The 144,179-nt window shown below is 44.5% G+C and overlaps 1 protein-coding gene across 3 annotated transcripts; it reads right to left on the reverse strand.

The window, feature by feature from the left end:
• Positions 1–11,877: 11,877 nt before the first annotated feature.
• CDC7 (cell division cycle 7) lies at positions 11,878–91,488 on the reverse strand. 3 transcript variants are annotated; one of them, XM_040360052.1, is made up of 11 exons: positions 91,156–91,488; positions 86,893–86,967; positions 79,410–79,545; positions 76,827–76,920; positions 69,307–69,449; positions 38,065–38,284; positions 36,523–36,618; positions 27,534–27,709; positions 25,806–25,888; positions 18,646–18,795; positions 11,878–12,380 (listed from the first exon to the last, which is right to left on the reverse strand). In XM_040360052.1, the coding sequence occupies exons 1-11, from the start codon at positions 91,178–91,180 to the stop codon at positions 11,995–11,997; spliced, it is 1,584 nt and encodes a 527-aa protein (XP_040215986.1). In that variant the 5' UTR covers positions 91,181–91,488; the 3' UTR covers positions 11,878–11,994. The 3 variants fall into 3 exon arrangements, with proteins under 3 accessions (XP_040215986.1, XP_040215988.1, XP_040215989.1); XM_040360054.1 differs by having other exon boundaries at positions 86,893–86,964; positions 91,156–91,487; XM_040360055.1 differs by having other exon boundaries at positions 38,200–38,284; positions 91,156–91,478.
• Positions 91,489–144,179: the final 52,691 nt, after the last annotated feature.

The raw sequence follows: 144,179 nt of genomic DNA on the forward strand, positions 1-144,179 counted from the left end.
GTGCAATTTATGCTTGTAGAACGCCTGAAGATGCTACTTCAATGTTGGGCCTCTGTATGTGGCCATGCTGTGTAAATGTCTCAAAACATGTGGCATCGCCATACTCGGGAGTAGCAGCAGAATAGATTTTGGGGTGTCATTTTTGCTATGCACATGCCATGTGTTAGAAATATCTTATGAATGGACAACTTTGTGTAAGAAAAAAAAAATGCATTTTCAACTTTTTTCCACATTTTTCAAAACCTTCTGGAAAAAAATAAAAAATCGTTCAAGACTCATTATGCCTCATATATTATACATTGGGGTGTGTGCTTTCCAAAATGTGGTCATTTTGTGGACAATTCCATTGTCCTGGTGCTCCTGGGCCTTTAAAAGTGTAATAGGTGGTTGAGAAAGGATATTTGCAATTTATGCTTGTAGAACGTCGGAAGTATGTGGCCAGGCTGTGTAAAAGTATCGCCATACTCAGTAGCAGCAGAATGTATTTTAGGGTGTAGTTGCAATTATGCATATGTTGTGTGAGAGAAAGAACCTGTTAACCACTTAAGGACGGGACCAATATGCAGCTAAATGACCCAAGGGGTTTTTACAATTCGGCACTGCGTCGCTTTAACAGACAATTGCGCGGTCGTGCGACGTGGCTCCCAAACAAAATTGGCGTCCTTTTTTCCCCACAAATAGAGCTTTCTTTTGGTGGTATTTGATCACTCAGCTTTTTGCTATAATAAATATCCCCCAAAAACATATCTAAAAATTTTTTTTTTCCTCAGTTTAGGCCGATACGTATTAGTTTACCTATTTTTGGAAAAAAAATCGCAATAAGCGTTTATCGATTGGTTTGCGCACATTTATAGCGTTTACAAAATAGGGGATAGTTTTATTGCATTTTTATTAATTTTTTTTTTTTACTATTAATGGCGGCGATCAGCGATTTTTTTCGTGACTGCGACATTATGGCGGACACTTCGGACAATTTTGACACATTTTTGGGACCACTGTCATTTTCACAGCAAAAAATGCATTTAAATTGCATTGTTTATTGTGAAAATGACAGTTGCAGTTTGGGAGTTAACCACAGGGGGCGCTGTAGGAGTTAGTGTTCACTTTGTGTGTGTTTACAACTGTAGGGGGGTGTGGCTGTAGGACTGACGTCATGGATCGAGTCTCCTTTATATAAGGGATCACTCGATCGATACGCTGCCACAGTGAAGCACGGGGAAGCTGTGTTTACATACTGCTCTCCCCGTTCTTCAGCTCCGGGGAGCAATCACGACGAAACGGCTATAAACGAATAGCCGCACCGTCGTCCCGGATCGCTCCCCGAGGGGATCCGACCGCTGCATGTAGCGGGGGGGGGTCCCAATCGGACCCCTGACCCACGTCTAGGCAGGCACGTACAGGTACGTTAATGTGCCTGTCCGTGCCATTCTGCCGACGTATATCTACATGAGGCGGTCGGGAAGTGGTTAATACAACCAGTTTGTGTAAAAAAAAAAAAGTTATTTTCCCAAGAATTGTGGGAAAAAAAATTACAAACATAAAAAAAAAAAAAACTCACCATGCCTCTCAGTAAATACCTTGGACTGTGTACTTTCCAAAAAGGGGTCATTTAGGGGGTATTTGTACGTTCCTGACGTGTTAGTGTCCCAAAAATTATAGGCCTTCAGTACTGTGATCAGATGTGATACATTTTCAGTGATTGGCACTATAGGTTGTAGACTGTCACAAAGACCAAATAATATACACTCATTTGGGTTATTTTTACCCAAGATATGCAGCAGTATAAATGTTGGCACAAATGTATGAAGAAAAAATTACTTATTTGCAAAATTTTACAATAGAAACAAAAACAATTTTTTTTTTTTTAATTTTCACAGTTTTTTCACTTATATCGCAAAAAATAAAAAACCCAGTGGTGATTAAATACCACCAAAAGAAAGCTTTATTTATGAGAAGAAAATGATAAACATTATTTTTGGATACATTGTAGCATGACTAAGTAATTGTCATTCAAAATGTGAGAGCGCTGAAAGCTGAAAATTTGTCTGGGCGGGAAGGTGCATAAGTACCCGGTACTCCATTTAAAAAAAAAAAAAGACAATTTCAAAATCGGGGACAGCGTCGCACGACCACGCAAATTTCAGTTAAATTAACGCAGTGACTTTTTGCAAAAAATGGCCTGGTCATGAAGGGGGTAAAACCTTATGGGGCTGAATTGGTTAAAATTGTGTGTGCCTGTGTACAGCGACAAACTTTAGTAGCCTAAATTTTCCATAGGCAATGCTTTAAAAATACTTCTACAGGTCATTAACCCTTTCATGACTAAGCCTATTTCTGACATTTGGTGTTTACAAGTTAAAATCAATATTTTTTGCTAGAAAATTACTTAGAACTCCCAAACATTATATATTTTTAGCAGAGAATCTAGAGAAAAAGATGGCGATTGTTGCAATATTTTATGTCACACGGTATTTGTGCAGCAGTGTTTTAAAACGCAACTTTTTGGGAAAAAGACATTTTCATGAATTTAAAAAAAAAATGAAAAAGTAAAGTTAGACCAATTTTTTTGTAGAATATGAAAGATGTTACGCTGAGTTAATAGATACCAAACATGTCATGCTTTATAATTGCACGCACTCGTGGAATGGCGACAAACTACGGTACCTAAAAATCCCCAGAAGCGACGCTTTAATTTTTTTACGGTTACCAGGTTAGAGTTACAGAGGAGGTCTACGGCTAGAATTATTGCTCTCGCTCAGGTAATCGCGCCGATACCACACGTGTGTTTTAAACACTGTTTACATATGCGGGTGCAACTTCTGTATGCGTTTTCTTTGCTGCGTGAACTCGCAGGGACGGGGGCGTTTAAAAAAAAAAAAAAATCTTATTTATATTAACCACTTCCTTACTGGGCACTTAAACCCCCTTCCTGCCCAGAGGACTTTTTGCGATTCGGCACTGCGTCGCTTTAACTGACAATTGCGCGGTCGTGCGACGTGGCTCCCAAACAAAATTGACGTCCTTTTTTCCCCACAAATAGAGCTTTCTTTTGGTGGTATTTGATCACCTCTGCGGTTTTTATTTTTTGCGCTATAAACAAAAATAGAGCGACAATTTTGAAAAAAAAATAAAAAAAATTTAATTGATGCTGTAATAAATGGCTCAATTTTTTTAAAAAAAAAAAAATTTTTATCCTCAGTCTAGGCCGATACGTATTCTACATATTTTTAGTAAAAAAAAAAAAAAAAAAAAAAATCGCAATAAGCGACTGGTTTGCGCAAAAGTTATAGCGCCTACAAAATAAGGGACAGAAATATTTTTTTTTTTACTAGTAATGGCGGCGATCTGTGATTTTTATTGCGACTGCGACATTATGGCGGACACATCGGACACATTTTTGGCGCCATTCACATTTATACTGCAATCAGTGCTATAAATATGCACTAATTACTGTATAAATGTGACTGGCAGGGAAGGGGTTAACACTAGGGGGGAGGAAGGGGTTAAATGTGTGTTCCCTATATAGTGTTCTAACTGTGGGGGAAGGGGGGTGACCGATCTGTGTCTCTATGTACAAGAGACACAGATCCGTCTCCTCTCTCCCCTGACAGCACCGCTGTCTGCGAGAGCCGGGAATGAGAGATGATCTCATATGTAAACATATGAGATCATCTCTCATTGGCCGCACAGATCGCCTAGGAAACGGCCGCTCCGATTGGCCGTTCACGGCGATCTGTGACTGGCTGTGTCCAAGGGACACGGCCAGTACAGAAGTTCCCCTCTGCGCGCTCGGGAGCGCGCGCGGGGAACGCGGAAATGAGCTGCCGTCAATTGACGGCGGCTCAGAGATTTAGAACCACCCTGCGGCCGTCAATAGTTGTACGGCCGTAGGGAAGTGGTTAAGAATATAAAATTGTGTTTAAAAAAAAAAAAAAATTATTGCTGTCACAAGGAATGTAACTATCCCTTGTGACAGTAATAGGTGGTGACAGGTACTCTTTATGGAGGGATCGGGGGTCTAAAACACCCCCAATCCCTCCTTTGCATTTCAAAGTATTCAGATCGCCGAAAATGGCGATTCTGAATACTGTGTATTTTTTTTTTAAACCAGCGCCATTGGCAGCCGAGTAAAGTGACGTTGCTTCCGTGTTTACATTCAGGAGACTGGCAGGAAGCCATTTACGGCTTCCTGCCAGTTTGACACAAGGCGCCGGAAGAGACGGATCGTAAATCGAGTCTCCTGGTTGGACGGGAGGCCAGGTCAGAGCGGCGAGAGTTGGAGGGGATGTCTCCTCCCACTCCTTCGGTATAATAACCGAGCGGCTTTTAGCCACATCGGTTGTTATGCCTAAATAGCCAATCGGCCGCTCTAAACAACAGTATCAGAATCATGCGCCTGCAACTGCAGACATGATCCCAGTATGACCCCCGAAAGCCAAGCCGCATATATGCGTACGCTCGGCGGGAAGGGGTTAATTCAGAGTTAATTGAGAATGGGCCTAGAATTATTGCTCATACTCCAGCATACAAATTGATATGTAACGGGTGTAGTGCAATCAACATTTAAAAAAATTAATATAATTTTATATATATATATATATATATATATATATATATATATATATATATATATATATATATATATATATATATATAATTACATACACACGCGAGGTGAAATATACCGATTATCCATTACCTCAACTCACATATGTCACAAAATAATTGGATATAAAAAAAAAAGAAAAAAAAAAAGAAAAAAAAAAGAAAAAGATTTTATCACCTAAAGCGGAGGTTCACACAAAAAGAACCTCCGCTTTTCGGAACCCTCCCCCCTCCAGTGTCACATTTGGCACCTTTCAAGGGGGAGGGGAGTGCAGATACCTGTATAATACACCTCCAGGCAGTCACGCCCCTCCCTGCTGTCTTCTGGGAAACACACTGGTCCCAGAAGACAGCGAGGATTAGTGAGGACGTGCAGCGCGACTCGCGTGTGAGCAGTAGGGAACCGGGAAGTGAAGCCGCAACGCTTCACTTCCTGATTCTCTCTCCGATGATGGCGGCGGGGGCAGCCGAGATATTGCTCGGCTTCCGACAGACTCCGCTTTAAGAGCCAGTACAGGAGTGCCCCCATGGGAAGCAGCTTCCCTGTGGGGGCACTGGAGTGAGGATTGAGCAGAAGCACCGGCAGGTGACCCGAGAAGGTTGTTAGAAGGTTGTTAGAGGCCACTCTGTGCAATTCCATTGCACAGAGCAGGCTAGTATAGATGTGTGAGCACCATATATTTTATTAATTTAATATATATTATTTTAATGGTTTTAAATATTAGTTTTTAGTGCCCTTGGTTAGAGTGGTTTTGCGCAATAGATCCCCCCCCCCATATACAAATCAGCTTCAGATCTACATTACTTGTGCAGCAAACCATGGAGGTATTTGGATTTTTAGAGAATAGGGCAATAGATCTAGAAAATATTTTTGAAAAACCAGAAGAAAACCCAACAGGAAGCATTGAAAATAATTTTAGAAAAATGGGCCATTTGATGGAGAAAAAAAAAATCAATGCATGGTGGGATATTGCCACCCATGAGAAGTATATTAAGGATAGATTGATACCAAGAAGATTGAGATGTGATGTACACATAAATGATGGCTTAACGGATAAATAATCCACTGATGAGTGGTTTCAGTTTTTTAATGATAAAGGCCTCGAATTATTGGTACTGCTGAATCGGACTATTACAGAATTAAAAATTAATTTGGAAAGTAGCAAGGAGCTACCTGAATTCATAGCCTTATCTAAACAACTCCAGCGTGATATGGAACAAAAAGATAAGGAGACTATTGCTAGGAAAAAAAGAAAATATCAGCGTGATATGAAAGATGAGGATGATCTAGTATTTAAGTGGCAAAATAAATTGGAAGAATCTGTGACTGCCTCAAATAGGAGTTTGCCTGAACAAGAACAAAACACTACTAATGTGAGAGAATAATCAGAGCGTTGACGCTGGAGGGACTCAACAAGTGATCAACACCCCAAACCATAAAACTAGAAAAAATGGTAACAATAATAGATGGAAACCATTTTGGAAAAATAACCGGCCCAATCAAAATTTGTATAATGCACCCAGACCATTCTATCGGAATACCAATAGGGGAAGATCACGGACACCTTTGTGGAAAAATCAGATTTACCAAAATGGAAATGGCAATTATGAAAACCAAAGACGTGATGACCATTACTACCAATCAGAAGCTAGAAGAGAATATGAAAATGTATATAATGTCCCCGTGTATAATCATTACAACCATTTAAGAAGTGATGATGGTGGGGGGGGGGGGGGAGAGAACCCCGAGACATTATGAAAATATGAGATCAAATCAGCAAGTCCCTTATGGAAGAGACAATAGAAATGGATCACCAAGGCGTTTTTTAGAACAGAGACGCCAAGAATCCCTGAGGCGTCATCAGGAATATGGGGTGCAGAGATCAAGGAATTGGAGCCCGGAACACAGATCAGGAGAAATGAGGAGCGAAGGTCCCAGGAACCAGGATCCTCAGAGGAATCGAGACGGGGAAGTAATCGATCTGGAAGAAACGGAAATCAAGGAGAGGATGCAGGGCGGGAGCAAAGAAACAGAAGAAAAAGCGATTAATAGGAGAAGGCGTGATCAATATTAGTGGAGTAGAACTTACACAACAGGAACTAAAAGTATTGGATAAAGGCCTGAAATTTGCCCCGATGAAAAACTTCAACAAATTCGATGCTTATGTTGACATTAACAAATTTGCCAGAAGTCTTCATATTAAAAAATATATGTTGAATAAACCAGGTGAAGGTTTAGTTCGAAACAAAACCACAGAAAGTGACGTCCTATACAGTAATCTTAGAAACAAATCTGTATTCAACCCACCAGTAAGTAATGAAGGACATATTGAAGCATTTAGACGAATGGTATTGAAGGATTTACATGATCTGTAAATAAAGAAAATGCATGACCCAGGACACATTAAAAGTGGGATCCGGAAATTAGAAGAAAGGAAGGATGAAGTGGTGAGACAGGCGGATAAGGGGTCGGGGGGGGGGCTATCGTCATTCAATCCAAGGTGGCATACCAGGAGATTAAACGCCAACTGAGTACCACCTACTTAAAACTGCCTGGGAACCCTATAGTCCGTTATGACGATCTGGCAAGCCTTGTAAAAAGAGTAACCAAAAATGGCCTTCTGAATAAAGAAAAGAAGGAAAATATTTACAACCATTGGGGTGCAGGATCCCGGTCATACACCCTCCTGAAAATCCACAAATCTAGGGAAGAACCTCCGGGGAGGCCAATTGTCAACGGAATAAACTCAGTGGGGGCCAGAATTGGAGAGTATATAGATTGGTTCCTTCAGCCCTTAGTAAAATAGACTGAATCATACCTGAGGGATACGAAGCATTTAATACAGTTATTGGACACCATTGTATTAGACGGCAGCTCTATGTACATGGCTACAGCTGACGTCTCATCTCTATATACTATCATTAATCACAAGGAAGCCAAACAAGCAACTAGTTGGGCACTGAATGGCCTTAGTGACCTTAAGGATGCACAACAAAAAGTTCATTGCAAGTTGCCTGGTATATAGTCTTGATTACAACTATTTTTGGTATGGAAATGACTATTTTAAGCAAATCTGTGGCATAGCAATGGGCGCGAAATATGCGCCTAGTGTGGCGAACCTTTACATGGCGGAATGGGAAGCAGATGTTTTATACAATAGGAAACTAAAACAATTGCTTTTATATAAACGTTTTGACGATATTTTAATTATTTGGTCAGGAGATAGGGAGAGTTTGATGGATTTTGTTTATTTGAACACAAATGAAAAAAATATAAAACTCTTGGGAGATAAGCGATGAAAAGATTAAACTCTCGACTTAGAAATCATTAAAGAAGGAACAAAATTGATAAAAGACGCACTTTAAAAATGTGGACAGAAATAGTTATCTACCTCTAGATAGCTGTCACCATTCCCCCTGGCTGGACAACATAACAAAGGGTCAGCTTCTAAGATTGAGAAGAAATTGTACTAAGAATGATACATTTCTGAAACAGGCTGATTTTATTGGAAGGAGGTTTGTAGAGAAGGGCTACAAACAGGATTTTATCGAGAAAAAAAAATACAAGATGTTATGGCTCTGGACAGATATTTTAATTCAGGACTCCATAAGAAATAATACTTTTGCTAGGGGGGGGGGCCTCTGATAATGGATTACATTGTACAACATAAACAAGTCGAAACAATCTGTAGGAAGTACTGGCACATTGTGAAAGCGGATCGCCATTTGGCATCTGTACTCCTAAAAATAACTGTTTACATACAGGAGGGCCCCCACCCTGAGATTTAATTGCAAAAAATGTATTGGATCCTCCTGAAAAGAAAAGCTTCACATTCTTCAATGAAAAAGGATACTACCCATGCAAGACCTGCTTTACCTGTAGACATAGGAAAGAGAGTAAAAAGAAACCTTTAAATCTAGCTTTACAGGGAAAGAGTATAAAATCAAAGATTTCATCTCCTGTAAGACGGAAGGGGTGGTGTGCCTTTTAGAGTGTCCGTGCAAAATCCAGTACGTAGGAAGAACTAAAAGGCCGCTCTGGAAAAGATTACGTTAACATACACAAAACATAAAAAATGGGTTTCCTAAACAGTCTATCCGCCATTATGAGCGTTGTCATAACAAAGACCCCTCCTCATTAAGGGTATGGGGCATAGAGAAGTATAAACCCCACTGGAGGGGTGATAAGGTACAAAAGATTAGCCAGGCAGAATCTCGCTGGATTCACGAATTATGCACTTTGGCACCTCATGGACATAACATTGAGTTTGATCTTAATTGTTTTATTTCTAATTATTAGATTATACTTGTATCTCCTTTTTAAATATTTAAAAAAATATTTTATAAAAATTGTTCTATAATACTTATTTTAACTATTCTAATATTGATCATTTCATCTTTCATCAGCTGGATATTTTAAATTATTGTCTCCTTATTGGGTCATTGTTGAATGACGTTGATGTTCCTTCCCTGTTTGTCATATCTCTCCATTTTATAGTTATTTCCTGTTGGATCTACCTTTAGTCTATTTATTTCATCATTGGAAATGATCATTGATATGGCCATCTACCTATTTGGTTGTGGCTCTCTTATTCACTAGAGGGGGCTCCATTACCATTGACCTGCATTGAATAGAGATCCAGTGTATTAATATCCTTTTCCACCACTAGAGGGACATACCCAAGATATTATATTTATTTGATAATTATATTTGATAATTGATTTTATATTATTTTAATGATGGTTATATTCTGAGATTCATTTGATGACCATGTTAGCTTAATCATTATTTGCTCTGCTGCTGAATTCGTTTGACCAGCGCGGCAGTATAAAAGTCACCAGTCTACCTACGGCTCCTTATCCTATGACTAAGTGGCGTCGTTCAGCCACGCAACGCGTCAGGAAGGAGGAGAGCCATCGGTGACGTCATCTCCGTTCGCGGCCGAGAACGGAGATATCCCTGATACACATGCTGCTACTGTTTGCTGATTGCGACTGTTTTAAATAGTGAGTGTAATATTTTTATTAAATCGTTTGATACATACTACACTATGGGGATTCCACTGTGCTTTTATTGAGTGCCATCCATTCTGGGAGCGATCTGGCTGGGATTTGGGAGATCTGTAGCTGGGAGATTGGAACAGGCTGACCTGGAGACACAGATCTGCAGTGGAAACTGCTGGGCTTGCCAAAATCAGCATTAAAACAGGCTCATTATAGCCTTTCCTAAGGTGAGGGGCTTGTACTAACATACACTGGTGTTTGTTCTGCACAGCTACACTGAGTGATCGTGCGGTGGATTGCAGCACTTCATTATTGGACTGTTTTGGAGCACTATGCACTTTGGAAATTTGTTGAAGCACTGTTTGGTTGAACACTTTTATATTTTTTATTTAATTCAGCACGAGTCTGTGCACTGAGACTTTTAATTAATTTATGCATATATATTATTTAATATCTATACCTAGTATTTATTAATTATTTATTTTTTCACAATTTGCTTAATTTTTCACTGGACGTTTGGTCACACCCACTAAGGGATTGTTTCATCCCACAATTACTTTTGATGTTCGTTTATTTTGGAAAACATTGATGATTGATAATATTTTTTAGTCAATCATATATTTTGGATTTCATTATTATCACGGTATTCATCCCCCTCATCATTGCTGTTGATGTTTGGTGGGATATAAGGAATAAAGAGTGAAACACGGTTTACAACTGGATACATTGGTCATTTATTCACGCTAATGTGCGTTTAAAATCGAGAATTGGCTAGTTACATATTATTGTTTAATTGGCAAGCGCCATTACACCCCCCCTTTTTACAAGTATAGATACTTTTTTTTACCTTTACAAATAGCTTTACTATCACAGCCCAATTTAATCTCTGGTTTTTGGAGTCTTAGATAATATGCATTTTTCAAATTTACAGTATCAGTTCCCTTTAAATCACTATTACAAAGTTTGCACTTTATTATAGATGTTTTTATAATGGTAATAAGGAGCCATCATTGTAGGAGTTGATTTAAATAGGAATTACAGGTGGAACTTGAAAAATTTGAGTATCATGCAAAAGTTAATTTCACTAATGCAACTTAAAAGGTGAAAACTAATATAGGAGATAGTTCAATCCGTGATTTGTCATAATTGTGATGATTATGGCTTACAGCTCATGAAAACCCTAAATCCACAGTCTCCGAAAATTAGATTACATGCAATCAATAAAAAAAAAAAGAAAAAAAAGAAAAGAGGATTGTACATGGAATAATATCGAACCCACGGGTGACCTCCTTGATTGGTAAAGTGCCTCACCATCTGCGTTGGAAAGAAATACACGCAAGGCTTATTTTAGCCATACATTTCTGTGCATTAGAATGGAGATTATAGCAATTCTAGAAATTTGGCTCACGGCATGTTCTAGGGCATGGGTCTTCAAACTACGGCCCTCCAGATGTTCAAGAACTACAATTCCCATCATGCCTAGTCATGTCTGTGAATGTCAGAGTTTTGCAATGCCTCATGGGATGTGTAGTTCCACAACAGCTGGAGGGCCGTAGTTTGAGGATCCCTGTTCTAGGGCATCTACACAGAAAAGAAGAGCAGAAGGCTAGTGATCCAATTGCTGTGTAAAAGCATGGTCCTGGAATACAAGGTCATGTTGGTTGTTGATTGTCCCAAATCCAGTTAACTGCAGTTTGACAACAAAACAGCAAGGGCTAGGCCTGCAAGAGTAAAATGTTCCTTCAAGAGCATCACAATTTATCTGCAGAATCTTCAATAGGAACAGTGAGAGGTTTGTTTACGACCAAGATGGCATGGGGGATCTGGTCTTTACTGGAGAACATACAAGTTATGTCTATATCCACATAATAAAATATATATATTTTTTTTGAGGTAGCCTGTGGTAGGTGTCATACTTTTGGGCGTTTGTGTGATTTTCTCAGTTAAGCAGAAAAGGCCCATCACCTTCAGACACTAGCACAAAATGAAGGACTCACAGAGTAGTGCAGAGTTGCAAGAGGAGTACCCAGGGGGAGTGTTCTTTAAAGCTATGTCAGAGTCCAATCACCTGAAAGTACATGCCTATATAACGTAATGTGTATGAATACTGTTGCACCCTGTATATTAGGAAATATGCTCCCACTGTGCTCTGCATATTGTCAAGACAATACAGAGAAATCATATACAGAGAAATGCAACAATTAACACCATTTGCAAGAATTAAACTGTAGTTTGTAATTTACCGATTACAAAGTGGCAACAAGAGAGTTTAAAATTAGATTGCAAATAATTTATTATAGTATATATACCCATAAATATATGAAAAAAAAACAAACAGAAAAAAAAACCACATGTCTAGTGTCAAGTCTATTTCAATTACAACACTCATATGAGATCATTAAAGAGAGGGTGGAGCAACGCTTCTTCGGCTGTGATTCTTGTAGCTGGATTCATATCCAGCAATCTGTCCAATAGATGGTACGCCTCATCTGGTACTCTTTCCCAGCCATTTAGGTTACATTGATTAAATTCTGTGCCCTCAGTCAAGAGTGTGTGCTTTAAACCTTTATCTGTACCCTCGGCAGGATTGACATCAGTCTGCTCAACAAACCAGCCATCTTGATTTTCCATCATTTTTAGCTGCAGTGATGTTTGCTGTTTTTGAATTTCTGTTTCACTACCTGATGCAGGCACCATACACACTCTTAGTCCTTCACATAATGTTCTTAAATCTTTTGGAGGAAGCGATTTGCTACAAAGCACTGTTTTACCTAGGAGGAGAAAATAAACAAAGTATAAAAGAAGAAAAAAAAATCCTGCTACTCGATCATAAAACATCAATAATCCCATCTTTAACGCCTGTGATTTAAACTAAAAGCAGACATTTTTGTGGTGTTAGCAACCTTATAACAATGAAGTGCTAAACATTACTAGAGAAGAATTACAGAGACATAAAGTCCAACGCTGGGAAACTTTAAAAATTCTTCTTTGCAGTTGTGCTGCACTCACACTGCAAGGGATAATTGCTCATTTAGGTCTAGGGGACAACAAAGGAATTTACTTACCTGCAAATTCTATATCTTGAAGTACAGTAAATGACAACCTGAGTCTTCAGATTCTGATTGGACATCCCACCTGGGCACCTCACCTATAACCCAATTTCAGTCAGCAAGTCCTCAGTTTTGTAGAAACCAATGCAGTATAAACCAAGAATAGGAGGTGGCCCATGTCCTGTATTTTATAGTGGAACTATACTCCCCTGTTTACCAGGGCTATTATGCCTTGCAGCTGGTCACCAGTTGCTGACCTCTTCAGCCCAGTGACTTTCGGGTATCGATCGCTGGGCATTTCAACTGGCTGGCCCACGATGACGGCATTGTTGTGTTGTGCAGGAGATCAGTCAGCTCAGAATTACTGAAATTCCACACTGAACTGCACGTTGTCTAAGCTCAGTGTACAGTGCGGAAAGGCAGATAAGGGAACTTTAATGCAGAAGAGACTTTGTATGCCTCTTTTGCATTAGAAATCCTGTCTGTCCACAATTTTATTCTTCATTAAAGTTCCACTTTAAGATATACAAATTGTAAAACAAAATTCCTCTAATTGTACAGTACAGAACAACGGCTGAGTATTCATAGATCCTGGGATGTCCGCAAAGCAACAAATGAGAAGGAAAGTCAACAATTTGGCAAACAAAACGGTCAACAGGCCCAACACCAGGAGCGTTGACAGATGCAGCTTCAGTGCAGCTACCAAGTACCTTGCAGCCGAAAGCTGCATCTGCAGATGAAACAACGTCCGCCTTGTAGAACTTTGAAAAAGGTATGAACTGAGAACCAGGTGGCGATTTTACAAATCTGGGCTAAAAGGAGCTTTGTGACGGAAAGCACAGGAAACATCCACTGGGGCCTGCTGAAGTGGTCACATAGACGTGCAGGAGTTTTATTTCTTTCCTTTAGAGTGTAAGTTCTGACGATAGGCCGTCTTATCCATCTAGTATTGGTGGACTTTGAAGCAGGATGTCACGTGTGAGGTCAGGAGGGTGGAAAAAAATTGAGAGCTTGTCTTTCCGAAATAAGCTGTTGCTTTGGAGGTAGACTGATGGCTCCGACGATATCCAGGCAATGAAGAACAATTTATTTTGGGTGTTTTGGAGTGGGGCACAAAGATGAAAAGACTAGGTTTTCATTGAGGTGAAATATTAATGCCACCTTAGGAAGAAAATATAGTCTTGTGAGGTAAAGACCAATTTGTTTTTGTGAAGAATGAGGAATGGAATGGGAGAGCTGGCAGTATGGATAAAAGACAGACACGATAACCAAGGTGGCCAGTTTGCAGGAGAGTGCAGCCAAGATAATAAAGTTCAAAATGGTGGTTTCTGTAGGGTAGAGAGAACCAACGTAAGGTCCAAAATAAGAACAGGATGCAGCAAATGAGGCCAGAGCCCAGGATACATTTTCTTCAAAGGTTTTTTTTTTTTTTTTTTTTTTCTCTCATTATCTTCTGTCCTTTCAGAGTGCTTAAGGACCGAGCCTTTTTCTGAGATTTGTTGTTTACAAGTTAAAAACTGTCTTTTTGCTAGAAAATTATTTAGAACCCTCAAAACATTATACATTTTCTTTCTAACTCCATATAGAATAAAATGGCGGTCATTGCAATACTATGTCACAACATATTTGCGTAGCGATCTTACAAGCACACTTTTGGAAAAAATACACCATTTTGAATGAAAAAAATAAATAAAAAATAAAAAACAGTAAAGTTAGACCAATTTTTTTTATATTGTAAAAAACTAATGTTACTAGGGCCGAAACAACTAATCGATAACTAATCAATTACAATTTTCATAATCGATTAATCGGCCAGTAACATAATGGGGTTAAAAAAACTAAAATTAGCCCTTTATAGTACAAAAAAAAGCAAATCGCTACTGTAAATATTACTTTCACTATCCCACAGTAAAAAAAATTAACCCCTTACAGTAGCGATTATTTGCTCTTTTTGTACTTACTGTTTTTTTTAACCCCATTATGTTACTAAACATCTCAGGCCGGGGTTCACACCTGTTTTTTGGTGCTTTTTGCAGAAACACAGTACAGTTTCATTTACATGTTTTCCTATGGGACACGTTCACATCCATGATTTTTTTCAGCTGCTGCGTATTTGGAAAGGGCAAGGACTTTTTTACGCAAAACGGTGCTATTTCGTTTTTTTGGTTCAATATACTTCAATAGAGAAGCTGCAGAAAAGCATGTAATGTGTTTTTGCGGCAATTTGTGTTTTGTAATCTGCCAACAAATTGGCCCAAAATTTATATATTTTTTTAAGGCTATTATCCGATTAATCGAAACAATAAATTGGCCAACTAATCGATTATGAAAATAATCGTTAGTTGCAGCCCTAAATGTTACGCCAAGTAAATTCATACCCAACATGTCACGCTTCAAAATTGCACCCGCTCGTGGTATGGCGTCAAACATTTACCCTTAAAAATCTCCATAGGCGACATTTAAAAAAAACTCTACAGGTTGCATGTTTTGAGTAACAGAGGAGGTCTAGGGCTAGAATTATTGTGCTCGCTCTGCCGATCACGGTGATACATGTGTGGTTTGAACACAGTTTTCATATGCTGGTGCTGCTCACGTATGCGCTCACTTCTGCACGCAAGCTCGGCAGGACGGGCGCATTTAAAAAAAAAAAAAAAAAAATAGTTTTTATTAAATTTTATCTTTAAATTTTTTTACTTTTTTTAAAACAAAGAAAGAAGTGTCATTTTATTCATATTACAAGGAATGTAAACATCCCTTGTAATAGAAAAAGCATGACTTAAATATGAGATCTGGGGGTCAAAAAAGACATCAGATCACATATTTACACTAAAATGCAATAAAAAAAAATTGAAAAAAAAAAAATAGAAAAAGAAAAAGGGCCATTTAAGAGCTATGGGTGGAAGGGACATTTTGATGTTGCTCCTCCCTGCAATGGTATGGAGATGGGTGGGGGCCATCTTCCCCTCACTCATCTCCATACCCAGGCAGGGAATAGATGCAATCGCCTCCGCCGGCAGCTCCGTTAAAGGCACCCCTCTCCCACTGCCAATAAAAGTGATCTTGCAGCGAATCCGCCGCAGAGACCACTTTTATCTAAATAGGACCACTCACTGAAGAGAATATCTTGGTTATGGCAGCTAGCTGCTGCCATAACCAAGATATCCCTCTTCAAAGTGCCGACGTATATTGGCGTGAGCTGGTGGCCCGTAAGTGGTAAAGGTCCATATTCTTGGCAAGTCCGGATTGTGGGAAGGCCATAATAAGATTTAAATGCCTGTGTTCACTGCAGGTAAAGGCTGCTTTTCAGGTACAATAGATCTTTTTGGAAGCGTTTTTTTGCTTTCAGCAAGGTAGGAGTGAAAGAAATCAAGAAAAAAAATGGGCAACTCATGTGATTAGGTGTGCAATTGCCGTCATGCCTATAGTAATAGAAATAATTCAAAACCTCTAGGCAATTTTAAATAATGATTTAAAAGATAGATACAAGTTTTTTTTTTTTTTTTTTACATATAAATAATTGTTTAGAAAGATATAACATGTTGCATAATTTGTACAAAAATTGTAAAAGCATTGCATAATGTATTAGAGATTTGGTTGGAAGTGGCATTTCCCAACTACTTGCTGAACTACCACTGGTAGAAAACAGATGGTGATAAGTAGAGGGATATCCAATGTGTTTCGAATAGATGCATCATCAGGTATTTATACCACTACTGTAATATAAAATATTGATCGATTGAGCAATCTTTTGGGCTCATGTATACATATCGCTCATTGGATTACTTTTCTCTTCTAGTTTAAATATTCCCCCCTTTTTGGATCATATCCAGCAGTCCTGTATATGAAGGGCAACTTATTTGCCTCTCCTCTGATATAAGGAATGCCTATGCTAAATGTTACACAAATATGTATCTACAACGCAAGTGTTCATGCAACAAGATCGTAGTTGTTGAAAATATGTACTGTATGTGGAATTCATATGAATTCTAAAATTAGAACATTTTGTATTTCAGAAGTGGTATAAATCCCTGAAGATTCTGCATCTATTTGAAACACGTTGGCTATCCCTCTACTTATCACCATCTGTTTTCTACCGGTGGTAGGACAGCAAGTAGTTGGGAATTCTATAATCTAATACATTATGCAATGCTTTTAAACTTTTTGTACAAATTATGCAACATGTTAAATCTTTCTATACAATTCTTTATATGTTAAAATAAATATTTTTATATATAGAATAATCTTTTCAAATCATCATTTCAAATGGCCTTAAAAAATGTCCCAAACTAGAGGTTTTGAATTATTTCTATGGAGTGAAAGAAATCAACCATGCCATTAAAGTTAGTGGAATAAAAGCCTCTATTGAGGCCAGGGGTAATCTCTTATTAGGTCTGTGTACCAGGTTTTTCTGAGCCAGTTTGGTACACTGAGAATTACAGGTGTCTTTTCTAGCCCTATTTTGTGGAGAATTTGAGGTAGAGTTCACACTGGAATGAAGGCAAATATTCACCTTAACCGAGACCAGGCAATTATTAAATCAGCAGATGCAAGTGCTGGAGGATGCATGGACCTGGTCAAAAATAGGAGGTAGCATGTGGTTGAATCTGGGAGGCCAGGATATCCGCATCCAGGGCAGGTATTTTTTAAATGTCTTATCTGGAAGAGCCTTAAGCTAGACTGCCAAGTCAGGTTTTCCATAATAGGATCTGACCTTCCAGCCTTCTTTGCATTTGCAGGTTTTCGAAGCCCAAGTTCTGAGGGATAGGAGGTATTTTTTTCTGCAATTCCTACCCTTCTCACTGCCAGAAAGTTGACCTTCAGGTGGTGAACTAATGTACATACACGCCTCAAACCAGGCAAGAAGGGCTTCCCTAGTATAATCTGACACCATGTTGCAAGGTGCATTTTGCCTTTTCTGTAATCTAGTGTGATGGTCCTTGGCTTTAAATACCATCAGGGGGCAGATCTTGGCCTTGCCTGCTCTGTTTCAGCGACTTATTTTATCTCAATTCTGAGTTTAAAAAACACACTTTGTTCAAGATGTCACATAAATTGCCTTTCCTAGGAAGCACCCTCATCTTCGAGATCTAAATTTGGTCAGATTTGTGTTGCTGACGCATTTGAGCCTCTCCAAGAGATTCTCTTGTTGCTTCTTAATTGCAATGTTGTATTTTTGGTTGCGGTTACTTCATCTCATAAATTCCGAGTTGACTGCTATACTGCTGATACGTCACCAGGATTAAGGTGTTGAGATCCAAGCTCAATCAGGACATTGTGGCTTTGTAGTGGAGATTTTCTCTATTTGGCATGTCATACTTATTGCTCTGCTCTTTTCTTGCAGCCTCTTGCCTGTTATCACTGCTTGATCCAACACTGAGGCTTAGCCGAGCTTAAAGGAGTCAGGTGTCTATTCACCTGAAGGTGGCAGCATAACCCAAGTTGTGATAAATATGAAGTGCCCTTTGTCCTGTAATGTACTCCAAATAAAAAGATTTTACACGTAAACCAAATATCCAAATGTTCTTGCTAGTTTATGGGGTTGATTTACTAAAAGCAAATCCACTCTGCACTACAGGTACACTTTGAAGTGCAGTCGCTGTAGATCTGAGGGGAAGATTTGAAATAAGGGGAAGCTCTGCTCATTTTATCATCCAATCATGTGCAAGCTAAAATGCAGTTTTTTGTTTTCCTTGCATGTCCCCCAAAGATCTACAGCGACTGCACTTCCAAGTGCGCTTGTAGTGCAAAGTAGATTTGCCTTTAGTAAATATGACTAATTGTTTTATCTATTAGCATAGCCTTAATATTAATTCAAGTATATTCGTTAACGAAAGCTTTCGTTTTCCTCCAACAAGTCAGGCACATTTTGCATGGCTTTCAGGTAGAAAACAGAATATAGATTGTAATATATTACAAACTGATATGGCTAGAAATGAGGAGTATAATCTGCACATGTTCTAAAATTGGTTCTCCTCTGAATGCTTACCAAACTGTTTAGCAGCTCTAATGGTTTCTTGTGAACCACGGATTGTTATGATTTGTGCCAAAGCATTCATATCATCGCCAGCATTGAAGAAATGATATCTTCCACTAAGCAGGGATAGAAAGATGATGCCTGCAGACCACATGTCAATTGCTGAAATAAAAAGTACAATTAGAATTGCCATCCTGCTTTTAAATCTTACATCCTAAAGCCCAGCAAACAAAAGGAATATTTTAAAAAAAGAAGAAGAAAGAAGAACTACATAGTCGGGATCTGTGATAACTAGGGTTGCACCGATACCACTTTAAGACCGAGTACAAGTACCAATATTTTTTCAAGTACTTGCCAATTCTTTTTTTTTTATGTCATGTGTATCAGAAGTTTTTTTAATTTTTTTTACAATTTTATATTTTTCTGTGATTATTTTTTTACAGTAATTTTGTCTGTTTTATTTACAATTTAACTTTGAACCAATTAAAATTACTACATCTCCCCTCTGAGACAGACAACGGGACTGAAAATACAGATTTCCCAGTCCCCTTCCCTGCAGCCTCAGCTGCACTGAAAAATGAATGAACAGGAGAAAGATTGGTGCTTGTAACTTCCCCCACCGCCGCACCGATCACCCCTGAGGCTGTCTAAGTATTGGATCAAGCATCGGAGCAGTACAAGTACTTGTGCAAATGCTCGGTATCGGTGCAACCCCAGCGATAACCTTGGTATATTTACATTTAATATACAAAAACACTAACTTGGCAGGAAGGTGGGACACAGACAGATTGGTTGAACTAGATGGTGTCTTTTCAACCAGTCTAACTATGTAACAGGGCACGTTAAAGAAACACCAGCTACTCACTCCTATGTGTAGCTCCCACATACAGCAACAGTGTAGGCCCAGTATAAATATCTAAATCTAGGGAGACTAGCCCAGGGACTCCTCAGACTGTACAATATATTATGCACTCATTCAACATAAAAATGTTTTAAAATGGGTTTATAAAAAGATCTTCTCCATGGTTTAGTGTCTTAGAGATGATCATGGCAATTGAATCCATATACTTTGGCGCTGCCCAAAGCTTCCTAGGTATTGGGTTGCAGTTCTTGATACGATTAATTCAGTGCTCCAAACTGATGTTCATTTGGATCCAAAGCAATGCCTACTGGAAATATTGTATCATGAGCTACCAGTACAGGAGAGCACCAAAGAAGCCATTTCTAGAGCTTTATTTTGAGTTTGAAATCTTATTTTACAAAACTAGAAATCAGAGAATCTCCCAAAGCATCTGGAATAGATAACCCATATTGTGTATCAACCAAAATTTTGGGACAGCTAAACTTGAAAAACGATGGGACAACTGGCTGGATACTCCACGCTGTCTCCTATTAAAGTGGCTGTAAACCCTCATGGTTTTTCACCTTAAAAGCATCCTATGCATGAAGGTGAAAACTTCTGGCAGTCACCGCCCCCCCCCCCTGTTTAACTTAACTGGAATTTTCTTGGCAGTGACGCGCTCTGCCTCTCTCCCGGGTCTTGAATGGATCGATTGATAGCAGCGCAGCCATTGGCTCACGCTGCTGTCTATCAAATCCAATGACACGGGCGCCATGGGCAGGGCTGAGGCATACATTCAGCCAGGGGCGGACTGACTATTCGGGCACTGCCCGAGGGCCCCATCAGGGTTACCAGCGACAATATGTAAAAATATGTTTAAAAAAATAAATAAAAAATCCCAAGATTATAGCTGCCCCGCCTCTCCAGTACCTTTTCAGTGTGTGTATGTGCATTCTATTCTGTGAGTGTATACTGTGTGGCCCCATAAGCTCCTATTGCCCATGAGTTGTCAGTCCGCCCCTGCATTCAGCGTTTACGGACACCGAATGAATGACTCGGGAGTGCGCCTGCAAGGTAACCCCCCAGGAGAGCGAATCTCCTAGGGAGCCATCTGATGCGGGGAGGAGCCGCGAGAGCTGCCGACAGACCCCAGAAGTCGGTGTTCGGGGCCACTCTGTGTAAAACAAGATGAAGTCGAGGTAAGTATGACATGTTTTTTTACAATAATAATAATAATTAAAAAAAAGGATCCTTTAGTATCACTTTAGTGCATATGCATGAAGGTGAAAAACCTGTGCTGCAGCTCCCCCCAGACCCCACCCTCCCCCTTTTTCTTACCTGAGCCCGATCCAGCAATGTGCACGAGCGCAGCGGCTCCATCCGCTGTTTCATTCAGACAGATCGATAGCAGCGGGTGGTGGGCCAAAGCCTATTGTCTGTCATTGGATGCAGCAGCGGGACTTGGGATCACCACTTAAAGTTCATTAAAACAGCAACAAAACAGTCAGGAATGTTCTATATGCCTTAAAGCGGGGGTTCACCCTTAGAGGGCACTTTTCCCCCTTCGCTTCCTGCTCGTTATTACTAGGGGAATCGGCTATTTATTTTAAAATATGTGCAGTACTTACCCGTTTACGAGACGCATCCTCTCCGTCGCTTCCGGGTATGGGCTTCGGGAATGGGCGTTCCTTCTTGATTGACAGGTTTCCGAGAGGCTTCCGACGGTCGCATCCATCGCGTCACGATTTTCCGAAAGAAGCCGAACGTCGGTGCGCAGGCGCAGTATAGAGCCGCACCGACGTTCGGCTTCTTTCGGCTACGAGTGACGCGATGGATGCGACCGTCGGAAGCCTCTCGGAAGAATGTCAATCAAGAAGGAACGCCCGCTCCCGAAGACCCATACCCGGAAGCGACGGAAGAAGATGCAGCTCGAAAACGGGTAAGTACTGCACCTATTTTAATACAAATAGCCGATTCCCCTAGACCGAACGAGCAGGAATCTAGGGGAAGAAAAAAAAAAAAATTTAGAAATGGGTGAACTCCCGCTTTAAGGGGAACTACCTCCTCAACCAGATGCAGCAGACAAAACGGAAACGACACTGGGATTGGTAGTGGGGATATTTTTAAATGTTCGAACTGCCTCCCCCTAAATACTGTCAGACTACAGGGAAGTGCCAGAAAAAGAAAAAAAACGGAACACAAGCCAGCACTCCGCAGAGGGGATCGATACAATTTAGCCAACTTGGCAGCCGTAAAGTAAACTCTGTGAAGGAAATTAAAATGGATCAGTCCATTTAATGGGAAAAAAAATAAATTAAAAATAGCTCTTCGGCAAGTCATATTTAATCTTTAGTTCAACCAAAAGCAAATAGCTTGACCTGGAAGAATAAAACCTTTTCAGGATTTACATAAAAAAAAAAAAAAAGGAGGCATGTGGTTTGACAGTCAGTGGCGAGGTGACCTCAGGCTCAAGGATCACTGGGATGCCTTCGGACTCAAACCAGCGGCACAGGCGAGGGATGTTCTTATAAAGCCCAAGTTTAGTCAAAAGGTTTAAAAATCAGCACAAAAGGTTACTTACAGTCAATGAGAAGTGTCCCCTTTGCACCCAAGATTTTAGTTTAATTTTCCAGTAGAACTATAGGAAAAAAACATTTCTTCATTTTGGATAGAGCGAGGGAGGCCTTTTTTTTTACATCTGTGTCTCATATTAAGAGGTTCCACTTTACTTCTTGTCCCATAGCCAACCAGGAGGAAATCCCCACAAATTAGGGGAACCCTTGGGGACCCCTAGGTCACCAGAATTCGTGTCCCCATTGAAAAAAACACAGCTTGAAGGGCTTTCCTCCCAAACACCTGATTCTGACTAGTAAACAGATCTAGATGGGCATTCGTCAATCCATAATTTATATAAAAGGATCTCTTGAAGAAAGAGCCTGGATTTCATGGATTCTATGAGCAGATGCAATTGCCAACAGGACTGATTTGAGAGTAATCAGTCTTAAAACTTCCTTTCAACCCATTTCTGAAGCCTTTTTAAAAGGAAGGCATTTAGAAAATAGAGGTCCCAGTCCGGAACTCTCTCCATGGATTAGCCTGCATCTTGCTAGAGCCTTACAAAATCTGGAAAAAAATGAGTCGTTCTGAAGAGACTTTTGCAGATACACACTAGCGAAAGCGAGAGGAGCCCATACTAGCTCTTCCTCCACGCTTTGCTATAAATTGCCCTAGTAACCGGCTAATTACTGAGGGTTGAATGACTGTCAGATAAACCTCTGGCCCTCAAAATCTCTCAGAAGTTAAGCCACCAAATTTAGCATGGCAACTTGTGGATGGACCGCTTTGACGAGATATCAGGGGTCTGTAAAACGGACCCCTGACATCTTTTTGAGACAGGGAAAGGGACTGAGGATAGATTTCTAAGTCCCTTTTTCAGCAGCCTCAGCTGCAGTGAAAATAAATGGAATGGACTTAAAAATATTAAACCGTTAGTATCTGACCCAATTCTAAAATGTTCCCATCTTCAGCCTACCTATGTTGGAGATGTAACACCCAAATAGGTAACTTCTGAAATGCACTTTGGCGGCGCAAGCTTTGTCCAGCTTTTGGAAGTCAATTTCCTCCTTTATTGCGTCTTACAGGGGATCTAATGGCACTCACACCAGCAATGGCCTTACTAGGTTTAAATTTGGATCTATACCTGCTCAATTATAGCTAAATTTACAAAAGTTTGGCTTGCATTGATATTACATCCTAGAGCTTCAAGTTTCTTGAAAGACACCAAGAACTACAAAAACTTGCGTTTCCAGCAGATCAAGACAAAGCTATACAACTCATACGGCGACTTCGGAGGAAACTTCCATTGAAATCAATGGGTACAAGTTGCCTACAAGTCGGATTGAAGTAGTACAGGAACCTTTTCTGAAGTCTGAGCGACTTCAGTAGTCTACATTAAGACGGCTCCATTCAATTCCATTGATTTTCTCAACCGCGTGACTTGGGGAGACTTCAAGTCAGATCCCAGGTCGCCCCTGTGTGAACCGGCTCTTATAGTTTAGCAACATACCCTTGTTTACAGCGTGTTCCCCTTTGGGGTAAACAAGGATTATTTTATTATTAAAGAATACACTGTTGGCTGCATTTAGTCTAAAGCAAATCAAAAAAGAGACTGGTAATGTAGTTTTCTTACAGAAGTCATATCTGTTTTATTGCAACATTAATCAAACCAAAATGTTAATGTACCATTTTTGTTAAATATCAGAAAAATGCAATAAAAATCTTTGAATAAGGGGGGGGGGGGGGGGGGGGGGGGGGGGGCAGGGAAGAAAAAAAAAGCACTGGAATAGGATTTTAAAAGCTCTTCTCTCGACATACTTGCCGGTAAATGCTCCTGCAGTTGTGAGCCAATATACCTGGTGACAAGTTGTAGCCAATGCAGATCTTAAATTAGCCATTGAATGCATCACAAGCCCTTTTAAAAATAATATTCTCTTCTATCCATGGCATTGCTTAAGAGTCGGTTCACACTGGGGCGACACGACTTCCAGCACGACTTTCAGAGGCGACTCCGACACGACTTGAACATGAACCACAGGGCGATCTGGGGTGATTTACAACACAACTTGAAGTCGTCTCCAGGACAGGAGACTTTCCAGTGGCCAATCAAACAACAATCAGCTCTGGGAGAGGGAGGGGGAGGGAGAGGTTTGCCTGAGAAATGCATGTTATCTTCCTGGAAAGTTGCTTCAGTTAAGACAGTGATCAGACTTGGATCAGACTTGGAAGCGACTTCCATTGAAATCAATAGGTACAAATCGCCTACAAGTCGGATTGAAGTAGTACAGGAACCTTTTCTGAAGTCGGATCACCTTGAGTCGTGTGCATTAACACCGCTCCCATTCACTTCCATTGTTTTTCTCTACAGCGCGACTTGGGACGACTTGAGGCGACATGAAGTCGGATCGCAAGTCGCCCCAGTGTGAACCGGCTCTAAATGTTTGAAAACCCTTGACAGGGGTGTGTCTAACTTAGGGAACTTATTGCAAATAGTATCAGGGCTCTCATCGAAGGAAAAAAAAAAATCTTCTGGTTACGGATTTGATCTGACATAACCAAATGAACAGGAAAAACTTGCTTTCTTTTTCCCCAGTCCGATACATCATATCTTGTTGCTACAGGTGCATATTCTTCCTGGATCAATAGAGTGTCAAATTGCACCCAGTAGATCCTCCACCAGGCAAAATTTTAATTTTGGAGCTCTGCTGGTTTCAGTCTGCCGTTCTTCCCCATCAGAGGAATGGGGCCTGACCAAAAGTAGAGCCATGTTCTCTGGCACCCAAGGCCTCGGTAGCACCAGTTTGATGGGCCAGAAGTCGTCACATGTCCAGCGCGACTGGTGTGCTTGCATCAGCAATGAGCTTTCCGAAAGCCTTAAAAAAAGGTAGAAGAAGCTTCCTCCTTAAGGGAAGAAACTTTGCCAAGGGAGAAAACGTTTTAAATTTTGCAGATTAGAAATGCACCGACAGCACAAAAAGGTTTGTTATAGCTAGAAACAAGCTTGGTGGCACAATTAGAGCATTTCTTCTGAGAAAATTTGGCCTCCTTGCTCTGTAGAAAAAGTCCATAAACAAGGTATCAGGGAATTGGATTATATACCGCCACCAAAAAAATCCAGCTACTATGTTTAGGAGGATATCAAATGAAACTATTCAAAAGCATAACAAACCAAGAACTACTATATAAAACATACATGCACACACACACACACACACACACACACACACTAGATTTTTTTCTTATTCATCTCTGAGAGACTCTACTGATAAGATCAGTATGCTCAATTTGCTGGGTCTGTACACCTGCTGTGCCCAATATGAGGGGGATCCCACTCTCCCTGGTGCAATTTTTAGATTCTATAGTATGAAGAAAGCAACAGAAGCTGCTGAAACATGTGCGATATTAACTATAGCAGAGACACCTGGCTTTTTACTCATACAAGACTCACAAAAAAGCTTGGGTCTAGCCTAGCTCATAAGCTTAAAATTATATTACTTTTAGGTGGACCAACACGTAACCGTCATTTACCCCAACACAGGGAAGTCATTTGTTCATCATGCTCAAACCTACAAAGAATACGATTTTTAAAACTTGGTGATCAAACCAAAGGCTTCCCACTTTAATACTATAAATCAGGAAAGGCCCTCCCCCAATTACCTGAACAGATATAAGACTAAACAAAGATTTATTAAATGGAAAGTCTTCATATAAATGAAGCATGACAATGAAGTCGTGGTTCTTTTACCCAAGGAAAATAAGAAAACAGAATATTTACCAGTAGTTTGATTAGGACACTTTGTCAACACCTCTGGAGCACGAAACCCAGGAGTACCAGCTCTAGGAGCCACTTGCCTGGTTCTTTAAAAAAAAAAAAAAAAAAAAAAAAAAAGGAGTTAAGTGATTAAGTCTCGACACTAGCACATATTAAACACTTTAGCCTCAGAAGAATTTGCCCCCTTAATGACCAGAGCATTTTATGCGATATGGCACTGCATCGCTTTAACCGACAATTGCACGGTGGCATGACGTTGCACCCAAACAAAATTAACGTCTTCTATGTAGTCTACATATTTTTGTTTAAAAAAAAAAAAAAAAATCGCAAGTGTATTGTAACGGAATGACCCGGGACACCCAGAGACTTTGAGGATGGGGGATACTCCCGTGTCAGCGTCACTGATAACTCTTGGGTCTGAGTCCACCCCGTGCCTTTTGGGCATGGGGTGGCAAGTGAATCATAATTCATGTATTACATGAGATTTGACATCACTGATAGTTCGTATTGCAGGATTTTGAGATACTGCAGGATGTTGGCCCAACCAGTCAATAGTGACTCATTCTATGATTAGCCCTGACTAGTGACATGCTAATTGAGTCAGGCTCCTGGAAGACATTTAATTGTGTGATAACACTGTCTAAAACCTATTGATGCTCAGAGGTGTGAATAGGTGTCAAGCTGTATGCGGAGACGAAACGTCTGCCTAGGGAATTCAGTGTGTGAAGGTGTTTTGTTGTTATGCTATTAATTAAGGAATGTTTAGTAATTAGCCTTAGTGTGTGATTTGGGGGGGGGTGGAGATCTCATTGTTCCTTTAATGCCTTGTACTGTATAAAAAGCTGAGAAGAAACCATTAAAGTATCATTACATTTGGAACAAGCACAGAGCTGTGTCTCGTCTTGATTCTGGGCAAATGAAATAGGATCGGGTCCTGTCGGTTGGAGTGTCGATAAGCTGTCTTGGATGTGATGGAAGGTCGTAAACGGTGGTGACCGTTACATGTATATTGATTGGTTTGCACAAAAGTTAGAGCGTCTACAAAATAGGGAATAGATTTATGGCATTTTTATTATTAGTTTCTTTATTTTTTATTTATTAGTAATGGCGGAGATCTGCGATTTTTATTGGAACTGCGACATTGCGGCGAACAGATTGGACACGTTAGACAATATTTTGGGACCATTGACAATTATACAGCAATCAGAACTAAAAATAGCCACCGATTACTGTATAAATGGCATTGGCAGGGAAGAAGTTAAACACCTGGGGGCGATCAAGGGGTTAAGTGTGTTCCCTCAGCATGTTCTAACTGTAGGGGGGGGGGGGTGGGCTACCACTGACATGACAGATCACTGAACAGAAGATCCCTGTCATGTCACTACACTCCTTGTCACGACCACGGGCCACCGGCTGGCAGAGTGCGCGGGACACACAGGCCCGCTTCCCTAGCACGAGCCTGCGATGACCGAGGGACGTACGGGTACGCCCATTTGCCCAGCCGTGCCATTCTGATGACATATACCATCACGCAACAGTGGGCAAGTGGTTAAGATTGCACAGAAGCCAAGACAGTTTGTGAAATCTAAAAATTCAACTGACAAAAACACAACCCAGTAGATTTTTGCACATACATACTCTTGCTACCAATCCAAGCATATTCTAAGCTAAGCCAGCTGTGTAACAGAATATAGCTACTAATTTTGCTTGACAGTTATCAAAATACATTACCTTGCAAGGCAAATACTGCAGACTTGATCTCTTGCGTAACAGTAACAGGTCAGGCTCACTGGGCAAGTGCTGGCAGTCTTCCTGACCACCCCAGTACTTGTGTTTTTTGCAGGAACAGTCTTCCTAGCTGCCAATTTTTTGGCTGCAACATCTGATGTCTTGGGCTGCGTTATGCTCTGTAAAATTGCAGTTGTGGTGTATAACAAAAATAAAAAATAAATAAAACAAAACTTAATAAAATTATGCCTTGTATAAAAACGTTATTCTAGAAGAATTTGCATATAAACTATGAGAGGGAGAAAGACTTATTTAACAGACGAGACCCTATTGGTTTCTTCTCCCTGCCAACATTTTTGTACACCGATCTGCACATGCACAGGTCAGCATACATTAAGGCTGGATTCACACCTATACATTTTTTGTGCTTTTTTGTATTTTGCAGATTTGCACTACAGAACGTGACCCATAGGAAACCATGTTAGATAGACTGTAGTACAAATCAGCAAAATGCAAAAAGCACAAAAAATGCATAGGTGTGAATCCAGCCTTACAACACTGCTCTGTGCCATGATGCGACATCCATGACACATGTGCAGGAATGGCAGAAATACAGCTTGGGCAATAAAACGAAGAATCTAAAACTGGAAGTAAGACCGGGAAAAGGTGGAAGTGTCCCAGACAGCAAAGACAACATAGCATTGGAGGGCAATGCTTGGCAGGAAAGTCTGCTGCAATATGTTATTATGGCATAAAGCTCCAGGGCAATTTTTTAATGTGGAGGTTTAATTCCACTTTAAAAAAGTCTATACAGTAGATGATGAAAGTTTACAGGTGCCATCTAACATCCACCTTGATAACAAGTGTGCCTGTAATTTCGATATACATTTTTCCATCTATATTGTCTTGATTCTTTGCTCTAGCTAGTAGTTCGCAATGAGTAATGCTTGCTGCTAAAAAAAGAAACTTATTTTGGGGCGATAAGCCTTGCGCATTGCGGTTTGGCATAATCATGGCAAAACTGCACCACGTTTTAGGTCCTGTTGAAAATGAACAGCACCCAAACATATTTTTGCAACTGCAGTGTGATTTGAGATTGTTGGCAGAATTGCCAAAATGTGAACGGAGCCTTACTGAGGGGGGCTTAAAAAAAAAACAAAAAAAAAAAACAACACCACTACACACCCCAAACACCTTTAGGTTATGTATGTTATTGCTTGTGGCGATTCCCAAGGCTTACCTGTAGGTAAAATAAATATTTCCTAAACCTGTACAGTTTAGGAGATATTCACCTTGCATGCAGCCGCTGACGTCAGTGGCGCATGGTGACATCATCGCGGCTCCAGCCACCAACAGTGGCTGAGCCGCAAACCTGGAAGACACGCCTAGGGGAAAACGTCAGCTCTTTCGCCAGTGACCGGGATCCGATGCAGACGCCTCAATCGAAGGCAAGTGTCTTATAATGAGCTAGTATGCGGCGCATACTAGCGCAATATTCCTTTGCCTTACAAGTTTTATTTGTGTGGGTATACAACCGCTTTAACTACCCGTATTTATCGGCGTATAACACCCACCCTAATTTTAGGAGGGAAGTTTAAAGGGGAAAAAAAAAAAAACAACATACATTTTAAATAAAGAACTTTGAAGCAAAATTAGGATCACAGCTCATCAATGCACCCTGCTCAGTGCCCATCTGCAGCCATAAAATTGCCCAAAAATGCAGCCTGCTCAGTGCCAACCTGCAGCCTCACCTTTCCCATCATTGCAGCCTCGCCAGTGTTGGATTATCCCTGCTGTCTGAGGAAAAAGGAGCAGCAAGCGCCGCTGAATTACACAGAGCCGCAATCTCCTGTGCACCCGGCGCTCCATCACTCACAGCCACGCCTCCTGGCCCTGCTCATATTATAGACCGACCAGTGGCCCAATGCGGGGCCAGGAGGTGTGACGGAGTGTCGGGTACACAGGAGATTGCAGCTCTCCAATTCAGCGGCGCTCGCTCCTTTTCCCTTTAGAGACAGCAGGGATTGGCATATAACACGCACCTACGATTTCCACCCCAATTTTAAAAATGGTAAAAAAAGTGTGCGTTATACGCCGATAAACTTTTAAATGCTCTATCACTGCTCTCTCAATACCAAGAGAAATTCCGCAGTCTCTTGGTCAGTGAGGGAACACCAGCATAAAAACCATACTTTTATTATCATCTTTTGTTGGTAATAATTTACCAACAAGAGCATAGCTAGTCTGAAATGGCCCTAAGGATTTAATAAAAGCAAGCACGTCAATGTTTGCAAATTGAAGTTTAAAGAGGAACTGCAGGCGTCGAAAAAAAAAAAAATAATAATATTATATTATAACGCACCAATATATTATAATATTTTATAAAATCTCTATGTCTGCAGCTGCAAATATCGTAGCTGCCGAGTTAATAAAACTCATTCGCATAGGGATACTGTGCCGTCATCACCCAGGCCAGTTCTTCACCAGTCTTTGGGTGCCTGGCGTGTCCATCTTGACTGGAGTACAGGACATCTTCATATCCATAATGATAGGGATATGCTGCCACTTTCTGGTAATTGCACACTGGCACAAAGACAGGAATACCTGTCCGGGCATGACGCCTCTCAGCTAGTCACAGCTTCAGTTTTGTAGCAAGCCATGAAACAAAAGGAAGAGGGTGGGATCCTTGTGCCTTACGATGTACTCCAAAAAAAGTATTTTTACAACTAAATCAAAAAATATTTTTTTCCATTCATCGTGAATCCCAGAACAAAGATTACATTTTTATATCCATTACGATTTGTTCCAAAAAGGAGGCTGAAGGTCATGTCCACAATAACCCAAACATCCACCTGGCAAAACTTTGTAAAAGTAAGAACAGGGGACCAGGTAGCGGTCTTACAAACTTGCGCTATCAAAGTGATGTTGAATAGCCCATGAAGTAGACTGGTACCGCCTGATAGAGCCATCACCAGGAATGTCAAAACGTTGCCTTTAACCCTTTCGCTGCCAGGACATGTGCTCCATTTTGTACATCTGGATGGCCAGACCATTTTTGCAATTTTTCCTTTGTTTTATTATTTTTCACTTATACAGTGGAGAGAACAAGCATTTGATGCAGGTCTACAATTTTATCCACAATGTCCTTACACAGCTCTCTGGTCTTGGCCATTGTGGAGAGGTTGGAGTCCAAGTGTGTGTGGACAGGTGTCTTTTATACAGGTAACAAGTTCAAACAGGTGCAGTTAATACAGGTGTGGAGGAGTGGAGAACAGGAGGGCTTCTTAAAGAAAAAATAACAGGTCTGTGAGAGCTGGAATTCTTACTGGTTGGTAGGTGATTAAATACTTATGTCATGCAATTAAATGAAAATTACTTAAAAATCATACAATGTAATTTTCTGGATTTTTGTTTTAGATTCCGTGTCTCACAGTTGGAGTACCTATGATAAAAATTACAGACCTCTACATGCTTTGCAAGTAGGAAAACTTGCAAAATCGGCAGTGTATCAAATACTTGTTCTCCCCACTGTAGCTTTCAGAGTTTGTAAAATACCCCCCAAACTAGAGCTGCACGATTAATCGTTATCGTGATTTTTTTCCCTGTTGCGATCTTTGACAAAGTATTTCCCGATCTTTTGTATGCAGAGAATTCTCTCTGCTCTAAGCCATCAAAAGAAAGGAAGAAAAAATCTGGGCAGTCTGCCAAGCACCACAACATTCTTTATCAGTGGAACGTTAAAGAGGAAGTAAACCCTTGTAAAAAAAATCTGGGAGAAAAAAAAAAAAACTGCAAGAGAAAGGCATAATGAGCTAGTATGCATAGCATACAAGCTCATTATGAATTATTTACCCGAGATTGAAGCCCCCTCTCCCGGAGTGAGTGAGTTCCGGGTATCGCTGCACCCGCACATGCGAGCCGCTAGCGACAGCACGATCGCAGTCACCAACGGCACGCTAGGTGCGTCTGCGCAGTAGACATCGGTGCCCCCTTTTTGGAAAATATCTCCTTAACTGTGTAGGTTAAGGAGATATTTCTGGGACCTACAGGTAAGCCTTAATCTAGGTTTACCTGTAGGCTAAAGTAGTCTGTAAGGGTTTGCAACCACTTTAAGTCTAAACATTGTAACAATTTGTCTTTTACATTAAAAAGGAACAGACTTCTGTATGTAAATTAGGAAAGTTTAACAACTTAAACACTAAACCTTTTTGTGACATTTGTTGTTTTCAAGTTAAAAATCATGTTTTTCTTTGCTAGAAAATTACTTAGAACCCCCAAACATATATATTTTTAGTAGAGACCCAGAATAAAATGGTGGCTGTTGCAATATTTTATGCCACACTGCGTTTGCACAGCGGTCTTTCAAATGCAATTTTTTTGGGGAAAAAAAATTACTTTAACCACTTAAGCCCTGGACCATTTTGTTGTTAAAGGCCCGGGTCTCTTTTTGCGATTTGGCACTGCATCACTGCATCACTTTAACTGACAATTGCGCGGTCGTTCAACGTGGCTCCCCACAAATAGAGCTTTCTTTTGGTGTTATTTGATCAACTGTCGTTTTTTTTTTTTTTTTGCACTATAAACAAAAATAGAGCGACAATTTTGAAAAAAAAAAAAAAAAAAACACAAATTCAATATTTTTTACTTTTTGCTATAATAAAACATCCCCCAAAAAATATATATGAAAAAACTTTTCTTCCTCAGTTTAGGCCAATACATATTCTTGGTAAAAGATAAAAAATCAAATCGCAATAAGCGTTTGATTGGTTTGCACAAAAGTTATCGCGTCTACAAAATAGGGGATAGTTTTTTTACTAATAATGGTGGCGATCAGCGATTTTTATCATGACTGCGACATTATGGCAGACCCATCGGACAGCGAACAGTGCTTGTATGGGCTGTCTGATGTCTCTGCACTCACAGCACAGCGTTCTCACCACCCCGTGTGCCCCTATGTGGGGACACAGAAGCGTCCAGGCAGAGTAAGGGGGCAGAGACACACGGAGAGAGAGAGAGAGAGAGAGAGAGAGAGAGAGAGAGAGAGAGAGAGAGAGAGAGAGAGAGAGAGAGAGAGAGAGAGAGAGAGAGGTGAGAGGTGTGAGAGAGGTGTGTGAGAGAGAGAGATGTGAGAGAGGGGTGTGTGAGAGAGGGGTGAGAGAGAGAGAGGGGTGAGAGAGAGAGAGGGGTGAGAGAGAGAGAGGGGTGAGAGAGAGAGAGGGGTGAGAGAGAGAGAGGGGGGAGAGAGAGAGAGGGGGGAGAGAGAGAGAGAGAGAGAGAGAGAGAGAGAGAGAGAGAGAGAGAGAGAGAGAGAGAGAGAGAGAGAGAGAGAGAGAGAGAGAGAGAGAGAGAGAGCATATGAGCAGAGCAGCATAGGACTGTGGGCAAGCTCCCTCACCTGTGGAGGACCTGTGCAGACGATGTGCTTTTGACCACGAAACGCGTCGGGAGGACTCCACTGTCGCCCCATTTACATGCAAGAGCTCTTTTACTTCCAGCCAAATGTAAGTTTGTTAGCTGTGAATAAACACGTATTTTTTCTTTTATACGGAGTTACGCTATGTGGCCACTTCTCTTTATTTTTCTCTATGCACCACTAACACACTGAGCCAATTGGTTTTGGGATACCAACATCAGTATAGCTTCCGGCTTACTCCTGGGGACCTATTCCATATAAGGACCTACCCACCAGTTGGACCTACGCTTCCTGCCAAGGATTGCTGTTTGACAACCGTCATATAAAGCCTTGACTGACCTCTTTTGGCATATGCCACCAGTGGTCAACAAGTTCCGGTAAGCCTGCACTTTTTCCGGTGATGGGATTGTCACGTTAAAGGAGTCACGCTTTTTCTATTTATTCACCTTTTCACCTGAATGACTTGTGGATGTTGATGAACTTTGCTACATACCTCGGATCATCACACTTAGGAGTTTTTGTTGGACTTTGTTTTTATGTTTGATACCACCTTAGGTGCATCAGTTCACGTGCCAGTTGGCACTGTTGTCACCCCTCGCTACAGAGGAATCTCACATGTTTCACAATTTGTGTCTAACATTTATTAATGTTATATGTGTTTTATTTTTTACTATACACATTTTTTGGTATTTTGATATTCATTTATTAATTTTAGCGCTACACATACGTATTTTTTTCATTGTTTGAAGATGTCCTTTGTTTACACGTATGTGTATTGTATAGCAGGTGAGCGAGGAAACGTGATGTCTACCCTGAAAGGACACATCCATGAGTCACCTAGTCTGGGTAAATGATTAGTTAATTAGCTCATGTTAATTTATGTTCTGGTTACCTCCTCTTTAACTGTATATAAGGTTGTATTCTTGGTTCTATTAAACACTCCATGTTCAGCAGACAAACAAGTCTCGTCTCGTTGTGTGCTTGAGAGCAGCTGGAATATCTGATATCTACATTCATACTGATAGGAAGCGGTATATGACTGAAGCACTCAAGCGGAGTGTGGGACGATCCGTTACAGAAATCAATTGATTTAAGGTCGAAATTATGATACAATCCCACATGCCTACTTATAGGCGTCTCCATTTTTCGTTTAAAAAAATAAAAAAAAATCAGGGAACCATGGTCCCCGATTCTTGGATTTTCTGCATATATTTGAATAAACTTAAGGATCCTCTGGTCTGCTGACAGTAGATACCAAAATGTATTATAGATTACGTATCTTGTTGTGTTGACTATATTTAGTAATGTAGATGCAGTTGGTTTTTCTTGTCTAGGCTTATAGATAAAAGTGAAAGTCTATCTTGTTTTTTTTACCCTATTGAAGGCGTTCTTAAGACATGTTCTGCTATAGCCCTTAATAAGGATACGGTCGCGTAACAGGTCTGCTTTTTTTTTAAAATCCTCAAATTGAGTGCAATTGTGCTTAATTCTCAAAAACTGGCTACAGGGAACCCTTAATCTTAATATTTTCGGGGTGTGAGCTGCTAGCATGTAGCAGACTATTCCTGGCTGAAGCTTTTCTATATAATTTGGAGCAAAACACTTCACTTTCATTAATAAACATTTCCACATCCAAGAATGTAATACTTTTTTGGTCAAAGTTGTATGTAAATTTCAGGTTATAGCTGTTACTTGTAAGCTGCCCAAGAACCCAATTAAATTTTCTTTTGCTCCTGCCTACACCATAAAGATGTCATCGATATAGCGATGCCACGATAAAATTTAACTGATATCAGCCAATTTCGATTTGCCTGCAAATAAGTCTCGTTCCCACCCCCCCAGGTACAGGTTCGCATATGAGGGAGCACATTTCGCCCCCCATGGCGACATTGATCTTGATAGGATGTTTTGTGTACACCTATGTCTTTGAATACACTGTTTTTGCGTACTTTTATGTTATTTTTCAAACAATCTTGTACACGTTTGAAGTGATTCTATCTATCTATCTATCTATCCATCCATCTATCTATCTATAGTGCACCTCAAAGTCTCACATCTCCAATCACATGCCTACAGTAGATTGTAAGGCTGCCCCAAATGACAGCAGAGGGGAGTTTAAAACAGGACCTTTAGAGGATTTTCTGAAGCATCCTTGAACACAGATACCTCATCCACTGAAACTGAAAGGGTCCTATTGAGAGAATTCCTCCCTTGACACAAAAGAACTGGGAGGAAGAAAAGTATTTTACAGGTAAACCAAAAATCCAAATTTCTTAAAGCGGGAGTTCACCCATTTAAAAAAAAAAAAAAAATCTCCCCTTAGCTTCCTGCTCGTTCGGTCTAGGGGAATCGGCTATTTATATTAAAATAGGTGCAGTACTTACCCGTTTTCGAGCTGTATCTTCTTCCGTCGCTTCCGGGTATGGGTCTTCGGGAGCGGGCGTTCCTTCTTGATTGACATTCTTCCGAGAGGCTTCCGACGGTCGCATCCATCGCGTCACTCGTAGCCGAAAGAAGCCGAACGTCGGTGCGGCTCTATACTGCGCCTGCGCACCGACGTTCGGCTTCTTTCGGAAAATCGTGACGCGATGGATGCGACCGTCGGAAGCCTCTCGGAAACCTGTCAATCAAGAAGGACCGCCCATTCCCGAAGCCCATACCCGGAAGCGACGGAGAGGATGCGTCTCGTAAACGGGTAAGTACTGCACATATTTTAAAATAAATTGCCGATTCCCCTAGTAATAACGAGCAGGAAGCGAAGGGGGAAAAGTGCCCTCTAAGGGTGAACCCCCGCTTTAAGCTGTACATCACAGGACACAGAAAAGTCAATAGCCATTACAACTTGGGATGCCCCAAAGCAATGAATCGGAAGAGCAACACATCACAAGGTACACCAAAGCAAAATGCTATAAATAATACCAACTGCTGGAAAAATAATGGTTGATGCGCAATATCACTTGATACCAAGGTAAACGTTTTATTTTATTTTTAACTGGTTGCCACGCAGCCACAATACATTTACTGCAACAGGGCAGCACGGGCAGGCTGGATCACAAGGTCAACACAGCTGTTCAGAATTTATACATTATAGTGATGCTGTTCTTGGCACACAGCCATCACATGGCACCTTGGCCAATTACAGCACCCTGTACCATGCGATAGCTTTGGGCCAACCACAGCACACTAAAGTAAATCACAGCCATTTATTTTTTTATGGCGAAATATGGGCTATTTTGACCATACTTCCCCTGTGGCCAGTTTTTACAGAGCCAGTCCAGGCTCAGAACATATCCCAACCGTTAGTCAATGTAGTAGCTGCATTTGTTTTTAGGCTCCCCCCCCCTTTTCACCTGGTAGTTCTGTGAACTCTTTATACCAACTGTTTTACAATGTGTTCTAGAAACAATATGGCACAAAGTTACTACTCTGAGGACAAAAAAAGGAAAATGTATTATCCATCCCATCCATCACCAAGAATGATGTTAGAAGTAATACACAGCATTTAAGTTAATCATTTATTTCAGTACATGTTATCTTGTATATATGTGCATGTGTATTTTATTTTCATGCGTTTCTTACTTTTGCAACTGTCACTTCATGGGGGACAGTACTGTAAACATTAAAATTCTTCTCTCCAAACACAGACCTCTGTGTAGATCCGCCAAGTAATCCCTCCTAGAAAAGACATCCAAATGGCGCACAATAAGAATTATATATCCTTTGTCACTTTACAACAGCAAATTATTGCATATTTAGGGAGTGAAATAAAGTGAGAACAGCTGCATGCATGATTTTAGGCATATAAACCCTAACATATGCAGAAAGAACAGTCTAGACGGAGCAATAAACATCATAATAAGCAACATCATAACAAACACACCCCCTGGAACACACAGTACTTGAGGTAAAGCAGACCGACTGCAGTGTGAAAAAAAAAAAAATGCAATATCCAACAAAATTGCCAGATTGATAATCACACTGTTTAAGTGGAACTCTAGACATTTTTCAAGCCTGAAAAATGGTTAAATTACCAATCACCCCCCCCCCCCCATCCTTAATACACTAGGGAATGATTAATTGGTTCATTTTCTTTTCTCTGTACCCTCATGCTCTGCTTTTGTCAACCGTGCCATCTCCCACTTAAGGGAAAAAAAGGGGAGCATATATTTTTGTCTGGAGTTCCACTTTAAGTGCACACAAGTGACATGTCTGGGCTGCATTGCATTCATAGGATTTCTCATATAAGCTGGAAGAGTTCTACATGACAGGATCCTCAGCATTTAGCGGCTTTATGATAAGTATACCTTTACATTTACTTCATCTTTTAGCATGTCAATGTGCTTGGAGCAGATACTTCAGACATTGTATATCCCGATTAGGTCAGCCACTATCCTACAGTGCAATTGTAAGAAGACCCACACTGGATATACACCATACATTTTTAATCCTATTAACCGTTTTTGTCCTATTGTAATCAGTTAACCTATTCCATTGTAAACCATCATTTGATTCAATCCAACTGTTTTAAAACATCAAATTTGATAGCTTTTATGATGAAAGTTAAAATTTGAAAGTCATTTATTATAAAGGTCCAGTTCACACCAGATGCAGTTCTGTGCGCATTTTTTCTGCTTTAAAAATGCATGCACAGTGCTTTCCATGTATTCCAATAGCTCTAGTTCACACCATGCAGTCAGTTTCTGGTGCAGAAAAAAATTAAACTGCATCTGGTGTGAACAGGCCCTAAAGTCAGTTGGTACCTTGAACAGTTTGCTTGCTAGAAAAAACAAAACAAAAAAAGCCTGGGACAAAAAATAATAAATAAATTAGCAATTGTTAATGAAAACCTGAATTTTTAATCTTTTTTCATCTTTAAATTACTGCTATGAAATTGGACAGGAAGGCCCAAACAATGGTTTAAAACTGATCAGAGTTTACTGGATCTGACTATACTTATCAGCTTTGAATAAGAAGAATGATATACACACAGCCAGCAACATGGCACGGAAACACCACTCATGTGCACCCCTTTATATTGCAATCGGTTATAGTGATACTCGTTAGAGGATGGCAGCCATGCTTAGGTTTTTCAACATTAGTAGAGAAGAAAAGACTTAAAACCTTTGCACTGTTTCCTGGATTACTCTGTGAAAGTGACCAATGTCTTTTAACAGACTGTTTTGTTGAGGTTGGTAGAACTACTTCTCTAGGTACTGGTATATTTCCTGAAATTGTGTTACTTTGTATACAACTCCCCTGTTTTTTGGAGTGAAGGACTTTGAGAAGTTCTATTTGTGTGTCCGGTGTTCCTTGGGCCAACCCGAAATCTACCAGGGCGTACCTGCAAAAACAAAACAAAAAAAACACACTGAAGGGTGTGGCAAATTTTTAAAATGTATCTAAAAAGTCAAAACTTTTGAGATTGTGTATGTGATTGTTAAAGCCCTCAATTTGTTTCTAAGTGTGCGTAGATTTTACTATAAATCCTGTTGCAAAAATTCTATAGCTTGATCTAAAACCTCATGTAGTTGCAAAAAACATGCTGGGAGCACAGAAGAATGCTGTTTTGCCTGGACACTCCACATACTTGGAGCAGGCAAAGTTCGGACCAAACCTTAATTATGAACTGCGAGGGCACATTCCAACTCCAAAACTAGTCATTTAGATTCTTTTCACATGCAGATATGAAAATAGGAAGAATGCCAAGATACACAGAGAATAATTCACCTTATTGTATACCTAAACAGTATTACAGAGTGTTCTATACAAGCCCCCAAAAAAACGACTGAAGCATACAGGGCATGTGCGGTACACCCCATTGTCCAATACCCAGATGTCAAAAGGAGGGCAGTAGTTGCTGTAATAGCCGCTGCTGCTAAGATTATATATATATATATATATATATATATATCTGATATATTATCTATCTCTTTTCTGTCCAGACTGAGGGTGCACCACTTAGCTGGGTGTCCTCTCCTGGGTCTCTGGCCAGACTGCCACTGTCATCCTCGCTGGAGATGCTGCAGATCTGGACAGAAAAATAGGATTTTTTGTACCAACCGTAAAATCCTTTTCTCTGAAGTCCATGGACGGACACAGCTCCCTAAATCTTGACAAGTGGGTTATGTTCCCTGTTTACAGGAGAGGATTAGGCAGACACATGTTAAAGCGGATGTGCCAGTAAAAAAAAATATTAAAAGCCAGCAGCTACAAATACTGCAGCTGCTGACTTTTAATATTAGGACACTTACCTGTCCTGGAGTCCAGTGCCGTTCGCAGCAGAGGACGAGCGATAGCTCGTCTCTCTGCTGCTCCCCCCGCCATCCTCAGTGAGGGAACCAGGAAGTGAAGCGCTCCGGCTTCACTACCTGGTTCCCTACGGCACATGCGCGAGTCACGCTGCGCCCGCCGATTGGCTCACAGTCACCGAGTGTTCCCGTCTGTCCCCGTTGTGTGCTGGGAAGTCAGGAAAAACCCGTCTTTTGCCTGTGACGGGTGGCCGGAAGTGGGTGCAAATACCTGTCTTTAGACAGGTATCTGCACTCCCCTCTCCCCTGAAAGGTGTCAAATGTGACACCGGAGGGGGGGCGGGTTCCGATCAGCGTGAGTTCCACTTTAGGGTGGAGCTCCGCTTTAAATAGTTAAATACATGTTACATTAACCCATGCTTCCGACCGGCACATACAGCGCATCACGAGTTGCCGGAAGAAGCCGGACTGCGAGTCGGCTCTACACGGCGCCTGCGCACCGACGTTCGGCAACTCGTGACGCGCTGTATGCGCCAGTCGGAAGCATGTCAATCAATTAGGAACGCCCAGTCCCGCAGATTACATACCCGGAAGCCGCGGTGAAAATCTAGATAATACGGTATGTACGGCAAGGATTAAAAAAAAAACAGCCTAATGTCATTCTCACAACTCGGCTGAATGTAATGTTAAACATTTTTTTTGGGGTGAACCCCCGCTTTAACAGAGTTGAACAGCCCCGCCCAAGGGGCGGTCCCTCCAGACATAACCCTCCTCACTGTAGCATGCAGCCTCAGTTCGTAACAAGCAGTACAAACCTAAAAAGGAGGGGTGGGAGCTGTGTCCGTCCATGGACTTCAGAGAAAAGGATTTTACGGTGAGTACAAAAAAAATCCTATTTTCTCTTATCGTCCATGGACGGACACAGCTCCTTAAATCTTGACAAGTGGGACGTCCCCAAGCAGTGTCAAAAAACGAGGGGTGGGAATTATATCAGTAAAACCAATTTTATTTTCACCCCAAAACAAGCAGAGCTCCTTAACGGAGGAGGTGCAACTCTAAACAGCCGCTGGCAAAAACTATCGACTGAAAAAAAACATCATAAGATGCACTCACAGCAACCATGTAAATTCTGGAAAAAGCGTGAAACGGACGAGCAAGTCGTTGCCTCGCACACCTGTGAGACCGACGCATGATGTCGAAAAAAAAACAGGAAGTACCAATTGCCCTGGTCGAAAGTGCCATGACCGGAAAGGGGGGCCCGCCCCTTAGGAGCGTAGTTCTGTATGACGGCCTGCCTGATCCACCGAGAAATGGTGGTCAACGAGACCGCCAGGCCCTTTTGTGGACCAGACACCGACACAAAAGAGTCAGAAGCTCCGAAACGGAGCTGTAGTAGGCTGGTATACACGCAAAGCGCGCACCACGCCTAAAGTATGAAAGGCCGAAACCTCCTCCTTATGGAGGATCAAGCATGGCGGCTTGCAAGACAAGACCGCCAACTCAGAAACCCCTTTAACGGAGGTAAAGGCCACTAAAGGGGTCACCTTCTGAGATAGTGTCAAGAGAAAATCTCTATGTTTCCAAAAGGAAGGTTCCTGAAGAACCGAGAGCACCAGAGTCAAAACTCATGGGGGAAGAGATGGGCCAAGAGGAGAAAGTATATGACAAACCCCTGCACACAAAACAAGGGGACCCACCAGGAACGGGCCGCAAAAAGGCCACTGAAAACACAGCCAAGGCTGAAATCTGCCCCCAAACAGTGCTTTAACCAATTTGTAGATCCACTCCAAGCTCTAAAAACAGCAGGACCCTGGACACCGAGTACGTCCGTGGACGTCGCTCCATCCCCTCGCACCAAGAGAGGTGCGACGGTAGATCCTCCGGAAGAAGACTACGGTGCCCTCAGCATTGTGAGATGACCGAGTCAGACAGACCCCGGTCACCTAAAGTCTGGCTTCCAATAACGATGTTGAGCAAGTCAGTGACGGTACAACAGGAGGAAGTATGGGACCTAGAGACAGAGGAACCTCATGCCCTGGCAACCGCCAGGGTACCTCCGCTACCAGGCGCCCGATATCGGCGTACCAAGGACGCCAAGGTCAATCTGGAGCGATTAGAATCATCAGGATCCTCTCAGCCTCCACTCTGGAGTGGCCGAGGAAGCAACTACCATGGAGGAACGGCAAAAAGTCACCGATACAGACCCCACAGGGCCACCAGCGCGACTGATGCGTCTGTACCAGATCACTAGACCTGGCCACTAACTTTGACACCCTTGCGGCGGAGACGAGCGGCCAGGAGATCCATGCCCTGTGAGGCTCACCTCCTGCGGGGGAGCCGAAACACCCCAGGCACAGAGAGACCCAAGCACAAAGACCAGTCGCCCTGGTCCAGCATCTGGCGACTCCAGTAGTCCGCCTGCCGATATACCTGATGGTAGACCAAAGCCACGGCCGTGGCGTTGTCCGGCTGAAACCAGATCGGTCGACCACGAGGAGAAGCATAGCCTGATCGCCTAAAATAGTAGGACAATGAACAGTAGACAGCACCTGGTATTCCCTCGGGAAGGCCCCCTCCCCCGACAGCAGCAATGTTAGCAATGCAGCAAGGGAAAAGGAGCAGGGAAGGGAGGAGAAGAGAACCCCCGAACGCCAGCCGTACCAACCCACAGAAGCAGGAGGGACTGTACTTACCCGTCCAAGCGAGGACTCGCTGACGCATTCCTGACAGAACTGCAACCGCAATGGAGGTAGCGGTCAGCCCGGTCAACTGAGTGAGACAACACCACAGCCCAGTCATATGTGGACCTCGGAGCAAAGCTCACCGGCCACCCCATGAGTCATGGGGTATGGCGTGGCAGACCCAGCCTCTTTGCAAAGGTGTGTCCACGCTTGCTGGTCGGACTGAGTAGACTACAAGGATCTATATTATCCAGCCTGTCTCTCAGACAGTTGATAGAAGATTCTTTAAGAAAAAGTAAAATAAAAATTTCTCCTCAGGGTGCTGGGCCCAAAGGGAGCCATACATCCTTCTCCTTGCTAGGCAGAACGAAACTGAGGCTGCATGCTACAGTGAGGAGGGTTATGTCTGGAGGCTGTTCAACTCTGTTAATGTAACATGTATTTAATATGTTTCTGCCTAGTCCTCTCCTGTAAACAGGGAACATAACTCACTTATCAAGATTTAAGGAGCCGTGTCCGTCCATGGACGATAAGAGAAACAGAATTTTTTTCAAATTAACAAGCAAGTAACCACTTGCGTGGTAATAGAAAATGTTGGAAGGCTCCTGCTCTCTGGCCTGCCCTTCAGCACCTCCCACTCCCTGCCCTGATGTGAAGGGGGAGTCTGTGGACATGGATGTGTAAAAAAAAAAAAAGGGGGGGGAGGGGTCTGTGAAATAAAAAGGAGGCCATGATGTGATGGGTAGACTAAAGACACTGATGTACAGGGGGGACTGTGATGTGTTCTAAACAAATAAGATTCGTACCTCTGCCAGAAAAGAAAAAAAAGTTTACTGATGGGACCTCCGTAAATTTTAACTTAAGGCCCCGAAGATATGATTGCAGTTAAAGCAGCCAGCCAAATGAAAATCTAATAAAAAAAAAAAATTGTACCACACACACACACACACACACACACACGTATATACACATATATATATATATATACACACACACACACACACACACATATATATGTATTACATACAGGGCTCAAAATTTCAAGTCCTGAGCCACTAGCCAGGCCTTAACAGTTACTCGCCACCAGTTGCCCCGCCCAACACATCTCCTGCCCTACCCCTAAGTCCGCCCCTAAACACGACCTTGTAAATTATCTCATGAAATTACACTGTTAAATATTTTAAGCAGAATTACATTACAAAAATAAATATTAACAACAATAGTAACATAAAGCATATCAGTACCCATCTGTGCCTCCCTGTGCCCCCATCACTTGCAGCCTTACTGTGCCCCCATCACTTGCAGCCTTACTGTGCCCCCATCACTTGCAGCCTTACTGTGCCCCCATCAGTGCAGCATGACACAGGAGAGGGACAGAGGCTGCGGACATGACACATGAGGGGGACAGAGGCTGCGGACATGACACATGAGGGGGACAGAGGCTGCGGACATGACACATGAGGGGGACAGAGGCTGCGGACATGACACATGAGGGGGACAGAGGCTGCGGACATGACACATGAGGGGGACAGAGGCTGCGGACATGACACATGAGGGGGACAGAGGCTGCGGACATGACACATGAGGGGGACAGAGGCTGCGGACGTGACACAGGAGAGGGACAGAGGCTGCGGACGTGACACAGGAGAGGGACAGAGGCTGCGGACGTGACACAGGAGAGGGACAGAGGCTGCGGACGTGACACAGGAGAGGGACAGAGGCTGCGGACGTGACACAGGAGAGGGACAGAGGCTGCGGACGTGACACAGGAGAGGGACAGAGGCTGCGGACCTGACACAGGAGAGGGACAGAGGCTGCGGACGTGACACAGGAGAGGGACAGAGGCTGCGGACGTGACACAGGAGAGGGACAGAGGCTGCGGACGTGACACAGGAGAGGGACAGAGGCTGCGGACATGACACAGGAGAGGGACAGAGGCTGCGGACATGACACAGGAGAGGGACAGAGGCTGCGGACATGACACAGGAGAGGGACAGAGGCTGCGGACATGACACAGGAGAGGAACAGAGGCTGCGGACATGACACAGGAGAGGGACAGAGGCTGCGGACATGACACAGGAGAGGGACAGAGGCTGCGGACATGACACAGGAGAGGGACAGAGGCTGCGGACATGACATGGGGGGGGAGGGGACAGAGGCTGGGAGGATGACATGGGGGACGACAGAGGCTGCCATTATATAAAACTTCTCCTCCACATCAGTATGGATCCTCCTGTGCCCCTTTCACCTCTCCACAGGTCAGAACAGCTCTGACCTTTGGAGAGGTGAAAGGGGCACAGGAGGAGGACAGCATACTGTCGATGTGGAGTAGAAGTTATATAATGGCGGACAGAGCACATCAGTCTCTGTCCCTCCCCTGCATGCCATGTACCCCCATCCACATTTACCCTTGTACCCCCAATTCTCTTTAAATCTCTTCATGGTTCTTTCTCACCTGATGACAGAAGTCACAGAACTTATTCATCACAGTGCAGTCTCCAGCTATCAGACCCAGCACACAGCCACAACACTTCACTCGGCTGTGTGCTACACGGGTCTGTCAGGCGGGGGTGGGGAGGGAGGAAAACAGAGCACTGCTCTGCTTCATTCCCGGTCTCCTGTCTGCAGCTTCTGACAGAGGGAGAAGCGGGACGAGTGGGCTTAAGCACATGAAGCCCGCAGCTGTCCCGCTCTCCTGTTATAATGTGGCCACCGTTTGGAACCAGCCCTGCCACTCGCTGTGTGATTGCTTCAGCCAGGAAACTGTCAGCCTGGTTTACCCCCTGTTCCTCACTCGCCCTGGACTAAATTCCACTAGCATTTTGCGAGCAAAGAGTGGAATTTTTGAGGGCTGTGTATATATATATATTTTTTGCTAGTCAGAGAAGGCTCATTTAAAATAACAAAAACATTTTTTTTATCTGCCATTTTATATTAATAAAGTGCTGGTCACCTCAGTCAGCCTCCTCCCCCAATCCAGCCATTTAATGATATGCTCTTAACAGGTTCTACTTACTTTTAAACAAGTTCAGTAGTCTTTTTTAGCACACTGTCTGCTAGGTTCAAATTCCACTAGTCAGGCAGGCTCCTCGAGAATAGTCCTGGCCTCTCTAGCTCGTCACAGGCAGCGCCGACACACAGCTCTCTGCGCAGCACTCCGAGTCCCCCCCTTCTGGCCGTGAGTGGAGTGACGTCACGCCGCTGAAAGAGACTCCTTCATAGGGGGAGTAAACAGGCTGCAGCAGACAGGAAAGGGAGCCGGGAGGTGACGGTCCCGGATGCAGGAGTGCACTTGGCAAACAATTTGTACAGTGCCGCTGGCCGCGCTGGCGGCCTCGGCAGAGCTTCACCTACGGCTGCGCCCCCCCCCCCTATACAAAATGGTATCGCCCAGGGGACCCGTCCGCCTCTGCCTTGTACCGGCGGCCCTGTGTGACCTCCGCCAAACCCCCGAAACTCACTCACTGAAGCCCTGGGGTTCGATCGAACCCAGGTTAAGAACCACTGATCTTACATGTTTCTGCCTAGTCCTCTCCTGTAAACAGGGAACATAACCCACTTGTCAAGAATTGAAGAGGCTGTGTCCATCCATGGACGACAAGAGAAATAGGTTTTATGGCATTTTTATTATTTTGTAGTTATGGCGGCGATCTGCGATTTTTATCGTGACTGCGACATTATGGCGGACACAGACACTTGCCGCTATTTTGGGACCATTGACATTTATACAGTGATCAGTGCTAAAAAAAAAAAAAAAAAAAATATGCACCGATTACTAGGAAGGGGTTAACCAGTAAGGGACGGGGTTAAGTGTGTCCTAGGCAGTGATTCTAACCGTTTACAAAGGCATCCCTCAGGTTTATCCCATTCCGTGACCTGATCGCGGGACACCAGAAGACAGCGAGTCCGCAGGTATGGTCACGAAGACCGTGCCCGCTAGGGGGCAGTGTCAAAGAAACGTATATATACACACACACGTTGCTTTGCCTGCCCGTACCATTCTGCCAACGTAAATGTGTGTGAGGCAGCCGGCAAGCAGTTAACCACTTAAGGACCGGAAGGATTTACCCCGACAGGCCATTTTTTGCGATATGGCACTGCGTTACTTTACCCGACAATTGCGCGGGCGTGCGACACTGTACCCAAATAAAATTGATGTCCATTTTTTCCCCACAAACCGAACTTTCGTTTGGTGGTATTTGACCAAAAAAAAAGAAGATTTTTTTTTATCCTGACGCATTCACGGCAGCACACACTGGGTTGTGACTCCGCCCCCACAACCTGACAGGATTGGTTAGCTATAAATCTGAACACCCCGCACCATTCTCTTTTATTATACTCACCTGACAGATTGGAGGTCAAGCATGCCTCTTACCGCAATCGCCCCAGCAGGTTCAAGCCTCTCCTGTTTGGAAGTCCCTCCTTTACAGTCTCTAAAAGAGCTTTATGGTGGGAACCCCGCTCTGGTGATCTCAGGGGTTTTTCGGATTCATCCTGGCATTACTGCCAGCTTTAAAGAAGCTTAATTTTGGCAGTGGCTCCTCGGATATTCACTCCAGCGCCATTCCGCCTGCTGCCTCTCTTTTGTTTCCCATTTCTTTTACAGTTAGCCCATTAGGCTTGCTTGGCTCTGCTGTCCCCCGGCCGTTCCGCCGTGTCCTCTGGCCGCTCTGCGCATAGTGGGATGATGACGCCGGAGGCCCCCTTCGCCCTCATCCAAGATGGCGCCGGGATGTGCGGGACGCTACTGCGCATCATCAGCGCTGCGACGGCGGCGCCAGTTTTAAAAAAGGTCAGAATTTCACTTTATCCTCCCCAAGGCTGCTGCTCTGCCAAAAAATTCCAGAAATCTCTTCAGGTATCCCTGCTTATTCCCTTTCTCCAGCCCTTACCATGTTTTTTTCTTATCACCTCTGTGCTTTACTTTCAGCTACCACACCTGCTGCCTTCTCTGCACCTTTCATGGAGCCCACTGCCCTCGCAGACCACCACGAGCAAACAAGGTAAGGAGGCCGTCTAAGATAGGTAAGTAGTGAAGAGACAAAAGAGAGCCCGGCCACTAACACTGCATTTTTCTGCAGTCCCATCAGGCCTAGAGACGCAAGCCTGCGGCATAGAGGGAGATCCAGCCATGCATCAAGCAAGAGGCCCCGCAGAAGCCGGTCAAGATCACCCTCCCGCTACCATCGGTCAAGACATAGCCGCTCACGCTGCAGCCGCTCCCGTCATAGCCGGTCTCACCGCAGCCGCTCCCGTCATAGCCGGTCTCACCGCAGCCGGTCATCCTCATCTCACCGCGAACGGAGCTATCATACCCGTCCTGCAGCAAACGCTTGCTGGGTGTGCGGTGCTCCTGCATTGCCAGGGAAGCTAGCTTGTCGTACTTGCTTTAACGAAGCAACCAGAGAAAATGAGGCGGATGCCAGAGTGGCTAGGGAACTCATAAGGGAGTCAATCTTGGAGACCTCAGCCCCTCTGCCTAATGATCCTATCCCGGGCACATCAACTGCACCCGGCTCGTATGCCCAACTAACAGAGACCCACTCTGATTTTGAGGAGCGTGAGCCAATATCGAGATTTGACTTCGGCTTAGTTGAGCCTTTTGCCCGCTCCGTTAAGGAAGCTATTGGTTGGGAAGAAGCCATAGCGGAACCTCAGAAACTTGGGAAATACTTCCCAGAATTAAGGAGAGATCCCAAACTATTTCCCTTCATTGAAGAGTTGGAGGATCTCATTAAGAATGAATAGGGAAAACCGGACAAGCGGCCTAGTCTGTCCAATAAGCTTGCCAAAATGTACCCTCTAAAAGAATCCAAAGTCAACCCCCTTATTAATGCTCCTATTGTTGATTCGTCCCTAATTCGGCTTGCTAGGCACGTTACCCTGCCAATAGAGGACGTGGTCACCTTCCGAGATGTTCTCGATCATAAGATCGACCTGGAGCTAAAGAAAGCATACTCTACAGCGGGGGGGGGGGGGGGGGGGGGGGGGTCCTGCAGACCAGCGGTGGTAGCCAAAGCCATCTCTACATGGGCGGCCAATATCAAAAAGTCCCTCCTGAAAGGAACCGACCAAGAGAAGGTAATCTCTTCTTTGCAAGAAATCAGATTAGCCGGTGAGATCATGGCAGGAGCTTCAGTTGATATAATCCGCTCCTCTGCTAGATCTATGCTAGCCTCAGTGATGGCCCACAGAGCTAATTCCCTGGGTCGCTGACACGGCTTCAAAGTCAAATTGGTGCAAGATACCGTACAATGGCACAAACTTGTTCAGTGTAAAGCTGGATTCGGCGATCTCAAAGGTCACTGGGGGAAAGTCGGGGCTTATTCCCTCCGATAGGAGACCCAAGCCTCAGAGAGTCCCTGCCTTCAGACGCAATCTACCGGACAGGAACAGGGAAGCTAGGTTCTATCACCCCGGCAAAGAATTCAGGAGAGACTGGAAGACTACTCACCTCTCCTTTATGAGGGTTCAGAAGACCAAGGCCATCACCGCGGGGGACCAGCAGAAGTCCTTTTGAAGGGTCGCCTGCCCACCCAGCTCAGGTGGGCGCCATTCCCAGGAGTTTTACTCAAATTTGGTCAGAGCATATAAAGGACCCATGGACACTCTCCACGGTCAAATACGGCCACAAATGGAGCTTTATGGGGGCATTTCCAGGGAATGTCTTCCAGCCTACCAAAATACCATCTCACAGACAAGAGGCAGCTACTTCAATATGTATCGGAATTAATTCAAAAGGGGGCAGTCAGAGGTTCCTTCGCATCAAAGGGGGAGGGGATTTTATTCCCTTTTTTTTCCGCACCAACAATTCAGGGGATCTACGTCCTGTCCTGGACTTGAAAAGACTCAACAGGAGGATCAGAATAGAAGCCTTCAACTTGAACCCAACAACTAAAAATTATACACACTACTCTAGTCCTCAATCAATCATTTTCACGTATAGATCACATATTACTTTCTACTCATCATATGCCTTGTGCTTTGAACTCTTCTATTATTGATGTTCCATGGTCGGATCATTCCATGGTTAAGTTGACTTTGAAGAAGATAAATACCATCCAAAGAGTTTCCCATTGGACCCTTAACCACTTTTAAATGACCCCAATAGTTATAGAAGTTGAACAAACCATAAAAGATTATTTTGATTTTAATGATATGGACGGGATCTCGCCAGAAATCTTATGGGCAGCTCACAAAGTGACGGTTAGAGGCAAACTGATACAAATAGCAGCTAGACAAAAAAGACTGAAAAAATTGGAGATAGAAAAACTAGAACATGAATTTAATGATTTAAGTACAAAACATAAAATGGACCCTATCGGATTCCCTACTTCCACTTTAGACGCGACTAGAACAGCCTTGAACCTAGCGCTTACGGTTAAAGCAGACAAGGCTATAAAGTGGTCCGGGACAAAATTTTATAGGCTGAGGGATAAAATATGTCCAATGTTGGCGAATAAACTATCACCTAGATTTAGATCTAGAATTCTTCCCAAGATTAAACAAGCTGATGGTTCATTTACTCTAAATCCTCAACGGATGATGGAAGCCTTTCAAAATTATTATTCAAAGCTTGATCATTTCGACGACAACTGTGATTCAAATGGAATAACAGAGTTCCTTAAAGGCTTAGATCTTCCAAAATTATCAGATTTACATAGTGAAGAAATGGAGGCCCCCATATCAGTTGGAGGTTTTGGGAGTTGTTAAAGGGTTAAAGACAAAGCCCCCGGTCCTGATGGTTTTTCATCTCCTTATTACAAAAAATTTTCATTTCGCCCTAAAAATGTTTCTTTAAGACGCTGGGCGGGACTGACGTTTTGACGTCACTTCCACCCAGCAGAGCTATGGGGACGGGTGAAGGACATTTTTCCCTCACTCGCATCCCCAGTCAGCAGCCGAGCAGACCCAATCGCACGGCGGGGGGCCATCTCCCGCCACCGATAACGGCGATTTCGCCGCGGAGACCACGTTATCGTTGACAGGACCGCCCACTGAAGAGATGGATATCTCGGTTATGGCAGCAGCTGCTGCCGTTACCGAGATATCCATCTTTAAAGTGCTGACGTATAACGACGGTGGGCGGTCGGTAACTAGTTAATAGCTTATCAGACGGTAGTCCAATAGGTAGTCAACTTAATATGGCGTACATATCTGTGATCCCCAAGCCTGATAAAGATTCCAGTTTAGTTGAAATTATAGACCAATATCTTTGATTAACAATGACCTTAAAATTTTAACTAAAATAATGGCTAATAGACTATCGTCCTTCATAGGTCAATATATACATAAGGATCAGGTTGGATTTATCCCTAATAGGAAAGGTCCAGATCAGTTTAGAAGGGCGGTCGACTTAATTTCAATATTGCAGTCTGGTTGGATTGGAGATCATAGACAGGAGGGTATGCTTTTGTCAATAGACCTTCAAAAGGCTTTTGATTCGGTATCTTGGCCGTATATGTTTGCTGTATTGAAATGATGGGGATTTGGCTCTAGAATGTTAGGCGTATTATCTGCTCTTTACTCTTCACCTGAGGCCAAGATAAGACTGCAGGGACTATATTCTGAGACTATTAGAATTAAAAGGGGTACACATCAGGGTTGTCCTTTGTCTCCCCTGATATTCGCTGTTGTAATTGAGTCTTTGGCAATAGCAATCAGAAATAACCCGAATATCAGGGGGGGGGGGGGGGGGTTTAAGTGAGCCCGGAGAGAACACAAGTGTGCGTTATTTGCGGATGATCTTTTGTTATTTGTAACCTCCCCAATCTCTTCTTTATCTGCAATCTATTCTTTATTGGATACATTCTCTGAAGTTTTAGGCCTTAAAGTCAATATTGCTAAATCCAGGGCTCTTAATGTGTCACCCCCTAAGTACATGGTATCCCTCATTCGAAAACATTATAATTTTTGTTGGAATACATCATCCATTGTATATTTTAGGTATTAATCTAACCTCGAAAGTTGAGGATCTTTATCAGGCCAATTACCCCCCCATATATAAGAAACTTGAATCTGATTTAGGGGACTGGGGCTCTCAAAATATAGGTTGGATGGGTAGGATAAATTCCATCAAAGCGGAGTTCCAACCACAATTAGCATTTTTTAAATGTATGTCCTTTCATCCTGCATTTTTATAATATAAATCTGGTCACTTACTATTTTACAATCCGCCGCCGATCCGCATAGATATCCAAAAAAGATAGTTTATAAAACTATCTACACCGTTGTCATTTTGCTTGTGGGCATTGTGAAGCCTACAGGCACTTACTTCCTGGAAGTCTTGGATGGGGAGTGATAATTGGACAGCGCACTGCATCCTGGGAAATGATGACACACATTTCCCAGGAGCATTAGAGGGAGATGATATCAGAATCCTAGGTGGTTTCAAAGGCAGATTTTGTGGGACCGCATAGCAACAGGCATTTCCAGATGAGTAAAAAAAATCATTTTTTTTTCTTTTTTAGTCGTAAGCTACAGTTTAAAGCAAAATTGTTTTTTTGATGGAACCTCCCACTTTAAGATGACTCTTGTCCAGGATTTTATACCCATTTCGTTCACTCCCAATAAAAGGTAAACCATTTGAAATCTTTTCAGAGCAAACTTAGCAAATTTGTTTGGAATAAAAAGAACCCGCGTGTTTCTTCACGCTCTCTTTTTAATCTGCCTGAACAGGGTGGTTTTGGTCTTCCAAACCTATTGTGGTATTACAAGGCTGCTGGATTGGCTCAACTATCAGATATATACATCCAAAGTGATCGCCCTGATTGGATCAGTTTGGAAGAACAGGCAACTCCCACATACTCGACACCGACACTGTCTCAAGCCATGTTACTGTGGGATTCGCTTAGAAATAATCCTTCCCTGATCTCCAAGGGTCACCCGTTAGCTGATCTATTCAAAGGAACCTGCTTTTGCCTCCAAGGTAGATGGGGAATGCTTTAAATGGTGGCGTGACAAGGGGGTGTACCGCATTGGAAAAAAAAAAATTCACGTTCGGGTCCCCTTTGAGAAATATTTTAAGGATAATCTGGATCTTTCATCCTCTGAAAGGACAAGGTTCTCTCGGATATAAGATTTTACTCAAAAACTCTGGTTGGATAAAGTTGTAACAGGATATATGACTCCCTATGAAAATAGATGTGACCAGGCCTTGGGAAGGAGGGGGAGGAATTTCTGTAATATATAAATCACTTGCTGCTAATGATCAAAAATTACCTCATATGATAGCTTAGGAGAAGGCTCTTCAGGTTGATTGGGATTTGGGAGACTGGTATTCTAATTTTAATAGATCTGTGAAGGGCATTATCAATGTTTCACTTATAGAGGCTAATTTGAAGATATTTACTAGATGGTATCTAGTACCCTTGAAAATGGCCACTATTTATCCCTGTCACCTTTATGCTTTAGAGGGTGTCAAGGGGTTGGTTCTATGATTCATATATGGTGGGAATGCCCAAAGATACGTGGGTTCTGGAATAAAGTTTTTCATATTATAAGACGAATAACTGGTTGTAATATACATCAATCTCCAGCGATTGCTTTACTGAATGGACTTATACCACAAGCGCATAAGTCGACCAGGAGACTAATATTATTTATCCTAATAGGAGCCAGAATTTCTATAGCAGCTGCTTGGAAGAAACCGACAGTCTCAATATTGTATATGAAAAGAAAAGTCACTTGGATAATGGAACAAGAAAAAAAGAATTGGCTTACTGTTGGATATGGAAAATCAGTTTAATGTGGTTTGGGAACCATGGTTGAAATACTTAGGAATCTCATATACCATATGAATTTGGAAATACAATTTGCTACTTATAGCTGTATACATTTGGCAGGTAGGCTGCCTATCCATCTTTTTCTTTACTCTTTCATCCTCGCCTTTTTTTTTATTTTCCTTCCTCTTTTTCTTCCTTTATATTTCTTTTTTATGCATCTTCCTCTCTTTTGGTTTATTTTCTTTGATTTGTTATATCATATAGATAACACAAGGTACTTTCTTTACATGAATGTGTTATTTATAGTTTGGTTCTTTCTTTTCATGTATTGTTTTATCCATATGACTACATTCTTTAGTCAGTGTCGGTACACTGAAATTTCTGATAGAAGTATTGTTTGATTCCTGGAATCTAAAGGAGAGAATATTGGAGGTGGCGTCAACTCCTCGAATATATTTTAAAAGTACATGTTTGAAAATATTTTATAATACCGAAATATTGTTCCCTAGATCGAAAATATAAGTATGCTATAGTTTGTTTGTTTTTTCCATTATATATATATATATATATATATATATATATATATATATATATATATATATATATATATATATATATATATATATATATAATGTATTTCTCTTCATTTGTTCCCATCTAATTCGACAAGATTATTTTGGAACTAGGGGGGAAAAATGGATGGAGGAGATGCTATGCATCCCTGGAAAACTTCTTAACCCAGATATGGTACTGGGACAGATAGAGGTTTATATATGAGTTAACCATATTCATGGAATTGAAAGTTACGACTTTTGGTGTGACTCAATGTTAGATACTGTGAATATGAATGCGAGTTAGGAAATGACTGGCGATGGGAAGGTCCGAGTAATTACTCGATTTTAGTTGGGTTGGTTTACAGAATTTTGTGATATTTTGCTGTATTCTTTATCTTAGACTAAGGGATGTTTTTTTTTTTTTTTTTTTTAATTGGACCAAGGTATTGTTAGAAAGAATATATTACTAAATATGTCATTGTGTAATGCAATATAATGACTTTGTTGTATTGTATCGAATGTACCGTTTACATTTTGGAAATAAACTTAATTGAAAAAAAAAAGAAAAAAAAAAAGAAAAAAAAAAAAGAATAGAAGCCTTCAAAATGGAAAGCCTCCAATCCATTCTACTGGCTGTGAACCTGGGAGACTGGATGCTATCAGTCGATTTATTGGACGCCTATCTTCACGTTCCGATCCATCCCGCATTCCAGAAGTTTCTCCGCTTCTCTGTCAACCAACGTCATTTTCAGTTCCGGTGCCTACCATTCGGCATCTCTTCAGCACCCAGGACGTTCACCAAAATTCTCCTACCCCTCATAGCACTCCTCAGGGAGAAGGGGCTGCGAGTTCGCCACTACCTGTACGACATCCTGCTCTTAGCAGAAGATAGGGAAACTCTGCTCCATCAGCAGGAGATTCTGATTCCAACCCTCCAAGACTTTGGCTGGTTGATCAACTGTCTTCAGCCTACACAAGTAATGGTGTTCCTGGGGGCGGAATTGAATACCAAGCTGAACAGGGTGCAGCTGCCCCTGGAGAAGGTAGAACCTTTAGTGCGGAAGATACAACATCTGCTGTCAAGACGTCTGCCGGCCAGAGCCTGCCTCAGCGTGCTGGGGTCTATGTCATCGACCATACCTATGGTGCAGTGGTCCCAGTGGCATATGAGAGTTCTGCAGAACGCCTTTCTCAGGCAGTGGAATGGAGCCTCAATGCTCCAGACCATCCGTATCCCCAACCAGGTGAGACACTCAGTTTGGTGGTGGACTCACCCTCCCAACCTCAGAAGATTCAGGCCAATAGTTCCTCCAGATCCGGAGGTGGTAACATCAGATGCCAGCCAGAAGGGTTGGGGAGCGCATTACCGGGACCAGGCAGCTCAAGGACAGTGGCACTTCCCAGCCCAGGGCATAGTCTCGAATGTATTGGAGCTCCGAGCAGCCTTCCAAGCCCTCATAGCTTTCGCACCTCTGCTACAGGGGGAAGGGTGTCCTTATCCGGATAGACAACAAGGTTGCGGTAGCCTATATTCAGAGACAGGGCGGTACCCGAAGTCACACACTGTTGGAGGAAGTTCACCCCATAATGGAGTGCATCTACTGGACCTGAAAGCGGTAAATGTCCCGGTGGCGCAGAACATGCTGGCCGACTGCCTGAGCCGAGTCACTCTCAAACAACGAGTGGTCTCTGAGCCACCAAGCTTTCTCCCTTCTTACAAAGGCGTGGGGAGCCCCAGATCGACTTAGCGGCAACACCAGTGAATACCAAATGCCCGAGGTTCTTCTCCAGAGCACCTTTTCTGTCGAGGGGACAGACTGCTTAGTTCACCCATGGGACTTTGAACTAGGGTACATCTTTCCCCCCCAACTCCTCTGATAGCGAGATTCCTATCCCGACTCCGGAGGTTCTAAGCCACAGTAATCGCGGTGATACCAATCTGGCCGAGAAGACCATGGTTTACGACCCTCTTGCAGCTCAACACCCGACCTCCAATCCACCTGCCGGTATCAGCGAACCTCCTATACCAAGGTCAATTCCTTCGGGGGGGCGTGGCCAGCACGGCATGTGAACAGACGCAGGTTCACAGAGCTCCGCACTGATCCTGCTATTATCCGGTTTCCGGCACCTATTACACCCGGATTTTTTCGCCCAGGAGGGCAGGGGAACGTTCTCCCATCACCCTGCGCTGATCGGTTCACTCCTGGAGGGCATGATGACCCGGGGACAGAGACAAGAAGGCCAGAGGATGGAAATCCAAGATGGCGCCGCCCCGCCATCAGCACAGAAGGCGCGCGGAGGGGACAGAGCAAAGGAGACAGTGAGTAAACCCCTGAAAAGGGCCAAGGAGAGCTCCGGGGACCCCCCCCCCAAAGATATGAGGTACTATGCCCAGAAAATGGCAGGGAAACCCCCGGGAGTAAACGCGCAGCCCATAGACGATTGTGCCCCCCACAGTGACACTGAGATGGAGGAGGGGGAGAATGTCCAGGGAGCAGGGGCCATCTTGGAACATGCTGAGAGCAGCTCCAGCCTGCAGTGGGATACTGAGGAGCCTGAAACAGAGGAGGGAGATCAGCCCACGCTTGCTGTTATACTAAAGGCTGTGAATAAATGTACAGCTTCTGTCAATGGCCTACGTATCAGATTTGGAAGTTTGGAGGAGGAGGTGGGCCTGATCAGACATGACATACAGAAAATGAGGGAGAGGACCACGGCAGCGGAGGGGAGGATTAGTGACCTGGAAGATAAGTTGCCCCCCCTGATTAGAGAAACCCAGAGCACCTCAAGGCTTGCCAGAGCGGTTGATATGCGTGCAGAGGATTTTGAGAACCGCCTTAGACGCAATAATGTCCGCATTGTTGGATTGCCAGAAAAGGTGGAGGGCCGTGACCCCACACAGTTTGTGGAGCAGTGGATGACTGAGGTGTTCGGCAAGGACGCTTTTACACACTTATACACGGTCGAGAGGGCCCACAGAGTGCCAACTAGGCCTCTCCCGCTGGGCAATCCCCCCCGCCCGATCCTGGCCCGACTCCTGAATTACAGGGACAGAGAAATAATACTGCGGCTGGCCAGGGAAAAGAGGAATGTCCAGTTCAATGGTACCCGGGTCTCATTCTATCCAGATTTCTCTGCTGCAGTACAGAAGAGCCGTGCCCGGTTTACAGAAATTAAGAAACGCCTGCAGAAGGTGCAGGCCCCGTATGCCATGCTATACCCTGCAAGACTTCGAGTAATTTTGAATGGTCAGGCCCACTTTTTTGAACACCCTGCTGACGCCTCAGACTGGCTGGACGCTAATGAGGGGGCACTACGCCAGGTGAGGAGGCCTCCTGCGGAAGATGACCGACTCTATGGCCCATTAGCTCATGCACTGCCTATGTTGTCCCTCGGATGAGGGCCCTGCCGGAAACACTCAATATCCTTTTTCTTTGTTGCTCTGAAATGCGAGTTCGGAAATGCTGTTATTGTTGCACCCAGCAATGAGGGGAGCAGTGGCCGTAGCCACTGGTGCTACTTACCTGGAAGAATGCAGGGACCTGTTGTCCCAAGGTTTTCGGGGTTGCCAGTTGGCACCCCGCAGTTTGAGTTTACAAAGGTCCTGTGGGCAGATGGGCACACACCCCTCACGGGCGGTTGGCCTGCGACGGAAGAAACTGGCGAAATGCCCTGATAAACGGCTGTGTATTTATGTCCATCACATTGGTTCAATTTTCTCCAGAGCTTTTTTTGACTTGTTTCTGCTTTTTTATATTTTTTCTCATGGGAGATCGTGCTCTTCCCTCTACACTTGGTTGACCAACCTGCATCTATTACGAGTCCTGAGGTCGGCCACGGCTTTTTCTACTAAGGGGGTGGCGGGTGGAGGGAGTCGAGGAGTCTTTTCCCAGTCTGGTGACATGCAACAACCCCCCTGATGGCGACGGTAACTGTATTATCGTGGAATGTTAGGGGTCTGCAAGACCCGTTGAAGAGGACTATGGTCTCGTCCCTGATGAGAAAACAGCTCCCTGCCATTTGTGCCCTTCAGGAGACTCATTTGACCCCTGACTCTGTTTCCTGTATGGGATATCGGTGGGTGGGTAAGGCGTATCACTCCACTCACACCTCGTATTCCAGGGGTGTGAGTGTACTGGTACATAGCTCACTGGATTATGAGGAATTGCATGCTGATATAGATGATGGGCGATATGTTTTTCTTTTATGCAAGCTGTTTGCCTTTAAATGTATTCTTGCTTTTGTATATGTGCCTCCCCCTTACAATAACCAGGTACTGAGGGCTCTGGTTCAGTTCCAGGTGGGGTTCCCGGAGGTGCCATTGTTTGCCTTCGGGGACTTTAACTGCTACATGGACCCCCTGGTGGATAAGCATCCGCCGGGAGGGGATGGGAGTGGGACGAGACGGACGGCTCTTAGAAAGCTGGCGGAGGAGGTGGGCTGGAGAGACCCTTGGAGGGCTAGACACCCGGGGGACAAACAATTCTCATGTTTTTCTAAAAGTTATTCGTCCCTGTCTAGGATTGATTTGTGCCTGTGCTCACATGCTGCAGAAAAATACATCTCAGAGATGACTTATGGGGTACGAAGTGTTTCTGATCATTCCCCGCTGATAGTGTCCTTGGAGGTGCGTCCCCCTTCTGAACGCCTTCTGGCTGAGCCTTTTCCCATCACACGACCACATTGAGGCCAGCATTGAGGAGTACTGGCGTCTGCATACTGACACGGACAATATAGCGGTCACTTGGGAGGCCTTCAAGGCTGTCCTGAGGGGCTTGTTTATTAAGGAGATCCAGGCTATTAAGGGGAGGACGAATGCACACAGGGAGGGGATAGAACGGATGGCGGAGAACTTAGAGGCCACATTCATTGCAGATCCTTCGGACTCAAATAGGGAGGCGTGGCTCTCGGCGCAGGACGCTCTGTACCGGGTCACGACTTCGGGGGCAGAGAGGAAACGATTTTTTCAAAAGGCGGCTTTTTATGAGGAGGGTGAACACACTGGTCGCATGTTGGCCACCATTGCCCACGCCCAGCAGTTGTCTCCCTCCATAGGTGCGCTACGTGCCTCTGGGGGGGGGTGGTGAACTCCCCTGACCAGGTTCTTGCTGAACTGGTCGGGTTCTACTCGTCCCTTTATGGATCCAGGAGCACGTATTCCCTGGATTCGCTGAGGGAATATTTAGACCCAGTCCAATTGCCACAACTATCTGTCTCCAATAGGGAGATGTTGGAGGCACCCCTGACCCTGGGGGAATTACAGATGGCGACCAGCCTGTTCCCAAATTCGAAGGCCCCTGGAGACGATGGTCTCCCTGTGGAGATATACAAACAGTACGGGGAACTGATGCTTCCACATCTCTTGAAGGTGTTCAATGCCGCAAGGGAGGTGGGCACTCTCCCCACGTCCATGACCAGAGCAAACATTGTCCTGATCCTAAAGCCCAACAAGGACCCGCTTGACCCAGGATCCTACAGACCAATTTCCCTGTTGCAGAATGATGTAAAGATTCTCGCCAAGGTCCTGGCGGTCAGGTTGAATGGTGCCATATCCACTATTATTCACTCTGACCAGTCAGGGTTTATGCCGCAGAAATCGACGGCTATAAACTTGAGGAGACTTTTTCTCAATATGCAATCCCAGGCGGATAATATGGGGGACAGAGCTTTGTTGTCTCTCGACGCACACAAGGCGTTTGATAGCATCGAATGGGAATATCTTTGGGCGGTGCTGCGAAATTTTGGGTTTGGAGAGGGATTCATTTCTTGGGTCCAACTCCTATACTCATCCCCGGTGGCGGCGATAAGGGAGGGTGGTAGGGTGTCGCGCACTTTCGACCTGCACAGGGGCACGAGACAGGGGTGCCCGTTGTCGCCCCTCCTCTTTGCCCTAGCCATTGAGCCTCTCGCGGTCATGATACGGACGGATCCATTAATTCATGGATTCCATTTTGGGGACCTACACGAGAAAATTATGTTATACGCCGACGATACCATGCTGCTTCTTGGGGACACGACCGGGTCATTGACGGAGGCCATGGAGGTGGTCCGGAGGTTTGGCGTATATTCGGGCCTGACCATTAATTGGACTAAGTCCTCTTTGCTGCTGCTTGATCGACGGCCTCTCCTACCCATACATACTATTCAAGACATCCCGGTCTCCGAATCTTTTCGGTACCTCGGTGTCCAGGTTACCGCATGCCCGCTAGACTATGTCAGACTCAACCTCACCCCCTTGCTTAATCGCTGTAGGGACAGGGTCAAGGTGTGGAGCAAACTTAAATTGTCACCGGTGGGAAGGGTGAACTTGATAAAGATGATCCTTATGCCACAATTACTATATATATTGCACAATTCCCCGATGGTCATCCCTCTCAAAAAGTTCAGAATCATTAATTCTATTTTCCGCTCTTTAATCTGGCTAGCAAAACCCCCCAGGGTTAAACTTGAACAACTGCAATGTCCAAAAGAGGCCGGTGGATTGGCATTGCCCAATCCCTGGCTTTACTATTTGGCCTCCCAGGCGCAGCATGTTGCGAGGGTGGTTGGCCCTCAACAGGACCTCCAGCTGAATCTGAGGGACTCATCGGTTCCACTGCTCAGATTCACGACCGGGGGGGAAGTGATAGAAGGACTAGAGGCCCTGAGATACGCGAAATCCAACAAACGGTTTCCCACATATGCACTCATGCAGAAAGTCTGGAACAAGGTCAGGATGATGCAGGGTGTGACTGGGTACACTAAATACAGCCCCGTATGGGACAACTTACACTACCGTGAGATAGCGAAAATACCGTATGGTTCAAGGTGGAAACAACATGGCATATCCCTCATGACACACATTGTAAGGGCAGGACGACTGAGACCTTTTGCTGAGCTCAGGGCTGACTTTCAACTCCCGACTTCCATGTATTTTTACTACCTACAACTCAAACATGCATATGAAGCCCAAAGGGAGGATGACATATGGGTCATGAATGTGGCACCGGTCTTTAATTACCTATCGGATGTGTCCTCCTACAAGGGTTTTATATCCAGCTGCTATGCTATGCTGCTCAACCTTTTTTTACCAGGTGCCCCTCACAAGGCGGTGGCGAGGTGGGAACAGGATGTAGGAGCGTTTGAGGATGAGCAGTGGGAAGAGGCCTTGCAGGCGGTTCCCGCTTGCTTCCTAAACGTGGCACAGAGACTTTCACAGCTGTACATACTCCTACGGGTTCATTACACGCCGGCCAGGCTGGCGAGGATGGGACTGGGGGTAGACCCCTGCTGTACTAGATGCTGTAGAGACCATGGAGATCTCATTCACCTCCTGTGGCGGTGCCCGAAGCTCCATCTGTATTGGGCAGGGGTGGTGGAAACGATTAACAGGGCCTTCCAGGCTCAGGTTCCTTTGGAGCCCAAGGTGTGTCTCCTGGGGATTACGGAGGGTCTCCTGGCAGAGGATATACCCAGGCAGGCTATAGGTAGAGCTCTGTTTCAGGCCCGCTTGTTAATACTGAGACACTGGAAAGACACAACCACCGACAGTGCAGGAATGGGTTAAACAAATGGGAGTTACTCTGAGGTTGGAGAAGGTGGTGTATCAGAGACGGGGGACTAGCGGCAAATATGAGAAGTTATGGGCCCAGTGGCTTGACACTCCTGGACTTGCCCCAATAGATTCGGTATACGACAGGTTATTTTAGAACCCTTTTCAGCCAGGTTGGGAGCAACCTTATAAGCCCCGCAGGGGGAGGAGACGGGATTTGTTCCAGGGAATTTTACCATGATGCAGAGTTTTGAATGTAGTACAAAGTTTTGTTTTATGTGTACTCTCCCATGTGATTTTCAATGTGAATATGCTCTGGAGACTGTAAACTGTTTTTTTTTATATATATATGCTCAATAAAAACATTTGTTTGAGAAAAAAAAAGGTCAATTCCTTCACCCGGCTCCAGACAGGCTGCACCTGACAGCATGGAGGTTGAGAGGATTAGGCTGAGAGAACAAGGTTGCTCCCAAGAGGTTATAGCGACTCTTATGCAAGCCAGGAAGAACTCCACAAACTCCACCTACACTACAGTCTGGAAAAGATTCATCCTAATGGCACAACTTAAAGGCTGGGATTCCATCTCTCCAGATCCATCCCAAATCCTGGAGTTCCAGCAGTCGGGCATTGATAAAGGGCTAAATTCAAGTACCCTCAAGGTACAAATATCCGCCCTGTCTGCCAAAACAGGCACTAGATGGGCTATGCACCCTTTGGTTATCCAATTCATGAAAGCCTGCATGAAGATCAGACCTCCCAGAAGGCCATCCTTTCCTGCATGGGATCTTTCGGTGGTTCTAGAGGCCCTTTCCATCCCACCTTTTTTTCCCCCCATTTGATTCAATTTACCTGTGGGACCTGACTCTAAAGTTGACTTTCCTCATCGCCATTGCTTCAGCCAGAAGGGTGTCAAAGATCCAAGCTCTTATGTCTAAGGAGCCCTATTTAGTTTTCCTGCCCGACAGAGTGGTACTGAGGCCTTCAGATCGTTTACGAAAAATAGCCTCGACCTTCCACTACAACCAGGACATCATCCTTCCATACCTTACTAATGGGAATGGCGAACCTCACGCTCTGGACATTAAATCCACTATCTCAAACTATCTTTCAGCTACTACTCACCTTCGGAGGACGGATGCCTTCTTGGTTATTCCACACAGAGCCAGACGTGGCCAAGCAGCCACTTCCCGTATCATCGCCTCCTGGCTAGTCAAAACTATTAAGGCATACTCCGTTTAACAACTAGCAATCCCGGAAGGCATCAGGGCGCACTCGACCAGGGCAGTTCTGCACTTTAGAGAATAAATACTATTTGCATTGAACCCTCCCAGACTGGCGAGTTATTTCCCAGTGTGTGCTGCCATGAATGCGTCAGGAAAACGGAAAATTGTATACTCACCTTTCCGTAATTTTCCTTTCCTGATGCATCTTCATGGCAGCACAGAGGCCCACCCTGCTGTTCGATGATATATACAGAGAATGGTGCGGGGTGTTCCCTCTTCATGAAGATGCGTCAGGAAAGGAAAATTACGGAAAGGTGAGTATACAATTCCCCCCCCCCCCCCCCCATCAATTTTGGCCAATGTGTATTCTGCTACATATATTTTTTTTGTTCCCAAACACACACACACACACACAAAACAAAATAAGCGCAACTGATTGGTTGGCACGCAAAAGTTATAGTGTCTACTAAATAGGGCATAGATTTATTGCATTATTTATTGTTTTACTAGTAATGGCGGTGATCAGTGATTTTTTAGTGGGACTGCGACATTGCGATGGACAATTTCGGACACCCAACTGATATTTATGACACTTTTTTGGGAACCAGTGACATTACAGTAATCAGTGCTAAAAATATGCACCAACATTGTGCTAATGACACTGGCAGAGAAGGGGTTAACAGTGTTTACCAAGTGTATGCGCTGCCTGGGATAACACACAGATCAGTCTTCCTGCATAACAGAAAGACAAAATCTTTGTCATCCCTTCAGAAAGGAGATCTGACTTATTTACTTCGGCAGATCCCGATTCTGTCTCTGTGGGGAACAGAGTCCGTCAAACCCTCTCATTGGCTCCCCCGCTGGCCAAACAGAGCCATGAATGAGCACAACGTACAGCTACGGCGATTCGGCTGGTCGGCAAAAATAGGATTTTTAATAACGGCTTACATGTAAAATCCTACAGTCTTTAATCATTACATAGTGGGTTGTATAGTTCAAAGTTGATTGGACACTGGCACAACCAATGAAGACAGGCTCCCCTCTATATAACCCGTCCCAAAAGGGAAGTACCTCAGTTTTTATAGCAAAGCAATACGTAACCCAGAAAGAGGGGCGGGACCTCTGTCCTGTGGTTTACAGGCAAGCTATTAAAACTCCTATTTTCTTTATCGTACACCACGGGACACAGTCTCTAATCATTACATAGTGGGACGTCCCAGAGCAATGCTCAATATGAGGGGAGGGAGACACAGATCAAGCAGAGCGCCATCGAACGAGAGGCCCTTTCCCGCTGCCTGCAGTGCACTATGCCCGAAGGCAGCATCCTCATGTCTTTTTACACCCATTTGGTAGAATTTGGTAAATGTATGGACTGAAGACCAAGTTGCAGTCTTATAGATCTGAGTCATCGGAGCCTGATGATGCACTGCCCAGGAGGCACTTATCGCCCTGGTCGAGTGTGCCTTGACAAGAAAAGGAGGAATTTTATTCCTTAAACCATAAGTTTGAACAATCATTCGTCAAATCCATTTAGAAATGGTCGATTACGATGCTGCCTGGCCTTTTTTGGGACCATCTGGCAGAACAAAACATCTGTTTTACGTATGAGCAGTTACTTGCAGATAAACATTCAATGCTCTCACTACATCTAGAGTGCGCAATAATTTTTCCCCGGCTGACTGTGGCTCAGGAAAAAAAAGGCGGAAAAATAATATCTTGATTTAAATGGAACGGCAAGACCACCTTAGGAAGAAAAGTAGGGTGGGGCCGTAATACAATTTTGTCTTTGTGACAAACTAAAGAAGGATCTTTACAGGAAAGAGCTGCTAGTTCAGATACTCTCCTCCTAGCAGAGGAGATGGCAACCAAAAAGGCAACTTCCGACAGATAGGTTCAAAGGGCTGCTTCTGCAGGCCCAACAAAACTAGATTTAAATCCCAAGGGCACAAGGGAGGTTTGACTGGCGGATTTACCCGCAACACCCCCTGAATGAATGCCCTGACTAGTGAATAAGATGCCAATGGTCAATGAAAGAAGATCGATAGAGCCGAGATTTGACCCTTAATAGTACCGAGGGCAAATTTCATATCTACCCCCAATTGAAAGAAGGCCAGAACCCTACCGATGACATATTTTTGAGGGTTCCATCCTCTTGATTCACACCAGGAAACATATGCCTCCCAGCTCTATAATAAAATAAGCCTGGAGGCCGGCTTCCTAGCATTAATGAGAGTAGAAAGAACTGGACCCGAGAGCCCCCGTTTCTTCAGTATGTAGGTTTCAACAGCCAGACCGTCAAATGTAGCTTTTGTAAGGAAGGATGGAACACTGGACCCTGTAATAGCAGGTATTGGCAAAGTGGGATAATCCAAGGTTTATCCACCGCCGTCCTTATGATCTTGGTGTACCAGGACCTTCTTTCTGGGCCAATTCAGGGCCACCAAGAGCACTGGTATTCCTTCTTTGATCTTGCAAAGAAGTCTCTGAAGGAGCGGAACTGGAGGGAATGCATAGATCAGGGAAAACCGATCCCAGGGAATCATTAGTGCATCTGTTCCATAGGATAGAGGATCTTTTGTCCTCGATACGAAATTGTCTAACTTCCTGTTGAACCTGGAAGCGAACAGGTCTACGTCCGGGGTCCCCCCCATTTCTCGCATAAATCCTGAAAATGTCGGGGTGGAGAGACCATTCTCCAGGCGACAATTGCTGGCGGCTCAGGTAATCCGCTTGCCAATTTTCCAATTCTGGAATGAAGATCGCAGAAATACAAGGAATATGAGCTTCTACCCATGCTAAAATCTTGTTCACCTCCCTCTGAGCATTCCGACTCCGGGTGCCACCTTGGTGATTAATGCAAGCTACCGCAGCAGCATTGTCAGATTGGATCCGAACCGGGTGACCGTGTAACCTGTGTGTCCAGGTTCTGAGGGCTAGATATACTGCCCGAATCTCCAAAATGTTGATGGGTAGGCCCTTTTCGGACTTGAACCAGGTACCCTGTGCTGAGACTTCTTCCAGAATTGCTCCCCAGCCCAACAGGCTGGCATCTGTAGACACTATCTTCCAAGTGACTGGGAGAAAGGATTTCCACGCTCACAAATTCTTGGTGCTTAACCACCAACTGAGTCTTTGGCGCACCTCTGGGCATAGGTGCATCGGCCAATCTAAAGCCTGGATCTTTCTGTTCCAGGCCGCCAGGATACTGCTCTGGAGTAGTCTTGAATGAACCTGGGCACACAGAATGGCTTAGAAAGAGGCCACCATTTCCCCCAGCAATTTCATGCAAAGGCAAAGACCAGAGGCTTTAACAATTTGACCTTTGGCTCTGGAAGGAATACTTTGGTTTGGATTGTGTCCAAGACCATGCCCAAATACTCTACCCTTCTCCGGGGCTGTAGTGAGGATTCCTGGAAGTTTAGGATCCAGTCTAAACACTAGGTATTTTACTGTACCGAGTACACTGATTTAACTGTGCTACTGACCGTTCTACCAAAAGTAGATCATCCAGATAGGCCATCACCATTATGCCTTGCGTCCTTAGCTTTGCTAGAAGTGGGGGCCAGAACCTTTGTAAACACGCAAGGTGCCGTAGCCAAGCCAAAAAGGTAGAGCCATAAACTGATAGCGGCGGTGTTCCACAGAGAACCTTAGGAACTTTTGGCGAGCAGGATGAATAGGCACATGTAAAATATGCATCTTTGATGTTTATTGATGCCAAGAATTCTACGCCTTATAGGGTGGAAACCACTGATCGAATGGTTTCCATTCGGAAATGACAAATGTTTAGAAACTGATTTAGAGTTTTTAGATCCAGAATGGGTCTGACGTCTGTTTGGTTCAAAGAGATTTGAATAGAACCCAGAGCCTTGTTCTTTTAGGGGAACTTCTTTGATTACCTCTTGGGACAGCAAGTGATCCACTGCTTGGCAAAAGGGTTTTCTTTTTAATGGATCTTTTGAGACATTTGTGTTTAGGAACCGTTAAGGTGAAATCTCCAGGATTCTATTTTGTATCCTAGGGATACCATGGGAATCACCCATTTGTCCTGGATCTCGGTCTGCCAAGCTGCTGAAAACTGCCGAAACTGGAGCGTGAGGCATCCGGGATGCCTGTAGGATAGAATCTCGCATGACATTGACCGTAAAAGGCCTTAGGCAGGTTCTCCCAAAGCTTGAGCCGATCTGGAGGAAAATCCTTAAAGGGGTTGTAAAGGTTAATTTTTATTTTCTAAATGGGTTCCTTTAAGCTAGTGCATTGTTGGTTTACGTACCTTTTCCTTCGATTTCCCTTCTAAAAACATTTTTTCTTTGTTTTTGTTGTCTGAATTTCTCACTTCCTGTTTCTCCTCAGTAAGTTTTTCAGTAAGCTGTTCTAAATGACTTTCCACGGCTCGGATGATGGTGGAACGCTTACTGAGGAGAAACAGGAAGTGAGAAATTCAAACAAAGAAAAAAAACATTTAGAAGGGAAATTGAGGGAAAAGGTAAGTGAAACAATGCACTAGCTTAACCACTTAAGGACCGCCGCATGTACATTTACGTTGGCAGAATGGCACGTACCTGTACGTCCCCGCCTAGACGTGGGTCGGGGGTCCGATCGGGATCCCGGCGGGAACCTGCGGTGGTGCCCGTGGCTGTCCGAGCGATCTGGGATGAGGGGGCGGCTGTTTGTTTTTGTCCTCCCCCTCCGGATCGCTCCCAACCAATCCGCACGCTCCCCCGTGTGTCACTTCCTCTGCCTGTGTAAACACAGGAAGAGGGAAGTGATGTGATCTCTCCTCTCGGCGGTATTTTCAACCGCCGCTGAGGAGAGAAGACATCACACAGTGAGTCTGCACATCACTACACTGACATCAGGACACACAGGCACATTAACCTCTTGCGATCACCCCCCCCCCCCACCCCCCTGTCACAGTGTCACTAAATGCAGTGATCATATATGTACTGATCACTGCATTTAGTGTGACAGGCAGTTAGTGTTAGGTTCAGGGTAGCCCCCGTACCCCCCCTAATAAAGTTTTAACCCCTTGATCACCGCCCTAGTTAACCCTTTCACTCCCTATTGCCAGTGTCACCAAGCGATCATTTTTCTGATCTCTGTATTAGTGTCGCTGTTCCCGCTAGGTAGCTATTTTTTTTTTATTGCGATTTTTTTTTTTTACTAAAGACATGTGGCTGAATACATTTTGGCCTAAATGTTTGACTAAAATTTTGTTTATTTGATTTTTCTTATAACAAAAAGTAAAAAATATTGTTTTTTTCCCCCAAAATTTCGCTCTATTTTTGTATATAGCGCAAAAAAATTTAATCGCAGAGGCAATCAAATACCACCAAAAGAAAGCTCTATTTGTGGGAATAAAAAGAACGTGAATTTTGTTTGGGAGCCACGTCGCACGACTGCGCAATTGTCTGTTAAAGCGATGCAGTGCCGAATTGTAAAAACCCCTTGGGTCATTTAGCAGCATATTGGTCCGGTCCTTAAGTGGTTAAAGGAATTTAGAGAATAAAAAGACAAACCTTTACAACCCCTTTAAGCCCGTTTCACTTGTTCCTTTAGGACCCGACACATACCCACAGCTGCCACAGTGCCCACCATCACAAAGGAAGATTTAAGTAAATATTTTAGCTTCTCAGAAAAATCTTTAAACACCTGAGCATTGTCAACTGAACATGTTATGTTTTTGTTTACACATGAAATGGCTGCATCTACCGCTGGTAGCTTCCATTTTTTTCGTAAACTTTTCCTCCATAGGATAGAGAACATCAAATTTCCTAAGAGGAAATACGATTCTCCAAGAAGGGATGAACCGGAAAGGAGCATGCAGCTTGTGGGGACTTTAATGAACCCAGGGAGGAGACAGGTGATTCAGTTAACCCTGCAGAGGGCGACTTGAACATGGAATGTACTGCTTCAGCATAACAATACACCTGCAATTTTAAAACCTGTAAAGCAGAAAATGGTACTTCTGATCCATCCGACTGCTCAGCATCCATATCCTCTCAAGGCGCCACATCCTCATCAGATCTTTCTGAAGAGGGATCTAGAGCTTCGCTTTTTATCCCTTTACGGATTTAGCGATTAATCTTCAGTGACATATGCAGGAGCTGGCACAACAGGAGAGGCCACTATTCCTGACAAAGGCAATGGCTTATCCTGAATGGGTGCTTCCGATTCCTCAGGAGAGGATAATACCTGGCTAGAACGGTTAGAGCCCTTCATGAAGTGGCAACAGGCATCGTGCCCTGACCGAGTCCGGCACCCTGAAGAGACATCCTGTGCTTTGCAGAGCGGAGGAAGTGTGCTGAACTGACACTGAGCTCTCGTTTCCTGACATGGTAAGTGAAACTCCAGCTCTTTACACCCTCTAGTGGTGGTTTACAGGCAAGACACTACTCAAAAAGGGGAAAGTTTCTTAAGTGTTTAAAACTTAGACCCCCCCCCCCCCCACCCCACTTACCTTATCCACGCCGCAGGACTGCTGAAAATCAGACAGTACCAATCTTCCCCCATCACGGCAGGTAGTGTTGTGCAACCTTCAGGGGTATGGGGTCCTACTTAAAAGGAAACCTCTTCCCTGGGCCTTGTAAAAGACTGCCAAAATACTTTTGCGCGTTTAAATCTGCAAAAGTGCTGGATCCCAGTGCTCCAGAAAGACATTACAGGCACCGCCTCGGTCTTCTGCGAGGCTCGGGTACCATTCAGGCGTACCATTTGGCGTATTTAATAAGCACTTTGGATGGACCCAGTGGCGTAGCTCCTTAACCCCCGGAGGGTTTCTTCAACAGAGCTTCTTAGCACATCCTTCTTGTGTCCTTCTCCTTAACACTGGTGAAAAAACTGAGGTACTTCCCTTATGGGAGGGGTTATGTAGAGGGGAGCCTGTCTTCATTCTTTGTGCCAGTGTCCAATCACCTTTGGTGCACTATACAACCCACTATGTAATGATTAAAGACTCTGTGTTCCGTGGTGTACGATAAAGTAAGTTTATTTTCTATAGGCTGCTAAAAAAAAAAAAAAAAGTAGTGTTCATTGCTCGTTTAGTCTAGGGGCCGAGGATTAAAAGAAGAAAATACTTACCTTACTCCTCACGCCTGCAAGCTCCCCTTAGCCCCGAGACTGGTCCCCTGCAGCTGCTCTGGCTCCAGTTACACTACAGTCTCCTATGTTATTGTAACAAGGCACAGAGGTTCTTCATAAAGACTGAAGCTAGGAATCAAGTTTTAGGAGTAATCTATATGCATTATATCCAGAGGATTTCAGAACTGGCTCCCAACAGGAAAATCAGTACATGAGCTGCATTTATAGATACACAATTTATTGTAGCCAATCACATCTGATGATGGTAAAAAAAAACATACAATATGTACATATGACAAGACAATAATGTTCCCAAACTTACTGCTTCAGTTTTCTGTTATATAAGAAGTTGCTTGGTTTAACATCCCGGTGAACAATCCCAAAGTAGTGTATACGTTTAAGTGCTTTAATTAGGTTAAACACATACTCCTTTGCTTCTTGAAAGCTTAGAGAATGTAAAATATCCTATAAAAAAAAAAAACACAAGAGAAACAGAAAAATGTCAGCAGAACAAAGACAGACATTTGCAAAGTGATAAAAAAAAAGGGATTTTTAATACAGCTTACCTGTAAAATCCTTTTCTTGGAGTACATCACGGGACACAGAGCGGCATATTCATTACTATGTGGGTTATATGGAGTACCTTCAGGTGATGGACACTGGCAATCTCAAACAGGAAGTGCCCCTCCCTATATAACCCCCTCCCATAGGAGGAGTACCTCAGTTTTGTAGCAAGCAGTATGCCTCCCAAAATGTTTCCCATAAGAGGGGTGGGAGCTCTGTGTCCCGTGATGTACTCCAAGAAAAGGATTTTACAGGTAAGCTGTATTAAAAATCCCTTTTTCTTTCTCGTACATCACGGGACACAGAGCGGCATATTCATTACTATGTGGGATGTCCCAAAGCAATGCTTTACTGAGGGGAGGGAGAAATCTTCCCAAGACACAAGGATTTAATTCAGAGATACTCTCAAATAATAATAAATCCAACTTAGTCGAGAAAAAATTAAACTTAAATTTAAATTTTAACTCAAGGGTGCCCCCGATTCTGAGGGTCTTAAATCGCAGCCCGCAGCACTGCCTGCCCAAAGGCTGTATCTGTATTCCTTCTTACGTCCACCTGGTAAAATTTTGTAAACGTGTGGACTGAAGACCAGGTTGCCGCCTTGCATACTTGAGCCATAGAGATCTGATGGTGTGCTGCCCAGGAGGCGCCCATGGCCCTGGTAGAATGAGCCTTTACTGACAAAGGAGGAGGCAACCTCTTCAAGCCGTAGGCCTGAGTAATTAACTGTTTAATCCACCTCGAGATGGTGGATTTTGCAGCTGCCTGCCCTTTCTTGGGCCCATCCGGTAGAATGAACAACACATCTGTTTTCCGAATCTTCTCTGTAGCTTTAAGATAGGCCTTCATGGCCCTGACAATATCCAAGGTATGCAGCAACCCTTCCTTTCTGGAAGTGGGCTTCGGAAAAAAGGATGGTAATACCAAGTCCTGATTCAGGTGAAAACTGGATATAACCTTTGGTAAAAAGGAAGGATGAGGACGGAGAACCACCCTGTCCTTATGCAGAATAAGATATGGCTCCTTACAAGATAAGGCTGCCAATTCTGACACTCTTCTGGCGGAAACTATGGCGACCAGAAATACCAACTTCCTTGTTAGTAACACCAAAGGAACTTCAGCCAACGGCTCAAAAGGTTGTTTCTGTAGAGTTGACAGAACAAGATTCAAGTCCCACGGACAAAGTGGCGACTTCACCGGAGGATTAATACGCAAGACCCCCTGAATGAAGGTCTTAACCAGCGAGTGGGTGGCCAGCGGCCTCTGAAACCACACTGACAAAGCTGAAATCTGTCCTTTGATTGTGCTTAATGCCAGGCCTTTATCCACTCCTAGCTGGAGAAAACTTAACACTCGATCAATGGTATACTTGCGGGAAAGTCATTTCTTGGACTCACACCAGCCTACGTAGGCCTTCCAGACCCTGTAATAAATCACCCTGGAAACCGGCTTTCTAGCCCTGATCAGGGTAGAGATTACCTGCTTAGACAGCCCTCTACCCCTGAGAATCAGGGATTCAGCCGCCAGGCCGTCAAATTTAGATGCCGTAATGCAGGGTGGAGGATCGGGCCTTGCGAGAGTAAGTCTGGCCGTAGAGGAAGCGTCCAAGGATCTCCCACTGACATCTTTAGGATTAGTGAGTACCATGCCCTTCTGGGCCATGCTGGAGCTACCAGGATGACTGGTTTGTGCTCCACCCTGATCCTGCGTAACAGGCGGGGTAGCAACTGTAGCGGGGGAAAGGCATAAAGAAGTTTGAACTGATGCCAAGGGCAAACCAACGCATCGGCTCCGCAGGCCATAGGGTCCCGTGTCCGGGACATGAACCTGTCTAGCTTCTTGTTGAATCTCGATGCCATGATATCCACGTCCGGCATTCCCCACCTCTGGCAGATTATCTGAAAAATTTGCGGATGCAGAGACCATTCCCCTGGCGACAGAGTCTGACGACTCAAGAAGTCTGCCTGCAGGTTGTCCACCCCGGGAATGAATATTGCCGATATGCAGGGCATATGAGCTTCTGCCCACTGGAAAATCAAGCTCACCTCTCTCTGAGCTGCCTGACTCTTGGTTCCCCCTTGGTGGTTTATATATGCCACAGCTGTGGCATTGTCCGATTGTATCCTCACCGGGAACCCCTGCAATTTGGCTGTCCAAGCCTCGAGGGCTAGCCGAGCAGCTCTGAGCTCAAAGATATTGATGGGTAACTGCCTCTCCGCCTGTGCCCAAGTACCTTGGCGAGTGCAACCATCCAAGATCGCTCCCCAGCCCCTCAGGCTGGCATCTGTGGTCACTATCTTCCAGGCCACAGGGCTGAAAGATTTTCCCTTCAGTAGATTCTGAGGATTTAACCACCAGCACAGACTTTGCCGGACTCTTGATGAGAGTGGCAAAGGAAATTCCAAGGCCTGTGGCCTCTTGCTCCATGCTGACAGAATGGCTGCCTGTAGGATGCGAGTGTGGCTTTGAGCGTAAGGTACCGCCTCGAACGTGGCCACTAGCTTGCCTAGTAGTCGCATACATAGGCGAATAGTTGGTTCTTTTTTGCTTAGAACCAGATGGATCAAGTCTTTGATGGCCTCGACCTTTACTAGAGGCAGGAACACTCTTTGCTGTTCTGTGTCTAACGTCATGCCGAGGTATTCCAACCGTCTTGTGGGTTGGAATGCTGATTTTTCTCGGTTTAGGATCCAACCGAACCTCTCGAGGTACTGAACCGTGAGGGCCACTGCTCGTTCCAGGCAAGGAGACGAGTGATCTATGACTAGGAGGTCGTCCAGGTAGGCTAGGACCGTGACCCCTTGGACCCTTAGGTTGGCTAGGATCGGAGCTAGGACCTTTGTGAATACCCGGGGGGCCGTAGCCATCCCGAAAGGGAGTGCCACAAATTGGAAATGGCGCTGGGCCACTGCAAAGCGGAGAAATCTTTGATGTGGCTGAAAAATTGGCACATGAAGGTAAGCATCCTTTATGTCTATGGACGCCAGAAAGTCGTCCTTCTGGAGTGCAGCGGCTGCTGACCGAACAGATTCCATCCGGAAAGAACGAACCCTTAGGTAAACGTTTAAACCCTTTAGGTCCAAAATTGGCCTGACATCGCCATTGGGCTTTGGAACGGTAAACAGATTGGAGTAGAACCCTAGCCCTTGTCTTGGGCTGGTACTTCTACTATCACGCCCTGGCAAAGCAGATGATCCAACGCCGCCAGTAAAGAGGCCTCTTTTGTTGGATCGCTCGGTACCCTTGACTCCTGATAATGAGGTGGAGGAAACCTTAGCAACTCTAATCTGTAGCCTGTGGCCACGGAAGACCGGACCCATCTGTCGGGGATATCGGCTTCCCAAACCTCCGCAAAAAGACGAAGCCTTCCCCCCACCTTTGTGGGTGGGGGCGCCCCTTCATAAGGCAGACTTAGGGGCTGGCTTACGATACCACTGCTTCTTGCCCCCAGAGGCCTGTCCCTGCGACTTATTGTTAAAGTTTGATCTCGCAGGAGGCCGTCGATACTGCCTGGAATTGGAGGGCCCCGGAACAGGGGAGAGATGCCTTTTAAACGCAGGTCCCCGAAACTTATTTTTGACCGGTAAAAGGGTACTTTTGCCACTCGATATAGTCTGAATATATTTATCTAGATCCTCTCCGAAGAGTCGACCTCCATGGAAGGGAAAACCTGCCAGAAGCTTTTTGCATGGGGGCTCAGCCGCCCAGTTCTTCAACCATAAGAGCCTTCTCATGTGTACTAAAAATAGTGACAAACGAGACGCCTGTTGAATGGAGTCCTTTATAGCATCCACCGCAAAGCACAGGGCTCTAGGAATATCCGATAAAGACATTCCTGCCCAACAGGCAGAAGAGTTAAGCATCTGTTTTGTCTGGTCTGTTAACGCTTGACAAACCCCAATAGCAGCCACTGCTGGCTGTATTACTGCACCTGCCGTAGCAAAGGATGCCTTTAAAAGTGTCTCAAAACGCTTATCCACCGGTTCTTTAAACATCTGTATGTTTTCCACCGGGCAAGTTAAAGATTTGTTTACACAAGAGATGGCGGCATCCACAGCTGGGAGAGCCCACCTCTTGGAAAATTTTTCTTCCATAGGGTAGATGGTGGAAAATCTTTTAGGTGGTAAAAAGATCCTATCTGGTCGTATCCAATCCTGAAAAATCAGTTCCTCTAAAAGAGGATGGACCGGAAAAACAGCGCTGCTCAAAGGCGCTTTCAATGAACCTAAGGATGATACCGCCGAAGCCTGAGGCTCCGGTAAGGGCAACTTAAATGCCAGGCGGACCATGTCTGTCAATGACTGAATCCACAAGCTCTCTGCATGGGAGGCCGAGACTGGCTCCTCATAAGTAGACTCCTCATCCCCTGAACCCTCATGGTCCTGGGAATGATTTTCCTGAGCTTCTAATTCTCCGAGGGAGAGAACCTCAGCATCTGGGGGTACACCCCTAGGTGACGGAGACCTAGTCCGCTTCTTGCCCGACATGGAATTGACTATCATAGTTGCCAATCTCTTCTCTAGTCCCCCTAAGGAAAGGGCTAGCATTTCCTCTGTGACAAACACAGGGTTGGGTGGATCTGAACTAGCCTCAACACCAGACCCCCCTAATGGCTCAACCAAGGCACCCACTACTGGAATAATTTGTGGGGAGAGTACAGGCATATCCCGACTCGAACCTTCAGAATCTGAGGGGGAACCCCTTTGTCCTCTGGCACCTCTTGCCATTTCCCCTGATCCTGATGCTTTGGAAGCCATGGTACAATACCGAGGCACCCCTACTTACAACAACTGACTGATGTAGGTAGGAGAAAAAACTATGCGGTTTTAAGGGGACAGTAGTAACAACTAATGCCCAAAAAACCCAATGGGGAGACCAATATGTGTTCCCTATTTTTTTTTTTTTCAATTATGCATATATATATATATTTTTTTTTTTTTAATTTTTTGGATCCTGAGTCCCTTTTTCTACGGAATCACATTGTCTCCCCACAAGAGAAATTGCAAGAATCCACCTGCTGTAAGGAAATGTTTAGGCTAGATTGAAAAGCTAGTTCTGTTTGTCAGAACTGCAATACTCCCTTGCGCCACCGGGTGCCACTGTGCATCAGGCTTGCACTGCTGCCGCTCTGTGTCCTCCTCTCCTGAGCTCAGAAATGAACTGAGCCAATACAGCACAGAGGAAGGGCCGCCCCTTCCTTTTATGAGATCCAACGTCCCGCCCCCCCCCCTTTAAACACAGCGCGAATTTCGTCTTTTTTTTTTTATAAATCGCTGTGCACGCGCCCGCGCGCGTGCCCGTGTCACGGGGGGGCCATGGTGGAAGCAGCATGCTGCAGGGACGCAGGAGAGAAGACAAGACACAGAGGAAACATCCGCACAGCACCCGGCCAGGTAAGAACCTTCCGGTAGGCGCAGACACCTCCCTAGTTCAGGGTAAAGAGTAGGCACACACTAATACCCCACCTAGCGCCCAGCCAGATAGAACCTGCAACACAGACCAGGGAGATCACACATATGGGGAGTAAAAACACAGACCATCCTGTCTTACACAGACATAGTGGCCCCAGACTGCCAATGCAAGAGCATACTCAGGCAAACTCCCCCAAAAGATCCCCCCTGGAGAGCCTGCTGCCGAACCAAGTTCCGCAGACCCCCCCTTTCTTACCTGCTCCATGCCGCAGGACCTTGCACAGCAAGTGGTCCAATCTTCCCCCATCTCCGTGGGTGGCGTCTAGACCTTCAGGCCCTGGGGTCCTTTGAAGGAACCCACTGTCCTGGACCCATATAGCATCCTGGCAAACAGGGACTTCAGGCACCCCAAAGGGTTCTAAGTCCTGGGCCCAGGATCCAGCTCTCTGAAAGAGAAGCATTATGGGCAAAACCCCCTAGCTAGGGGCCCGGGTACTGTCCACTTTGGCTCTGAGGCACCTTGGACAGATCCGGTTAGCCTGCCTTGATCCCAAGGATGTAGAGACAAGCTATTCCATGACCAACACCTAAGACACTGGCGAAAAAACTGAGGTACTCCTCCCATGGGAGGGGGTTATATAGGGAGGGGCACTTCCTGTTTGAGATTGCCAGTGTCCATCACCTGAAGGTACTCCATATAACCCACATAGTAATGAATATGCCGCTCTGTGTCCTGTGATGTACGAGAAAGAAAAAAAAAATGAATGTTTAAGGTGGCATGGGCACCTGAGTGGTTAATGCTGCCTCTTCCTCTCCTAGTAGGATTAATGCTGTAAAAATGGATTGTACACTTTCAAAAGTTTTTTGTCGTTTTAACTAGGGTATTAGTGTATATTTCTTGTGTAGTGTTTGCCTTATCTTGTAATGATGGGCTGAGGCCCCGTACACACGACCGAGGAACTCGACGTGCCAAACACATCGAGTGCCTCGGCGAGTTCAGTGTGGAAGCCGCCGAGGAGCTCGGCGGGCCGACTTTCCTCATTGAACAACGAGGAAATAGAGAACATGTTCTCTTTTCGGCCCGACGAGTTCCTCAACGGGTTCCTCGCTGAAAAGTGTACACACAACCGATTTTCTCGGCAGAATCCAGCTCCGACCGAGTTTCTGGCTGAATTCTGCCGAGAAACTCGGTCGTGTGTACGGGGCCTCAAATGTTATGGATGCAGTTTGTAGGTTTATGGCTAATTGATTCCCCACCGTCCATGTAATATACACACACACACACACACACACACACACACACACACACACACACGTTTAGTAGGTTTTCTAATTCGTTCTTCACTAATCTGTCAATGTAGTCTTGGCAAAAGAACCCCTTGCTGTTATGGCTTAGCCGATTAGAGCGAGACACTGAGCCTAGAATATTGCGTTTTTTCACAATATTCTAATTTTCTGAGATTGTGGATTTGGGGTTTTCATCACAACTACTAAAAATATAACCAATCACGCCATAACTGTTGCAATGTTTCACAAGTGCTGAATTTTTGAAATACTGGTATACAATTGGCAAATGTTCCAAGAATGCAATAGGTCTTCTCCCACATACTGCACCATAATACATTGGTGTGAATAAGCACTACTGAAAAACAAGCAGATTTTCCTATTACACCTGCAATGGAGAACAGCTGCTGCATGAGGGTGCATCTGGTGTGGACAAACTCATGAGTCAGAAGTCAACAGGGCAACTGTGTACTATTACAATACTATTTTCCAGAGAAACCTACCTTTAACATTGGGTTTCTATGGTCTATACAGAAAAGTACTCAATGCAACCAATTTAAAATGCAAAAAAATAAACACTTACCACAAAACATTCATGCTCCAAATAAGGCATAACTATAACCACATGATCATTTTTTCTAAAACAGTATTTTACACCCATGACGTTGTCATCTCCGCTAGTAAAAAACAAACAAAAAAACACATGCATCAATCTCACACAAAATGAATAATCATTGTCAGATACTGGAGATATAGTCAAAATCCACAAGCAGCTGAGCAGTTTATTGTATTGTTACAAGGAGAGCCTCACAAGGGAAATAATTTCTAGTGTAACAGTTACTATGCACTCTCATAAGATATAAAAGATTTGTAGCGGTCAGACAATCGCAACTAAATAGCGTTTTTTCATCCAGTTCCAAAACCATGGGCATTCATATGAAAAAATGGGCCAGGCGGATAAAAAAAAAAAAAAAGGTAGGTAAGTATACAGATTAGGCAGGATAGATAGGAGTGGGGATGGAATATTGAAGTATAGATCTAGTTAGGGTTTTCTTCCACTTTAATACCCTGTTTCCCTGAAAATAAGCCCTACACCAAAAGACCTAGCGTTATTTTAAGGGTTGGCTGCAATATAAGCCCTACCCTGAAAATAAGTCAGGCGGGTCACATGAGCGATGTATTAAGGTATTTTCCACAACAAAGTTACAAAAAGGACTTTAACCAAGGTTTATTTTTTTGAGTTGACAGGGGGGGTGCCACTGTCACATGACATTAAAAAAAGTATCGGTTATTAGTATCGGCGAGTACTTGAAAAAAAAAAAAAAAGTATCGGTACTTGTACTCGGTCTCAAAAAAGTGGCATCGGGACAACCCTAGATATGGCAAATAGCATAGCTTCATTTGGACGATCACAGGACAGCACACACCACTCCCTCATCCAAGATGGAGAGCCATGCTGTCAGGATCAGCATGGAATCCAGGCAACCGAAGGGATGTCAGAGTGGGTGGGACATGTTTCGGAGCATGCCCAATTGTTACTTTAAACCTAGAGGGAGCAACTAGGCATGGTCTGAAACATGTCCCGCCCACTCGGACGTTCCTTCCGGTTGCCTGGATGGCATGCTGATCCTGACAGCACGGCTCTCCATCTTGGATCAGAGACAGTTTCCCACTGCTGGAACTTCCACCTGCTGCCTTCTTTACTCTCAGGAAGCATCCCTCTAAACCAGGGATCCTCAAACTACGGCCCTCCAGCTGTTGCAGAACTACACATCCCATGAGGCATTGTAAAACTCTCACATTCACAGACATGACTAGGCATGGGAACTGTAGTTCCAACACCCTAGAGAATAAAATGGCAGTCATTGCAATACTTTTTGTCACACAGTATTTGCGCAGCGGTCTTGCAAGCGCACATTTTTGTTTGAAAATAAAAAATAAAATAAAAAAATCACTTTTTTTAATAAAAAAAAAAAAAAAAAAACAAACACAAAAAGACAACAGTAAAGTTAGCCCATTTTGTTTTATATTGTGAAAGATGATGTTACGCCGAGTAACATGTCACCCTTCAAAATTGCGCCCGCTTGTGGAATGCCTACAAACTTTTACCCTTTAAAAAAATTCTACGGGTTGCATGTTTTGAGTTACAGGAGGTCTAGGGCTAGAATTATTGCTCCAACGATCGCGGCAATACCTCACATGTATGGTTTGAACACCATTTTTATATGCGGGTGCTACTCACATATGCGTTCGCTTCTGCGCGCAAGCTCGTCAGGACGGGGCGCTTTGAAAAAAAGATTTTTTTTTTATTTTACTAGATTTTTATTTTTACACTGTTTAAAAAATAAAAAATTGGGTCGCTTTTATTCCTATTACAAGGAATGTAAACATCCCTTGTAATAGAAAGACAGGTCAAAAAGACCTCAGATCTCATATTTAGACTAAAATGCAATAAAAATAAAATACATTTTGCCACTTGAAAAAAAAATTATAAAAAAATTGTCCCTTTAAGACGTATAGGCAGGAGTAACGTTTTGACGTCGCTTCTGCCCTGCTAGGGTATCTTGCCCTCACTCGTATCCATACCCAGCGCAAGAAAGGACCCGATCGCCTCCGCCACTGCCGACGGCATCCGGTAAGCGTCCCTCTCGCGCCGCCGATAACGGTGATCTTACGGCAAATCCACTGCAGAGACCTCCATTATCGTTTACAGGACCGCCGCCTGAAGATCTGTTGTGGCAGCAGCTGCTGCCATTACCGAGATTATCCCTCTTCAAACTAAGGATGTATATAGTCGTGCGTCGGTCCTATAGAGTGTGCTTCCCTTTTCTAAAGTGCTGCATTATTCACATTTCAAGAGAGAGTCATATACGGTTTGTTAAAGTCTCCTTGTTATCCAGAGCGCCCTATTCTCCACACTCCTTAAAAGAAAGATATAGGCTACAGTTTGAACCTCCTGAAAACAACTGCCCAAAGTTCTGATATCACAATTTTTAGAGACACCAACCTGAAACAAGCAGGCAGCAAGTGAAATCAGAACAGTCGATGTGCATATTTTCTGAAGCCAGTTGATCAAAAGGACCGATGTAATATCCAGCATTCTTAACAGGAAAAGTCAGAACAAGTATCACACAATTCTGTACAGTATCCTTTCAAATTGACTTACCCAGCCACTGTAAGACACTGCAGTTCCGCCGCTATTCGTGTGGGGTGACTTGTAGGGATTAAATGTTTCAGAGCAAATTTCATATCCTCTCCCGACCTTAATCTTGCAATAGCCAAATACACAGAACTAAATGTACCTAGAAAATAATAAATATTCAGTTACTTCTTGGGGGGAAAAATAAATAAATGCAATGGTCTGTCAGCAGTCAGGTAAGTTAAGTACCCAACAACCTGGATTTTTATTTTTTAAGGGGTATGTGCATGTTAACCACTTATAAAAAACAAGGTGCAATCAGCGCAAATATATAGATCAAAAAATTATGATATTAAAAGTGTATTTATGTGATACAGACCCCCAGGGTTCAGATCACTGGTAATGCCAGCTGAACACTAAGGGAAATTCGCAAAAATCCTAAGCAAGTAAAAAATAAAATAGAAAAAGTGCAGCGCAAAACTCAAATATATAAATGATACTGGTATACTCAAACACCAATACCATAAGTGTGAATATAAATATGCAGAAAAAAAAAAAAAAAAAAAAAAAAAAAAAAAAAATTATATATATATATATGTGTATATATATATATATATATATATATATATATATATGTGTATATGTGTATATATATATATATATATATATATATATATATATATATATATATATATATATATATATATATATATATATATATATATATATATATATATATATATATATATATATATATATATATATATATATATATATATATATATATATATATATATATATATATATATATAAAAAATTAAATACAATTCAAACAAACAGTCCAAAAGTCCATAAGTGTCAGAAGATGAGTGAATTAAACGAAAATAAATCTCCACCACGTGACAATCCACCAAAATTTTGAAGTGATCCCTCCACCGTTGTAGATGGCTACTCTCACCTTCATATATGGACCACTGAGTTAACAGATGGTCAATAAAGCAAATCAAATAGGCAGGTCATGAACAGGAACCAGGCTGATGTATTAGATCCTCATAAGACAACCAAACCGCAAAGGACAGGTGCATGTAAAGAGATAATCACATACTAAGTGCTCACTGTTGCAATGTGTGGATTTATTCTTTAAAAGAAGCAAAAGTCAGGCTACTCACATTTGGCCAGACAAAAAACGGCATGAAGTAACAATCTTTAGGAATGAACAGCAGATGAGCGACGTGATGTTTCAGGCTCCTAAACCACCGTTTCGGTGGTTTAGGAGCCTGAAACATCACGTCGCTCATCTGCTGTTCATTCCTAAAGATTGTTACTTCATGCCGTTTTTTGTCTGGCCAAATGTGAGTAGCCTGACTTTTGCTTCTTTTAAAGAATAAATCCACACATTGCAACAGTGAGCACTTAGTATGTGATTATCTCTTTACATGCACCTGTCCTTTGCGGTTTGGTTGTCTTATGAGGATCTAATACATCAGCCTGGTTCCTGTTCATGACCTGCCTATTTGATTTGCTTTATTGACCATCTGTTAACTCAGTGGTCCATATATGAAGGTGAGAGTAGCCATCTACAACGGTGGAGGGATCACTTCAAAATTTTGGTGGATTGTCACGTGGTGGAGATTTATTTTCGTTTAATTCACTCATCTTCTGACACTTATGGACTTTTGGACTGTTTGTTTGAATTGTATTTAATTTTTTATATATATATATATATATATATATATATATATATATATATATATATATATATATATATATATATATATATATATATATATATATATATATATTTTTTTTTTTTTTTTTCTGCATATTTATATTCACACTTATGGTATTGGTGTTTGAGTATACCAGTATCATTTATATATTTGAGTTTTGCGCTGCACTTTTTCTATTTTACATGTTAACCACTTGCCTACCAGCCAACGCCGATATACGTAGGCAAAATGGCACGGCTGCGCAAAGCAACGTACCTATGCGTTGCATTGAATTTGCTACTATACCCGCAGGACCCGATGTCTGCCGGGTGCCCACAATCCTGTCACGGAGCTGCAGAACGGGGAGATGCCTATGTAAACAAGGCATTTCCCTGTTCTGCCTAGTGACAGGACAGTGATCTACTGCTCATCGGGAGCAGTGATCACTGTCGTGTCACTTGTAGTCCACCCCCCCACAGTTAGAATCACTCCCTAGGACACACTTAACCCCTACATTGCCACCTAGCATTTAACCCCTTCCCGTGTCATTTACACAGTAATCAGTGCATTTTTATAGCACCGATCGCTGTATAAATGACAATGGTCCCAAAATAGTGTCAAAAGTGTCCACCATAATGTCGCAGTCACGGGGGGAGGGAATAAATAAATCACTGATCGCCCCCATTACTAATAATAAAAAAAAACATAACTGCCTAAACTAAGAAATTGTTTTTTTTTATATTTATTTAGGGGATAATTATAGCAAAAAGTAAAATATTGATTTCCCCCCCCCCCCAAAAAAAGTCAATTTTGTTTGGGTGCAACGTCGTATGACCTCGCAATTGTCAGTTAAAGCGACGCAGTGCCGAATTGCAAAAAGTGCTCTGGTCAGGAAGGGGGTAAATTCTTCTGGGGCTGAAGTGGTTAAACATTACCCAAGAAACAAAAATCTATAAAAATATACAATTAACATTCACATGCATACTAGCCAATTTCCAATTAAACATCCCGCAGAGGAATTTAAGTACAGTCAATTCTGTATTGTTTCTTGAAGGTAAAGACCATACAGAGAAGCCCCCTCTTTCCCTTGCTTTGCTACCAAGCAACGGACTTCAAACAGGCAGGTTTTCGGACACCTTACACACACTTGGTCAATAGCTCACCATATGGGGATGTTTGGAGAAGAATGATGGCTCCGAAACCTGCAGACATAAAAATCAGCAAAAGCAGTTCCAATAATTTTCCTTGACAGGTTTAATTTAAAGTGAATGTTTTTTTCACATGCAGGGCAAACAGGTTCACTTTAAATAGGGCCATACCATCAGCTTATATTTACTGTTGATTTATTTAGCTGGAAAGTGTAAAGAAAAATAAATCTGGGTATGGTGGTGCTTAGGACTTGTGACACTTTGAGATTGGCCACTCAGTGGTCTCATGGTTTAGGGAAAAGGGCACAGTGAAAAGAGTCCTCGTTCCTGTACAAGCGCAAACACGCAGAGCAACTTTCAGCCTGCCAGGGGACCTTTTTATTGATTGTTGTTTGATTGTACTCAAGGGCAATTCCAGATTGGAGAAAAGTCAGGATGCAATCCACTACATCAGGGATATGCAATTAGCGGACCTCCAGCTGTTGCCAAACTACAAGTCCCATCATGCCTCTGGGTTTCATGCTTGATGCTGTCAGAGTCTTGCTATGCCTCATGGGACTTGTAGTTTGGCAACAGCTGGAGGTCCGCTAATTGCATATCCCTGCACTACATACTTGCGAGATAAAACCCCTGACCCTCACACCAAGCAAAATAAGATTTCCAAGTTCTGTGGTAAGGCTTCCTTGAAGTTGTCCAAGCCTTTAGTAGACTAGGAAAGACCGAATGAGATCCACTTCCACCTGAGAAGCTAAATTCCTGGGGGCAGATCCACAGAGCAAGTACGCTGGCGTACTTTCAAATTTCAAATCCTCAAACCAAGATACGATGGCATCTGGGTTAGATCCGACAGGCGTATGGCTTCGTACGCCTTCGGATCTTAATACTTCCGCGTCTGCTGGGTGGAGTTCGTCGTTTTCCGCGTCGAGTATGCAAATTAGCCATTTCCGACGATCCACGAACGTACGCGCGGCCGTCGCATTCTCTTACGTCGTCTCTAGTCGGCTTTTTCCGGCGTATAGTTAAAGCTGCCGTTTTGCGGCGTATGGTTAGACTTGCCATGTTAAGAATGGGCGTCGTTCCCGCCTTTATTTTGAATTTTTTTTTTTGCGCAAGTCGTCCGTGAATCGGGATGGACGTAATTCACGTCTATGTTAAAAAAAAAAAAAAATATGACATCCTTGCGACGTCATTTAGCGCAATGCACGGCGGGAAATTTAGGGACGGCGCATGCGCAGTTCATTCGGCAAGGGGACGCGCTTCATTTAAATGAAACACGCCCCCTAATCGCCGATTTGAATTCCGCTCTGTTACGCCGCTTGAGATACACTACGCCGCCGCCGTAACTTATGGCGCGAATTCTTTATGGATTCGATTTAAAGCCAGGTAAGGTACGGCGGCGTAGCGCATCTCGGATACGATGCGCCGGGGGAGATCTTTGTGGATCTGCCCCCTGGTGTCTCCTTGATGAATTATGTACACCACCACCCATGGTGTTGGTTCAACTGGACCTTAGAGGAAGGCCCGTCAGCTGCATCGATTAATGCAAGGCAAATCGCTGTCAATCCCAGATGTTGATGGGCAGCAACCTCTCCTGTGGTGACCAAGTTCCCCTGATAAGAAGAAGTAATCCAGAACGCCACCAGAGCCCATCAGGCTGGTGTTCATCATTAGGAACCTCCGGGATAGAGGAATGGTTTTCCCATATCCAGCATTTGTGAGAAAATCCACCAGTCTTGGGATTATAGTCTTGGCGTGCTTTCACATTGCCAGCGCCTGCGGTAAAGCACTGCAAAGAAGCTGTTGGCAGCACTCGTTCTTTCACACTGGGATTGCAGCCGAGGCTTTTTTCAGGCACAAGAGTATGGATAAGTTCTATAAACAACTTCAGCCCCAGGTTTCATCCCCTTCCAGACCAAGCCATTTTTTGCGATACTGCACTGCGTTACTTTAACTGACAATTGCATGGCCGTGCGACACCGTACCGGATAAAATTGATGTTCTTATTTTCCCACAAATAGAGCTTTCATTTGGTGGCATTTGATCACCTCTGCAGTTTTTATTTTTTGCGCTATAAACAAAAATCCCAATAAGCGTAAATGAATTGGTTTGTGCAAAAGTTATCATGTCTACAAACTATGAAATATTTATTATTTTTATTAGCAATGGCGGCCATCAGCGATTTTTAGCAGGACTACGACGCACTGATTGGCTTCCGCTGTTTCCAGTCATAACGGGAGCAGACCGCCCCAGACGCAGCAATATACGTAATGAGCTCAGACCTCAACGTAATTGTATATTTATTTTTTTCTGAAATTTTATACTTGCCTGTTCTATGCAGTGGTTTTACACAGAGCAACCCCGAGCCTCCTTTTATCAGGTCCCCCGCAAGCGCTCAAGGCTCCTCCTCTTTTTGGTGTGCCACCATAGGAAGCTACTTCCTATTGACAGGAAGCACCCACATACAAAAAAGGTGTAAATGGCGCTGCTCGTCCTAATAAGAATTCAACAATAATTGAAATGTCTTACAAGGGCTAAAGAATATCAAGCAAGTACACTAAATATCATACAATTTTAATTAATGGTTAAAAAAAAAAATAAAAAAAAACACACATTGCTTAAAATATGAGCTCTGATATATATCCCCAATATTACATTAACCTTTTCGCTGCCAGAGCCATTTTTGCATTTTTTGCACACGTTTAAAAAATAATTTCAGCCCTAAAAATGATGCAACACCCTCAAAAAAATAATTTGCTGAAAGTAGACAGACACCCTAGAGATTAATAGCAGTAGTTCCATTTTTTTTATACCGCACGATATTACCGCAAAGGTCTAGGAAATGTAAAACGTCAGAAGAAAAAAAAAAAAAAAACTCACACACCAAAGTAAATGTTAGGGCAAACAAACTACCCAAATGATTGGCAAAATCCAAGACGAGGTTGCGTTGAGTAAATAGATAACCAACATGCCAAACCTTAAAATTGTGTGTGTGCGCGCACGTGCCGGTACCAGGGGCATGCGTGAGCTCAGCCCGAATGCTTTCACCAGACAGGCAGGAGTCTGCCTGCCAGTTTCACACACGATCCTGGTGGCTTCAGCCAATATATTATATGCGATACCCCCCGCTGTCAGGTCAGCAGCGAAAGGGTTAATGATGTCCTTAACAATGGCAGGTTTGAATTCTATTTGTAGCGCCCCCTTACTTTCAGTATGGGCACTACGCTAAAGTTAGCGGGGAATGGGAGAGTTACCTTGCTCCCATTCACCATTTGTTTAAATTTTGGGACTTCTGACCCAGTGGACATTTCTGGAATGACAGTCTGTGGTCCAGGGATGCAATGTCATCCATGGCCAGCAGTTGGCGCCAGAGGGGTTCTGGCAGAGTACGTTTCTCCAGCAGCCAATCAGAGTTTTTCCCTCGCGGGGCGTGCTGGAGAGGAGTAGATCTGTGACAGGTGTCATGTGTTCTAAAATCTTCGCAGGGTCCCCGTTCCAGGTGCGGCATCCACCTTCAGGGCGCGCGCATCCATGGACCCCACCGGCGTGGCCCACCTGGCCATAGTTGCAGACCGATTGGAACCTCATCCGGAGGTACAAGGGGACCCCAGTCAATTTTGGCTGGGTTCCCGATTCTATTGAAATGATCCCAGGCTGGGTGCCGTTCGATTGGGGAGTCGGTTTGAGGGGGACCCGGAGGCAGGTCATCCAACAGAGCCTGAACAAACCAATTGGGGATCTGGTGACCAGAGTACTGACAGGTAGGTTTGCTGTCATCTGGTGACCAATGCAGAAATCTACTGGGAGGATTCGCTCCATCTATCTAGCTGATATTGTAATTGACCTGTGGCAGAGGCCCGAGCCGGGTCTGTGAGAGAGCCCCGTTGCTCCCAGAAATCCTAAGTGACATCTCGGCTGCCAGGCCTGTAAAAAAGGGTCTGTCCGGGGGCACTTTACCCACTCAGTTGGAGTGGCGACGAGTTACAAATTGGTACTTATGCAGAGCAGTACTGACTGCTCCATTTAATATCCAGGCCTGATACTGCAAGGTTCTTCCTCTCTCTCTATTCATCAACTTTGCCCTTCCCAATTGATGTTGATGTTGGCCTGGAAAATAAAGCATCGGAGAAAACCCTTTATTCACTGTCTGGACCTTCGCTCACTGTTTGTCTCTACAATTACACCCCTAGACAACGCCAGGGCAACTTAATAGGCCGATCCCAAATCAACCAGCGGCTCCTTCGGGGGTAGCGCTACATATTTTATGAAGGAATTTCATATAAATGAGAATAGATGATAAAAATAAAAGGTGAAGGGTATTTTGGACTCTTCACCTGCTCCTCACTGGCATGGAGATGCTGTCCGCCGGCCTGTATATAGGGACCGGCGCAAGCGTATATATGGTAAACCTACACGATTTAGGAGATATTTACAGTACCTACAGGTAAGCATTAATATATGCTTACCTGTAGGTACAAGTAGTGTAACCAAGTTTTACAACCACTTGAAGGTGGCAGCATAATTTTATCAATTGATATGAAGACTCCCTGTCCTGTGATGTAAAATAGCAAAGAAAAACACACGTGCTGGCTTTAATCTAACAGGCTGTTTTTTGTTTTCGCTTTAAAGTACCACAGCAAATGTGTTGAAACTTACCCTCTCCAATTTTCCCCATTACATAGAAGACATTGCGAATCTGTGGAACAGCTGCATACAGCTTCTCAATTTCTGCTGGCAATAAAGAAAGAAAGAAAGAAAGAAAGAAAGAAGCAGTTACAGAACACACATTTAGACCAAAATACCACATGCTAAATAGAAGTGTGATAAGAGAAATTATTTATGCACTTCTCAAACAGCATATACTAAAGGGCCAGTACCCCAAACACAGATATTTCATTTCAGCAGCAAGAGGAGGAATAAACCTGTTTCCCACATTCCTTAGTGAGTCTATTGGGAAAAATTACTTCATTTGAGTTTTCCGATCTGCATACTTATTGCAGTCATCGAGGTCCCAAACGACTTACGAGATATGCAAAATGATATGTTATATAATGCAAAAGAAGCAATTGGTCACTCCAAGAACAGCCTTCTAGAAGCATGTGGAAGAAGACTCAAAAGGCAGGCGGAACTAGGTGGAAAGTCCAAGGCACCCTAGGAGACACATAGTAAGGTGTGGAATGTGTAAATTGCTTAGGCCACAACCAAGCAGCTTCACATGTTCCTAGTTTCAAGACTGACATCACTGGTCTCACACTGACTAGTTTCAAATTATGCCAATCAGCTGTTGACATACAAACAAACCTGCCAGCTTATCTATCACAACGCTTCATGCAGAGAGGGCAGGGGCAATATGTTACATTATATCATTGTGAATCAAGTGGTTTGTCTCGTGTGAACTGACATTCTATTGAGAGCTTGTGCTTCTAAAAAAATAAAATTACAAAAAAAAAATTTCCCCCTAAGGCTGCATTCACACCTGAGCGTTTTGTCGCCTGAAGCTCCAAAACGCTAACGGGGAAAAATACATTCTCAATGGAGATGGTTCACATCTCCACTCCAAAACGCCTGACGCCGAATGCATGAAGCTCAAACAAGTTCTGGACCCTTTTTTGTCGCTCGATCCTTTAGGATCACTAAAGGAATTTTTTTTTTTTGCTAAATAGCTTCCTTTACCTTACTGCAGTACTGATTTCATGTCCTCATTGTTCGTTTTTGCTTTGAAGTAGCTGCAATTCTGCTGTGATCTCCACACTTCCTGCTTGTCTGGCTCCTTATGAAAAATCTCATGGCAGCTTTTCACTGTGGTCAAAGCTGCGTGTCTAAAACTCCTCAGAACCAATCAGATTCATTTTAAAAACAAAACACTGCCCTGGATTTGTTTGTTTTTGTTCTGTGGGTCTCTTTAATTCACAGAAACATGAAACCAGTTTAAAAACGAAAGTGAAACTAGAGGCACATTATATGATTGAATTTAATCTGTTTTTAATCATGTTTAAAAGGAATCATTTAAAGGATCAGTAAAGGAATATTTTTATTTTAGCTAAATAGCTTCCTTTACCTTACTGCAGTACTGGTTTCATGTCCTCATTGTTCGCTTTTGCTTTGAAGTCGCTGTAATTCTGCTGTGATCTCCACACTTCCTGGTTGTCTGGCTCCTTATAACCACAGTACTGGGAGCTTTTCACGGTGGTCTAAGCTGTCATTATTACTGTGTGTCTAAAACTTAACAGAACCAATCAGATTCATTTTAAAAACAAAACACTGCCCTGGATTTGTTTGTTTTTGTTCTGTGTGTCTCTAGTTCACAGGAACATGAAACCAGTTTAAAAGTGAAACTAACCTGCAGGCACATTATAGGATTGATTTTTATCTATTTGTAATCATTTTTAAAAGGAATCGGTTAACTTTTATGTCTCTATACCCTGTAAACAGTCATTTCAGCAAAAAAAAAAAAAAAAAATGTCCTTTAGTGACCCTTTAAGTCCTTGCCCTTTCCAAATACACAGCAGCTGAAAAAAATCATGGATGTGAACGTGTCCCAAAGGAAAACATGTAAATGAACTGTAGTGTGTTTCTGCAAAAAGCACCAAAAAACACAGGTGTGAACCCAGGCCTGAGATGTTTAGTAACATTAAAAAAAAAAACAAAAAAAACATAAGTACAAAAAGAGCAAATCGCTACCTAAGGGGTTCATTTTTTTTACTGTGGGACAGTGAAAGTAATATTTACAGTAGTGATTTGCTTTTTTTGTACTATAAAGGGCTAATTTTAGTTTTTTTTTTAACTCCATTATGTTACTGGCCGATTAATCGATTATGAAAATCTCATAATCGATTAGTTGTTTCGGCCCTACTTAGGAGCCAGACTTAATTAACACCTTAAAGGGTCACTAAAGGAATTTTTTTTTAGCTAAATAGCTTCCTTTACCTTACTGCAGTCCTGGTTTCATGTCCTCATTGCTTGTTTTTGCTTTGATGTTGCTGTAATACTACTCTGTTCTGGACACTTCCTGGTTGTCTGGCTCCTTATGAAAAAAGTCATGTGAGACTTTAGTTTTGTTTTCCTAGCCATGACTCTCTATGGCACTGTCCAGCACAGAGGCATGAAATAACATGCAAAGACTAAACTAGTTTCAGTTTCGTTTTTGCAACTAGAGGCACATTATATGGTTGATTTTTATCGATTTTTAAAAAGGAATCAGTTAACTATTATGTCTCTATACCCTGTAAACAGTTATTTCAGCAAAAACAATTTTTTCCTTTAGTGATCCTTTAACAGCATGTGTCCCCACATTGAATGAATCAGACTATTATTGACCTGTTAGGTTAGTTCTTCTAGACAATCTTGAGTATATTGTGGATTACTGTCCCATGCTAAAACAATCCAACATATGTCCCCTATTTCCTAGCCCAATCTGTGCCCAAAAGTGACTCCCGTTACACCATGTTATTTCCACAAAATAATAAAGATTAAAAAAATATATATTATATACACACACAGTTTATTAATAAATATTTATTTTTACTTTTATTCCAAAGGCGGTTTAGTTTAGTTTTTTTTTTTTGTTTTTTACATGTGACCAACAGCAGGGGGCTAGAAGCTCCACCTGCTTATGTTTCCCTGCAGACAGGCTGGAAAAGATTTAGGTCTTGTGACAGCTGTATATCAATTAGGATTTTTCTTTATTAAAACATTCAAAATACAAGATATGAAGTTTTTTTGATCCCAGATCTCACATTAAAGAGCTTTTTTTCCCTATTACAATGGATGTTTACAATCCTTGTAATAGGAATAAAAAGGTGATTCAGAATTTTTTTTTATTTTTTTTTAAAAAGAGACTTTTTTAAAATAAAAAATTGATTTAAAGTGCACAGAAACAAACACATACACAAGTGGTGTTCAAACCACACATGAGGTATCACCACCCCCGTTAGAGCGAGAGCAAAAATTCTAGCAAAAGACCTCCTCTGTTACTCAAAACTGATAACCTGTAGAAATTTTTAAACATCACACATGGAGATTAAGTGTCAAAGTTTGTCGCCACGCCACGAGCGGGCGCAATTTAAAATTATAACATAATGGGTATCAATTTACTTGTCAAAATAGTAAATTTAGCCCAATTTTATATATTGTGAAAGATAAATGTTTTTTTTTTGTTTTTGTTTTTAACACAAAAGTGGCATTTGTAAGACCGCTGCTCTCTATGGCGTCTGAGGGAAAAAATGTAATTATATATATATATATTTTTTTTGTATTATGTCTGGAAGGTTCTTCGCCATTTTCTAGCAAAAAAAAAGATTTTAATCATTTCCGGACCACCCGCCGTCGTTTTACGTCACTACTTTGAAGAGGAACACCGTTATGGTAGCAGCTAGCTACCATAACTCCGGTAACCTCTTTGAGAGCACGTCAAGATAAAAGTGGTCTCTGCAGGCAGATTCGCCGCAAGATCACTTTCATTGGCGGCAGGAGAGGGCCCCCTCCTCCGCCGCTATGCGGAAGCGATCGCATCCTTCTCCTGGCCTGAAGAGTGAGGGGGAAGATCTTCCCCATATCATTGCAAGGTTTCTACCCATAGCTCTTGAGGGACATTTTTTTTTAAGTGCATTTTAGTGTAAATATGAGTTTTTAAATCTTTTTGACCCCAAATCTCATATTTAAGAGGTCCTGTCATGCTTTTTTTTTTTCTATTACAAAGTATGTTTACATTCCCCTTAGTTAGACTGTAACTTTCCCTCTCTGCAGTTACAGAACATTCGTGACGTATCTTTCCGCTCCTGTGAAGAACCAGCACTGACAGTCTACATACAGGAAACAGAGCAGCTACATATGCATATAATACTCCGTTGCTATGTATTACTGCTTCTACTCAGTACGTTGACACACATAACTCTCTATACTGAATATTTATTCACTAACCTGCTGCCTCGCCGCTACCAACCATTTCCCCAACACCACGAACCTCCACCGCACAGAAAGGCGCCAAACCCAGCCGAGACACTGCCGGAGATTTTGATAAGTTGGAAAAAACGACAGAACACCGGGACCTAGGAAACTCCCGCCTTGACACACTAGGCGGGGAGAACGTGCGGGTCTCTGCGCTGATTGGAGGAGAATTCCGAGGCTCTCTCGCCTGTGCACAAATAGAACAGAGCTTTGGATTTGATTTGAAGCTGCGATTGGATACTTCGCAGCCGTGGGCGGGAGAAAGGGCTTCGGAAGCTAGACTGCGTCAGGCTGTGTAGAATCGTGGCGCGCCGGCGCAGAGTACGTTCAGAGTTGTCTGGCCGCCTCCTGTCCTTGTCTATGGGCGGTGTGGTGGGTGTACTTCATTCTAGTGATGGGAAGTTCGATTCTTTTAACTGAATCGGTTCATTTCGAGTCACTCACTGAAATGAACCGATTCAATGAATCGATTCTTCGATTCACTTGCTGAGTCTACTGACAAGCAAGTGAACCAAAGCTCTCACTCAACCTTAAATGATTAGAATCAGAAGAACGATTCTTCACAGAAGGTTTGCAGGTCCTGGGGACATTTAATTGTATTTAGTTCCTTGCTCAGAGCACAATCCTATTGTATCAGACCACAATTTGTCAGATTAGACAGCGTCATCAATTTTGGTGACGCACAAAAAGCTGTGTAAATTAAAAGCAGGTTTTTGTGCATGTGATATTGTGATGGGCCAACTTCAGTTAACATTGCTAGCCATCATATTTTTCCGTAGTCTTCACAGTGCATGCCCAGGGAAAAATTATCGCATTTTACTAGCGTGGGCGGGCAAAGTACCCACGGTAGTAAAATCCAATCGTTAGGCTCCTTTCACGCTTGTGCGACTTGAAAGTCGTGCAATTTTTGCCACAAATTTTACAGTGACTTTGATGCGATTTTGATGCGACTTAAAGCAATACCTATGTAATCTTGAGGTTTCTGCCTCAAGTCGCATCAAATTCGGACCAAAGTAGTGCAGTGACTACTTTGAAGTCGCTGCGACTTGAAGACACACAGATATGGGCGGCACTCATTGGAAATCATGGGGTACCACTTGTCATGTGACTGTAGTCCCAAGTCGCACAAGTGTGAAAGGGGCCTCATTATGCACTGTAAAGACTACGGACAAATCTGATGGCTAGCCATCCTAACTGTGACGTTGGCCCATCAGAATGCAGGTCACATGCACAAAACCACGCTTTTCGTTTACACAGCTGTTTGTGCGTCACCGTAAGTGGCAATATTGGCTGATCCTATAGATTGCTTGATCTGACAGAACACCTGCTACCCAGGTTACTGAGCACAATCCTATACTCATATGATCATTTAACAGACCCCAGAAGCAATAAAGAGAACCTGTCACTTTAAAAAAAACTATCACATAGTGCATGGATGCTCAACCTGTAGCCCTCCGGCTGTTGCAGAACTAAAAAGCCCCATGAGGCATTGCAAGGATGATAGTTACACACATGTCTCACAAAGGCAGAGGGATGATGGGACTGGTAGTTCCACAACAGCTGGAGGGCCACGGGTTGAGCACCCTTGACATAGGGGCTTGTTAAGTGAAAAAATAAACAAAATAACTAAAACCATCCCCACTGACCCTGATATCTACATATGAATAAACATGCGTAGGGGGGCATGCATGTGTACATAAACAATGATTGCTTCACACGTTAGATGTCACCACAAACATCAGAGTGACTGCAATCATTCTAGAAATAAAATTTATGGTTAATGAATGTCCTGTACTACCTGTTATAACTACCGACATTACAAAGTGCCCCAAAGGGGTTTCTTTATTGTTTAATGAAAAAAAAAATCAGTTAAACGGCTACTAAATTAGACACATGTCCCAGAAGGGATGTCTGTCCCTTTTAACACACATCTCCTTTAGGATAAGATAACTAAATACTAAAGGGTTAAAGAATTAATCGGAATGAGGAGATCTTCGTATCCTGACTCTTTGCCCTCTCTGTCTTTAAAGCAGTCTGCAATGTATTTCTGCTACCTGATCATTGATTTACTGGTGGTGACTCCTGGTATTTCAGTGTACTGTATTCTAACAACTCATATGATTCTTCAACTCAGTAACTCCTATGGTTCTTCAACTCACTCAGTAACTCGTACGGTTCTTTAACTCATATGATTCTTTAACTCGTTTGGTTCTTTAACTCGGTGTACTGTGTGTACTCATGACTGACTTGTATGCAGTTCCTGAGTGTCTCTGTGCCTTGAGCTGATTGGTTGCAGGGAGGGGCCGAGTTCTCTCACTCTAGGATCATATTACCAGGCCTGCTCTGCTATGCTTTGTATTGAGTGCACAGAGAACCATTCCAAACGATTCAGTTCACTCAGATGAATCGAGTCACTCAGTTCACTGAAAAGAACCGATTCAAAAGAACGATTCGTTCATGAACTGGACATCACTACTTCATTCAGTCTCTGAGGTAATAATCTGCTGACTGGATTCATTGAGTTTCCTGTCAGGTATTTAGCCGTGTACAGCGCCATAGAATGTCTGAGGTAGGGGGTTACACTCATTAATATATATACAGTCAGACCTCCTTCACACTGTGCAATTACCTGTGTTTTTTCCTCACTGGATGAATACAAGTGCAATGTGACATAGAAAATACTAGTATTCTGTTCATACCAGAGCGCTGCGTTTATGGACCAAGTCACACCAGGATTTGCGTTCTTGCGTGCGGGGTTGAAATGTGTTTGAAACGTTTTCCATGTGTCTTCTTTGAGGCCTCCATTATTCTTTTGTGGGTTTTTATGTACGTTAGTTTATTTTACACATAGTTGCCAACATTTGAAAAAAATTTCCAGGGACACTTTGCAGCACAGCTATTAAGCTCCCGAACCAAGTCGCGAACATGCTGCCGCGCTTGCGACCAATGGCTCTGCATCTTAAAGGGGACATACCTGGACGCCCATGTGCGCAGCCGTGCCATTCTGTCGCCGTGCATTGTCGTGCGGCGGTTGGCAAGCGGTTAATCCTTATCAACTGTCATTGCATGCATGCATTTTGTAAACTAAAAAAAATATTTCTTAGGCCCGGTTCACACTGGTGCAATGCGAGAACCCTGCGAATCCACTGCGGGTTCCCGCATCACACCCGACACGCATGGCAGTTCACACTGCCATATGCGAACTGCTAGGGAGTGTCATTATATGTTAACGACACCCCCAGTTCAGCTTGCGTATCGCACTTCCAACTGACAGTTCAGACTTGAATCAGATTGCATATGTGTGAACACACATGTGATCCGATTGTGGTCCGAACAGAAAAAAGTCACACCACACAGACATCGCATGTAATGTGAACAGCAGTGCTCTGCAAATTACATGCAATGTCTGGCATCGCACAAGTGTGAACCTGCCCTAACATATGATTGTGGTTCATCAGGCTCTATCTCCCATTAAATGTATAGGCCTCATATTCATGCACAAACTTAATTTCTTTAATTTTGCAGATTTTTTATTTATTTTTAACTTCTAGAAGTATCTCACTGCACTAGTAAACTGGGATACCAATAACACGATTTACAAAAGCTCAATAAAAAAAAAATATATATATATATATCTCTCATGGAGGTAACAGAAAAAAAAACTAATATTAGAAAAACATGATGATAAGATGACGTATTATTGAATAAATAGTAAAACGATTGTATAAGCTCAATTGTCTGGCACCACCAATAACCAAATTAATAAAATTACGGTTTTGTGCTGTTTATATTTATGAAACAAGTGACCTACCTTGTGGCAGCAGAGGCAGGCACTGTGACTGGAGTCGGCGGGCAACTGGGAGGTCAGGTCTGGTCTAGCACGTGGCTTGGTTGACAGCGCTGCTCTTTTCACAGTAACTGACTCCACCCCCCGGGAGCAGGCTGAGTGCCTGGAGCTTGTCACTCGAGCACGTAGCCGACGCCGCACCTGCACGGCCGCAGAGACTCTCAGACTACAACTCCCATAATACATAGCGGCGCACGCGACGTCACATGACAATAACAGTCATGATTCAGTCATTCAGCACCGCGGACGGATCGCGGACAGCTGCGGCGGCCATTGTTTCTGTCTGCGTTCCCCACTAGCCGGGACAAGTCCCGGCAGGCTAAATTAGCCGGGACTAGGTCCTATTTGACGGGACTGTCCCGTTAAAAACGGGACAGTTGGCAAGTATGGTTTACAGTGTGAAAAAAAACATTGGTCTGAATGCGATGCAAATTCAGCCATACAATTTGTATGGCTGAGTAAGCATCGCACAGACATTGCATGTGATCTGCACAGCAGTGCAGTGTGAATCACATGCAATGTCTGTAGTCATGCTGATGTGAACCGGTGATCTGCCGATATGGTTCCGGCTATCGAGATGGTTCCTGTAAGGACTGCGCAGGCGCAATCCTTTGCCGACGGAAATCTCCGAACCTCAGCCGGCATCCAGGGCGACGTGGAATTTGAGGAAAGTGGCCAGTCGGCTCGCTCGGCCTCCTGGCTTTTTTTTTTTTACATCCTCCAATCCACGGGGATGTTAAAGAATGAGCCTGGATGCCTGCCGAGGTTTGGAGATTTCCGTGGGCAAGGATTGCGCCTGCGCAGTCCTAACAGGAACCATCTTGATAAGGGAACCTTAACGACAAGTCACCGGCACTTAGAGAGGAAGTAACCAGGGCTGTGGAGTCCGAGTCGAGGAGTCGGAGTCGGGGGAAATTTTGGGTACCTGGAGTTGGAGTCGGCAAACAATGCACCGACTCCGACTCCTACTAAATTTAGATTGGAATAAAAAAAAAAAAGCAAGTTTAAATGTCCCAATTCACCAAAAGTTACAATTAATGACTTCTCTACTGTAAGAATAAAGACCAATGCATGCAGTGCCTCACGTAACCGCAAAACGAACAGGTTAAGTGACCGTGAAGAAGCATGCTTTTCATGTGCTTCACTATATGGCACGCAACGCACAATTAGGAGCTGCAATAATTATACTTTCCATAGTGTTGTGTTCTGCTTTTACAGGGAACGCAGCGTCCATGAGTAACCTAGCCTCTCACTGATAAGGGATTAAATAAATATGTTTTTTTGCAGGACTAGAGACACTTGTATAAGTGAAGGGAATGGAGGGCCAATAGTTCAAGACTGAAGCTATAAACCATTGGAAAAACTGCTGTCATTTAGCTAAGGCTATAAAATCTTGTAAACTCCGATTGTTAGCTTAAACTTTAAACATGACTATGGGATTCTCCTAGGAAAATCATGTTTTAGAATAAATGCCCCTTCCTGGATCCTCCCACTGCCCTATCTTCAGCAGCAGATAAGCACACAAAGGAGCACTAAAAGAAGTTGAAAAGTATGATCGCTCATCAAAACTTACTGTTAAAGAAGCCATCCTTGTTTATCCAGAGATCGTTAGTGATGTGGCCAGAATAGTTACTGCAATGCCACCCACCCAAGTCAGTGTCGAAAGATTATTTTCAGCCCTAAAAATAATAAAGTCTGACTTAAGAGCCTCTATGAAAGAGGATCTGGCAGAGGCAATTCTCTTCCTTAGAACTCTACATTGAATTGATTTGCATTTGCTAAGCCTATAACTACATTTCAAGATTAATATAAACCATTTCTAGGTTTTACAGATTTTGTTTTTGGTTCATTATAGATAAGCTTTGTTTTTGTTCTAAAACAACCAAATAATGTGGTTTGTATTTTTGAACTGGTAAAGATCCTGTTCCTGATGTTTATGCCTGCTGCTACTATCCAGCCACTTGATTGTTTTCATTGTGTTTGTCTTTTGCTTAAACTGTGCAATACAGTAGACTGTTGGCTTCCCAGCCAGTAGTCCTGTGGTAGGTTGCGTTTCTTTCCCTCAAGGAATGTATAAAATACATTTGCATATTAATACAGAGGAGTCGGGGAGTCGGAGTTGGAAGTACATAAAACTAAGGAGTCGGAACATTTATCTACCGACTCCACAGCCCTGGAAGTAACCCCTGATGGGGTTTACTTCCCCCTTTTTTTTTTTTTTTCCCTGCACAGTAAAAGCATAATGGGCTAGTATGCATCGCATACTAACTCAATAAGTTGCAATTAACCTGCAAATGAAACCTTGCATCCTTCGTGGGCTCCGGCTGGAGTCATGTGATGTCACTCTCGTGCAGGAGCTGCCGGTCACGGGCCCTTTAGAAAAAGCATGATCGTGCCCTTTCCTCAGTGTGCATGTGCCGATGACACCGGTGGAAGTATATATGGTAAATATCTCCGAAACCCTGCAGGATTAGTAGATATTTTCAGTACCTGCAGGCTGGCCTTATTATAGGCTTACCTGTAGGTAAAAGGTGTGTAACAGGGTTTACAACCACGTTAAGCCTAGAACATACTAGTAGTCTTTTTGGGTCGAACAAAAAAAAAAACCTCACAGCTCAGGTCGGAGCCACTGTACTTACAATCCAATGTTATTTCAGCGATTTCCCCTGCTGTGTTATTTTGTTCTGACAGGGGCTGAGACTGCTGATTGGAAGCTGGTCAGCAGACCATTTTTGGCCATGACTCTTCAACAGAAGCCGGTGTTCTGAGGAGAAATGATCCCCGTTGAGTAATGCCCGCCCTGTACGGCGCAGAGCTTGCGCAGTATGGAGGACAAAGGAGCCGCTGAAAGTGTCCGAATATGAACAGCTGTTTATCAGCTGTACACAGCGCCTGCACAATTGGACTACATTGTGCCACATGCTCATGCAACTCTGAAAGGGGTGGGTGTATTATTCATTGAACTCTGCAAGGGGCCGATGCCTACAGTAGAGGCTGTATTGTATCATCATGGGTAGAGCTCATACGATGGGGGTGCATTTCTCAAAGGGGCGGATGTATTATTGAGAAGCATGTATGGCCCATCATGATAAAATACGGCCTCTTCTGTATGCATCAACTCCCTTGCAGAGTTCAATGAATAATACACCCACTCCTTGCAGAGTTGCACGAGCATCGGGAGCGTGTGGCACAATGTAGTCTTAATTGTGCAGGCGCCGTGTACAGCTGATCAACAGCTGTTCATATTAGGAGACTTTTGGCGGCTCCTTTGTCCTCCGCACTGCACACGCACTGCGCCTGCGCAGTACAGGGTGGGCATTATTCGACTGGGGACACAACACCGGCCATACACACAGGCTGAACGTCAGCTGGTTTCAAATGAACCGACTGATGTCTCTTGACATTTGGCCAGTGTGTACAGGGCTTGTGTGCCAGTAATCTGCACTTGAAAAAATTTCCTGCAGAATAGTAAATTCACAGCAAGGGGTCCGGTGTGTTTGTTCACCAATCCAGGTGTGAATTCAAGCAACAATTTAGACCGGAATTTTCACCTGAATCTGAATCTAGGACGCACAGGACCCTTTCCAAATGCGGACCGTGGCTGCCTGGGAGCTGTGTGAACCAGCTGCATTGAGAGCCTGACCTACTCCCCTGTCATGCGAAATGGATGCGGAGAAAAAACATCCAATTTGCATATATGCGAACCCAGCGTTAATGTTGTTTGTATTTATTTTTTTGCAATTGTCATGTGTAACCTAAAATTAACTTTAGTTACTGAAAATTTGCATTTTGTAAACTGTTGTGCTAATATCATACGACCCATGAAATTAAAACTACCACTATTTTTATTCTCTAGGGCGCAGGTGTCAAACACAAGGCCTGCGGGCCGAATCTGGCCCTCCAGGCCATTTCATGTGGTCCTCGCACCTCTCCTGCAGCTGCAGGAGAGCTCCAGCCCCCCTCTGGTCCTCCTCCAGACCCCTACTTTCTGCTTTCAAGCAATGCATCCAGCTTTTTCCCAGCAGCAGCATAAGGAAAGGGGGGTGCACTGTGATGTAAGGGAGAGTGGGGAACTCAACTTCTGATGGTGGGTTGGCTTTTGACATCTAATGTAAGGGGAGGGGATGCGCTGGACATCTAATCTTACAGATACAACCGGCCCTTTTGAGGATAATTTTATAATGCTGATGAGGCCCTCGATTAAATTGAGTTTGACACCCCTGCTTTAGGGCGTCTGCTTTCAGAAAACATATAATGTTTGGGGGTTTTAACTAATCTTCAGGCTTAATTTTATTTTTTTAAACCTGTACACAAAAAATTCAAAAATAACTCTGGGACTGCATTTATTGTGTATAGTCATCTTACTATCACCTGCTGACAAGTGTCCTAAAAAACAGGACACAAATGAAAATCTGCTCAGTGGTGATCCATACACCAGACAAACCTTAATAAATACAGGTAGTATGCAGACAAGTCCTGGTCTTTCCAGCTTGCTGCAAAGTTACAGATACCAAAGTATGTTGGGTATTAGGAGTTACTGAGATCTCCTCAGAACTAGCTCCTTGGTTTGTGGGGTTTTTTTCCGCCTTATTGGAGTATCTTATTTTATAGCATTTTGCTTTGTATTAGCAGATTGTCTGAATATGTGGAAAACATTTGGAATGTGTGAGTTTTGGAAAACAAAGACTTTTTTTATATTAACGTGTAAGTGTACTTTTAGCAGGTCCTGTGGTGCTCTGTTTTTGTGTCCTGTGTCCTGAGGTTGTGGCAGCATTTTACGGTCCTAAGTGAAAAGGGAATTCCAGAAAAAATTCAATCCAAGGCTTGGGGAAGATAAGATTAATGTATAATTGCCATTTAGATCTGTGATACCCTAAGGGCTCATTTACACCTGCTTCAACACATTAAAGCGCCTACTGCTTAAACATGTGTTTTTTGTGCTTCTGTGGTGCTTTTTTGAAGCTTGGCAGATGCCCTGTGAGTATGCTGATATCAAATACCTGCAATACCTCCACAACAATGCAAAGCTAAAGCTGAATTAAAGCCTCTCAAAAGCTGCAGGTGCTTTAAGAAAGACTTCTATGGAGACATTGAAGACACTTTGAAGTACCACTAAAGCGACATGGGGTAGAATTATTTTAAGTGAAGCCAAAGCAACGCAAGGTGTAAACAGGACTGCAAGCTGACCATTTTATTAACCACTTAAGACCCGGACCTTTATGCAGGTAAATGACCTGGCCAGTTTTTGCGATTCGGCACTGCGTCGCTTTAACTGACAATTGCGCGGTCATGCGACGTGGCTCCCAAACAAAATTGGCGTCCTCGTTTCCCCACAAACAGAGATTTATTTTAGTGGTATTTGATCACCACCTCTGCGGTTTTTATTTTTTGCGCTATAAACAAAAATAGAGCAGCAATTTTGAAAAAAAATAAATATTTTTTTATTTTTTGCTATAATAAATATCCCCCAAAAATATATAAAAACAAATTTTTCCTCAGTTTAGGCCGATACATATTCTTCTACCTATTTTTGGTAAAAAAAATCGCAATAAGCGTTTATCGATTGGTTTGCGCAAAACACACCACAGCACACAAAAGACCCTGTAGTGAACACACACAGCCCCCTGCAGTAAACACACACAGCCCCCGCTACGCACACAGGCCCAGGTGTAATAAGAGACCCCAGAAAGGCCCCCCTCACAGCCGCTACCCAAATGGGAAAGGAAATAAGGGAGAGAGGAAAGCAGGGCAAGCCCTCAGTTGACCTCCCAGGGGAAAATTCCAGCCATACCACCTTACATATGAAAACGGTGGTATTGTAAAATATAAAGTGTGGCGCTGGTGAAAATGTTGACATCCACAAAATAGTAATTGGTGAAAAATCAAATAACTGATACTCCATATGTGAAGTGTGGTCACTACACATCCAATAAGTATGTCCAAAAGAGACACAGTGGTGTCCTTTTATGAAGCAGTGAAATCTATTCACTGCTTCGTTCTCCGGCATTCACGGAGGAGATTTTTCTCCTCTGTGTGCCTGTTTATGAAGCGGAGTAGATTGCTTCACCCTTGGAGGAGTGAAGTGATCTACCAATGCTTCAAACAGTGGAGAACGGCCCCTGATACTGGAATCTCGTGAGACTTTACGAGATTACAGTACCAGAAATTCACTGAAACACAGAGATGTTAGTTTATTGAGCTGTGATAAATTATCACCGCTCAGTACACTGACAGACAGCGTGGTTAATGTAATTAAAATAACGAGTCCCCCTACATAATTATATGTGTATATATATATATATATATATATATATATATATATATATATATATATATATATATATATATATACACACACACACACACACACACACACACACACACACACACACACACACACACACACACACACACACACACACACACACACACACACACATATATATATATATATATATATATATATATGTGTGTGTAATTGGGGCTGTTACTGATCAAAATGTTTCTGTTCGATTAATTTTGTTTGTTTGTTTTTTAATTGATCAATCGACTAATTTCAATTAATTATAATGCACATACAGATCCAACTACTTTAGCTGATCTCCTTGCAGGCTGATCCCCAGTGCAGCTTCCAACCACTGGAAAAATGGATAGCAGGATACAAAAAACACACAAAGGCAGCGCTCGATGGGAATGGCATTACAACTTTTAGGCTGCATTCACACCTAAGCGACAGCCGCGTTCGCGTGTAGCGGCAGATTTGCCGCGAGTACAAATGTTTCAATTTTTTTTTTTTTTTCCTAAAAGTATTCCCATTGCTGTCTATGGGAAAACGCGCCTGTCGTGTGAAAAAAAGGGTCCGGGACTTTTTTTCAGGCGACAGGCGTTGCGCGTCTATGAGATGTGAACCATCTCCATAGACGGCAATGGGAATTCTCCCCTCTAGCGGCAGAAGCGTCCCGCGTCGGGCATTTTGTCGCTTAGGTGTGAATGCAGCCTTATAGTCTTCTTCAAGTAGGTAACCAAATAAATATTGCACTGGAGATAAAATCGATGTAGCTACATAAACTATAAAAATGGTGCGAGTAATACCAAACGGTACCAAAAGCAGTCATAAAAACATGTAGCTAAGTATGATACTGGTATAAAAATGTGTACAATACCACTGCTGAATCCAGATGAGGAGAAGTTAACATCAGTCCGTCGGCATGTAGATGTCCCATGAAGGGAACTATCACAACTCCCAGTGGATGGTTGTAGAATCCCAGGTTGATAGAGGGAAGTGTAACAGCCCTTGCGTGTGTGCAGATAGTAAGGTCCTGCCGGCATGCAGATATGAAGGCACAGCAAAGGAGCCCTTCAGATGGACAGGGCAAGCCCCGCCGGTGTCTGTGACTTTACTGGATCTCCGACGGAACTTCCTGAAGGCCCAGAAGCCGGCGGAGAGGTGAGTACCAATCAAAAAATTTTTAATCGATCAAAAACATTAAAGATTAATCGATTAATTAAAAGTTAATTTGCACAGCCCTAATATAATTATATATATATATATATATATATATATATATGTGTATGTATGTGTGTATGTATGTATGTATGTATGTGACAGTAGGCAGGTTAAATCCCCTGGTTGCATCCAAGATGCTGTATATATTTCTCCTAGGTTCAGGCTTTATGCCAGTTTGTACCTCTAGGGGGAGTGCTGGAAGTCCTGCTGGGAAGACTTGATGAGCCCAGCTGTATCAGGTGGGCTCGTTAGGTCCTTTACAAAAACTCCCAGCATGCTAAGAGATTAGAGGTCGGCCGATATTTGTCCGTTTTTAAGAAATCGGCATCGGCCGATTATTGTATAATTATCGGCTGCCACACTAAACCCTGCTCCACCTACAGCACCACGCTGCTGATAGGCTGCGCGCCGAACCCTAGCACCGACCCTCCACCCCCCTCCACAATTAGGGTTGCCAACTCATCCCTTTAAAACAGAACACATATTAATTACACAGGTTCTGAGGCTAATTTAATGCAAATAAGGCACCAAGTGAGTTTAATTACCTCCTTAATCAGCCACAGAACCTGTGTAATTAATATGTGTTCTGTTTTAAAGGGATGAGTTGGCAACCCTATCCACAATGCATCCCCCACCCACGGCCAGCTCCATCCATCCACCCCCCTTCCACAATGCATCCCCCCCATCCACGGCCAGCTCCATCCATCCACCCCCCTCCACAATGCATCCCCCACCCACGGCCAGCTCCATCCATCCACCCCCCTTCCACAATGCATCCCCCCATCCACGGCCAGCTCCATCCATCCACCCCCCTCCACAATGCATCTCCCCATCCACGGTCAGCTCCATCCATCCACCCCCCTCCACAATGCATCCCCCACCCACGGCCAGGTCCATCCATCCACCCCCCTTCCACAATGCATCCCCCCATCCACGGCCAGCTCCATCCATCCACCCCCCTCCACAATGCATCCCCCCATCCACGGTCAGTTCCATCCATCCACCCCCCTCCACAATGCATCCCCCATCCACGGCCAGCTCCATCCATCCACCCCCCCTCCACAATGCATCCCCCATCCACGGCCAGCTCCATCCATCCACCCCCCTCCACAATGCATCCCCCCATCCACGGTCAGTTCCATCCATCCACCCCCCTCCACAATGCATCCCCCATCCACGGCCAGCTCCATCCATCCACCCCCCCTCCACAATGCATCCCCCATCCACGGCCAGCTCCATCCACCCACCCCCCCTCCACAATGCATCCCCCACCCATGGCCAGCACCATCCATCCACCCCCCTCCATCCACCCCCCTCCACAACGCATCCCCCACCCACGGCCAGCTCCATCCATCATCCATCCATCCATCTCCACAACGCACCCCCGGCCAGCTCCATCCATCCTCCTCCACAACGCATCACCCACGGCCAGCTCCATCCATCCACCCCCATCCACAATGCATCCCCCACCCATGGCCAGCACCATCCTTCCACCCCCCTCCACAACGCATCCCCCACCCATGGCCAGCACCATCCTTCCACCCCCCTCCACAACGCATCCCCCACCCACGGCCAGCTCCATCCATCCACCCCCCCCTCCACAACGCATCCCCCACCCACCGCCAGCTCCATCCATCCACCCCCCTTCCACAATGCATCCCCCCATCCACGGTCAGCTCCATCCATCCACCCCCCTCCACAATGCATCCCCCCATCCACGGTCAGCTCCATCCATCCACCCCCCTCCACAATGCATCCCCCACCCACGGCCAGGTCCATCCATCCACCCCCCTTCCACAATGCATCCCCCCATCCACGGCCAGCTCCATCCATCCACCCCCCTCCACAATGCATCCCCCCCATCCACGGTCAGTTCCATCCATCCACCCCCCTCCACAATGCATCCCCCATCCACGGCCAGCTCCATCCATCCACCCCCCCTCCACAATGCATCCCCCATCCACGGCCAGCTCCATCCATCCACCACCCTCCACAATGCATCCCCCCATCCACGGTCAGTTCCATCCATCCACCCCCCTCCACAATGCATCCCCCATCCACGGCCAGCTCCATCCATCCACCCCCCCTCCACAATGCATCCCCCATCCACGGCCAGCTCCATCCATCCACCCCCCCTCCACAATGCATCCCCCATCCACGGCCAGCTCCATCCACCCACCCCCCTCCACAATGCATCCCCCACCCATGGCCAGCACCATCCATCCACCCCCCTCCATCCACCCCCCTCCACAACGCATCCCCCACCCACGGCCAGCTCCATCCATCATCCATCCATCCATCTCCACAACGCACCCCCGGCCAGCTCCATCCATCCACCCCCCTCCACAACGCATCCCCCACCCATGGCCAGCACCATCCTTCCACCCCCCTCCACAACGCATCCCCCACCCACGGCCAGCTCCATCCATCCACCCCCCCTCCACAACGCATCCCCCACCCACCGCCAGCTCCATCCATCCACCCCCCTTCCACAATGCATCCCCCCATCCACGGTCAGCTCCATCCATCCACCCCCCTCCACAATGCATCCCCCCATCCACGGTCAGCTCCATCCATCCACCCCCCTCCACAATGCATCCCCCACCCACGGCCAGCTCCATCCATCTCCACAACGCACCCCCGGCCAGCTCCATCCATCCACCCCCCTCCACTATGCATCCCCGGCCAGCTCCATCCATCCATCCACCCCCCTCCACAATGCATCCCCCACCCATGGCCAGCACCATCCTTCCACCCCCCTCCACAACGCATCCCCCACCCACGGCCAGCTCCATCCATCCACCCCCCTCCACAACGCATCCCCCACCCACGGCCAGCTCCATCCATCCACCCCCCTCCAAAATGCATCCCCCACCCACAGCCAACTCTATCCATCCACAGCCAGCACCATCCATCTCTCCCCCTCCACAACGCATCCCCCACCCACGGCCAGCAACATCCAGCCATCCCCCTCCACAACGCGTCCCCCACCCACGGCCAGCTCCATCCATATATCCCCCTCCACAACGCATCCCCCACCCACCGCCAACACCATCCATCTATTCCCCCTCCACAACGCATTCCACACCCACGTCCAGCACCATTCATCCATCCCCCTCCACAATGCATCCCCCCACGCACAGCCAGCATCATCCATCCCCCTCCACAATGCATCCCCCACGCACAGCCAGCACCATCTATCCCCCTCCAACGCATCTCCCACCCATGCCCAGCACCATCCATCCCCCTCCACAATGCATCCTAATCCAAAAATCTGCCGCAAAAATCGGCATCCTATATCGTCCATCGGCTGCCCCGATTTCTAAATATCGGCATCGGCCAGAGAAAAACCCATTTCGGTCGACCTCTATAAGAGATATGCTCCAACCTGGAACCAGACCTGTGTGAATAGTCTGGCGAGTGAGCTTTGTGCGGTGAGACAAAGCCTGTGTGGCTACTATTACCAAAACTAACCAGCAGGGAGTTAGGGACTGGGGCAGCACTAGGCTGTACCCAGGCGTTGGTTAGGGACAACAATGTGTTTAGTAAGCGTCAAGTGACCAGGATTTATTTTTGTATCTCTTTTGTTTCTGTCACATTTGTTTTGTATATAGTTCAAATAAAATCCGCACCTTTTCTCTTATCGTCCATGGACGGACACAGCTCCTTAAATCTTGACAAGTGGGTTATGTTCCCTGTTTACAGGAGAGGACTAGGCAGAAACATGTTAAATAGTTAAATACATGTTACATTAACAGAGTTGAACAGCCCCGCCCAGGGGGCGGTCCCTCCAGACATAACCCTCCTCACTGCAGCTTGCAGCCTCAGTTTCGTTCTGCCTAGCAAAGGAGAAGGACGTATGGCTCCCTTTGGGCCCAGCGCCCTGAGGAGAAATTTTATTTTATTTTACTTTACTTTTTCTTGAAGAATCTTCTTTCAACTGTTGGCTGAGAGACAGGCTGGATATTATAGATCCTTGTAGTCTACTCAGTCCGACCAGCAAGCGTGGGCACACCTTTGCAAAGAGGCTTGGTCTGCCACGCCATACCTCATGACTCCTGAGGTGGCCGGTGAGCTTTGCTCCGAGGTCCACATATGACTGAGCTGTGGTGTTGCCTCAATCACAGTGGACCGGGCCGACAGCTACCTCCATTGCGGTTGTAGGTCTGTCAGGAATGCGTCAGCGAGTCCTCGCTCGGACGGGTAAGTACAGTCCCTCCTGCTTCGGTGGGTTGGTACAGCTGGGCATTCCTGGGGTTCGGGGGTCCCTTCCCCTTACTTCCCTGCTCCTTTCCCTTGCTGCATTGCTAACATTGCCGCTGTCAGGGGGGAGGGGGCCTTCCTGAGGGGACTGTTATCTGGCCTGTGTTTTTTCTTTTTTGTATTGGGCTTTCCTGTGAGGTAAAAAGCCCTGTGATGAGCACAGATGTTTATGATTATACTTCAGCAGACGCTGACTGATTGGTGACACCTGTAATGGTTTTGCTTTTTATGCTGTATCTGTGACTTGTCCTTAAATAAAACAGCCCTATGAGGCTTTTCCTGTTTAAACACAGGTCCCTGCAAAAGTTACCTCACGGTTCTTTTCCTCACAGGCAGCGCTGTGCAGTCTCCTCCTAGTCCCCTGGTTACACCTGGTCAGCGCAGCAAGTGGGTGAGAGGCCCTGAATAGGGCTCTAGGAGCTTTTGTCTATTTGTATGGACAGGTGTGCATATTATAATACACACTATATGTAAATATTGGAGTCAGTATCTGGGTCCTTCCCCACATGCTGGTGGTGGCAGCAGGTGTTGGCACCTGTGATTCCCACAGAGTTTTTATTGTTAGTCCTGGACACAGTTTGTGCCAGGGTGGGGGTGGACTGCGGGCGGGCGGTAAAAGAGTGCCCCCTTCCCCCGTTATCCCCTGGGGAATGCTCTGTTATGGAGCCATGGACTAGGTACCTAGTTTAAAAAAAAAAAAAAAAAAAAAAAAAAGGCAGAATAAGGCATTTATGGGTGCGCTTTTTACTGCTGCAAGGGACTCTCCTAAGCTGCATAGTGCAGCTGGGTTTCCGCTGAGGGCTCGGTCTTTTTTGGATCACACAAATCAGACCGCTGTGTAGGTTTTTCCTTCTGTGCCCTTCTTTGATAATTTCTGAGATGCGGAATGAGAAAAGCCACTAAGGGCTTTTGTAGTCCCTCACCGCCGGGCGGGAACCCCTACTTGTCTGGATCTGACTGATAGAAGATCCGAAGTACTGACCCGTTCCATGTTTACCATGCTGGGGTCTGGCTTGCGGCCTATTGTGGCCACTACACTGGGGTCTCAGTGGTCGCTGGCGCTATTTTTTGGGAGATTTTTCAATTACATTGAAAACTCCCATTGGCGCCCATTTTGTCGTAGCCACGCTATTGCGCAGCTTACATTGTGCTGGCCTTTTTCCTGTGGCCGCGTTCTGAACGCTCGGCGGCCATCTTGGAGTAGTCCTGACCCCTAGTGCTGTATACAACTCAGAGTGAGCATTTTGCACCAGACAGTGGAGGAGCACCGACTCTCTCCTGAGGTTATTAGCCTAGCGGACCAGCTGGTCCAGGGCCTCATCTCATATAGGTCTGTGATGCTTCATTGAATGCTGCGCCCTTGTTATCCTGGGCGTCTGTTTCAGAATGGTTTTATGCAAACGGTGGTGTAGTGCTTAACTCCATTACTTGGCAGCAAAAGAGTCATTGGTTCGAATCTGCACACTGACGCCAATCTGCCTGGAGCTTGCATTGTCGCTCCCTGTGTCTGTGTGGGTTTCCTCCGGGTACTCCGGTTTCCTCCAAAGACATGTGTGCATACACCTACATAATATACATACACACTATGTGTGTGTATTATTTAGGGGCAACCCTCCCAGGCCGTCAAAGGCCCAGCTGGGGGACTAATCTGTCCCTGGGTGCATAAGCCGATCACGCCGGCACCCAAATCCTGCCAATGTATATAGCCTTCCCTCCCTGTCTCTAGGTGGGAGGGGCGGCTTGCAGGTTCACAATTCAGTGAAACCTCCCTGCTCTCCGACTAGTGGGTCTGCGAGGTGGTCTCTTCGGAGTACTAGATAGGGTTTCCTCCTATCCACAGAACAAAGTTCTGTCCTTGTGTCTTCCCCTCCCGGCACGTCGGTCTGCCTTGGGCAGTGTGGGATTTGCTAAGCTGCAAGGTAATTTTACCTTTCCTGCAGGACGAGAGTTTTGGGGTTTTCTATGGGCCTCAGGCCCTAAATACCTTTGTGAACGTCGGGTAGTTCCGCATGGAATCCATTTGTTCGGTGGTAGCTGCGCTTCATCCGGGGGATGTCCTGACGTCCTCGGACATCAGGGACGCATACATGCATGTCCCGTTTTGCACATGTCAGTGTTTTTTTCTGTGCTTCGTGATGAGAGAAGGGTCTCTGTCAGCCTGTGGCCCTCCCTTTTGATCTGGCGTCAGCACCATGGGTTTTCAGCTAGGAGCTCGCACTTATTTGAATTTTGTTGGGACAGCGAGGCTTTGCCTCATTGGCTACTTTGACGACTTTCTTCTGAGAGCAGCTTCTGTCTCCGACCTAGTGGATGGGTTATTCCCATTCAGACCCTTCCGAAGATTCGGGTGGATGTTAAACGTTTAGGCCAGAAAGTGTAGCTCAGTGGCAGCAAGCCTGCCCTACATGTGTGCGACCCAGGGTTCAAATTATGGGCATGCTAGGTTCCGACTCAGCGTAGGAGTATCTAGTGTTGATCCAGACTCCTCAGTGGCAAAGGTCCTTCTTCCCCTGGAGAAATTGCAGACTCTTCAGTCTGCGGAGAAGGTATTGGCATCACGCAATCGGTCTTCTCTCCGGGCGCCTGCTGGTTCAGGGTCTGTGGGTAGCCTCCTTCAAGGTGGTACTGTATGCCCAGTTCCACACCCTGGTTTTCCAGTGGAACTACTGTCCAGGTGGTAAAAATCTCTTGTCTCTGAAATCATTAGATTCCTGTGCGCCACCTAGTCAGAGTCTCTCTGAGTTGGTGACAGAGATTCCCGACTCTTCGGTCCGGGAAGTTGTTCCTTCCTTCCAGTGGTCGGTGTTTACGATGAATGCCAGCTCACGGGTTGTGAACCTGGAGGTTCACAAAACCGGGGGGTCCAGTCGGCCCTGAGTCGCTGGACTTGCGTGGACCTATGACCACACCTCCTTGAATGTGTCTGGTCTCGGTAGCTACCCAGGGTCGGGCCTGGCTAGTGCCTGGTGGAAGACCGCCTGGGAATACCAGGTGCTGTCTACTGTTCATTGTCCTACTATTTTAGGCGATCAGGCTATGCTTCTCCTTGTGGTCGACCAATCTGGTTTCAGCCGGACAACGCCACGGCCGTGGCTTCAGTCTACCATCAGGTATGCCGGCAGGCAGACTACTGGAGTCGCCAGATGCTGGACCAGGGCGACTGGTCTTTGTGCTTGGGGTGTTTCGGCTCCCTTGCAGGAGGTGAGCCTCACATGGCATGGATCTCCTGGCAGCTTGTCTCCGCCGCAAGGGTGTCAGTTAGTGGCCAGGTCTAGTGATCTTGTACAGACGCGTCAGTCGCGCTGGTGGCCCTGTGTTGTCTGTATCGGTGATTTTTTGCCATTCCTCCATGGTAGTTGCTTCCTTGGCCGCTCCACAGAGTGGATGCTGAGGAGATCCCGATGATTCTAATCGCTCCAGATTAATCTCGGCGTCCTTGGTACGCTGATATCGGGCGCCTGGTAGCGGAGGCACCCTGGCCATTGCCAGGGCAGGAGGTTCCTGTCTCAAGGTCCCATACTTCCTCCTGTTGTACAGTCACTGACTTGCTTAACATGGTTATTGGAAGCCAGACTTTAGGTGACCAGGGTCTGTCTGACTCGGTCATCTCAACAGGGCACCGTAGTCTTCTTCCGGAGGATCTACCGTCGCACCTCTCTTGGTGCGAAGGGATGGAGTGACGTCCACGGGCGTACTTTCAATGTCCAGGGTCCTGCTGTTTTTAAAGCTTGGATTGGATCTAAAAATTGCTTAAAGCACCGTTTGGGGGCAGATTTCAGCCTTGGCTGTGTTCTTTTAGTGGCCTTTTTGCGGCCCGTTCCCTGGTGGGTCCCCTTTTTTTGTGTGCAAGGGGTTTGTCATATACTTTCCCCTCTTGGCCCATCTCTTCCCCCATGAGTTTTGACTCTGGTGCTCTCGGTTCTTCAGGAACCTTCCTTTTGGAAACATCAGAGAGATTTTCTCTTGACACTATCTCAGAAGGTGGCCCCTTTAGTGGCCTTTACCTCTGTTAGAGGGGTTTCTGAGTTGGCGGTCTTGTCTTGCAAGCCGCCATGCTTGATCCCCCATAAGGATTAGGTGATGGTGCGCCCGCGACCTTCCCTTCTTCCGAAGGAGGTTTCGGCCTTTCATACTTTAGGCGTGGTACGCGCTTTGCGGGTATACCAGCCTACTACGGCTCCATTTCGGAGCTTCTGACTCTCTTTTGTGTCGGTGTCTGGTCCACAAAAGGGCCTGGCGGTCTCGTCGACCACCATTTCTCGGTGGATCGGGCAGGCCGTCATACAGGCCTATGCTCCTAAGGGCGGGCCCCCCTTTCCGGTCCCGGCACTTTCGACCAGGGCAATTGGTGCTTCCTGGGTTTTTTTTTTTTTTTTTTTTTTTTTTTTTTTTTTTTCCCCGACATCATGCGTCGGTCTCACAGGTGTGCGAGGCGGCGATTTGCTCGTCCGTTCACGCTTTTTCCAGAATTTACATGGTTGCTGTGAGTGCATCTTATGATGTTTTTTTCAGCCGCTAGTTTTTGCCGGCGGCTGTTTAAAGTTGCACCTCCTCCGTTGAGGAGCTCTGCTTGTTTTGGGGTGAAGTTAAAATTGTTTTTACTGATATATTTCCCACCCCTCGTTTTTTGACACTGCTTGGGGACGTCCCACTTGTCAAGATTTAAGGAGCTGTGTCCGTCCATGGACGATAAGAGAAAATAGGATTTTTTGTACTCACCGTAAAATCCTTTTCTCTGAAGTCCATGGACGGACACAGCTCCCACCCCTCCTTTTTAGGTTTGTACTGCTTGTTACGAACTGAGGCTGCAAGCTGCAGTGAGGAGGGTTATGTCTGGAGGGACCGCCCCCTGGGCGGGGCTGTTCAACTCTGTTAATGTAACATGTATTTAACTATTTAACATGTTTCTGCCTAGTCCTCTCCTGTAAACAGGGAACATAACCCACTTGTCAAGATTTAAGGAGCTGTGTCCGTCCATGGACTTCAGAGAAAAGGATTTTACGGTGAGTACAAAAAATCCTATTTTTTGTTTTCCTCCTACCATCGTCTTCTGTGCCTAATTGTTTTTGTGTGCTGAACCCGTCCAGGGGGTCACACACACCCGCTGATGGGATAACCCCCCTCACAGTGTGTGTGTGTGTGTGTGTGTGTGTGTGTGTGTGTGTATATATATATATATATATATATATATATATATACACACATACACACACACTCTATCCCGTCCAGGGGGTCACAAACACCCACTGACGGACTAACCCCCTCACAGTTGTTGGAGAATGCGGGCAGTTTTTTTGAAAGGCCAGCATGGAGGAGATACTGAAACGGCTGGCTCTAGCAAATGCCAATCAGCAGCAGACAAATGCAGGTTTGCCAAAGAGCCTCGCAGCCCAGCAGCAGACAAATGCAACTTTGCAACAGAGCCTTGCAGCCCAGCAGCAAGCTCACCAACATGCTCAGCAGCAATCTGAGGCCCGCTTAATAGACCTGTTGCAGAAGCAAGAGCAGAGACTACAACAAATGGAGACTTTAATGCAGCAACGTCCGCAGACCAGTGAGGCAAGCGGTTCCACTAATACCGCATCCTTTAGAGTGAGTCGTTTACTGACAAAAATGACTGGAGAGGTGTTTTTGACCACAGTTGAAAGGACTGCTGAAAGGGAAAAATGGCCCAAGGAGCAGTGGGCTGGACTGGTGGCCCCTCTGTTATCTGGGGAATCGCAGAAGGCTTATTATGACTTAGTCTTTTGCTTGGTCAGGCTCTATGTGGTGCTAAAATATTGGCGTGGCTGGGTGTCACCCTGGCTTGTCTGGGCTCAGCGTGTGCATAACTGGACTTTCCGGCTTGGAAAACCCCCCAGATCTCAAATGTATGATCTCCTTCACCTGAGCAGGAAGTGGCTACAGCCAGAGACTTTGTCCGCACCAAAGATTGTGGAATGTGTTGTGATGGATCGCTTCCTGAGAGCTCTTCCTACTCCCATCCAAAAGTGGGTAAGCCATGGAGACCCAGAAACGGCCGATAAGCTTGTGGATCTTGTTGAGAGGTACTTGGCTACAGAGAACCTGACTGCCTCTTCCAGAGACTCACAGACTTTCCACCCTAAGACCAGACCATCCCCAGTGGCGGGTAAGATGATTCCAAGGGGTGAGGGTGGATCAAGTGAGAGGGTGGGGGTTCTCCCTAGTGTCTGGCGAGAACAGCCTCGGAAGTCAAGGCCTCAAGAGGCAGCAAAAAGGATTGTTTGCTACTGCTACCGGCAAGAGGGACACATTGCAGCAAATTGTCCGGTTGTGGATGAACCCATGCAATGCGACTTTCTCAAGGACAGACGTCAGTTGCTGTTTGCGACAGTCGCATGCACTGCTATTCGGGGAACTGAGACATTTATGCAAGATGTGTATTAATGGTAAAAATGTTGTTGTGTTGCTGGATTCAGATAGCCTGGTGACACTGATAAAGGCTGAATTAGTTACTACAGGGGTCTCTGGGAATAACAAGGTAGCTGTTATTTGTGTGCATGGGGACACCCGAGAGTATCCTGTGACTACAGTGTGCTTTGAGACCTCCAAAGGTACCCTCTCTCATCCGGTAGGGTTGGTGTCTCACCACATGATGCTATTGTGGGAAGGGATTTTCCAAAGTTCTGGGAACTATGGGATTATCCTGAGCCCCCCACTGGTGCCTCTACATACCAGGAATCTGATAACCAGAATTCCTCTGAGAGTGGTGAGGACTCTCCAGAATTCCCCTTATCGGTATTGGCAGGGGAGACTCAAGAAACTGGGGAGGAGCCAACATCCTCAGACGAAAACATGCCGTCTGTAGAGTTTTCTGATCTCGAAGTTCACAGGGAAAACTTTGAGATATTGAAAAAAGTGAGCGAAGTGAATTACAAGGTCAGACAACCAGGAAGGCGAAAGCCCGAACAGATCTATCACATCAATCTGTTGAAAGCCTGGAGGGATAGGGAATCCCTAGTTGCAGAAACTTTGTCACCAGCTCAGTCTGATTGCGTGATTCCTGAGGTTGGAATAGCAGTCACCTTGTCAAAGCCCCAACAGGAGGTTAAGGAGTTTGTGCTTCGCAACAAAGAGGTTTTCTCTGAGCTGCTGGGACAAATGTCTGGGGTAGAGCATGATATTATTACCCCGCCCGGTGAAAGGGTGAAGCTAAAACCCTATCGCATCCCCGAGGCCCGACGGGTGGCAATACGGGAGGAAGTGCAGAAAATGCTTAAGTTGGGGGTGATAGAGGAATCCCAAAGTGATTGGTCCAGTCCTATAGTGTTCGTGCCTAAACCGGATGGGAGCTGGCGTTTTTGTAACGATTTTCGACAACTGAACAATGTTACAAAATTTGACACCTACCCTATGCCACGTATCGATGAGTTAATCCACCGGCTGGGAACAGCCAGGTACATGACAACTCTCAATCTCACAAAAGGGTATTGGCAAATTCCCCTGGCTAAATCGGCCAAGGAGAAAACCGCGTTTTTAACCCCAGACGGGGCATTCCAGTATAAAAGAATTCCGTTTGGGTTACAGAATGCCCTGGCAACCTTTCAGCGGAAAATGGATCAGATTCTGAGGCCTCTTTAGAAGTATGCTGCAGCTTACCTGGATAATGTAGTTATCCATAGCCCAGATTGGGCCTCACATCTGCCAAAAGTGCAAGAAGTCCTAGACTATAGCCGGGAAGCTGGGTTTACGGCCAACCCAAAGAAGTGTACCATTGGACAGGAAGAGGCCAAATATCTTGGGTACACCATTGGGAGGGGAGTGATAAAACCAAAGTCAATAAAGTCGAGGCCATACAGAATTGGCCACGTCCTAACAGCAAGAAGCAGGTACGAGCCTTTCTGGGAATTGCTGGTTATTATCGGCGATTTATTCCCCACTTTGCCTCTCAGGCTGTGCCATTAACCAACCTGACCAAGGGGAAAGACTCTGTCATGGTTGAGTGGACCCCAGACGCGGAAGCAGCCTTCCAGGCCTTAAAAAAAGCCTTATGTAGCCAGCTAGTCTTGTACTCACCAGATTTCTTCAGCGACTTTGTGGTACAAACGGATGCGTCGGACGTGGGGTTGGGAGCAGTATTGTCCCAGGTCTGGAATGGGGAAGAACATCCGGTCATTTATCTCAGTAGGAAATTAAAGTCCCATGAGGTAAATTATGCCACCATTGAGAAGTAGTGATTAGCGGTGAAATGGGCTCTAGATTCCCTTAGATACTACCTGCTGGGTCGGCACGTTGACCTAGTTACGGACCATGCTCCCTTAAAGTGGATGGCCCAAAACAAGGAAACAAACAGAAGAGTAAACAAATGGTTTCTGGCTTTACAAGAATTTTACTTTACTGTAAAACATCGCCCTGGCATCCAAATTGGGAATGTGGACGCACTGTCTCGGGTGCATGCATGCCTGAATGCTGGTGTTCCAACCCCAAGGTTGAAACAAGAGGGGGGGGGGATGTGACAGTAGGCAGGTTAAATCCCCTGGTTGCATCCAAGATGCTGTATATATTTCTCCTAGGTTCAGGCTTTATGCCAGTTTGTACCTCTAGGGGGAGTGCTGGGAGTTTTGCTGGGAGGACTTGATAAGCCCAGCTGTATCAGGTGGGCCCGTTGGGTCCTCTACAAAAACTCCCAGCATGCTAAGAGATATGCTTCAACCTGGTACCAGACCTGTGTGAATAGTCTGGGGAGTGATCTTTGTGCGGTGAGACAAAGCCTGTGTGGCTACTATTACCAAAACTCTAACCAGCAGGGAGTTAGGGACTGGGACAGCACTAGGCTATACCCAGTTGTTGGTTAGGGACACCGATGTGTTTAGTAAACGTCAAGTGACCAGGATTTATTTTTGTATTTCTTTTGTTTCTGTCACATTTGTTTTGTATATAGTTCAAATAAAAGCCGCACCTTTTTGTTTTCCTCCTACCATCGTCTTCTGTGCCTAATTGTGTGTGTGTGTGTGTGTGTGTGTGTGTGTGTGTGTGTATATATATATATATATATATATATATATATATATATATATTAGGGCTGTGCGTTAAACGCGATATTAACGGCGTTAACGCAAACCCATGTTAACGCCGTCAATATTTTTATCGCGAGATTAACGCAGGAGCCCTCGGGGTGGACATGCAGAGTGTGCAGCGGCGCGGCTTACCTTCTCGCTGGATTCACAGGCAAGTTACTCACCTTGTCCCTGGATCCAGCGATGCCACCCCCGCTGTGTGATCGAGCGGGTCCTCCTTGCTTGGCGGGTCCTCCTCGCTTGGCGGGTCCTCCTCGCTCGATTCACAGTGCCTGTGTGCCGCCGAGCTCCGTTCCCTGCGACGTTACGACGCACGGGAGCGGAGAACGGCGCCAAATTTAAAAAAGTAAACAAACACAATACACACAGTATACTGTAATCTTATAGATTACAGTACTGTATGTAAAAAATACACACCCCCCTTGTCCCTAGTGGTCTGCCCAGTGCCCTACATGTTCTTTTATAAAATCAAAACTATTCTTTCTGCCTGAAAAACTGTAGATTGTCCAAAAGTGTCCCTTTATGTCAAAAATGGTTTTAGATCAGCTAGAAAACAGCGATAATAAATTATAATCACTTGCAGAATTGTGCAATATTTGTGGGGAAATTCGTCATAAATTAGATAGATTAATCGTGAGTTAACTATGACATTAATGCGATTAATCGCGATTAAAAATTGTAATCGTTTGACAGCACTAATATATATATATATGTATATGTGTGTGTGTGTGTGTGTGTGTGTGTGTATATATATATATATATATATATATATATATATATATATATATATATATATATATATATATATATATATATATATATATATTTTACACATATTACAGGGGGACATAGTTACAGTGTTGGGGGGGGGGGGTCTGAACGAGGTAGAAGGAAGTTAAAAAATCTTCCTCCACAGATCCCCCCGGGATTCCCTCTTCACTCCCCGCTTCACCACCTCTGAGATGGTGAATCGGGGAGTGTGAATTTTGACACAGATCGCCAGTGAATTGCTCAGATCACAGCTTCATAAACTGGCCGATACTGTGTCAGTCTATGAGGATTCTCTGTGTGTGGAGATAATCGGCGGGAGACAAGTTCAAACACTTCTCCCCCCGATTATCTCTGTTTCATAAACTGTTTATGGGTGGTGATCCTTGGTGTCACCGCTGTTCACTGCTTCATAAACGGACACCACTGTGTAAAAACCAAATATTTAAGGAATGAAAGTAAAAAAATAATGTAAACACACTTTTGCAGTGATTAAGTAGTCACCCTGCAAGGATGGCTATCGGTCAATAATAACGAACTAAAGGCTGTTGCAGCAAACACATATGTTAGTCCATATATAGAGCACTGTCCATACAGTCGCAGCAACCAAGACACAATGAATATAATCAGATAGGTCTTGAAAGCCAGCAGCGGTGTGAAGTCATGAATGGTCACCCAGGGATGCTTCCAACCATTAGATCGTATGAGGATAATAAAATACTCTTACCACCAGATGAGGACCCAAACCACCTTGCAGTTGTGGGTCAACTAGGCTTTTATTCACCGGTACTCCAGATAGGACTCCTCCAATGGTCACCTCCTTCCTTCTGTTGGTGTAGGTGCCAAGGGGGACAGCAACTTCAGGGAGCAGGAAGTTCTTGGAAGCTGAATAATCCAATGACCAGACTCACCAACGAGTCGATGATAAAAAACAGAAAAGAAGAGAAAGCCTCCACATAGTGTAAATTCCAATCAGATATAGGTATTTATTAAGAAAATGCAAAATATTCAAATAAATGAATATAAAAAATATATATGGATTGCAATCTAGTAGTAAAAAAGAGCACTGTGGAGCAGCTTGGGCTAGCTTGTAGACCCAATGCCGTTTCGTCTACAAAGACTTCGACATGACTACAGGTATTCGTGAGGTATCACCATGAACGCTGGAGCAAGAGTAACTATTCTAGCCATAGACCTCCTCTGTAACTCAAAACACGTAACCAGTAAAATGTTTTAAATCGTCGCCCATGAAGGTTTTTAAGTACCAAAGTTTGGCGCCATTCCATGAGCGTGTGCAATTTTGAAGCGTGACATGTTGGGTATCTATTTACTTGGCGTAACATCTTCTTTCACATTATTCAAAACAAATTGGGCTAACTTTAATGCTTTTTTTGAAGCAAAAAAATTGTTCGAAAAATTGCCGTGCAAGATAAAAAAGTTGCAATGATCGCCATTGTATTCTCTAGGGTCTCTGCTAAAAAAATACATACATACATACTAAAAAATTATGATTTTTACATGCAGGAGCGAAGTGCTAGAATTGGCCTGGATGGGAAATGTTTATACTGGTAATCGGTTAGTGTAGTTTGGCCATACCCACCATTCAATGTAGTTTGACGGGGGACATGGTTGAGTTCCTGCAACCACAATGTTGATGCAGCCCACAATGAAATTGAGTTTAACATCCCTGCTCTAGACCATCCTTCCAAAGATGGTTTCAACATTCTATCTTAATAAGGACAAAAGACATATATTGGGTGTTTTGGGTTATTTTTAACCACTTCCTGTGTAGAACAATGAGCTAAATTATGATATATTATAAGTATGAAATTATTCATGGTTGACAATTATCTAGGGCAGGCATGTCCAAAGTCCGGCCCGGAGGCCAGTTGCGGCCCCCCTGGTGATTTAATATGGCCTCCCTGGGGATTTGGATATATATAGCCATTGCAGCCTCATATGTGCCCTGGGGGCCACAAAAGATATATACCATATTTATCGGCGCTGCCTCGGAGGGGACAGGACGTGCTCCATCAGATTACATAAAGAGAATCTAATGTTTACTCGGCGGCGTCTGTAATAGGAAGTCTCGTTTCCTGGGATGCCATTGGATAACTGTTCTGTTTATCATAGGAGGCGGGACTTTGTATTTAAGTGGCCATGAGTAAACAAGAAATTCTCCTGTTTGTAATCTGACGGCACTTGTCCCTCCCAGTCCCCTCCGAGGCTGCAGATGGGCATCGTTCAGGCTGCACTGATGGCAATGGTGAGGCTGCATTCATGGCGATGGTGAGGCTGCATTCATGGCGATGGTGATGCTGCATTCATGGCAATGGTAAGCCTGTACGTGTTATACGCTGATAAATACGGTATATCCAAATAACATGCCCAAGCTCAACCTTAGTCTTGAGCAGCACTCAGGGATTCGTTGGGACCGCAAAAGAGATATATACAGTATATCCAAATAACACGCCTGAGCTCATCTCTTCACCACACACAGCTACAAAGGCAAGATAATTCTCGTTGTGCAGTGTATTAGTGCTCGGGCAAACACACTCAGATCAAATTTTAATGGTTCAAAGAATGTCAGGCAAAATGGTCGGCCCTCAAGCATGTTCACTTCATCAAATGTGGCCCTCTTTGAAAAAAGTTTGGATACCCCCTGATCTAGGGTCTGACTTATTCTGTAAAACATTTTATAGACTTGCCTGCAGCACAGAAACCAAGTGTATATATTAAAAGTTACATTTTTGTAAACTTTGTAGCACTTCCTGTCCCACTTTGACCTTCCGCCAGGGACCGCCTCGGCAACTTTTTCTTCTTGCCTTAGGTGGCCCCTCCCTTTAGGTGATTTCTAGGGAGACGTGACAGGTCCCAGGAGATCGCCGGTCCATTCATAGAGCGCAGCGTGACTCACGCATGCGCAGTGAGTGCCCGGCCGTGAAGCCAAAAGCTGTCACGGCCGGGTGCCCACAGTATGAATGGAGGCGCTTGTCGGAGAAGGGGGGGGGGGGGGAGAGGAGCGAAGCTCCGGGCAGCCGTGTCGCTGGACTGTAGAGCAGGTAAGTTTCTGTTTACAAAAAGTGTAGCTGCTGACTGTTAATAATCACTAAAAGGCTGGAACTCCCCTTTAACAGCATGACCGATTTTAAGCAGATTTCCCATTTTGTTTTTTCTATTCATGCATGTTGAAATTGCCAACTCCAAATCGACTTGCCTGTGGCAATTTTACTTTGCATGAACATCTGTTTTAAAATAAACAGATTTTTAAATTTAAGGTGACACTGCTAATAGAAATACTTTTTCAGGCAATTGCTTCTTTGCTTTTCTGGCCTCCTCAACCTCATGCACCAAAAACACATTAAATATACAACAACACATTAAATATACAGTGCACAGACTTTTAACAGCTCCAAGACAGTTTAAATTTTGATTTCCCCCAAGTCCAACACCTGATCTACCATATGCTTTGAATCTTTGTAGCTTCAAAAGATTATAGGCTGGTCCCAAGGGTTGAATAGTTAGAGCAGAGTGACAGATCGTTTATACCAGAAGGATTTAGCTCAGATTGTCAAGGTCCTACAAAGAATGTACAATCTATGAATAAAACAATGGGTCTTGTTCTGGCTTCATAGCATTAAGGTAACTTTTTTTGTTCTGAGAGAATTTGACACTCTGGACACTTAGCAAATAGAAAAATATGGATTAAGGCCCCTTTCACATGGACAGATAGAATGGTGCTTTCAGCTGCGGATTTTACTGCAGCTAGAAGCACACAATGCTTTCCTATGACACCCTTCACACACTACGGTTACCTGCGGTTTTGTGCGAATAGAAAAAATAGAATTGAATGCGTCCAGCTGCGATGTACCGGAATGTGTCAGCTGCGTTTGGTATGAATCTTGAGGGGGAACTCCACGCCAAATTAAAAAAAAAAAAGGGTTCCCCCTCCAAGAGCATACCAGGCCCTTGGGTCTGCTATGGATTTTAAGGAGATCCCCTGTACACCGAAAAAACTGCGTGGGGGGTCCCCCAAAATCCATGCCAGACTCATATCCGAGCACGCAGCCCGGCCGGTCAGAAATGGGGGTGGGGACGAGCGAGCGCCCCCCTCCTTAACCGTACCAGGCCGCATGCCCTCAACATGGGGAGGTAGGTGCTTTGGGGCAGGGGGGCGCCCTGCATACCTCCACCCCAAAGCACCCTGTCCCCATGTTGATGAGGACAGGGCCTCTTCCCGACAACCCTGGCTGTTGGTTGTCGGGGTCTGCGGGCAGGGAGCTTATCGGAATCCGGGAGCCCCCTTTGATAAGGGGGCCCCCAGATCCCGGTCCCCCACCCTGGATGAATGAGTATGGGGTACATCGTACCCCTACCCATTCACCTGGAGGAAAAAAGTAAAAAAAACACACTACACAGGTTTTTAAAGTAATTTATTAGTCAGCTCCGGGGGGGGATGTTCTGCCAGCTGCGATGTACCGGAATGTGTCAGCTGCGTTTGGTATGAATCTTGAGGGGGAACTCCACGCCAAATAAAAAAAAAAAAGGGTTCCCCCTCCAAGAGCATACCAGGCCCTTGGGTCTGCTATGGATTTTAAGGAGATCCCCTGTACACCGAAAAAACTGCGTGGGGGGTCCCCCAAAATCCATGCCAGACTCATATCCGAGCACGCAGCCCGGCCGGTCAGAAATGGGGGTGGGGACGAGCGAGCGCCCCCCTCCTTAACCGTACCAGGCCGCATGCCCTCAACATGGGGAGGTAGGTGCTTTGGGGCAGGGGGGCGCCCTGCATACCTCCACCCCAAAGCACCCTGTCCCCATGTTGATGAGGACAGGGCCTCTTCCCGACAACCCTGGCTGTTGGTTGTCGGGGTCTGCGGGCAGGGAGCTTATCGGAATCCGGGAGCCCCCTTTGATAAGGGGGCCCCCAGATCCCGGTCCCCCACCCTGGATGAATGAGTATGGGGTACATCGTACCCCTACCCATTCACCTGGAGGAAAAAAGTAAAAAAAACACACTACACAGGTTTTTAAAGTAATTTATTAGTCAGCTCCGGGGGGGGGATGTTCTGCCGGGGCCCCTGCTTTCTTTTAAGCTCTTTTACGAGCGGGGGCCACGGGCTTCTTCGGCGTCTTCTCTGTTCTCTTCTCCCGGGGCATGATGGGAATGTGATGTAACAAACAAGGGGTCAGGTCGCCGGGTGGCATCACCCGGTCACCACGCCTATATAAGTTGTTGCTCAACGTGCACACGGCATTACAGCGGGAGAGCTCGTCGTGTCCACATCGCTAGAAGAGAAGAGGGAACAAGACGGCGGTGAAGACCGGGCCCCCGCCGCGGAGCCCGGCAGAAGAAAGAACAGAGAATACGGCAAAGAAGTCCAGCCCCCCCCCCCCCCGCTTGTAAAAGAGCTTAAAGAAGAAAGCGGGGGGGCCCCAGCAGAACACAACAAAACGGTGGTGAAGTCCGGGCCCCACACCCCGGCAGAAGACAGCGAAAGAAGTCCGGGCCCCCCCCCCCGCTTCTAAAAGAGCTTAAAAAAGAAATAGGGGGGGCGGCAGAGCCCCGCCCCCCCAGCTGACTAATAAATTACTTTAAAAACCTTTGTAGTGTGTTTTTAATTTAAAAAAAAAAAAAAATTTCCCCCTAGGTGAATGGGTACGGGTACCCCATAATCATTCACATAGGGTGGGGGTTGGTATTTGGGGGCCCCCTTATTAAAGGGGTGTCCTGGATTCCGATAAGCACCCGACAACCAACGGCCAGGGTTGTCGGGAAGAGGCCCTTGTCCCCATCAACATGGGGACAAGGGTGCTTTGGGGTGGGGAGCGCAAAGCACCCACCCCCCCATGTTGAGGGCATGCGGGCTGGTACGGTTCAGGAGGGGGGGACGCACGCTCGTCCCTACCCCAATTCCTGACCGGCCAGGCGACGTGCTCAAATAAGGGTTTGGTATGGATTTTGGGGGAACCCCCCACGCTGTTATTTTGGCATGGGTGTTCCCCTTAAAATCCATACCAGACCTAAGGGCCTGGTATGCTCTTGAAGGGGATCCCATGACGTTTTTTTATTTAAAATTTGGTGCAGAGTTTCCCTTCGCGGTCAGCGTAACCTAAAAAAGATTAGGCAATTCAGGTGCGCCTCTTCAACCCACGCGAAGGCAGCTACGCCCCTTGACATTTACCAAGATTTCGGCAGCGTAGTGAAGAGGCGTGCCTGAATGGGCGAAAATGCCGCTCACGCATGCGCAGTACACAAATAAACCTCCCACAGGTTTAAATGTACTAGCAGGCGCATCGGCTGCTTTATACAAAAGTCACTTTCTATTCAGGCCGTATATGTTACACAACACATGTCACTACACTTCCCCACATAATAAACTCACTCCCAAACTCTTTTAATTTACATTTGTATGCCGTGCGCCAGGTCCATAGTGGCGCACCGTGCACCCCCTCCTTCCATTCCTTTAGTAAATACAAAAACGGCCGTTGCGCATGCTAGTAAATCGGGCCCACTGTGTTTAACACACCCTAACTGGAAGTCTCAGTGGGCCCATAGTTTCAACAGCCACAAGTGTTTGCATTTTTTTTTAAGACCCTTTTCACAATGGAGTGTGAAAAGCGCCTGAAAAACTCCTCCCCTGCAGCGCCAGTGTGAGAGCCCGATTTGCTTTAACACTGGGGCGGTGCGCTTGCAGGATGTTAGAAAGTCCTGCTAGCAGCATCTTTCGGGTGGTGCAGGAGCAGTGTATACACTGCTCCTCCACCACCCCTGTCATTGGAATCAATTGGCACTGCTGCCAAAGCGCTTCGGCAGCAGCACTTTGCGGGCGCTTTTAACCCTTTATTCGGCCGCTAGCAGGGGTTAAAAGCATCCGAAATGTGGCCTTAGACTTTTTATATTTCACACTGGTCACTTTTTTGCAGCCACTGAAGTCTGGGAGCATTTCATGTGAAGGGAGCAGCAAATGAGATTGGCAGCTGGTTGGTGTTTCCAGGAAGATTTTGTTGCTTTTCAAAGAGGTAGTTGAACTTTTTTATGATGCAGTTAATTTTCCTAATTTCCCTTCACCATCTTATTTTGTTTTAGTGTTCAGCAGTTACACTGCAATCTTTTTTTCAAAATGGCTCTGCAATCTGCGAAAGTGCCCAGATTTAAAGGAGTTGTAAAGGTTCTTTTTTATCTTAATGCATCCTATGCATTAAGTTGAAAAAACACCTGCCTGTCACAGGCCCCCAGCCCCCCCCCCTTTTACTTACCTGAGCCAGTTCACCTGCACAGCGCGCCCCCCGGTGTCCTTTTCTCTACAGAGTCTCTGCGTTGATTGGATAGATTGATAGCAGCACAGCCATTGGCTCCCGCTGCTGTCAATCAAATCCAATAACGTAGCCACCGGTGGGCAGGGCCGAGTCATACACTCGGTGGCTATACAATCCGACTGTATGACACGGGAGCGTGTCTGCAAGGTAACCCACTCGGGAGAGAGCTACCCAGAGGGGGTTAGCTATTGCAGGGAGGAGCTGCGAGAGCTGTCGTGGACCCCAGAACGGCAGGATCGTGGCCACTCTGTGCAAAACGAACTGCACAGTGGAGGTAAGTATGAAATGTTTGTTTTTAAAAAAAAAAAACCTTTACAACCCCTTTAAGCTGGTTGTGTTGCAGTACCTGCTGGCTGATACCTGAAAATATTCCCCCTAAGGCTGTCATGCACATAAATGATGAACCCTGCTTAGTACCACCAACATTAAGCAGGAATACCACCAATTACAAATGTTTTGGAATCATTGATTTGATCCGGAAACTCTGCTGTAGTTCTTATATTTATATATTTTATATATTTACAATTAATATAAAGTAAAATAACTATGTTATTTGTAAGTAATGTCAGTTTGTACAAATTACCACTAGATGGCCTTCTGAGCTAACTTATTGAGCTGCAACGTTCATGCAGAAGGTGTCTTTAGTGTGGCATCAGAAGACTTGGGACATACAATTTGTAAAGGTGAATTTAACCAATCATTTGCAACTTTCAGTTTTGTATAGTTGTCACATCATTTACCATGTTTCACCTATTATCCATCCAGATTAAGTTGTGCAATCACCCAATTAAGAAACATTTACCTATATTTGGATTTTTTGTTTTTTTCACTGTGAAATCCAGGTTACGTTTATAACATGGCAAACTATACATTAGTCATCAATGATTCCTCAAACAGGCGCATACTCACTCATCCAAGTCTAGGTTCTTTACATATTTTACCCTTGCATTAAAATTTGTACACCTTGGCATTCCCCGCAGCATTTGCCATAGAAAGGTGATGTACGTTCTGTAAAGGGGAGTGTGCTTGTATACCTGGATGTAACTTTATTTTAAATTGTTTCCTAATTTCTCGTTTGTGGGAAAAAAGATACAAAAATTGAGCAACAGAATTTGAAAAATATGTTACTGGGGTGGGGGCAGCACATGTTCGTGCTGAGTAAAATGGACAGTTGTTTTAAAAGTATAGATTTGTTTTCACAGGTACTGCTAGACCCAAGACCGTCTTTAGCAGTGCGGAGATCAAACACATAGGGGGTTATTTACGAAAGGTAAACCCACTTTGCCCTGCAAGTGCACCTGTAAGTGCACTTGGAAGTGCAGTCGCTGTGGATCTGAGGGGGAGATCTGAAATGAGGGCAAGCTCTGCTGATTCTATCATCCAGTCATGTACAAGCTAAAATTATGTTTTTTATTTTACTTGCATGTTCCCCTTTGGATCGACAGCAACTGCACTTCCAAGTGCACGTGCAGTGCACTTGTAGTGCAAAGTGGATTTGCCTTTCGTAAATAACCCCCACAGAGTGGATTCTTCTCCTCAATGTTGTCCTGTCAGCAGGAAAGAGACTAATAGCAGGGGCAGGACCAATAGCAGAAGAGGACACTGTAAGTTGCTGGCAATCAGTGAATGGTCTTAACCACTTACCGATGGCCCACTGTATATGTACGTCCTCTTTTTAAAGATGGATATCTCGGTAACGGCAGCAGCTGCTGCCACAACCGAGGTATCCATCTTTTCAGTGGGCGGCCGTGTAAACGATAACGGCGGTCTCCGCGAGATCGCCGTTATCGGTGGCGGGAGAGGGGCTCCCGCCGCTTTCCCGCGCCCTCCGCCGCTTACCGTAGCCGTCGGTAGCGGCGGAGGAGATCGGCTGCTGCTGCCTAGTGTGTGAGGACTTGAGTGAGGGCAAGATGGCCCCCACCCGTCCTCATAGCTTTGCTGGGCGGAAGTGACGTCAAAACGTCAGTCCCGCCCAGCGCCTTAAAGAGACAATTTTTTTGTTGTCATTTTTTTAAATGACAAATTTTCCTTTTTTTTTTTTTTTCTTGAATTTAAGTCTAAACATGAGATCTGAGGTCTTTTTGACCCCAGATCTCATATTTAAGAGGACCTGTCATGCTTTTTTCTATTACAAGGGATGTTTACATTCCTTGTAATAGGAATAAAAGTGATACATTTTTTTTTTTTTTATTATTTCAGTGTAAAAAATTATAAAATCAATAATAATAAATAAGAAAACAAAAAAATAATAATTTTAAAGCGCCCCGTCCCGACGAGCTCGCGCGCAGAAGCGAACGCATACGCGAGTAGCGCCCGCATATGAAAACGGTGTTCAAACCACACAAGTGAGGTATCGCCGCGATCGGTAGGGCGAGAGCAATAATTCTAGCCCTAGACCTACTCTGTAGCTCAAAAAATGCAACCTATAGAATTTTTTTTAAACGTCGCCTATCGAGATTTTTATGGGTAAAAGTTTGACGCCATGCCACGAGCGGGCACAATTTTTAAGCGTGACACGTTTGGTATCATTTTACTCGGCGTAACATTATCTTTCACAATATATAACAAAATTGGGCCAAATTTATTGTCTTATTTTTTAATTAAAAAAAGTGAATTTCTTCCAAAAAAAGTGTGCTTGTAAGACCGCTGCGCAAATACGGTGTGACAAAAAGTATTGCAATGACCGCCATTTTATTCTCTAGGGTGTTAGAAAAAAAATATATATAATTTTTGGGGGTTTTAAGTAATTTTCTAGCAAAAAAAAATGTTTTAGTCTTGTAAAGTTAGGTTAGGCCAATACTTTTCTATAAAAGTTAAAGATAATGTTACGTGGAATGGCGACAAACTTATTTTTTTTTTGTTTAACCACCTCCATACAGGCACTTTCCTGCCCAGACAATTTTTAGCTTTCAGCGCTGTCGCCCTTTGAATGACAATTGCGCGGTCATGCTACACTGTACCCAAACAACATTTTTATCATTTTCTTCCCACAAATAGAGCTCTCTTTTTTTTTTTTTTAAAGTGTATTTTGTGCGTGTACTCGAGAGAGGAGCCGGACTGCAGCAGTTGGGAGTAGGCAGGCCTCCCCCAGAGGCAATCTGCCACCTTTCTCCATGCCCCGGGTGGCAATGGTGGGTGTGTGAGGGGGTCCTCCCACACAGCCCGCCCTACCTGCTCTGCTTTGAAGCCCAACGGGGCAGAGGGACTCCCTATAAGGGAGTGAGAGGATCTAGCCCGCTCAACCAGCCCCGTTAGTCCTTCGCCTCTCTTTTTAGAGACCGCGTGGTCAAAGTGCGTGCATGTTAACCCAATTTCGAGTGCGTGTAAGTGTGGTGGTTTTTGTGGGAGGGGGTGGGCGTACTAAGCGCAGGCTTACCTCGCATAGCACACCCACCGGGAGCCGGGCTGAGACCACCAAACTCAATTCACATGTAGCTGAGACCGGGATCCGAACCCCTAGCTGCAGAGGTGAATGGCTTGTCAGCGCAGTGCCAATCACGTTGAGCCACCGCAGCTCCCAATAGAGCTCTCTTTTGATAGTATTTTGATCAAATCTGCGGTTTTTAGTTTTTGCGCTATAAATGAAAAAAGACTGACAATTAAAAAAAAAAAAACTGATGGGCACTGATAGGTGGCACTGGAAAGGCAGCATTGATGAGGAGCTGCTGACAGGCATTACTGAGTGGCACCGATTGGCACTTTGATGGGGCACTGACAGGCAGGAAATTTTGCCCGTTCCGCAGGGCGAGAGGTTTCAGGGTTTTTATTCGAATCTGTGGTCCCGAAGAAGGACGGGGTCCGTCCAATCTTGGATCCCAAAGCCCTGAATGCCTTCGTGAGAGTGAGGAAGTTCCGCATGGAATTCATATGCTCGGTGGTAGCTGCACTCTATCCGGGGGAATTTCTGGCGTCCTTGGACATCAAGGATCCTTACCTACATGTCCCTATTTGCGCAAGTCACCAGAGGTTTCTGCGCTTTGCGATTGGGGAAGACCACTATCAGTTTGTGGCCCTTCCCTTTGGCCTAGCGTCGGCACCTAGAGTTTTCACCAAGGTGCTCGCACCGATTCTAGCTTTGAGACAGCGAGGCATTGCTATCGTGGGCTACTTAGATGATCTTCTTCTGAGAGCAGCTTCTGGCTCAGAATTTGAGGAGGATGTGTCTATAGCCAGCCAGACCCTCCAAGATTTTGGGTGGGTGTTAAACATTCAGAAGTCAGTCCTGGTACTCGGGGCCGCCATCAGGAATTATGGGGCCCCTTACACAGCTTCAGGCATGGACAGAGAACCGGGGGGGGGGGGGTGCTGCCCCGTCTGACATTGAAAAGCGGGGGGCTGCCACGAATTGAGAAGCGGGGGGGGGGGCTTTACAAAAAAGGCCCCTGGGGACCTCTGGACACCGAAAAAATATATTTTTTTTTTATAAAAAATAAATAAAAAAAAGGGGGGTTGCCATCTGGGGACGTCCAGACCCCTAAAAAAAGGGGGTTGCCATCCCCTGGGGACTTCCGGGCCCCTTACAGGTGTACTGCCTGTACCCCCCTGATGGCGGCCCTGTTGGTACTGACTCAGCGTTTGGAGTACCTAGGGTTGATACTGGACTCCTCGGAAGCGAAAATGTCTTTCTTCCCCTGGACAAATTGCAGACTGACTCTTCAGTCTGCAGTGAAGGTGTTGGCATCCCGCAAATGGTCGTCCCTCCGTTTTTGCATGCGAGTCCTGGGCCTGATGGTAGCCTCCTTCGAGGCGGTACCGTATGCCCAGTTCCACACTTCTGTATTGCAGAGGGAGATCCTGTCTAAGTGGAACAAATCTCTATTATCTCTGGATCGCCAGATTCAGGTAAGTCACCTAGTCAGTCTCTCTGAATTGTTAGAACACATGCAAAGGGAACATGGTTAACCCCTTGATTACCCTGTAGTGTTAACTCCTTCCCTGCCAGTGACATTTTCACAGTAATCACTGCATTTTTATAGCTCTAATCGCTGTCCCAAAAAATGTGTCAAAAGTGTCTATGTACGCCATAATGTCGCCATCCCGATTAAAAATCGCTGATCACCGCTATTGGTAGTAAAAATAAATTATAATAAAAGAATTCCATAAATCTATCTCCTATTTTGTAGACGCTATAACTTTTGCTCAAACCAATCAATATACGGTTTTTGAAATTTTTATTAAAACAAAAATAGGTAGAATACATATCGGCCTAAACTGAGGAAAAAATATGTTTGACATTGCTCTGGTCCTCCCACGGGCATAGAGTCAAGTGGGGGCTATCTTGCCCTCACTCGACTTCCTGCCCATCAGGTAATAGAATCGTTTCCGCCTGTACCAATTGCTCCGGTAAGCAGCAAAGGCGGTGGGAGGGGGCATCTATCCCACCGCCCATAAAAGTGATTCAGCAGTGAATCCGCTGCTGGGACCACTTTTATGGTAATGCAGACTGCCCCCCGTTTAAAACACACAGGGGTTATGTAACGTCAAAGTAGCAACGTGTATACATGGTGGGCAGTCCGTAAGTGCAGTTACCTCTCTGGTAATTAGTGAATGGTAATAATGTGCAGTAACCTCTCTAGCAACCAATTGGTGAATGGTAATGATGTGCAGTAACCTAGCAACCAATGGATGAGCGGTAATGATGTGCAGTAATCTCTAGCAACCAATGCAGAAAATGGGACCAAATGAATATAAGCTGAGGGCTGCTAGTGCCGTCTAACCCATAAATAATCACTGGTCATGGGAGTGGTGACTAGGATTTTTCTAGGTGCTGATAAGACTACAAAATACTGACATAAAAAGTATTTCTCTTTCGTTCATGGACGAACACAGCCTTAATCTTGACATAGTGGGTATTAGCCTTCCTTTAGGAGTGACTAGGCAGAAACTTATAGAAAAGGTTAACTTATCATACCCTCTGGGTATAACCCCTCTCTGCATCTCGCAGGTCAGTTTTGCAATGTAGAGAGCTGCATAAGAGATTCTGCTTCTGTGTGTCCAGCGACCATTTTTTCTGTGACCACATGCTGGATTGTTTGTATACTTGGCGGCCATTTTCTTGTAGCCGCACTGTATTGGCCTCTACTTGGCGTTCGGCGGCCAAACTTTTGGGGTCTACATGTTCCCTACGGTGGCCATTGTCTTGTAGCCGCCCTGCGTTCTGGAGGTGTTGCACACTCGGTGCCCAAGGGGGCTGTACCGCATCTCCCGGCCGCTCAGAGGCCTGTGCGGTGCGCCCCAAGAACGGCGCTTAACCGGCTACGTTTCCGGCGGAATTCCCATGAAGCTGGGGCCTCTAGGTCCCACGCGGCGGCCATTTTTTGTAGCCTAAGCCTAGAACACTGGTGGCCATGCTTTTGGGGCCTCAGTATGGTTGACCTCTAGCACCTATGTGGCAGCCATCTTCATAAATCAGCAGCCAGACAGAGACACGCTGCTGACTAGCAAACAAAAGCTTATTTAAAAAAAAGGCAGGCTTGTATTAATAGCAGCCATTTCAGCAGACTGACAGATTCAGCACTGCACTACTGGTTCCGGGGTGGTGAGTCTTCGGGGACCCCTCATCTCTGCTGCAGTTAGGAGGGTGGGTTGTCGCACCTTGCTTGAAATCCCTGTATCAAGCGTGTGGGCAGCATGACGTCAGAAACAGACATTTTTTCCCCTGAAACACCTGAGCTGGCAATTGATGCCCCTGCACCCAATGTATCGGTGGACGCTATGTCTATGCCTTCATTGCCAAGGTGGAAGTAGCGCGTGGAAGAACGGGGGCTAGAAAATGCCCCCTCCCTCCACCATCTTCTGGGGACAACTCAGATACGGAGCCAGGTCTAGCTACGGCTCAAGACCCTGACTGAGGTATCTGACGATGCGGACCAAGATCGGCCAGACAGTGAGGATGATTCTGGACCCAGGTCAGCTTGCGAGAAGGCTCTGGTGAGTGACCTTATCACTGCAGTGCGAGATACCCTAAAGATAGAGAGGTCTGTAGAAGCAAAAGAAGTGCCGGTCCCCTTTGGGTTCCGTAAGGCGACCCGCATTGCTAAGGTGTTCCCTTGTGTGTCTTACTTAGACAAACTTTTATACAAGGAATGGGACGGACCACAAAAGACCTTTTTTTGTACCCAAGAACCTGGCGGTACGTTACCCACTGGAGGAGAGTTTCTTGAAGAAATGGACCTCGCCCCCCATAGTGGACCCTCCTGTGTCCAGACTAAACAAGCTAACCACCATTCCGGTGGAGGGGGCTCCTGCCTTCAAGGACCAGGCGGACAAGAAGGCAGAGTTGATATCCCGTAACCTATACACTGTAGTAGGTTCGGCAGTACGCCCAACCATAGTTGGGGCGCTGGTGTCCCAGACACTCACGGAATGGGCAAAGATGCTGCTCAATGGGTTACAAACACATCACGCTTCCGCCCACGAGGTAGCCCTAGCGGAACAACTGGTACAGGGCTTAAATTTCATGTGTGAATTGGCCTTTGACACTATTCCTCTGCTGGCCAGAGCTTCTGCTCAGGCGGTGTTACGCCGTCTACTTTGGTTAAAGAATTGGTCGGCGGACCAAGCTTCCAAAAAGGCCCTAATGGACCTGCCCTTTAAGTGCGACAGACCCTTTGGAGCTTGCCTGGATGACATTATTAAGGATGCCACAAACCTATAAGGGGAAGGAGCCACGTCGACGACAAGGGCCCTTCTTTTCCGCACCCAATCGTTTTTTTTTTCATCCGCCCAGCACCGCGGGCAGAAAACCACAGGCCAATAAAGCGCCTGCTCAGGGACAGAGACGCCCCTGGTTTTGCAAACTTAACAAGCCCGTTAAGACCACGTCTGCATGAAGGTGCGCACCCACCCATTTCTCGGGTGGGGGGACATCTTCGCGACCCGGTGGACATCTCAGTCCCCGACCGGTGGGTTTGCGAGGTAGTCTCATCAGGGTACAAGATAGAATTCCTATCTTGCCCACCAAACAGATTTTTCCCTCCAACTACAACCGGCTCGTCGGGAAGCCCTAATTGGGGCAGTTCAAGACCTGCTGGAACGCGGGGTGGTTATCCCTGTCCCAGTACAGGAACAGTTTCAGGGGTTTCTACTCCAATCTGTTCATAGTACCAAAGAGGGAGGGCGTTCGTCCAATCCTGGACTTCAGGACCCTCAATTGTATATCTGGGATTGATTCTGGACTCCTCCAGAGGCAAAGGTTTTCTTCCCTGTGGAAAAGTTGCAGACCCTTCAGGCTGCGGTGCGGCAGTTGACATCCCAGAAATGGTCGTCACTCCGTTTTTGCATGCGAGTCCTGGGCCTCATGGTGGCCTCCTTCGAGGCGGTACCATAGGCGCAATATCACATGCGAGTGCTACAGAGGGAAATTCTGTCCATCATCCCTGGATTATCAGATCCGGGTGGCATATGTCAACCATCAGGGAGGAACAAGAAGCTCGGCTGCAGCTTCAGAGGCCGCTCACATCCTAAGGTGGGCAGAAAAGGAGCATACCGGCACTGTCGGCCATATACACTCCAGGTGTGGAAAACTGGCAGGTGGACTACCTGAGTCGCCAGACGTTGGACCAAGGAGAATGGTCTCTGCACCCAGGGGTGTTTCAGCTCCTTTGCCAAAGATGGGGCACGCCAGACTTAGATCTCCTGGCGTCTCGACTCAATCGGAAGGTATTGAGGTTTGTGGCCAGGTTGAAAGACCCATGGGCGGACGCCACAGATGCATTAGTGGCACGTGGAGTCAGTATCGTCTAATCTATGCCTTTCCTCCTCTAAATCTCCTGCCTCTTCTGCTTCGCAGAGTGGAGGCAGAGGGGATCCGATGATCCTAATCGCCCCAGATTGGCCTTGGCGTCCTTGGTACGCCGATCTAGTGCCGCTAGTACCTGACACCCCTTGGCGTCTACAGCAGAGAGAGGACCTGCTGTCACAAGGTCCCATACTGCATCCTACTTTACAGTCGCTGGCTTTAACGGCATGGCTATTGAAAGCCAGGTACTAAGAAACCGGGGTCTATCGGATTCGGTAATTTCTACCATGAGAAGGGCTATGAAGTTATCCTCTAGGAGATTTATTATCGCACTTGGAGAGCTTACTTAGCGCTTTGCGAAGAAATGGCTGTTTTATTTCAGCAACCCCTGGCGACTCACTCTCTAGTGAGAACATTTGTACAGGGGGTTCGGCATGTGGCCCCTCCGGTCCATCCTCAACTACCCCTGTGGGACTTAAACCTGGTTCTCTCGGTGCTTCAGAAGGCACCGTTTGAAGAAATTAGGGAGATTCCCTTATTGACACTTTCTCAGAAGGTGGTCTTTTTGGTGGCGTTCACCTCAGTTAGATGGTCTCTGAGCTGGCCGCCTTATCATGTAGGGCTCCCTACCTGATTTTCCACAAGGATAAGATGGTGCTGCGTCAGCAGCCATCTCATCTTCCTAAGGTTGTCTTGGCCTTCCATCTCAATGAGGACATTGTACTTCCATCCTTGTGTCCTAATCCGGCGCACCCTAGGGAGACAGCGTTGCATTACTTGGACGTTGTCCGAGCTCTGAGAGTATACTTGGCTGCCACTGCTCCGTTCCGGAGGTCAGACTCACTGTTTGTTTCGGTGACTGGTCCCAAGAAGGGCCTAGCGGTCTCATCGGCCGTCATCTCTAGGTAGATCCGACAGACAGTAATTCAGGCTTGCGCCATAAGGGGTCGGGCGTCCCCCTTTCCTATCAGGGCGCATTCGACCAGGGCAATAGGTGCCTCCTGGGCTTTCCGACATCAAGTGTCTTGTTTCCCAGGTGTGTAAAGCGCCGACTTGGTCATCCACTCACACTTTCACTAAATTCTATAAGGTTGATGTGAGTGCATCTTCGGATGCTTCTTTTGGCCGTTTTGCAGGCGGCTGTTTAGAGTTGCAACTCCTCAGTGCTCTATTTGTTTTGGAGTGAAGTTTAATTTTATGCTGTTCCCACCTCTCATTTTTTTTACACTGCTTTGGGATGTCCCACTATGTCAAGATTAAGGCTGTGTCCGTCCATGAACGAAAGAGAAAATAGGATTTTATGCTCACCGTAAAATCTCTTTCTCTGAGTTCATGGACAGACACAGCACCCTCCCCTCCTTTTTATGTTTGTACTACTTTTTGACGAACTGACCTGCGAGATGCAGAGAGAGGGGTTATACCCAGAGGGCCCGCCCCCTGGGCGGGGCTGTAGGGTGTGTATGATAAGTTAACCTTTTCTATAAGTTTTTGCCTAGTTACTCCTAAAGGAAGGCTAATACCCACTATGTCAAGATTAAGGCTGTGTCCGTCCATGAACTCGGAGAAAGATTTTACGGTGAGCCAAAAAATCCTATTTTATTAACATAAAAAGAACTGTACAATGTTAAAAACATTTGGGCCAAACCCCACAATTGAAAACTGCATTATAGATAACGGAAACTGTCATATATCTGTTAGAGTGGAGCAGGCCAAAACCTCGACCGGTTTCGCAGAGTTTACAAACAGAAATAAGCGTGCAACCCAAATATTAACGTGCAAGGGTGAAAAAAAGGTTGGTGCACACGCATAAAAAATATATATAATCACTATAGTGAAAAAAGTTTCAGTGTAACAATGCACACACAAAAAATATATTGTAAAAAAACACAGTGTAGTTGAATTGACCAAAGTGTTAACTACCCATAATAAAGGTAGTAAAAACAATATATGGTGAAATAAAGTCCCAAAAAAATGTGTATAAATATAGAAAAAAAGTCCAGGGATCCGTTCACCGATCGCTGCAATACTCGGGCCGCGTACACACGGTCGTTCCAAACCGATGAGAATGGTCCGACGGGCCATTTCCATCGGTTCACCGCTGAAGTGGCCTGATGGTCCGATGTGCGTACACTCCATCGTTCCAAAAACCGATCAGGTCAGAATGCGGTGACGCCAAACACACGACGTGCTGAATAAAACAAAGTTTAATGCTTCCAAGCATGCGTTGACTTGATTCTGAGCATGCGCGTGTTTTGAACCGATGCTTTCTGTACTAACCATCGGTTTGGACCGATTTTGAAGGACAACAGACTGATGGGCTATACACACGGTCGGTTTGGACCAATGAAACTGAACCTCGGTCCATTCTCATTGGTTTTGTCCGACCGTGTGTACGTGGCCTTAGTGTAATATCTGGAAGAAGCTTGGATCTTATTCTCAGCCAAAAGGATGTAAAATTACTGACTCTTACCGAACAAGATGGACCTCGGTTTAGGGAGGTCAATGAAGCGTGTGCATCAGCCTGCCGGCCCCGGTAAAGGATCACTCAACTCAGGGAGGGGTATTTCTGTCTTGCAGGAAGAGAGAAAACCTTTAGCTGTTTCTCCAGACCGAAGACGGTAGTCAGATTCAACTTGGCTTTTGCCAGACACTAAATTCTGAGAGTATTGACTCAATGGGGAAAAAAAGGAATAATATCCTCATAGTAAAGTATGTCCAAAAAGATTATTTATTAAAAATCACTTAATGTCACAGCAAGTAACAATCCATTTAAAAATGTCACAGCAACCATCAATATGTTGATAGAGAGCGACCTTTATTAAACAAGGGAATCGTAAAAGGTTCGAAAAAATTTGGGGACCATGGTTGAGAGACACAGGACTCCCTCCTTAGAGATATAGGACTGACATGAACTGCAACTTTCCTTAACGAAAGAAGAGAGAAGCCCATTATAAAAATAAGTCGGACCAGAACACGACCCCTCATTAAAAATGACTCCTGAGTTGGAAACCTGGAAGCGGCCACTCCCTCCGGCTCCCTCTGTCAATCCCTCTCGCTGCCTCAGCTATAACCCTTTAGCCGACATAAGAAAAAAATACACAATAGCTGTATTAGGGAGAGGGGAGGGAGGGGATGGAAATGGGTCAGGATTATCTGATATATGTATACTATGGTTAAAACTGTTCCTTTTTGGCTAACCCATGTGTACTATATATAATGCGTGTGAATATGTGCAATTATGTAAAGTAATATCTTTTGGAAAACAATAAAGAAAAATTAAATATGAAAAAAAAAAAAATGTCACAGCAAGTATTAATCCACAGCAAGGTCATATCAAGGTGGAAGAAGAGTAAAAATTAAAAAAAAGTAAAAAAAATATATATAAACGGCCAAGGATCAAACCAAAGGGGCTGAATGATATGATTGTGATGGCGTTGGGAAATGCTCAACCCGACGCGTTTCCCCAAAAATGGCTTCAACTGGAACGGAGACTGACCTCCCACGCCAACACATCACACTTAAATACTTAATGGGCAGTCAGGACATTGGAAGTGAGATTTTTCAGTCCCATCTCCAGATCAATAGGATCAAAATACATAAATAAATACAAATTAAACCTATAATATCCTTCAGCAATGTAACTGTATGTATGCGACAGAAGAACCACCCTCCTGGAAGAGGAAAAATGACCCCTCCGGAGGGGAGGAAAGAATATTTTTATTTCATTTTAATTCCCTGCATGATAACACACAAATATACAGGACAGAAACAAACCAACTACATATTACAAATTAAGACTCATAAGTATATCCATAGAATAAAGGAAAATAATGAAAAAAATTATATATTAATATTTAGAATATATTTTAAAACCAATAAAAAATTGTTAATATCTTAATGTACAAAAAATCAGGAGTGTTGAAAAAAACTGAAATAATTAGCTATTATCAATAAAACAATTAACATCCCACTCCACATTTAAGCCAAAAGGTCGGTAACATTGGAGGTCATATATCCATTGAGTTTCACGTCGAGATATATGCCTAACAAAATTGTCTCCCCTCCAATGTGCGGTGTATTTTTAATGGCCAATACTTTAAGTAAAGAGGGATCTTTATTGTGATGTAAACGAAAATGTTTTGAAACGCTATGTTCAATAAAACCTCTTTTGATGTTCCCTAGATGTTCCCCTATTCTAATATTTAATGCTCTTTTGGTTCTGCCAACGTACTGTAACCCGCACGGGCAAGTAAGAAGATAAATCACTCCTATTGTTCCGCAGGTAATGAACTCTTTGATTTTATAGGACCTAGAAGTGACGTGAGCTAAACGCAGATGTTCTCACAGTTTGTGAGCTTTTGCAGACCTATTCCAAGTATTTATTGATCTTCAGAAATATATGAGGAAGTTGACCATCAAGCGATATTTTCTCTCTGATCCTATAATAAGGAACTCTGCTTCCCTCATTATGACTAAGGATACCAATTCCAACATGCCAAAGGGGTCAGGATTAAGGAATGCATCCCTGTTTAATCCTCCTGGAAAACCGGTACCCAGCATTACTGTTTTTAAAGATTTGGTCCTTCAGGATTTAAGGAAGGCTCATTTTAGAAGTGAAAATCAGAAGGATATACATCAAGGGATAGAAACTTTATGCCAAAAGAAAGAATTGATAATCCGTCCTGCGGATGAGGGAGGGGGTATTGTACTCCTCAAAAAACAGGATTACTTGGAAGAGATGAATCGTCTACTGGCCGATTGGGACACATGGAAAGGGAATATTTAATTCCCTTGGCACCCAAAATGCCAATTATCTATTGTCTCCCTAAAATTCATAAGAGCTTGACCCAACCACCTGGCAGGCCTATTGTTAGTGGTATAGAGTCTCTAACATCCAGAATCTGGAAATATGTAGATTTTTTCCTACAACCAGCACTTATCAAGACACCAGCCTTCCTAAGTGTAACGCCACTGGCGTTATTTTACACAAGATCAGCGCAGCCTTACCTCTTTCCCTCGGCTCCGCTCCTCTCTCAGCTCTGGCCGCGTCACTTCCGCCGCGCCACTGTTTGCGTTCCGCGCTGGAACGTCGAAGTGCGCCCCAGCGTGCTCCGCTCGTTCCCGCGCCCTGGCGGCTATTTAAATCGCCAGTAATGACGGCAGGGTGTTCCGCTATTTTGTTGGACCCCTGCCGTCACCTGGGACCCACGCAAGACACCCCAGAGAACCTGCTCCAGCACCCACAGTCTCCACATCCAGCATTGGGACCAGCGCAACAACTTCAGGCTTCAATCCAAGCCCCTCCAGGCAGCAGCTCTACAGGCATTCCCCACCAGCCTATGTCCACTACCTACAGGGAGGATTCTGAACAGCCTACAGCAAAGCACTCGGTTTGCAAGCTCCTCATGTGATGACAGCAGTACCGCAAGTATCCTTATTTCTCATGCCAATATCACGCGGGGTGTATTAAGCTGAACTTCAAAAGGAACTCTGTTTATTTAAAATTATCCTTACCTGACTTAATGACCTTGTGATTGAATATTCATCTCTTAGGCTGGAATAAGCAGTGTTACTTAAACCACTTAAGCCCCGGACCATATTGCTGCCTAAAGACCCAAGGTGTTTTTACAGTTTGGGACTGCGTCGCTTTAACAGACAATTGCGCGGTCGTGCGACGTGGCTCCCAAACAAAATTGGCGTCCTTTTTTTCCCACAAATAGAGCTTTCTTTTGGTGGTATTTGATCACCTCGGCGGTTTTTATTTTTTGCGCTATAAACAAAAATAGAGCGACAATTTTGAAAAAAATGCAGTATTTTTTACTTTTTGCTATAATAAATATCCCCCAAAAACATATAACATTTTTATTTTTCCTCAGTTTAGGCCGATACGTATTCTTCTACCTATTTTTGGTTAAAAAAATCGCAATAAGCGTTTATCGATTGGTTTGTGCAAAATTTATAGCGTTTACAAATTAGGGGATAGTTTTATTGCATTTTTATTCTTTTTTTTTTTTTTTTTTTTACTACTAATGGCGGCGATCAGCGATTTTTTTTTCGTGACTGCGACATTATGGCGGACACTTCGGACAATTTTGACACATTTTTGGGATTTTTGTCATTTTTCACAGCAAAAAATGCATTTAAATTGCATTCTTTATTGTGAAAATGACAGTTGCAGTTTGGGAGTTAACCACAGGTGGCGCTGTAGGATTTGGTGTACACTGTGTGTGTGTTTACAACAGTAGGGGGGTGTGGCTGTAGGAATGACGTCATTGATCGTGTCTTCCCTATAAAGGGGATGACGCGATCGATGCGCCGACACAGTGAAGCACGGGGAAGCCGTGTTTACACACGGCTCTCCCCGTTCTTCAGATCCGGGGAGCGATCGCGACGGAGCGGCTATAAACAAATAGCCGCGCCGTCGTCCCGGATCGCTCCCCGAGGAGACCCGACCGCCGCAAGTCGCGGGGGGGGGGTCCCGATCGGACCCCCCACCCACGTCTAGGCAGGGACGTACAGGTACGCCAATGTGCCTGTACGTGCCATTCTGCCGACGTATATGTACATGCGGCGGTCGGGAAGTGGTTAACAATGTATTGATCCAGAGACTTTATTTCAGTTTATTCTACTAACCACATATGCTGCCTGCTTTGTCAGACACCTTACTTATTACTGATTGATACATAACATATGCTTATGACGCAATAAGCTTTGATTACTTTGGAATTCTATCTGAGGTTGTGATGAATTAAACCATTAACTCTTTAACCAGTTAATAGAGTGACTATTGGTTTACACCTGAGAAACCTCCGCAGCTCGGATCCAATTAATCATAATTATATCAAGACAGGATCATTACACTAAGGGACTCTATGCAGCTGATCAATGAACTATCCAGTTTAAATGTTGAGGAAGATGTCTTGTTGGTAACGGCGGACGTTGCCTCACTCTACACAAATCTCCCTCATGAGTTAGGCTTCCAAGCAGCAAGATACTTTCTGAATAAAGAGGAGTCGATGAATAAGTCCATAATGGAATTTGTTTTGAGATTGTTGAAATTCGCTATGGAGCATAATTATTTTCTTTTATGATGGAAAGTTTTTTCTACAAAAAACGGGCGTGGCGATGGGGGCTAAATTTGCCCCCAGCCTCGCCAACCTCTTTATAGCATTATGGGAAAATTACCATATTTTTCTCTGGGAGATGTCCCCGCCTATTATATTGGCGAAGATATATTGATGATGCCTTTTTCCTCTGGAAAGGTGATATTGAGTCTCTCAAAAATTTCATGGATATAGTTAATGATAACCAATGGGGGATTAGGTTCACCTATGAAGCAAACACTGTCTCTGTTAATTTTCTGAATTTGGTGATTACAAAAGAAGAGGGAAAGCTAACTACTAAAACCTTATTCAAAACCACCGACAGCAATGGGTACATACCAGTGGGAAGCTGTCACCATCCTAGGTGGTTAGAAGCAATTCCCAAAGGACAGTTCTAGAGGATAAGAAGAAATTGCTCTTGAATAGAAGATTTTAAGGAACAAGCAAATATCCTAAAAACTTGCTTCCTAGATAAAGGATATAACTGACACCCTTGAGAGCGACCTTGCAAGGATTACTAACATGGAAAGAGAAACACTTTTAAAACCTAAAGTCAAAAACATACATGACAATAATAGCTTTGAGTGGGCATTTGTCACCACATTCTCATCACATCATTGGTGGGTGAATAAAACTATGAAAACACATTGGAATGTCCTCAACGGAGATGGGGTACTGGGGGTACATTTACCTACCAAGCCTAATATCTATAGGAAAACAACCACTTTGAAAGATAGATTGGCACCCAGTGCTATTGACATACCCCCTAAGATCAGTATGTTTGGTAACTTGAAAGGTTTTTTTCCATGTAAAAAGTGCAAGGTCTACAAAAGCTCACAAACTGTGAGAACATCTGTGTTTAGCTTACATGTCACTTCTAGGTCCTATAAAATCAAAGAGTTCATTACCTGCGGAACAATAGGAGTGATTTTTCTTCTTACCTGCCCGTGCGGGTTACAGTACATTGGTAGAACCAAAAGAGCATTAAATATAAGAATAGGGGAACATCTAGGGAACCTCAAAAGAGGTTTTATTGAACATAGCGTTTCAAAAAAAATGTGTTTACATCACAATAAAGATCCCTCTTTACTTAAAGTATTGGCCATTTAAAAATACACCCCACATTGGAGGGGAGACAATTTGGTTAGGCATATATCTCCACGTGAAACTCGATGGATATATGACCTCCAATGTTACCGACCTTTTGGCTTAAATGTGGAGTGGGATGTTAATTGTTTTATTGATAATAGCTAATTGTAACAGTAGTCACTTTTGGGCACAGATTGAGCCAGGACATAGGGTGGCTAAGAAATCATAATTCATGTATTACATGAGATGGGACATTAATAATAGTTCATATTGCAGGATCTTGAGAGATTGCAAGTTGTTGGTTAATTGTGACCCAACCAGTCAATAGTGACTCATCTCTCTGGATAGCCTAGTGACATGTTAAATAAGGCTGGCTCTTGAAAGGCCTTTATTTGTGTGATACCACTGTCTAAAGCCTATTGATGCTCAGAGGTGTGAATAGGTGTCAAGCTGTATGCGGAGACAGAACGTCTGCCTAGGGAACTCAGTGTGTGATGGTGTTTTGTTTGTTATGCTGTTAATGAAGGAATGTGCACTTCCAGTGTCCTGATTGCCCATTAAGTATTTAAGTGTGATGTGTTGGCGTGGGAGGTCTGTCTCCGTTCCCAGTTGAAGCCATTTTTGGGGAAACGCGTCGGGTTGAGCATTTCCTAACGCCATCACACTCATATCATTCAGCCCCTTTGGTTTGATCCTTGGCTGTTTATATATATATATTTGTTTACGTTGTTTTTTCAAGTTTTACTCTTCTTCCACCTTGATATGACCTTGCTGTGGATTAATACTTGCTGTGACATTTTTAAGTGATTTTTTAATAAATAATCTTTTTGGACATACTTCACTAAGAGGATCTTATTCCTTTTTTTCCATTGAGTCAATACTCTCAGAATTTAGTGTCTGGCAAAAGCTAAGTTGAATCTGACTACCGTCTTCCAGTGTGATTCGGTCTGGAGAAACAGCTGAAGGTTTTCTCTCTTCCTGCAAGACAGAAGCACCCCTCCCTGAGTTGAGTGATCCTTTACCGGGGCCGGCAGGCTGATGCACACGCTTCATTGACCTTCCTAAACCGAAGTCCATCTTGTTCGGTGATGCCGCGTACACACGATCATTTTTTGCCATGAAAAAAACGTTGTTTTTAAAAAATGTAATTTAAAATGATCGTGTGTGGGCTTCACATAATTTTTCAGGTTCTGAAAAACGACAAAAAAAATAATTCGAACATGCTGCATTTTTTAACGTCGTTTTTAAACGGTCATTTTTCGGGTTGTAAAAAATGATCGCGTGTGGGCTAAGACGATGTTAAAAACCCACGCATGCTCAGAAGCAAGTTATGAGACAGGAGCGCTCATTCTGGTGAAACTACCGTTCATAATGGAGTAAGCACATGCGCTGTAACAGATAAAAAAGTGCAAATCATCTTTTACTAACACAGAATCGGCTAAAGCAGCCCAAAGGTGAATGGAACTTCCCCTTTATAGTGCCGTTGTACGTCACCACGCTTTGCTAGATCATTTTTTAAAAACGATGGTGTGTGGCCAATGTCGTTTTAATGATGAAGTTGGAAAAACTTCGTTTTTTCAACATGCTGAAAAACAACTTTTTTTTTTTCATGATGAAAAATGATCGTGCATAAGAGTCAGTAATTTTACATCCTTTTGGCTGAGAATAAGATCCAAGCTTCTTCCAGATATTACACTGAACTGATCCCTGGAAGTGTCCTGCTGTTAACTTTTTTTTTTTTATATATTTATACACATTTTTTTGGGACTTTATTTCACCATATATTGTTTTTACTACCTTTTATTATGGGTAGTTAACACTTTGGTCAATTCAACTACACTGTGTTTTTTTACAATATATTTTTTGTGTGCATTTGATATATATTTTTTGTGTGTGCATTGTTACACTGAAACTTTTTCACTATAGTGATTATATATATATATATATATATATATATATATATATATATATATATATATATATATATATATATATATAAATATATAAATATATTCTAAAAAAAAAAAAAATTATATATAATTTTTTTTTTTTTTTTTTTTAGTGTATATGTGTGTGTATATATATAATGTGTGTGTGTGTGTATGTATATATAATTTTTTTTAGGCGTGTGGACTAACCTTCTTTTTTTTTTTCACCCTTGCACGTTAATATTTGGGTTGCGCGCTTATTTCTGTTTGTATGTTTCTTTGAGCTTTAATTGGTAGATTCAGAGAGAATGGTGTAAACTTGCGGCGGCGTAGCTTACCGTGTTTAGGCTACGCCGCCGTAAGTTAGCGAGGCAAGTACTTGATTCTCAAAGTACTTGCCTGCTAAGTTACGGCGGCGTAGCCTAAAGCGGGCGGGTGTAAGGGCGCCTAATTCAAATTTGTCTGAGGGGGCGTGTTTAATGGTAATGAGGCTTGACCCGACGTGATTGATGGTTTCTCCAACTGCGCATGCGCCGGGCGCCTACATTTCCTAGCGTGCATTGCGGCTAAGTACGCCGCACGGGCCTATTGATTTCGACGTGGACGTAAATCCCTATTCACCGACGACTTGCGCAAACGACGTAAAAATTTCGAAGCGGGAACGGCGGCCATACTTTAACATTACTATTCCATCTATTAGATGGAATAACTTTAGGCCGGATAATGCCTTACGGAAACGGCGTAAATGTACTGCGGCGGGCGTACGTTCGGCGTATCTACTAATTTACATATTCTATGCTGACCGCAATGGAAGCGCCACCTAGCGGCCAGCCTCAATATTGCAACCTAAGATAGGACGGCGCAAGCCGTCGTATCTTAGATATGTTTAAGCGTATCTCTGTTTGAGAATACACTTAAACATAAGTCGGCGTAGATTCTGAGTTAGGTCGGCTTATCTACTGATAAGCCGGCCTAACTCTTTCTGAATCTACCTATAAGTATTTAGGCTTTCATAAGCAGCAGCATCCCTCTTTTTAAATCACATATTTTTTCACATTTTTATTGACCCCTTATTTTAAGAGGATTGTTTTCAACTTTTCTTCACTTGTTAGTTGGTTTAGTGTAGAGTTTTTCTTCTTTTTGGTTTCGCAGAGTTACCGCTTCTTCAGGAGGATCTGTATTGGAGGTCGACCGATATATCGGCTGATATTTGGCGTTTTTTAATTAATCGGCATCGGTTGATTTTGCTGTAAAAAAAAAAAAAAAAGATTAAACTGCTTACAAGTAAAAATCCTGTATTTTCTGCTAGAAAATCACGTAGAACCCCCAAACATTATATATATTTTTTTTAGCAGAGACCATAGGAAATAAAATAGCGATTGTTGCAATATTTT

Source organism: Rana temporaria, chromosome 7 (genome assembly GCF_905171775.1).
Source record: "Rana temporaria chromosome 7, aRanTem1.1, whole genome shotgun sequence".
In the NCBI taxonomy this organism is placed as follows: Eukaryota; Metazoa; Chordata; class Amphibia; order Anura; family Ranidae; genus Rana; species Rana temporaria.

Excerpts from the sequence above, each read along its gene's own strand:
- CDC7 (XM_040360052.1), bottom strand. The coding sequence starts at position 91,180 with ATGGTTGGTAGCGGCGAGGCAGCAG. Across the intron at positions 86,968-91,155 it reads TGGTAGCGGCGAGGCAGCAG|CAGAAATTGAGAAGCTGTAT; the intron begins GTTAGTGAATAA and ends CTTTATTGCCAG. Across the intron at positions 69,450-76,826 it reads TGGAGCATGAATGTTTTGTG|GATATTTTACATTCTCTAAG; the intron begins GTAAGTGTTTAT and ends TTTTTTTTATAG.